At 43.5% G+C, this 121896-nt stretch overlaps 8 protein-coding genes across 12 annotated transcripts in view; 6 read left to right on the forward strand and 2 right to left on the reverse strand.

The window, feature by feature from the left end:
- LOC137353586 (ferritin heavy chain B-like) overlaps positions 1-10600 on the forward strand; it is a 10784-nt gene extending 184 nt beyond the window's left edge. The window contains exons 2-6 of the mRNA XM_068019945.1: positions 800-946; positions 1149-1274; positions 9367-9513; positions 9717-9842; positions 10448-10600. Of these exons, the coding sequence (XP_067876046.1) occupies positions 800-946; positions 1149-1274; positions 9367-9513; positions 9717-9842; positions 10448-10600 (699 nt within the window). The remainder of the gene's footprint in view (positions 1-799; positions 947-1148; positions 1275-9366; positions 9514-9716; positions 9843-10447) is intronic.
- A 6391-nt stretch (positions 10601-16991) lies between these two features.
- LOC137353693 (ferritin heavy chain A-like) lies at positions 16992-19150 on the forward strand. Its single transcript, XM_068020054.1, has 4 exons — positions 16992-17093; positions 17981-18127; positions 18327-18452; positions 18995-19150. The coding sequence occupies exons 1-4, from the start codon at positions 16992-16994 to the stop codon at positions 19148-19150; spliced, it is 531 nt and encodes a 176-aa protein (XP_067876155.1).
- A 5668-nt stretch (positions 19151-24818) lies between these two features.
- LOC137353695 (ferritin heavy chain B-like) lies at positions 24819-26968 on the forward strand. The gene is made up of 4 exons (XM_068020055.1): positions 24819-24920; positions 25940-26086; positions 26299-26424; positions 26798-26968. The coding sequence occupies exons 1-4, from the start codon at positions 24819-24821 to the stop codon at positions 26948-26950; spliced, it is 528 nt and encodes a 175-aa protein (XP_067876156.1). The 3' UTR covers positions 26951-26968.
- A 3669-nt stretch (positions 26969-30637) lies between these two features.
- On the forward strand, positions 30638-45308 carry LOC137353587 (ferritin heavy chain B-like). Its single transcript, XM_068019946.1, has 6 exons — positions 30638-30739; positions 31562-31708; positions 31924-32049; positions 44245-44391; positions 44598-44723; positions 45077-45308. The coding sequence occupies exons 1-6, from the start codon at positions 30638-30640 to the stop codon at positions 45230-45232; spliced, it is 804 nt and encodes a 267-aa protein (XP_067876047.1). The 3' UTR covers positions 45233-45308.
- Positions 45309-49346: 4038 nt separating this feature from the next.
- Positions 49347-96914, forward strand: LOC137353588 (uncharacterized). The gene is made up of 13 exons (XM_068019947.1): positions 49347-49552; positions 50184-50330; positions 51432-51609; positions 62038-62150; positions 62993-63139; positions 69344-69507; positions 69896-70037; positions 73204-73318; positions 78557-78645; positions 86197-86736; positions 89593-89739; positions 89848-89973; positions 96464-96914. Exons 1-13 carry the CDS (start codon positions 49451-49453, stop codon positions 96617-96619), a joined length of 2166 nt encoding a protein of 721 aa, XP_067876048.1. The 5' UTR covers positions 49347-49450; the 3' UTR covers positions 96620-96914.
- Positions 51625-57826, forward strand: LOC137353440 (ferritin, heavy subunit-like). The gene is made up of 4 exons (XM_068019734.1): positions 51625-54954; positions 55833-55979; positions 56694-56819; positions 57555-57826. The coding sequence occupies exons 1-4, from the start codon at positions 54853-54855 to the stop codon at positions 57699-57701; spliced, it is 522 nt and encodes a 173-aa protein (XP_067875835.1). The 5' UTR covers positions 51625-54852; the 3' UTR covers positions 57702-57826.
- Positions 75738-86730, reverse strand: LOC137353438 (ferritin heavy chain-like). Of its 5 annotated transcripts, XM_068019728.1 has the most exons (7): positions 85992-86730; positions 83226-83371; positions 82956-83027; positions 81095-81593; positions 78720-78866; positions 77970-78095; positions 75738-76938 (listed from the first exon to the last, which is right to left on the reverse strand). In XM_068019728.1, the coding sequence occupies exons 4-7, from the start codon at positions 81212-81214 to the stop codon at positions 76786-76788; spliced, it is 546 nt and encodes a 181-aa protein (XP_067875829.1). In that variant the 5' UTR covers positions 81215-81593; positions 82956-83027; positions 83226-83371; positions 85992-86730; the 3' UTR covers positions 75738-76785. The 5 variants fall into 5 exon arrangements, with proteins under 5 accessions (XP_067875829.1, XP_067875830.1, XP_067875832.1 ...); XM_068019729.1 differs by lacking the exon at positions 83226-83371; XM_068019731.1 differs by lacking the exon at positions 82956-83027.
- Positions 96915-98419: 1505 nt separating the features above from the next.
- On the reverse strand, positions 98420-100502 carry LOC137353439 (ferritin heavy chain-like). The gene is made up of 4 exons (XM_068019733.1): positions 100245-100502; positions 99598-99744; positions 99356-99481; positions 98420-98851 (listed from the first exon to the last, which is right to left on the reverse strand). Exons 1-4 carry the CDS (start codon positions 100344-100346, stop codon positions 98696-98698), a joined length of 531 nt encoding a protein of 176 aa, XP_067875834.1. The 5' UTR covers positions 100347-100502; the 3' UTR covers positions 98420-98695.
- Between the last annotated feature and the right edge of the window lie 21394 nt (positions 100503-121896).

Raw genomic sequence — 121896 nt, forward strand, 5'->3', positions numbered from 1 at the left:
CTCTTTTCTTTGTGAAAATTTGCGGGATGAGTGGGTGGGGAACAGTGGGGATTCTTTGAGCAGACTGCTGCAAGTGTCATACAGGAGGGTTCTTGTGAGTTAATGGACTGCTCCTTGTAGCAGCTGCTGTTTATTGAGGTTTAATATGTGAAACTAGCTGTTACTACCTGGGTTTGTAACTGAGCACAAACCTAATACTTTGACTAGGAAGATGTATAGTCTCAATCTAGTAGCTTATTCTCTTGCTTTCAAAAAAAAGATACAGCTTTTACTGCATCAGGATATCCCAAGTACTTTAGTCAATGAGATGCTGTTTTACTAGTGTCAATATTGTTACACAAGAAATGCAGTAGCAAATTTGTGCACAGAAAATTCTCAACAATGGGATAGTAATTGGATTATCTGGCTTAGTGATATTTATTTGAGATAAATGTTGGTAGGATACTGGAGAGAATATCTATGTTCTTTGAAGTAGTGTTGTGATGTTTCCCATCCAGCTGATGGGACCTTGGGTTGATATGTCCTCATGTGAATACCTGCAAATAGGAGGAGGGACAGCTTCGAGATGAAGTGTCATCTCAATCTTCTTTCCATCCTAGGTCATTGAATCTTTCATCCTTCCTTTTGGATAACTTCCCCTCTTGAACCTTCAAAAATAATAAATTGAGTTTTGCTCGTTAACAAATAATATCCATTTTCTCAGATTGAGAAATCATTAACTGGGGAAGTGGGGTAATTGATTTTGAATTCTATATTATGATCTAGATCTAGCATGAAGCTGTTTAAATTCTCTCCACAGTCCTATTACTTTGACCGGGATGATGTTGCCCTGCGTCACTTTGCTGAGTTCTTCAAGGAGCAGTCACATGAGGAACGGGAGCACGCTGAGAACCTGCTGAAATTCCAGAATAAACGTGGAGGCCGAATCATCTTGGAGGACATCAAGGTTGGATTCAATGAATGATTGCCCTCCTGTCCGAATCCCTTCAGATAGAATTGGTTCCCATTTGATTCCATGGTTGTGGTTGTTTTAATATTGTAACACATTGGTTCCTAGTAACATGGATGTCTTGTTTTTTGTTTTTTTTTTTTTTCCACCCCTGCTTACCTTGTCCATTGTAAGTGAAGTGTCTGACTTTCATTTCCAGAAGCCAGAGCAGGATGAGTGGAGCAATGGTCTGGAGGCAATGCGGAGAGCTCTGCAGATGGAGAAGGATGTGAACCAGAGTCTGCTGGATCTGCACGAACTCTCCACTGGCAACACTGACCCTCATGTAAGTTCTCAATGTGGGCTATTTGATAAAGTGGAGCTGGTAAAACCTTTCCCCATTCTCAAGCTTTGTGTTGGGGTGTCTCACTTGGGTTTCTTCAGGGGATGGTTGGGGAACAATATGGTGTTTGGGTGGAGGGAAGGGAGGTTGGTCTACTGTTAACTTTGTGTGAAGTGTCCCAGTGATTCTGTTGTCTCAACACCTATGCATAAGAACAAATCTGGCATGGACCTCAACTGCACCTCTTGACTGTCCTCCAGTCCAGTAGGGCACAGATTCAAGCTAATGGGCAAAAGAAGCAATGGGGGACGTGAAGAAAATTTTCACAGCAAGTGGTTAGCATCTGAAATCCACTAAATGGAGGCAGGTTCAATGGAGGGAATTGGATTGTTTTCCCAAAAGGAAGCCCATCTTCTATGGGAGAAGGCAGGGGAGTGGTTCAAGGTCAATTGCTCTTTGGAAAGCCAGTGCAGACATGACTGGTCAAATGGCCTTTTTTGCTCAAACTATTGGGATTTAAAATTGAAACTCTTTAGTCAAAGCCAAGCTCTCACTGCTTGGTATCTGCTGCTGGACATAACTAGTTTCATTTTTTTTTTTTCTCCACCCCCAGCTTTGTGACTTCCTGGAGACTCACTACTTGGATGAGCAAGTGAAGATGATCAAGAAGCTTGGAGATCACATCACCAACCTGAAGAGACTGGGAGCCCCTGACAATGGCATGGGAGAGTACCTGTTTGACAAGCACACACTGGGGGAAGAGTGAATGAACTGACTGCAGGGATCAAGCTTGCTGTCTTTACTGCTCATGTTTTCTATTTGTGTGTGTATGCAAGTTTGTGGAGTTGAGACCTGGTCTCTTTAATGTGAAATGTAATAACTAAATAAACTGCTTAATATTGGACTAGAATTTGCTTCCTTGGAATTGTTTAAATCTGCTTGCTCTTGCATAACAGCATCTTTAAACATTATAAAACATTCAACAATGCTGTACAAGACTGAACAAAATATGTTTCTCTGAGGCACAAAAGGAGACCAGGGAAAAGCTTAGTCAAAGTGTCTTGTTTCTAAAGGAGTGATGGGAAAGAACTCCAGAAGCTAAAGTACAAAGAGCTGTTACCACTGGTGCTGAATATTCTCTGCCTCAATTTCAACTCTCTCGAACCCCCCCTAAATACACAAATATTAGCTGCAACTTGTGAAAATGCAAAGGATGTTTGGTGTGAATTCATGTGCTTTTTTTTTCAGTCCCAGTCTCTGCCCGAGGGCTGAGCAGTTCTGGTATTTAATAAGCTACCAATCACAGTCTGAGTTCTTGTGCCATACACCTGGTGAACTTCACTCATGTAAACCATAACTGCTGCTTCTGCCTTCCTGCTATGGCTATTGTACTCACAATGTCTGAATTCCAAATACTGAAGGGTATTACAATTGGAAATTAACCTGCTATGCCATAATTTCAGTCTTTCAGGGGGAGGAAGTATGGATTCTGGGGACAAAGAGGGACTGGTACTGTAAATCTTACACCACCTCTCTTCATCTAGGCTCTTATTTCCTTCCATAAAAGCTTGGATAAGGCGGAGAATGTGTGGAAATGTCCTCCAATCTAATCCTTTCGGAAGCAGTGAACATATTTCCTTAAATGCATAAAGCTCTTAAACCACATATTGGCATCCCTTCCACCTATGAAAGATGATTGCCATTAAGCAAACAATCCATTTAGAGTCATTTACAGCACATAAAGAGGCCATTCAGCCCACTGAGTCCATGCCAGCTCTCCACAGAGCTATGCTGTCAGTCCCAGTCCCTGGCACGATCCATGTACAAAGAACAGTACAGGACCAGGCCATTCGGCCCTCCAAGCCTGCGCCGATCTTGATGCTTGCCTAAACTAAAACCTTCTGCGCTTCCGGGGTCCGTATCCCTCTATTCCCATTCTATTCATGTATTTGTCAAGATGCCTCTTAAACGTCTCTATGGTACCTGCTTCCACCACCTCCCCCAGCAACAAGTTCCAGGCACTCACCACCCTCTGTGTAAAGAACTTGCCTCGCACATCCCCTCTAAACTTTGCACCTCTCACCTTAAACGTATGTCCCCTAGTAACTGACTCTTCCACCCTGGGAAAAAGCTTCTGACTATCCACTCTGTCCATGCCGCTTATAACTTTGTAAACCTCTATCATGTCACCCCTCCACCTCCATCGTTCCAGTGAAAACAATCCGAGTTTATCCAACCTCTCCTCATAGCTATTGCCCTCCAGACCAGGCAACATCCCGGTAAACCTCTTCTGTACCCTCTCCAAAGCCTCCACGTTCTTCTGGTAGTGTGGCGACCAGAATTGCACGCAATATTCTAAGCGTGGCCTAACTAAAGTTCTGTGCAGCTGCAACATGACTTGCCTATTTTTATACTCTATGCCCCGACCGATGAAGGCAAGCATGTATCTGCCTTCTTGACTACCTTATCCACCTGCATTGCCACTTTCAGTGACCTGTGGGCCTGTACGCCCAGATCTCTCTGCCTGTCAATACTCCTAAGGCTTCTGCCATTTACTGTATACCTCCCACCTGTATTAGACCTTCCAAAATGCATTACCTCACATTTGTCCGAATTAAACTCCATCTGCCATTTCTCCGCCCAAGTTTCCAACCGATCTATATCCTGCTGTATCATCTGACAATCCTCATCACTGTGCGCAACTCCACCAACCTTTGTGTCGTCCGCAAACTTACTAATCAGACCAGCTACATTTTCCTCCAAATCATTTATATATACTACAAACAGCAAAGGTCCCAGCACTGATCCCTGCGGAACACCACTAGTCACATCCCTCCATTCAGAAAAGCACCCTTCCACTGCTACCCTCTGTTTTCTATGACCGAGCCAGTTCTGTATCCATCTTGCCAGCTCCCCATGTGACTTCACCTTTTGTATCAGTCTGCCATGAGGGACCTTGTCAAAGGCTTTACTGAAGTCCATATAGATAACATCCACTGCCCTTCCTTCATCAATCATCTTTGTCACTTCCTCAAAAAACTCAATCAAATTAGTGAGACACAACCTCCCCTTCACAAAGCCATGCTGCTTCTCGCTAATAAGTCCATTTGTTTCCAAATGGGAGTAAATCCTGTCCCGAAGAATCCTCTCTCATAATTTCCCCACCACTGACATAAGGCTCACCGGCCCATAATTTCCTGGATTATCCTTGCTACCCTTTTTAAAGAAAGGAACAACATTGGCTATTCTCCAGTCCTCTGGGACCTCACCCGTAGCCAATGAGGATGCAAAGATTTCTGTCAAGGCCCCAGCAATTTCTTCCCTTGCCTCCCTCAGTATTCTGGGTAGATCCCATCAGGCCCTGGGGACTTATGTTTAGTTTAGTTTAGTTTAGAAATACAGCACTGAAACAGGCCCTTCGGCCCACCGAGTCTGTGCCGACCATCAACCACCCATTTTATACTAATCCTACACTAATCCCATATTCCTACCACATCCCCATTTGTCCCTCTATTTCCCTACCACCTACCTATACTAGGGGCAATTTATAATGGCCAATTTACCTACCAACCTGCAAGTCTTTTGGCTTGTGGGAGGAAACCGGAGCACCCGGAGAAAACCCACGCAGACACAGGGAGAACTTGCAAACTCCACACAGGCTGTACCCAGAAATGAACCCGGGTCGCTGGAGCTGTGAGGCTGCGGTGCTAACCACTGCGCCACTGTGCCGCCCAACACCTCCTCCTTTTTGATAATGAGATGACTGAGACTATCTAGACTCCCTTCCCTAGGCTCATCATCCACCAAGTCCTTCTCCTTGGTGAATACTGATGCAAAGTACTCATTTAGTACCTCGCCCATTTCCTCTGCCTCCACACATAGACTCCCTTCTCTGTCCTTGAGTGGGCCAACCCTTTCCCTGGTTACCCTCTTGCTCTTTATATACATATAAAAAGCCTTGGGATTTTCCTTAATCCTGTTTGCCAATGACTTCTCATAACCCCTTTTAGCCCTCCTGACTCCTTGCTTAAGTTCCTTCCGACTGTCTTTATATTCCTCAAGGGATTCGTCTGTTCCTAGCCTTCCAGCCATTACGAATGCTTCCTTTTTCTTTTTTGACTAGGCTCACAATATCCCGCGTTATCCAAGGTTCCCGAAACTTGCCGAACTTATCCTTCTTCCACACAGGAACATGCTGGTCCTGGATTCTAATCAACTGACGTTTGAAAGACTCCCACTAGGAGTGGGAGGTGGGAGGTCTTCTCGGTGCACATTTGCTGATGGCTGTGAAGGCTATTCCTTGAGAAGCAGATTCTGCCACAAGTGTTGCAAGTGAAGTTACCAAGTGACGCTGCGTTTTTGGCCTTGGCGCCTGTGCCAATCTACTGTGGCCATTTGTTGTCATGGTACGCCATTTCCCCCTTTTACCAGCTAGTGACTCCCAGATGCAATAGTCAACGTTTAGGGTCTTCATGTCACGCTTGCAAGCGTCCTTGAAGTGGAGCTTTGGGAGCCCCACTGGATGTCTGGTTCTGGCTACCTCACCATACTTTGGGTATGCGACCATCTTCCATCCTGCAGACGTGTCCGATCCACCGAAGCTGCCTCTGTTTGATTAGTGCCAACACACTTGGGAGGACTGCCACATTTGTGATTTTGTCCTGCCAGGATATACCCACAATGCACCACAGACAGCAAGATGGACATTATTGAGCTTCTTTTCCTGGTAGCTGTAAGTTTCCCATGTTTCACAGCCATACAGCAAGGTGCTGAGAACACAGGCCTTATAAACCATCAGCTTGTTTCTAAGGGTCAGCTTGATGTTATCCCATGAGCGTTTTGTGAGTTGGCCAAAGGGGGTAGCTGCTTTTCCTATGTGTGTATCGAGCTCCGCATCAAGGGACAGACTGTCTGTCACCATGGACCCAAAGTAGCAGAATCTGCTAACCACTTCCAGTCGGGTGTTATTCAGTGTGATCAGGGGCAGAGAAGCAACACCTTGTCCCATGACCATGGTTTTTTTGACGCTTATAGTCAAGAAGAACAAGTTAAAAGCAGAGGAGAGACAGTCCATGAGTCTTTGTAACTGAGTTTCCATGTGAGCTGTATCCAATCTAGTCCTTCTGGAGGGAGCAAACATCTTTCATTAAACGCATAAAGTGAATAACCTAAACCACAAAGTCAGTTCAATAGATTTTCTCCTTCCCCACCCCCTTCCTTAACCTCAACATTTTCTCTTCCTTCAGCAGTTGCTCCAAAAGTGTATCAATTTGTATTTCAGCATATTGTACATTTCATACCAAATCCATTGCAAATCCTACAAGATCTTCACTTGTCTCCTTCGCCCTTACCAATAGATTCATATGTTGATGCTACAATTGTAATTATCCAATGTTTACAAGTTAATTTTGGGATTGTAGTTGAGAACCGCACAGCATGAAATAACATTGCCGACTTCAACAATGGGAAATAGGCCGCACACAAGCAGCAGTGCCTTTAAGATGAACAGGTGAACAGCCACGTGGAAATCCTAAAGGGAATTACAGGGAACAGTGATCTTCACTCATTCCATTTGCATCTCTCACAGAGGTTCCCAGTCACCTTATTCAATTTTTGCCACTGTGTGAAAATTCACAAATAGCAAAGGCTGCATCTCATCACATTGAGATTTTCATACTGATCAACATCCCTACTCCCTACAAGTAGTGACACTGATTTCAAAGAGGTCCTGTGGAAAGAATCAGTCAATGGTTCCCTCTGAACCAGTTACCACAGGCCTTATACAAAGTCTCTGCTGTCCACCTGGGTGGCCATTGAGTGACCATGTGCTGTCCATCAATTTGGTCAAAACCATTCAGGACCGCAGGACATTCACTGCATCTCGGATACTTTTTGACCAGAACAGGTGTAAATACCCGGATGCATTTTCTGTTCAGGTGGGTCAACCGTGCCCGTTGGTGGCATCTCTCCCGAGTTGCTCATGACTGTAGCACGATTGGTGGCTCCAGATGTGAATCGCTGCCACCCTGCCTGGCCCATCTAAAACAGAGATTTAATCCAATGCAACACATCTCATCACCTAATCCAGGACTGAACCACTTCTGTAATTAAACCAGATCTCACAGCTTTAGATTTCAGAGAAACACGAACATGAGGCAAATGAACCACAGGGTAGATAATGAAATTTATCTTTCCCAAATTCCTTTGCAAAGAAACAAACTCGGTCAGATTATAAAAAGCTGCTTTAGAAAAAATAGCAAATTATCATTTAATTTGAGGTTGTGGTGCTGGAATGTTAAACCACGAGGTACTTTCAGATTTGAGGAATGTCAAGGAACCTTTAGGAAGGGTGCAGAGGAGGTTTACCAGGAATTTACCAGGGATGAGGGACTTCAGCTATGAGGAGAAGTTGCAAAAGTTAAGACTGTTCTCCACGGAACAGAGAAGGTGAAGAGGTGACTGAACAGAGATCTTCAAAGTGATGAGAGGGTTTTGATAGAACAGATAGAGAACAATTATTATCTCTGGCAAGTGGATCAATAACCAGAGGTCATAGATTCAAAATCATTGACAAAGAATCTAGAGAGAAGATGAGAAATTTTTCATTGAGAGAGTTCTCGGGATCTGGAACGCTCGACCTGAAAAGGTGCCGGAAGCCGATTCCAGAAATAATTGTAATGGGAGTTGGACAGGTGCCTGAGGATCAGAAACGTAATGGGCAATGGACAAAAAATAGGGCAATAAGCATGACTGCTCCTTCCATGAGCCAGCACAGTCACAAAGGGCCGAATGGCCTCCTGTGCTTTAAGTTTCTATGACTGTAACCCAAAAGCAGTGAGACTAAGCTCCCAAATCTGCCTGTACCTCAAAGCTCTGATTGGCTCTGGGCCTCACTCCCTCCCCAATACCCCATCCCCTTTGTTCATTGGTGCCTAGATTCATGGGCGATTCCAGACTGGTTATTAGGGATGTCAATCATCATTGGTGATGTCATTGCCTGTCTGAAATCAGGCTGTTCCAGTGGTATAAATACAGGAGATTGTGGTAGAAAGAGTTAATGCTGGAATTTACTAGGTGATAGTGAGCAGTAATAGTATATAGTAATAACTAAGATGGCTTCCCAAGTGTGTCAGAACTACCACAAGGACTGTGAAGATGCTGTAAACAAGCAGATCAACCTGGAGCTCTATTCCTCCTATGTTTACCTGTCCATGGTGAGTTTTGTATTCCTTGTCACTGCATTCTGAAAAATGGGAATTTTTCTCGCGTAGTTAACTAGCTTTAAACAATATTTAACTCTTTTCTTTGTGAAAATTTGTGGGATGAGTGGGTGGGGAACAGTGGGGATTCTTTGAGCAGACTGTTGCAAGTGTGTCATACAGGAGGGTTCTTGTGAGTTAATGGACTGCTCCTTGTAGCAGCTGCTGTTTATTGAGGTTTAATATGTGAAACTAGCTGTTACTACCTAGGTTTGTGCTCAGTTACAAACCCAATATTTTGACTGGGAAGATGTTCAGTCTCAATCCAGTAGCTTATTCTCTTGATTAAAAAAAATATATACAGCTTTTACTGCATCAGGATATCCCAAGTACTTTAGTCAATGAGATGCTGTTTTACAAGTGTCAATATTGTTACACAAGAAATGCAGTAGCCAATTTGTGCACAGAAAATTCTCAACAATGGGATAGTAATTGGATTATCTGGTTTAGTGATATTTATTTGAGATAAATGTTGGTAGGATACTGGAGAGAATATCTATGTTCTTTGAAGTAGTGTTGTGATGTTTCCCATCCAGCTGATGGTATCCTGGGTTGATATGTCCTCATGTGAATACCTGCAAATAGGAGGAGGGACAGCTTAGAGATGAAGTGTCATTTCAATCTTTCCATCCTAGGTCATTGAATCTTTCATCCATCCTTTTTGGATAACTTCCCCTCTTGAACCTTCAAAAATAATAAATTGAGTTTTGCTCGTTAACAAATAATATCCATTTTCTCAGATTGAGAAATCATTAACTGGGGAAGTGGGGTAATTGATTTTGAATTCTATATTATGATCTAGATCTAGCATGAAGCTGTTTAAATTCTCTCCACAGTCCTATTATTTTGACCGGGATGATGTTGCCCTGTGTCACTTTGCTGAGTTCTTCAAGGAGCAGTCACATGAGGAACGGGAGCACGCTGAGAAACTGCTGAAATTCCAGAATAAACGTGGAGGCCGAATCATCTTGGAGGACATCAAGGTTGGATTCAATGAATGATTGCCCTCCTGTCTGAATCCCTTTTAGATAGAATTGGTTCCCATTTGATTCCATGGTTGTGGTTGTTTTAATGCAGTCATTCAATATTGTAACACATTGGTTCCTAGTAACATGGATGTCTTTTTTTTTTTCCACCCCTGTTTACCTTGTCCATTGTAAATGAAGTGTCTGACTTTCATTTCCAGAAGCCAGAGCAGGATGAGTGGAGCAATGGTCTGGAGGCAATGCAGAGAGCTCTGCAGATGGAGAAGAATGTGAACCAGAGTCTACTGGATCTGCACAAACTCTCCACTGTCAACACTGACCCTCATGTAAGTTCTCAATGTGGGCTATTTGATAAAGTGGAGCTGGTAAAACCTTTCCCCATTCTCAAGCTTTGTGTTGGGGTGTCTCACTTGGGTTTCTTCAGGGGATGATTGGGGAACAATATGGTGTTTGGGTGGAGGGAAGGGAGGTTGGTCTACTATTAACTTTGTGTGAAGTGTCCCAGTGATTCTGTTGTCTCAACACCTATGCATAAGAACAAATCTGGCATGGACCTCAACTGCACCTCTTGACTGTCCTCCAGTCCAAAAGGGCACAGATTCAAGCTAATGGGCAAAAGAAGCAATGGGGGACGTGAAGAAAATTTTCACAGCAAGTGGTTAGCATCTGAAATCCACTAAATGGAGGCAGGTTCAATGGAGGGAATTGGATTGTCTTCCCAAAAGGAAGCGCATCTTCTATGGGAGAAGGCAGGGGAGTGGTTCAAGGTCAATTGCTCTTTGGAAAGCCAGTGCAGACATGACTGGTCAAATGGCCTTTTGCTCAAACCATTAGGATTTAAAATTGAAACTCTTTAGTCAAAGCCAAGCTCACACTGCTTGGTATCTGCTGCTGGACATAACTAGTTTCATTATTTTTTCTCCACCCCCAGCTTTGTGACTTCCTGGAGACTCACTACTTGGATGAGCAAGTGAAGATGATCAAGAAGCTTGGAGATCACATCACCAACCTGAAGAGACTGGGAGCCCCTGACAATGGCATGGGAGAGTACCTGTTTGACAAGCACACACTGGGGGAAGAGTGACTGAACTGACTGCAGGGATCAAGCTTGCTGTCTTTAGTGCTCATGTTTTCTATTTGTGTGCATGCAAGTTTGTGGAGTTGAGACCTGGTCTCTTTAATGTGAAATGTAATAACTAAATAAACTGCTCAATATTGGACTGGAATTTGCTTCCTTGGAATTGTTTAAATCTGCTTGCTCTTGCATAACAGCATCTTTAAACATTATAAAACATTCAACAATGCTTTACAAGACTGAACAAAATATGTTTCTCTGAGGCACAAAAGGAGACCAGGGAAAAGCTTAGTCAAAATGTCTTTTGTTTCTAAAGGAGTGATTGGAAGAGGTTTGGGGAAAGAACTCCAGAAGCTAAAGTACAAAGAGCTGTTACCACTGGTGCTGAATATTCTCTGCCTCAATTTCAACTCTCTCGAACCCCCCTAAATACACAAATATTAGCTGAAACTTGTGAAAATGCAAAGGATGTTTGGAGTGAATTCATGTGCTTTTTTTCAGTCCCAGTCTCTGCCCGAGGGCTGAGCAGTTCTGGTATTTAATAAGGTACCAATCACAGTCTGAGTTCTTGTGCCATACACCTGGTGAATTTCACTCATGCAAACCATAACTGCTGCTTCAGCCTTCCTGCTATGGCTATTGTACTCACAATGTCTGAATTCCAAATACTGAAGGGTATTACAATTGGAAATTAACCTGCTATGCCATAATTTCAATCTTTCAGGGGGAGGAAGTATGGATTCTGGGGACAAAGAGGGACTGGTATTGTAAATCTTACACCACCTCTCTCCCTCTAGGCTCTTATTTCCTTCCATAAACGCTTGGATAAGGTGAAGAAAGAGGAGAATGTGTGGAAATGTCCTCCAGTCAAATCCTTTTGGAAGCTGTGAACATATTTCATCAAATGCATAAAGCTCTTAAACCACATGTTGGCATCCTTCCACCGATGAAAGATGATTGCCATGAAGCAAACAATCCATTTAGTCATTTACAGCACAGAAAGAGGCCATTCAGCCCATTGAGTCCATGCCAGCTCTCCACAGAGCTATGCTGTCAGTCCCAGTCTCTGGCACGATCCATGTACAAAGAACAGTACAGCACAGGAACAGGCCATTTGGCCCTCCAAGCCTGCGCCGATCTTGATGCTTGCCTGAACTAAAACCTTCTGCGCTTCTGGGGTCCGTATCCCTCTATTCCCATTCTATTCATGTATTTGTCAAGATGCCTCTTAAACGTCTCTATGGTACCTGCTTCCACCACCTCCCCCAGCAACAAGTTCCAGGCACTCACCACCCTCTGTGTAAAGAACTTGCCTCGCACATCCCCTCTAAACTTTGCCCCTCTCACCTTCAACCTATGTCCCCTAGTAACTGTCTCTTCCACCCTGGGAAAAAGCTTCTGACTATCCACTCTGTCCATGCCGCTTATAACTTCGTAAACCTCTATCATGTCACCCCTCCACCTCCATCGTTCCAGTGAAAACAATCCGAGTTTATCCAACCTCTCCTCATAGCTATTGCCCTCCAGACCAGGCAACATCCCGGTAAACCTCTTCTGTACCCTCTCCAAAGCCTCAACGTCCTCCTGGTAGTGTGGCGACCAGAATTGCACGCAATATTCTAAGTGTGGCCTAACTAAAGTTCTGTACAGCTGCAACATGACTTGCCTATTTTTATACTCCATGCCCCGACCGATGAAGGCAAGCATGCCATATGCCTTCTTGAATACCTTATCCACCTGCGTTGCCACTTTCAGTGACCTGTGGGCCTGTACGCCCAGATCTCTCTGCCTGTCAATACTACTAAGGCTTCTGCCATTTACTGTATACCTCCCACCTGCATTAGACCTTACAAAATGCATTACCCCACATTTGTCCGAATTAAACTCCATCTGCCATTTCTCCGCCCAAGTCTCCAACGGATCTATATCCTGCTGTATCATCTGACAATCCTCATCACTGTCCGCAACTCCACCAACCTTTGTGTCGTCCGCAAACTTACTAATCAGACCAGCTACATTTTCCTCCAAATCATTTATATATACTACAAATAGCAAAGGTCCCAGCACTGATCCCTGTGGAACACCACTAGTCACATCCCTCCATTCAGAAAAGCACCCTTCCACTGCTACCCTCTGTTTTCTATGACCGAGCCAGTTCTGTATCCATCTTGCCAGCTCTCCTCTGATCCCATGTGACTTCACCTTTTGTATCAGTCTGCCATGAGGGACCTTGTCAAAGGCTTTACTGAAGTCCATATAGATAACATCCACTGCCCTTCCTTCATCAATCATCTTTGTCACTTCCTCAAAAAGCTCAATCAAATTAGTGAGACACAACCTCCCCTTCACAAAGCCATGCTGCTTCTCGCTAATAAGTCCAATTGTTTCCAAATGGGAGTAAATCCTGTCCCGAAGAATCCTCTCTCATAATTTCCCCACCACTGACATAAGGCTCACCGGCCTATAATTTCCTGGATTATCCTTGCTACCCTTTTTAAAGAAAGGAACAACATTGGCGATTCTCCAGTCCTCTGGGACCTCACCTGTAGCCAATGAGGATGCAAAGATTTCTGTCAAGGCCCCAGCAATTTCTTCCCTTGCCTCCCTCAGTATTCTGGGTAGATCCCATCAGGCCCTGGGGACTTATGTTTAGTTTAGTTTAGTTTAGAAATACAGCACTGAAACAGGCCCTTCGGCCCACCGAGTCTGTGCCGACCATCAACCACCCATTTTATACTAATCCTACACTAATCCCATATTCCTACCACATCCCCACCTGTCCCTCTATTTCCCTACCACCTACCTATACTAGGGGCAATTTATAATGGCCAATTTACCTACCAACCTGCAAGTCTTTTGGCTTGTGGGAGGAAACCGGAGCACCCGGAGAAAACCCACGCAGACACAGGGAGAACTTGCAAACTCCACACAGGCAGTACCCGGAAATGAACCCGGGTCGCTGGAGCTGTGAGGCTGCGGTGCTAACAACTGCGCCACTGTGCCGCCCAACACCTCCTCCTTTTTGATAATGAGATGACTGAGACTATCTAGACTCCCTTCCCTAAGCTCATCATCCACCAAGTCCTTCTCCTTGGTGAATACTGATGCAAAGTACTCATTTAGTACCTCGCCCATTTCCTCTGGCTCCACACATAGACTCCCTTCTCTGTCCTTGAGTGGGCCAACCCTTTCCCTGGTTACCCTCTTGCTCTTTATATACATATAAAAAGCCTTGGGATTTTCCTTAATACTGTTTGCCAATGACTTCTCATAACCCCTTTTAGCCCTCCTGACTCCTTGCTTAAGTTCCTTCCGACTGTCTTTATATTCCTCAAGGGATTCGTCTGTTCCTAGCCTTCCAGCCATTCCAAATGCTTCCTTTTTATTTTTGACTATGCTCACAATATCCCGCGTTATCCAAGGTTCCCGAAACTTGCCGAACTTATCCTTCTTCCGCACAGGAACATGCTGGTCCTGGATTCTAATCAACTGACGTTTGAAAGACTCCCACTAGGAGTGGGAGGTGGGAGGTCTTCTCTTGGTGCACATTTGCTGATGGCTGTGAAAGCTATTCCTTGAGAGGCAGATTCTGCCACAAGTGTTGCACGTGAAGTTACCAAGTGACGCTGAGTTTTTGGCCTTGGCGCCTGTGCCAATCTACTGTGGCCATTTGTTGTCATAGTATGCCATTTCCCTCTTTTACCAGCTAGTGACTCCCAGATGCAATAGTCAACGTTCAGGGTCTCCATGTCACGCTTGCAAGCGTCCTTGAAGTGGAGCTTTGGGAGCCCCACTGGATGTCTGGTTCTGGCTACCTCACCATACTTTGGGTATGCGACCATCTTCCATCCTGCAGACGTGTCCGATCCACCGAAGCTGCCTCTGTTTGATTAGCACCAATACACTTGGGAGCTCTGCCTTTGAGATGACTGCCACATTTGTGATTTTGTCCTGCCAGGATATACCCACAATGCACCACAGACAGCAAGATGGACATTATTAAGCTTCTTTTCCTGGTGGCTGTAAGTTTCCCATATTTCACAGCCATACAGCAAGGTGCTGAGAACACAGGCCTTATAAACCATCAGCTTGTTTCTAAGGGTCAGCTTGATGTTATCCCATGAGCGTTTTGTGAGTTGGCCAAAGGGGGTAGCTGCTTTTCCTATGTGTATATCGAGCTCCGCATCAAAGGACAGACTGTCTGTCACCATGGACCCAAAGTAGCAGAATCTGCTAACCACTTCCAGTCGGGTGTTATTCAGTGTGATCAGGGGCAGAGAGGCAACACCTTGTCCAATGACCATGCTTTTAGTCAAGAAGAACAAGTTACAGGCACCGGAGAGACAGTCCATGTGTCTTTGTAACTGAGTTTCCATGTGAGCTGTATCCAATCTAGTCCTTCTGGAGGGAGTGAACATATTTCATTAAACGCATAAAGTGAATAACCTAAACCACAAAGTCAGTTCAATAGATTTTCTCCTTCCACACCCCCTTCCTTAACCTCAACATTTTCTCTTCCTTCAGCAGTTGCTCCAAAAATGTATCAATTTGTATTTCAGCACATTGTACATTTCATACCAAATCCATTGCAAATCCTCCAAGATCTTCACTTGTCTCCTTCGCCCTTACCAATAGATTCATATGTTGATGCTACAATTGTAATTATCCAATGTTTACAAGTTAATTTTGGGATTGTAGTTGAGAACAGCATAGCATGAAATAACATTGCCGACTTCAACAATGGGGAATAGGCCGCACACAAGCAGCAGTGCCTTTAAGATGAACAGGTGAACAGCCATGTGGAAATCCTAAAGGGAATAACCGGGAACAGTGATCTTCACTCATTCCATTTGCATCTCTCACAGAGGTTCCCAGTCACCTTAAAAATCTTCGCCATTGTGTGAAAATTCACAAATAGCAAAGGCTGCATCTCATCACATTGAGCTTTTCATACTAATCAACGTCCCTACTCCCTACAAGTAGTGATACTGAATTCAAAGAGGTCCTGTGGAAAGGATCAGTCAATAGTTCCCTCTGAACCAATAACCACAGGCCTTATACAAAGTCTCTGCTGTCCACCTGGGTGGCCATTGAGTGACCATGTGCTGTATATCAGTTTGGTCAAATCCCTTTGCGACTGCAGGACATTCACTGCATCTCGGATAGTTTTTGACCAGAACAGGTGTAAATACCCGGATACATTTTCTGTTCAGGTGGGTTAACCGTGCCCTTTGGTGGCATCTCTCCCGAGTTGCTCATGACTGTAGCACGATTGGTGGCTCTGAATGTGAATCGCTGCCACCCTGCCTGGCCCATCTAAAACAGAAATTTAATCCAATGCAACACATCTCATCACCTAATCCAGGACTGAACCACTTCTGTAATTAAACCAGATCTCACAGCTTTAGATTTCAGAGAAACACAAACATGAGGCAAAAGAACCAGAGGGTAGATAATGAAATTTATCTTTAGCAAATTCCTTTGCAAAGAAACAAACTTGGTCAGATTATAAAAAGCTGCTTTCGCAGAAATAGCAAATTATCATTTAATTTGAGGTTGTGGTGCTAGAATGTTAAACCACGAGGTTCTTTCAGATTTGAGGAATGTCAAGGAACATTTAGGAAGGGTGCAGAGGAGGTTTACCAGGAATTTACCAGGGATGAGGGACTTCAGCTGTGAGGAGAAGTTGCAAAAGTTAAGACTGTTCTCCACAGAACAGAGAAGGTGAAGAGGTGACTGAACAGAGATCTTCAAAGTCATGAGAGGGTTTTGATAGAACAGACAGAGAACAATTATTCCCTCTGACAAATGGGTCAATAACAGGAGGTCACAGATTCAAAATCATTGACAAAAACTCTAGAGAGAAGATGAGAAATTTTTCATTGAGAGAGTTCTCGGGATCTGGAACGCTCGACCTGAAAAGGTGCCGGAAGCCGATTTCAGAAATAATTGTAATGGGAGTTGGACAGGTGCCTGAGGATCAGAAACTTAATGGGTAATGGACAAAAAGTAGGGCATTAAGTATGACTGCTCCTTCCATGAGCCAGCACAGACACAAAGGGCCAAATGGCCTCCTGCGCTCTAAGTTTCTATGACACTGTAACCCAAAAGCAGGGACATCGTTGAGACTAAGCTCCCAAATCTGCATGTACTTCAAAGCTCTGATTGGCTCTGAACCTCACTCCCTCCCCAATACCCCATCCCCATTGTTAATTGGTGCCTGGATTCATGGGAGATTCCAGACTGGTTATCAGGGATGTCAATCATCATTGTTGATGTCATTCCTTGTTTGAAATCAGGCTGTCCCAGTGGGATAAATACAGGAGACCATAGTAGAAAGGGTCATTGTTGGAAATTTCTAGGTGATAGTGAGCAGTAATAGTATATAGCAATAGTGAAGATGGCTTCCCAAGTGTGTCAGAACTACCACAAGGACTGTGAGGATGCTGTTAACAAGCAGATCAACCTGGAGCTCTATTCCTCCTATGTTTACCTGTCCATGGTGAGTGTTGTATTCCTTGTTACTGCATTCTGAAAAGTGGGAATTTCTCTAGTGTAGTTAACTAGCTTTAAACAATATTTATCTGTGAAATATTTGGGTGGGGAGGGGAGCAGTGGGATTCTTTGAATAGTGAGTGCTACAAGTGTGCAATATGGGGGGGGGGGGTGGTTCTTGTGAGTTAATGGACTGCTCCTTGTAGCAGCTGTTCTCTATTGAGTTTTTTTAATATGTAAAACTAGCTTAGTTACTACTTTGGGTTTGTAACTGATCACAAACCTGATATTTAGATTGTTTAATTTAATAATTAGCAAAGGTTCAGTCTCCATGGAATGGCTTATTCTCCTCCTACTTTTTAAAAAAAAAAAGAAATCAGTGGGACAGCTTTTACTGCCTTAGGTCCCAAGTACTTTATAGTCAATGAAATGCTGTTTTTCTAGTGTCAACACTTGTAAAATAAGAAATGCAGTAGCCAATTTGTACAGAAAACTCTCAATAATGGGATAGTAATTGGACACTCTCTGGTGCATTGATATTTGGTTGTGATAAATGTTGGCATTCTACTGGAGAGAACTTTTAACTTCTTTAAAGTAGTGTGATTTACGTTCAGCTGATGGGACCTTGGGTTAATATATCCTCATGTCCCTACCTAAAAATAGGAGGGAAAGCTTGGAGATTAGCTTGACTGCAATGAAAGGTCATTACAATCCTATTTCCTTTCTTTAGGATAACTTTCCCCTCTTGAACCTTCAAAAACAATAAATTGAATTTTGCTAGTTAACAAATATCCATTTTCTCCAAGATTGAGACCTTGCGAATTGGGGTATTTGGTCTTGTCTATAATATTATGATCTAGATCTAGCATGAAGCTGTTTAAATTCTCTCCGCAGTCCTATTACTTTGACCGGGATGATGTTGCCCTGCGTCACTTTGCTGAGTTCTTCAAGGAGCAGTCACATGAGGAACGGGAGCACGCTGAGAAACTGCTGAAATTCCAGAATAAACGTGGAGGCCGAATCATCTTGGAGGACATCAAGGTTGGATTCAATGAATGATTGGCCTCCTGTCTGGATCATTTTTAGATGGAATTAAATGGGAACCAGTTCTGTGGTTGTGGTGGTTTTCATGCAGCAATTTTATATTCTAACTTTGGTTCCTAGTAAAATGGACTTCTATTTACCTTTTACTTGTTTGTTTTAATCCATTGTAAGTGAACTGTCTGACTTTCCTCTTCAGAAGCCAGAGCAGGAAGAGTGGGGCAATGGTCTGGAGGCAATGCAGAGAGCTCTGCAGATGGAGAAGGATGTGAACCAGAGTCTGCTGGATCTGCACAAACTCTCCACTGGCAACACTGACCCTCATGTAAGTTCTTCATGTGGCCTATTGAATGAAGTGGTGGTTTAAACTTTTCCCATTCAAAAGGTCTCCATTCTCAAATAGTTTTGTGTTGGGGTGGCTCATTTGGGATTCTTCTGTTGGGGTGGATGGTTGGGGGATTGTATGGTGTTCAGGTGGAGGGAAGGGATGTTGGTCTATTAACGGAGTGAAATGTCAGTGATCCTGGGATCTAAGCACTTATGCAAATCTTGCATGAATCTCCACTGCACCTCTTGACGACTGCCCTCCAGATTTAAGCAGAAGCAATGGTGGCATGAAGAAAGTTTTCTAAGTGGTTAGCATCTGAAATCCACTAAGAGGAGGCATGTTTAATGGAGGGAACTTTTTTCTGTTCAGAATGTGCTGGGTTATGGGCAGAAGGCAGGGGAGTGGCTCAAGATAAATTGCTCTTTGGAAAGCCAGTGCAGACATTGGTTTTCAATTTTAGTCTTTAGTCAAAGCCAAGCTCTCTCTGCTTTGTATCTGCTGCTGGATATAACTAACTGCTTTTTCTCCCCCACCCCCAGCTTTGTGACTTCCTGGAGACTCACTACTTGGATGAGCAAGTGAAGATGATCAAGAAGCTTGGAGATCACATCACCAACCTGAAGAGACTGGGAGTGCCTGACAATGGCATGGGAGAGTACCTGTTTGACAAGCTCACCCTGGGGGAGAGTGACTGAGCTTGATCCCTGCAGTCTATTGTGTAGTACTTGTGTTTATATCATGTGCAAGATCCCCCTGTCGTGTAGGGAATTGTGACTTTGTACAATGAGTTGAGACCTAGGCTGTTGTGGAAGTGCAATGTTAATTGTAAATAAACTGCTTGATGTTGGACTGGATTTTGCTTCTTTGTAAAATTAAACAATTCCATTATTCTGAGTTAACAATTTAGTTTGCATCCAACAAAATTCCACTGGGCTGTGCAACTGCTTCATCATGGGGTTTAGTTCTGAGGGTTATCTAATCTATCTTCTGGAATAACACTTTTTGTTAGTTTCTTAGATGTCACAATTTCAATTTCCTTAAATGACTGTTTGCTATTCCATAATACCTTTTTAACACTAAGACTATTGAACAAAATAAGCACTTGGGTACTGGTCTTTCTTTTTGTCCCTCAATGGCATATAAGGCAAGACCAGTACCCAAAAGCTTATCAAGGTGTCCTTTATTTCAAAGAAGTGAGTGGAAGAGGTTTTGGGAGAGAACTGCAGAAACTAAAATACAAAGAACTGTTACCAGTGTTGCTGAGTTTTCTCTGCCTCACTCACAACTCCCTCCAACCCCCCCTCAATACACATATTAGCTGCAACTTCTTAAAGCAAAGGATGCTTTGGAGTGGATTAATGTTGCGCTACTTCAGTCCCAGTCCCTTCCCTAGGGAGGAGGAGTTCTGGTATTTAAGCTACCAATTGCAGTCTGAGTTATTATGGTAGAATACACCTACTGAAGCTCACTTTTTAACGTTCATAACTGCTGCTTCAGATGTCTTGCTATGGCTGTTGTGGACACAGTCTAAGCTCCCTCACTTCCATATACTGAAGTGTATTACAATTGGAAGCTAATATGAAATGCCACAATTTCACTCGCCCTTCAGGGGGAGAAGGTATAGATTCTGGGGAAGAAGAGGGACTTCATTCTGACCATCTTGCACCTTTTTTCCTTTTAATAATCTATCTAGGCTCTCAATCCCTTCCATTGAAGCTTGCATAAGGTGGAGAAGACAGGGACATGTTCCAATCTAATCCTTTTGGAAGCAGTGAACATATTTCCTTAAATGCATAAAGCTCTTAAACCACATGTTGGCATCCTTCCACCTATGAAAGATGATGGACATTAAGCAAACAATCCAATTAGTCATTTATAGCACAGAAAGAGGCCATTGAGTCCATGCCAGCTCTCCACCGAGCTATGCTGTCACTCCCAGTCCCTGGCTCGATCTCTGTAGGTGGGAGGTCTTCTCGTGGTGCACATTTGCTGATGGCTGTGAAGGCTGTTCCTTGAGAAGCAGATTCTGCCACAAGTGTTGCACGTGAAGTTACCAAGTGACGCTGAGTTTTTGGCCTTGGCGCCTGTGCCAATCTACTGTGGCCATTTGTTGTCATAGTATGCCATTTCTCTCTTTTACCAGCTAATGACTCCCAGATGCAATAGTCAACGTTTAGGGTCTCCATGTCACGCTTGCAAGCGTCCTTGAAGTGGAGCTTTGGGAGCCCCACTGGATGTCTGGCTCTGGCTACCTCACCATACTTTGGGTATGCGACCATCTTCCATCCTGCAGACGTGTCCGATTCACCGAAGCTGCCTCTGTTTGATTAGCACCAATACACTTGGGAGGACTGCCACATTTGTGATTTTGTCCTGCCAGGATATACCCACAATGACCCATAGACTGCAAAGATGGACATTATTGAGCTTCTTTTCCTGGTAGCTGTAAGTTTCCCATGTTCACAGCCATACAGCAAGGTGCTGAGAACACAGGCCTTATAAACCATCAGCTTGTTTCTAAGGGTCAGCTTGATGTTATCCCATGAGCGTTTTGTGAGTTGGCCAAAGGGGGTAGCTGCTTTTCCTATGTGTGTATCGAGCTCCGCATCAAGGGACAGATTGTCTGTCACCATGGACCCAAAGTAGCAGAATCTGATAACCACTTCCAGTCGGGTGTTATTCAGTGTGATCAGGGGCAGAGAAGCAACACCTTGTCCCATGACCATGGTTTTTTTGACGCTTATAGTCAAGAAGAACAAGTTAAAAGCAGAGGAGAGACAGTCCATGAGTCTTTGTAACTGAGTTTCCATGTGAGCTGTATCCAATCTAGTCCTTCTGGAGGGAGTGAACATATTTCATTAAACGCATAAAGTGAATAACCTAAACCACAAAGTCAGTTCAATAGATTTTCTCCTTCCCCACCCCCTTCCTTAACCTCAACATTTTCTCTTCCTTCAGCAGTTGCTCCAAAAATGTATCAATTTGTATTTTGGCACATTGTACATTTCATACCAAATCCATTGCAAATCCTACAAGATCTTCACTTGTCTCCTTCACCCTTACCAATAGATTCATATGTTGATGCTACAATTGTAATTATCCAATGTTTACAAGTTAATTTTGGGATTGTAGTTGAGAACCGCACAGCATGCAATAACATTGCCGACTTCAACAATTGGGAATAGGCCGCACACAAGCAGCAGTGCCTTTAAGATGAACTGGTACACAGCCACGTGGAAATCCTAAAGGGAATTAGAGGGAACAGTGATCTTCACTCATTCCATTTGCATCTCTCACCGAGGTTCCCAGTCACCTTATTCAACCTTCGCCATTGTGTGAAAATTCACAAATAGCAAAGGATGCATCTCATCACATTGAGCTTTTCATACTGATCAACATCCCTACTCCCTACAAGTAGTGATACTGAATTCAAAGAGGTCCTGTGGAAAGGATCAATCAATAGTTCCCACAGAACCAGTAACCACAGGCCTTATACAAAGTCTCTGCTGTCCACCTGGGTGGCCATTGAGTGACCATGTGATGTCCATCAGTTTGGTCAAATCCCTTTGTGACCGCAGGACATTCACTGCATCTCGGATCCTTTTTGACCAGAACAGGTGTAAATACTCAGATACATTTTCTGTTCAGGTGGGTCAACACTACCCATTGGTGGCATCTCTCCCAAGAGGTCCGTGGCTGAAGCGTGATTGGTGGCTCCGAATGTGAATCACTGTCACCCTGTCTGGCCCATCTAAAACAGAGATTTAATCCAAGACAACACATCTCATCACCTAATCCAGGACTCAACCACTTTTGCAATGAAACCAGATGTCAACACATTGGCTCTCAGACAAAAGGACCAAAGGGGAGAGATGCGAATTACTTTTAAGCAGCGAGCTGATATGATCTGGAATGCACTGTCTGAAAGGGTGCTGGAAACAGATTCAATAATAACTTTGAAGAGGAAGTTGGATATATACTCGAAAAGGAACTAAATTGCAGGGCCATGGGGAAAGTCCAAGCCAATGCGACTGATTGGATAGCTGTTTCAATGAGCCAGCACGGGCACGGTGGGCTGATTGGCCTCCTTCTGTGCTGTATAAACCTACGATGAGTCAGAGTATCATCATTTTAATCTGATTTAAATATTCTTTAGCCTCATGGAAAGTTAACCATAAAAGGACTCATGTAAGATACAGAATTGATGGACAGGTCCATCAACCTGCCCCAAAACACACTGCAGCAAATGAAGATGTGTCTTGTTTTATATTCATTCCTGGGTTGTGGGAGTCGCTGGCAAGGCCAGCATTTGTTGCTCATTCCTAATTGCCCTTGAGAAGGTGCTGGTGAGCCACCTTCTTGAACCCTGTAGTCCATGTGGGGTAGGTACACCCACAGTGCTATTATGGATGGAGCTCCAGGATTTTGGTCCAGTGACAGTGAAGGAACGGCGATATAGTTACAAGTCAAGATGGTGTGTGACTTGGAGGGGAACTTGCAGGTGGTGTTCGCCTGTGTCTGCTGCTCTTATCCTTCTTGGTGATAGGGGTTGTGGGTTTGGAAGGTGCTGTGAAAGGAGCCTTGGAGAGTTGCTGCAGTCTTTCTTCTTTGGCCTCCTTATCTCGAGAGACAATGGGTAAATGCCTGGAGGTGGTCAGTGGTGTGTGGAGCAGCGCCTGGAGTGGCTATAAAGGCCAATTCTAGAGTGACAGGCTCTTCCACAGGTGCTGCAGAAAAATTTGTATGTCGGGGCTGTTACACAGTTGGCTCTCCCCTTGCGCTTTTGTCTTTTTTCCTGCCAACTATAAGTCTCTTCCACTCGCCACACTTTAGCCCCGCCTTTATGGCTGCCCGCCAGCTCTGGCGATCGCTGGCAACTGACTCCCACGACTTGTGATCAATGTCACAGGACTTCATGTCACGTTTGCAGACGTCTTTAAAGCGGAGACATGGACGGCCGGTGGGTCTGATACCAGTGGCGAGCTCGCTGTACAATGTGTCTTTGGGGATCCTGCCATCTTCCATGCGGCTCACATGGCCAAGCCATCTCAAGCGCCGCTGACTCAGTAGTGTGTCAAAGCTGGGGATGTTGGCCGCCTCGAGGACTTCTGTGTTGGAGATACAGTCCTGCCACCTGATGCCAAGTATTCTCCGGAGGCAGCGAAGATGGAATGAATTGAGACGTCGCTCTTGGCTGACATACGTTGTCCAGGCCTCGCTGCAGTACATCTTGTAGATAGTACACACTGCTGCTACTGTGTGGACAGAGTGAATATTTACACCGGTGGATGGGGTGCCAATCAAGGGGGTTGCTCTGTCCTGGATGGTATCAAGCTTCTTGAGTATTGTTGGAGCTACATTCATCCAGGCAAGTGGAAAGTATTCCATTACAGCCTTGACTCGTGCCTTGTAGATAGTGGACAGGCTTTCGGGAGTCAGGAGAAGAGTTACACACCACAGAATTCCCAGCTTCTGACCCACTTTTGTAGTTACGGTATTTATATGGCTGGTTCAGTTAAGTTTCTCGTCAATGGTAATCTCCAGGATGTTGATGGTGGAACATTCAGCGATGATAGTACCGTTGAATGTCAAGAGGAGATGGTTAGGTTTTCTCGTGTTGGATTGTCATTGCCTGGTACCTGTGAATGTTACTTGCCAATTATCAGCTCAATCCTGAATGTTGTCCAGGTCTTGCTGCTTGTCGACACTGGGAGTTTCAGTATCTGAGGAGTTGCGAATGGTACTGAACACTGTGCAATCATCAGTGAACATCCCCACTTCTCAATTTATGATGGAGGGAAGATCATTGATGAAGCAGCTGAAGATGGTCTGTGGGTGACACTGTATTCAGTAATGTTCACTCCCTCTCATTCTCTCATTTCCATTTCTCTGTCCAATGGTTGGTTTGCAAATTCACTCAAGATGACTTAATTGCTTTCAATATTGTATCAGCTCCACAGTTCCTTGCAAGTAACAAACTGGGCCCGATTATAAAAAGCCACCTCAGCAAAAGTAACAAATTATCATTTAATTCAAATGAGAGCGTTAAACAACAAGACATTTTTCAGATTTGAAGAAGGTCAAGGAACCCAGAAGTAGTGATGTCATCAAGACTAATCTCTCAAACCTGCCTCTATTTCAAAGCTCCAATTGGCTCTGGACATTATCCTCTTCCCCACAACTCCTCTCCTTTGTTAATTGGTGCCTAAATTCATGGGGGATTCCTGACTGGCTCTCAGGGATTGTCAATTATCATTGGTGATGTCATTCCCTGTTTGAATTCAGGCTGATCCATTAGTATAAATACAAGAGCTTGTGTTAGTTTTGGAATTTTCTAGGTGATAGTGAGTAGTAATAGTGAAGATGGCTTCCCAAGTGTGTCAGAACTACCACAAGGACTGTGAGGATGCTGTTAACAAGCAGATCAACCTGGAGCTCTATTCCTCTTATGTTTACCTGTCCATGGTGAGTCTTGCATTCCTTGTCACTGCATTCTGAAAAGTTGGAATTTCTCCAGTTCACTGTTTAAAGCTTTAGTTCACTTTCCTTTCTCTGCTGGGAGAGGAAACCTTTTGGGAAGTGAATGTTTGTTTTAACTGTAATACTAGGGGATAAGTTAATGGACTGTTCCTTTGTTCTAGCTGCTTTCTATTGAGGTTTCATATATGAAATGAACTTAGTTGCTGGCTGTGTTTGTAATTGCTGAACACAAAAATCTGGCTGTGTTAGTTGATGCCCAAAATTCACAATCTATAGGGTGATTTATAGCTGGTGAAGTGTTAGATTCTTGATAGTTTCTTTTCCATTTTATGTGGGCAAGAACTCCTGAGAATCCTGGGGTTGAAGTCTTGTTTACTGTTGAACTATATTGTATAAAACTACTGGAATTAAGGATTTCTCTTGTTCCATGCCCAATTTTTAGTTTTAGTATGGAGCCAGTATTAATTCCCAGTATTTTTTTGCTACCTTGATGTTGCAAAGTGCTTTGCAGTCAATGAAGTACTTTGGGATGGGTGGTGGGGGTGGTTTCAGTGTCATTGTAATATAGTAACAAAACAGCCAATTTGTGCACCTTGCCAAGTGAGGTGATCAGATTATCTCTTGGTGGTTTTGGCTGAGATCAATATTGGCCTGGACCCTGGGGAGAACTCTATTCTTTGAAATAGGACTGTTATTTCCCATGCCAAGAGGACAAATGGGAGCCTTGCTTTAACATCCCATCTGAATGGTGGAAAGTAGGAGGTTCCACTTATCCAGCACTAAGGTTGTTCGACTTGACGTGAAATGTATTCCCAAACTTTATTTTAATTTGCTGGTTGAATTCTGTAGAGAAAGGAGGGGCTATTAAGCATGTTCAATAATTATGAAACTGAATTTTTTTTTTTAAACTAGTGACCTAATAGTGAGATACTAACTTGACAGGAAATCTTGTATCATGAGATCAGGGTCTGGTATGAATTCTATACTTTAAATTCTCTCCACAGTCCTATTACTTTGACCGGGATGATGTTGCCCTGCGTCACTTTGCTGAGTTCTTCAAGGAGCAGTCACATGAGGAACAGGAGCACGCTGAGAAACTGATGACATTCCAGAATAAACGTGGAGGCCGAATCATCTTGGAGGACATCAAGGTTGGATTCAATGAATGTGTGGCCTCCTGTCTGGATTCCTGTAAACTGATGCTTTAGAAAATTTTTGAAAGAATTGGTTTAGAATTGATTCCATACTTTAATGCAGTGATTTTAGACTTGTGACCCACTGGTTGCTTTTCCCCATTTGTTTATCTGTACTTTCTCATTCTGTTTAATCCATTCTAAGTGAACTGTCTGACTTTCCTTTCCAGAAGCCAGAGCAGGATGAGTGGAGCAATGGTCTGGAGGCAATGCAGAGAGCTCTGCAGATGGAGAAGGATGTGAACCAGAGTCTGCTAGATCTGCACAAACTCTCCACTGAGAGGACAGACCCTCATGTAAGTTCTTAATGTGGACTATTGGCCAAGTTGGAGTTCATGGAACCTTGCAGTCCTTGAGCCTGTTCAGAGGATTGCCATTCATAATGGGTTTGTGTTGATGTCAATCTTGGTCCTTTGGAAAGGGACAGTGAGGATGGCCTAATGTGGATATTCTGGAGTATGTATCCCAGAATCTAATCACCACACCCTCCCTTTCTCCCCCCAATCTGCCCCACTCCACAAGTAAACATTATGATGCAGTAATGCCATTGTTCTTGAATGCATCACTTGACTATCCTGTAGTGTCAGGATTAAAATTAAACCCTTGAGGGGAGCTCTGGTATTCCTTGATCTGCTGCTGGAAATAACTAATTTTTCCCCCTCCTTTCAGCTTTGTGACTTCCTGGAGACTCACTACTTGGATGAGCAAGTGAAGATGATCAAGAAGCTTGGAGATCACATCACCAACCTGAAGAGACTGGGAGCCCCTGACAATGGCATGGGAGAGTACCTGTTTGACAAGCTCACACTGGGGGAAGAGTGACTGAACTGACTGCAGGGTTCAACCTTGCTGTATTTAGTGCTCCTGTTCATCTAATTCTGTGAAGGCACTCCTGTTCTGTAGGGAACAATGGTTTGAATCTTTGTACAAAGAGTTGGGACCTAGTCTTGTGAAGTGTAATGTTAACTGTAAATAAACTGCTCAATATTGGACAGGATTTTGCCTTTTTCTTAAGGTTTAACATGATGTACAGCCCTGTATAATTCTTGTTCAACATAAGCCACAAGAGCTTTATCAATGGGGGGTGGTAGTGGTTTAAGTCTTCTATCACTTTCCATTTGTAATACTTTATTTTTGGATATTCTGGCTGATGTTGTAGAAATGCTGTATTACAATGTGTACCTTACCTAATCACCTTTAACATTGAACCATCTTACAATGGTTTTACAGAGTGTTACTGAACAAAAGTGAAAAGCTATGAGAGAAAGTAGGTGACCAAACTCTTGGTCTGAGAGGAATTAAGAGGTTGTTTGAGTTCCTGCCCTTTGTGTGAATGGTATGAGCTTCCCTGACTGCAAAGGACTAAAGGGAGTTACATTTGGGAAATCAACCTGAAAGGCCATGTTTTCATTGGGTGGAGAAAGTATCTTTTATTTTTCTGGAGGGAATTGAATTGGGTTCTGAAAGTTTTGCACTCACACTACTCTATAGAGTAATCTACCTCGGCACTCTCTCCGCTAACAAATTAGGTAAGATATTGAAGACTGAGTAATGTTTGGAGCTTCAGTTTATAAACTCAATACCAGCAGCTTAGTTCCAGTGTGTATTGCTAAATAGGAATCATCCTTTACAAATCCTACATTTCTCTCCCTCACCCCTGTGGATGGATTCAAATGTTCATGCTGCAACTAACAGGTTAACTTTAGGAACTCTAACTGTAGTGCAAGCAATACAATTTAAAGCCTGGCTTGGGTATAAAATCAAAACCCAACCCTGACCTGAAAATAACAAATTATGAAATAGGAAAAAATCATTGATTATAATCAAAACCGTACAGCCCAAATGCTGGACGCAGACCTGAATCCGACACGGGTGGGTAGCCAGGCTTTAATGTAATTGCAGTTTTAGGTTGTATCCTGTTCATCTCTCTGCATCTCAGAGAAGTGCCTAGTCACCTTATTCGATCTATGCTATTATATGAAAATTCACAAATGGTAAAGGATGTTTCTGATCACCTTTGAGCTTTTCGTGCTGATCAACATCCCTACTCCCTATAGGAAGTGATGCTCACGCAAGGCACTGTTACAAACTAAAATGAACTGGAGCAATTGAATTGTGAACTAAACTCAAAGAAAAAAAAAATACACACTTTTGCTGCAGACAAGTTTGAGTAAATGATCAGGTGATCGCTCCTGTACTGCAGATATACATAGTGGCTGTTGGAGAGCAAACCCATCTGGACTAGTCTTGGGAAAGGTACATTAAAATGCTAAACAGCTCATTTAATGATAAATAGCTCCTATCTTTGAGAATAGGGTTACCAAAGACCTTCGTACGCAGGAAGACTTGAGTCAAAGCCAAGATGAGAGGTGGGACATAACACCATATTATCAAGACAAGCCGCATTCAAACCCTATTGTGTAGCAATGGTCACATGTTCAAAGACATTGTATGAACACACCAGGGGAGTGCATCAATGGTCACCTGACTGAAACACAGGTTTTTTTTTTTAAAAAAGAGCTGTCTGAAAAACAGAATCAGAAAGCCAGCCACTGAGGAAGCTGAGAAATCCACTCAGCTAAGGAGACCCTGCCTGTAACATCCTTAAAACCACAGAGACAGAGATTGCAAAGTGATCCTGAAAACTCCCCACCTGACAAATTATAGCACGATTCTCGCTATTGACTTTGACTGAGTCTCAACCAAAGGAGTCTGCAATACTTCAGTGAACCAAGAAAAGGAACACCAGGCCAGCACTGCTGTTAACAAATTCCTCCCCAAAAAGCAAGAAGTTTCAAAGTGAACTCTTTTTATAACAATTGGACTTAAATGCATGCTATCCACTAAACTCTTTTCTTATGTGTGTGCATGTGTTTTCATGTGTGAGTGAGTGAGGTTGTGAATATATTTCGGTATTGCTTAATAAATAATTTATCTTTCTCTTAATCCTATGAGGAAAACCTGTTGTTTGTCTGTTTATTAGACTTCTAAAATACTCTGGGACTAAAATGATATTTCTTTTTAAAAAACACTGTCGACAGTCAGTTGAGAGATGAAACATGGAAGTCACCCACACAAGACCCTCTCTCTCAACACCCACCCCCATCCCACCCTGTTTGTTACAACGTTTAATTCAAAGAGGTCCTGTAGAACGGATCAATCAATAGTTCCCACAGAACCAGTAACCACAGGCCTTATACAAAGTTTCTGCTGTCCACCTGGGTGGCCATTGAGTGACCATGTAATGTCCATCAGTTTGGTCAAAACCTTTTGCGACTGCAGGACATTCACTGCAACTCGAATACTTTTTGACCAGAACAGGTGTAAATACCCGGATACATTTTCTGTTCAGGTGGGTCAACTGTGCCCATTGGTGGCATCTCTCCTGAGTTGCTCATGACTGTAGCATGATTGGTGGTTCTGGATGTGAATCACTGCCGCCCTGTCTGACCCATATAAAACACAGATTTAATCCAAGACGACACATCTCATCAGCTAATCCAGGACTGAACCACTTCTGCAATGAAACCAGATCTCACAGCTTTAGATCTCAGAGAAACACTAACATGAGGCAAAAGAACCAGAGGGTAGATAATGAAATTTATCTTTACCAAATTCCTTTGCAATGAAACAAATTTGATCCGATTATAAAGGCTGCTTTTGCAAAAATAGCAAATTATCATTTAATTTGAAGTTGTGATGCTAGAATGTTAAACCACGAGGTACTTTCAGATTTGAGGAATGTCAAGGAACCTTTAGGAAGGGTGCAGAGGAGGTTTACCAGGAATTTATCAGAGATGAGGGACTTCAGCTGTGAGGAGAAGTCGCAAATGTTAAGACTGTTCTCTATGGGCCAGAGTAGGTTAACAAGTGACGGAAACAGAGGTTTTCAAAATGATCAGAGGTTTGACAGAACAAATAGAGAACAATTATTCTCTCTGGCAAGTGGGTCAATAACAGAGGTCATAGATTCTAAATCATTGCCAAAGATCTAGAGGGGAGATGAGAATGTTTTCATTGAGAGAGTTCTCAGGATCTGGAACGCTCGACCTGAAAAAGTGGTGGAAGCCAATTCCATAAATAATTTTAATGGAAGTTCGACAAATATTCAATGCGTTACAGACAAAAAGTAGGGTTGTGGCATTAAGCATGACTGCTCCTTCAATGAGCCAGCATAGTCAGAAAGGGCCGAATGGCCTCCTCCTGTGCTGTAAGTTTCTATGACTCTGTAACCCAAAAGCAGTGACACCATTTGGTCTAAGCTCCCAAATCTGCCTGTACTTCAAAGCTCTGATTGGCTCTGGTCATTACCCCCTCCTCAACACCCTTAGTTAATTGTTGTCTGGATTCATGGGAGATTCCTGACTGGCTATCAGGGGTTGTCAATCATCGTTGATGATGCTGTTCCATGTTTGAATGCAGGCTGAACAGTATAAATACAAGAGCTTGCCTTAGAAAGGGTCAATTCTAGATAATAGTGAGTAGTAATAGTGTATGGAAATAGTGAAGATGGCTTCCCAAGTGTGTCAGAACTACCACAAGGACTGTGAGGATGCTATTAACAAGCAGATCAACCTGGAACTCTATTCCTCCTATGTTTACCTGTCTGTGGTGAGTCTTGTATTCCTTGTCACTGCATTCTGAAAAGTGTGAATTTCTCTAGTGTAGTTAATTGGCTTTAGACTTTTTTTTTTCTCTCCTCTTCCCTCTGCAAAGTTGTGGGTGTGTGGAGATTCTTTGAGTACTGAGAGCTGCCTGCCAGAATGTAATATCTTGTGAATTAATGGATTGCTCTTTATAGCAGCTGCTATCTATTGAGGTTTAATATGTGAAACTAGTTCAGTTAGTACATGTGTTTGTAATTGATCACCACAAACCTGGTTGTGCTTTTGATCTTGGGGGCTGGGGATGGAAAATGTTCTGTCTCAATGGAATGACATACTTGTCATTCTCTCTCTTTTTTTTTTTCACTGCCTCAGGATATCCCAAATAATTTATAGTCAATTATTTTTTTTTTGTATAGTGTAATTGTTGTAATATAGGAAATTCCAATTTGTATACAGAAGGTTCCTTGCAAGTTGCCATTGACTTCATACAGCTGCTGCTGGGGCCTTGGTTTAATGTATCTTCCAGTGAAAAACTGGAAGTTGAAGGGAGGAGGAGGTGACACAACTTATCCAGCAGTATGGAGTTAATTTGACTGAACATGAAATATAAAGACAAAATATTGTTCCAATCCTTGGTTGCTGAATCTATTCTCCTTTTGGGTAACTTCCCCCCTTGAACCTTCAAAACTCACATTTCAATTTGCTATTTAACAAATAATATCCATTTTTCAAAGATTGAGCTTGCAAACTGGAAATAGAGTAAATGATCTTGAATTCTACATTATTGTCTAGATCTAGCATGAAGCTGTTTAAATTCTCTCCACAGTCCTATTACTTTGACCGGGATGATGTTGCCCTGCGTCACTTTGCTGAGTTCTTCAAGGAGCAGTCACATGAGGAACGGGAGCATGCTGAGAAACTGATGAAATTCCAGAATAAACGTGGAGGCCGAATCATCTTGGAGGACATCAAGGTTGGATTCAATGAAGGAGTGGCTGCCTTCTGGGTCCCTTCAAATACTTTCTAGAGCAATTCGTTCCAATTTAATTCCATGATTTATGATTTAATGCAGTAATTCTATATTGTGACACATGAATTTCTGGTTGCTTTTCACCCCTGTTTTCCTGGTACTATTAAGTGTTTTTGTTTTAATTCATTGTAAGTGAATTGTCTGACTTTCCTCTTCAGAAGCCAGAGCAGGATGAGTGGAGCAATGGTCTGGAGGCAATGCAGAGAGCTCTGCAGATGGAGAAGGATGTGAACCAGAGTCTGCTGGATCTGCACAAACTCTCCACTGGCAACACTGACCCTCATGTAAGTTAATATTGGAATGTGTTTTCGATGATTTGAAGGTGATAATTGGAATCTAACCAAAACTCTGGTGGAATTCCATAGGTTTTTGGCCATTTTTTAAAATAAAAAGGCCCATCCACACTGTAGATCTGGATCACTAAACTGTTCACAAGGTGCTTGGTTTCTCTGACATCAATCTTTTGCATTAACTCTCCATGTAATGGATTTGATTTGCTACATGTGGGTAAATTTTGGACTTGTCTGGCTAAACTTATCTACAGATTCAGAATGATTCCCTGCTGCCTGTGCTTGTTCTCTAGAGCAAGTCTTGCTCCCATGTACAGTACTTTCACCATTATCCCAGTGCAAATAAAAATCTCTTCCAAGGAAGATACTTGCTTTTTTTTTAAAGCTAACTATACTTACCTAGTTTCTTTTCTTTTCCCCCCCCCCCCCCCCATGTTCTAGTTGTGTGACTTCCTGGAGACTCACTACTTGGATGAGCAAGTGAAGATGATCAAGAAGCTTGGAGATCACATCACCAACCTGAAGAGACTGGGAGCCCCTGACAATGGCATGGGAGAGTACCTGTTTGAGAAGCTCACCCTAGGCAAGAGTGACTGAGCTGACAGCAGAGAACAAGCTTGCTGTGTTTAGTGCTCGTGTTTATGTAATTTGTATAAGATACTTCTGTCCTGTAGGGGAAAATGGCTTGTGACTTTTTGCACAAAAAGAATGGGACCTGGTCTTGATGCGAAGTGTAATGTTAACTGTAAATAAACTGCTCAACAGTGGACTGGATTTTGCTTCATTTGAATGGTTCCTTTTTTACAGATTAATGTTTGATTGCTGTTGGACAAGAGTTATAGCTGTTATACAGCCCAGTGTATCATGAGATTCAGTCCTCTATCACATACAATCTGTGATAATTCTTGATTTGGATATTCAGGGTCACATGTTGAAGGTCTCACCTGAATTATAGCAATGCTGTAATACAATGTTCTTTGGCCTCCTTATCTCGAGACAATGGGTAAGCACCTGGAGGTGGACAGTGGGGTGTGGAGCAGTGCCTGGAGTGGCTATAAAGGCCAATTCTAGAGTGACAGGCTCTTCTACAGGTGCTGCGGCAAAATTTGTTTGTCGGGGCTGTTAAACAGTTGGCTCTCCCCTTGCGCATTTGTCTTTTTTCCTGATAAGTCTCTTCGACTCACCACACTTTAGCCCTGCCTTTATGGCTGCCCACCAGCTCTAGCGAATGCTGGCAACTGACTCCCACGACTTGTGATCAATGTCACAGGATTTAATGTCGCATTTGTAGATGTCTTTAAAGCGGAGACATGGACAACCGGTGGGTCTGATACTAGTGGCAAGCTCGCTGTACAGTGTGTCTTTGGGGATCCTGCCAACTTCCATGTGGCTCACATGGCCAAGCCATCTCAAGCGCCGCTGACTCAGTAGTGTGTATGAGCTAGGGATGTTGGCTGCCTCGAGGACTTCTGTAATAAAAACAAAATACTGCGGATGCGGGAAATCTGAAATAAAAACAAGAAATGCTGGTGTGGACTTCTGTGTTGGAGATACGGTCCTGCCACCTTGATGCCAAGTATTCTCTGGAGGCAGCGAGGATGGAATGAATTGAGACGTCGCTCTTGGCTGACATACGTTGTCCAGGCCTTGCTGCCATAAAGCAAGGTACTGAGGACACCGGCTTGATACACTCGGACTTTTGTGTTCTGTGTCAGTGCGCCATTTTTCCACATTCTCTTGACTGGTCTGGACATAGCAGTGGAAGCCTTTCCCATGCGCTTGTTGATTTCTGCATCTAGAGGCAAGTTACTGGTGATAGTTGAGCCTAGGTAGGTGAACTCTTGAACCACGTGGTCGCCAATGTTGATGGATGGAGCATTTCTGACGTCCTGCCCCATGATGTTCGTTTTCTTGAGGCTGATGGTTAGGCCAAATTCATTGCAGGCAGCCGCAAACCTGTCGATGAGACTCTGCAGGCACTCTTCAGTGTGAGATGTTAAAGCAGCATCGTCAGCAAAGAGGAGATCCCTGATGAGGACTTTCCGTACTTTGGACTTCGCTCTTGGACGGGCAAGGTTGAACAACCTGCCCCCTGATCTTGTGTGGAGGAAAATTCCTTCTTCAGAGGACTTGAATGCATGTGAAAGCAGCAGGGAGAAGAAAATCCCAAAATGTGTGGGTGCGAGAACACAGCCCTGTTTCACGCCACTCAGGATAGGAAAGGGGTCTGATGAGGTGCCGCCATGTTGAATTGTGCCTTTCATATTGTCATGGAATGAGCTGATGATACTTAGTAGCTTCAGTGGACATCCAATCTTTTCTAGTAGTCTGAAGAGACCACGTCTGCTGACAAGGTCAAAGGCTTTGGTGAGATCAATGAAAGCAATGTAGAGGGGCATCTGTTGTTCGCGGCATTTCTCCTGTATCTGAAGAAGGGAGAACAGCATGTGGTGGATCTCTCTGCACGAAAGCCACACTGTGCCTCAGGGTAGACGCGCTCGGCCAGCTTCTGGAGCCTGTTTAGTGCGACTCGAGCAAAGACTTTCCCCACTATGCTGAGCAGGGAGATTCCATGGTAGTTGTTGCAGTCACCGCGGTCACCTTTGTTTTTATAGAGGGTGATGATATTGGCATCACGCATGGCCTGAGGTACTGATCCCTCGTCCCGGCACAGGCATAGCAGTTCATGTAGTGCTGAGAGTATAGCAGGCTTGGCACTCTTGATTATTTCAGGGGTAATGCTGTCCTTCCCAAGGGCTATTCCGCTGGCTAGAGAATCAATGGCATCACTGAGTTCCGATTTTGTTGACTGTATGTCCAGCTCATCCATGACTGGTAGCGGCTGGGCTGCATTGAGGGCGGTCTCAGTGACAATATTCTCCCTGGAGTACAGTTCTAGGTAGTGCTCAACCCAGCGATCCATTTGTTTGCGTTGGTCAGTGATTGTGTCCCCTGATTTAGATTTGAGGGGGGTGATCTTCTTGATGGTTGGCCCAAAAGCTCTCTTAATGCCATCATACATTCCTCTGATGTTTCCGGTGTCTGAGGCCAGCTGAATACAATATGTATGTTATATAAATCACCTTTTAACATAGTGAAACCATTTCAAGATGTATCCTGGAGCATTACTAAGCACAAGTGATGCTAAGCTGCATAATGAGAGAAGACAGGTAACCAAACTCATCAGAGAGATGGGTATTAAAACAGTTATTCCACCATTTCTCCGCCCTGCGATGAGCAGTTTGGGATTGGAAGCTTAATCAGTCTTGAGTTAATATGGATGCATCGAGACTCGTCTCAGCCAAATTCATAACTTTAGACTGCCTGATGAGCTTTGTAGAGTGATTTGGAAAATCAACCTGAAATACCATAATTGCACTGGCCTTTTGGAGTTTGGGGTGGATGGAGAAAGTATACATTTTCCTGTTTGGAGAGGATTGAATTGTGTTTTGAAAGCCTTGCACTTGTGTACTCTTGGTAAGATACTGAAGGCAGAGGAATATGTTGGTGTAGCTCTACTCTAATCCAATCCTTCTGGAAGGAGTGACTGTTTCATTAACAGCACAAAGCAAATAACAAAACACTGAGTTTAAATAGTTATATTTCTTTACTCCCATATGTTCTCATCTTTCAATTTCTAAACTCAATACCAGCAACTTCTCCATTAATGTATCAATTTGTGATAGTCCCATTGTGCATTTCATACCAAATAGGAATCATCCTTGACAAATCCTACATTTGTCTTCACCCCTGTGGATGGAGTCAAACATTCATATTGCAATTACCTAATGTTTACAAGTTAACTTTTGGAACATAGTTTAGAACTGCAGTGAGGGCAATGAAATTGCAGTGTTCATGACAATATGAAAGGCACAATTTAACACGGTGGCTCCTCATCAGACCCCTTTCCTATCCTGAGTGGTGTGAAACAGGGCTGTGTTGTCGCACCCGCACTTTTTGGGATTTTCTTCTCCCTGCTGCTTTCACATGCGTTCAAGTCCTCTGAAGAAAGAATTTTCCTCCACACAAGATCAGGGGGCAGGTTGTTCAACCTTGCCCGTCCAAGAGCGAAGTCCAAAGTACGGAAAGTCCTCATCAGGGAACTCCTCTTTGCTGACGATGCTGCTTTAACATCTCACACTGAAGAGTGCCTGCAGAGTCTCATCGACAGGTTTGCGGCTGCCTGCAATGAATTTGGCCTAACCATCAGCCTCAAGAAAACGAACATCATGGGGCAGGACGTCAGAAATGCTCCATCCATAAATATCGGCGACCACGCTCTGGAAGTGGTTCAAGAGTTCACCTACCTAGGCTCAACTATCACCAGTAACCTGTCTCTAGATGCAGAAATTAACAAGTGCATGGGAAAGGCTTCCACTGCTATGTCCAAACTCGCCAAAAGAGTGTGGGAAAATGGCGCACTGACACGGAACACAAAAGTCCGAGTGTATCAAGCCTGTGTCCTCAGTACCTTGCTCGACGGCAGCGAGGCCTGGACAACGTATGTCAGCCAAGAGCGACGTTTCAATTCATTCCATCTTCGCTGTCTGCGGAGAATACTTGGCATCAGGTGGCAGGACCGTATCTCCAACGCAGAAGTCCTCGAGGCGGCCAACATCCCCAGCTTATACACACTACTGAGTCAGCGGCGCTTGAGATGGCTTGGCCATGTGAGCCGCATGGATGATGGCAGGATCCCCAAAGACACATTGTACAGCGAGCTCGCCACTGATATCAGACCCACCGGCCGTCCATGTCTCCGCTATAAAGACGTCTGCAAACGCGACATGAAATCCTGTGACATTGATCACAAGTCGTGGGAGTCAGTTGCCAGCGTTCGCCAGAGCTGGCGGGCAGCCATAAAGGCTGGGCTAAAGTGTGGCGAGTCGAAGAGACTTAGTAGTTGGCAGGAAAAAAGACACAGGCGCAAGGGGAGAGCCAACTGTGTAACAGCCCCGACAAACAAATTTTTCTGCAGCACCTGTGGAAGAGCCTGTCACTCTAGAATTGCCCTTTATAGCCACTCCAGGCACAGCTCCACACCCCACTGACCACCTCCAGGCGCTTACCCATTGTCTCTCGAGATAAGGAGGCCAAAGATAAGTCATTCCATGTTCATGTCTTTGCATCTCTCAAAAGAAGTATCCATTCACCTCATTTGTGTTTCGCTGTTATATGAAAATTCACAAATGGCAAAGGATGTTTCTCATAACCTTGAGCTTTTTGTACTGATCAACATCCATACCCCCTATAGCTCGTGACACTATCACTCAGGCAAGGAACAGTAATGAACTAAAGTGATCTGGAGCAATTATGAACTGTAAAAATTAACTGATGCACTAAACTCCAGAAAATGGACACACTTTTGCTACAGAGAAGATGGAGTAAGAGGTCAGGTGACCTCTCTTGTACTGCAAATACACATAGCGAATGCAGGAGACTAAACCCATCATCATATTGGGACTAGTCCTGGGAAAGGCATATTAAAATGCTAAATAGCTCCTATCGTCAAGAATTGGGTTGACAAAGACCTTTGTGTGCAGGGAGACTCTGGAGTCAAAGCCAAGTTCATAGGTGGAACATAACACCAACGTATCAAGATAAGCCACAATCAAACCCCATTGTGTAGCAATGGCCACATTGTATGAACACAAATGTCTTTTCCAGCCACAGCTGATCTGTTTAACAGGTCCTTTCTTCATTCCAGTAACTGTTTAAAATCAATGTTCATGACAAAATTAATATGCCTTATTCTTCGCAGGTGGGGGCCTAGCATGATAAGGTGTAAATACCCAGATACATTTTCTGTTCAGGTGGGTCAACTGTGCTTATTGGTGGCATCTCTCCCGAGTGGCTCATGCCTGTAGCATGATTGGTGGCTCTGGACGTGAATCACTGCCACCCTGCCTGGCCCATCTAAAACAGAGATTTAATCCAAGGCATCACATCTCATCACCTAATCCAGGACTGAACCACTTCTGCAATGAAACCAGATCTCACGGTTTTAGATGGCAGAGGAACACCAACGTGAGGCAAAAGAACCAGTGGGGAAATAATGAAAATTATCTTTACAGAATTCCTTGCAAAGAAACAAACTTCATCAGATTACAAAAAGCTGCTTTAGCAAAAATAGCAAATTATCATTTAATTTTAAGTTGTGATGCTAAAGCATTAAACCACGAGGCACTTTCAGATTTAGGGAATGTCAAGGAACCTTTAGGAAGGGTGCAGAGGAAGTTTACCAGGAATTTAGCAGAGATGAGGGACTTCAGCTGTGAGGAGAAGTTGCAAAAGTTAAGACTGTTCTCCACGGAACAGAGAAGGTTAAGAGGTGACTGAACAGAGATCTTCAAAGTGATGAGAGGGTTTTGATAGAACAGATAGAGAACAATTATTATCTCTGGCAAGTGGATCAATAACCAGAGGCCATAGATTGGGGCAGCACAGTGGCGCAGTGGTTTGCATTGCAGCCTCACAACTCCAGGGACCCGGGTTCAATTCTGGGTACTGCCTGTGCGGAGTTTGCAAGTTCTCCCTGTGACTGTGTGGGTTTTCTCCGGGTGCTCCGGTTTCCTCCCACGGCCAAAGACTTGCAGGTGATAGGTAAATTGGCCATTGTAAATTGCCCCTAGTGTAGGTAGGTGGTAGGGAATATGGGATTACTGTAGGGTCAGTATAAATGGATGGTTGTTGGTCGGCACAGACTCGGTGGGCCGAAGGGCCTGTTTCAGTGCTGCATCTTTAAATAAATAAATAAATTCAAAATCATTAGCAAATGATCTAGAGGGGAGATGAGAAATTATTCACTGAGAAAGTTCTCAGGATCTGGAATGCTGGACCTGAAAAAGTGGAGGAAGCTGATTCCATAAATACTTTTAATGGGAGTTGGACAGGTGCTTGAGGATCAGAAACTTAATGGGTTATGGACAAAAAATAGGGATATGGCATTAAGCATGACTGCTGCTTTGAAGAGCCAGCACAGTCACAAAGGGCTGAATGGCCTCCTTCTGTGCTGTAAGGTTCTGTGACTCTGTCAACCAAAAGTACTGTCATAATTGAGACTAATCTCCCAAATTGGCCTCTATTTCAAAGCTCTGGTTGGCTTTGGGTCTCACCCCCACCCCTCCTCCCCAAAGACCCCTCCCCTTTGTTAATTGGTACCCGGATTCAAGGGAACTTTCTGACTGGCTATCAGAGGTTGTCAATCATCATTGGTAATGTAATTCCCTGTTTGAATACAGGCTGGCCCAGTAGTATAAATACAAGAGTTTGTGTTAGAAAGGTTTAGTTCTAGAGCTTTCTAGGTAGTAGTAACAGTTTGTTGAAATAGTGAAGATGGCTTCTCAAGTGTGTCAGAACTACCACAAGGACTGTGAGGATGCTATTAACAAGCAGATCAACCTGGAGCTCTATTCCTCCTATGTTTACCTGTCCATGGTGAGTCTTGTGTTCTTAAAAAGTTGGAATTTCTCCAGTTCAATGAACTGGCTTTAAACTATATTTTCTTTTGACTTCCTTCTGTGGAAAGTAGGATGGATTGTGATTCTTTGAGCAGTGAGTGCTGCAAGTGTGTAATATGGGGTGATGTAGAGTTCCTTGTAGCAGCTGCTCTCTATTTGAGAAGTTAATATGAAAGTAACTCCGCTGCTGCCTGAGTTTGTAACTGATGTACATGAACTTTGTCAAGTACTTTTTGATATTGGGGAAAATGTTAAAGCATTGAGACAACAAGAAACAAATTGCTTGTAGAACACTTTCTCCTGACTTGATGTCCCAAGTGCTTTTATAGTCAAAGAAGTAGTTGTGAAATGTAATCACTAATATAGGAACTGCAGCATCCAGTTTGAGCACAAAAGCTCAACAATGGGACAGTAATCAGTTTATCTGTTTTAGTTGAGAAATGTTGGCAGCACAGAATTTTTCTGTTCTTTGTTCTCTGAAATAATGTTTACATCTTGCTGATGGGACATTAGTTGAATATATTGTAATCTGAATGACTCCTGGAAGTAGGAGAGACAACTTATTCAGCAGTATAGAGTTTAGTTTAACTAAACCTAAAATTACACAAACTTTTTTTCTATCTTTTGACTATTGAACCTTTCGTCTGTCCTTTGGATAACTTCCCCTCTCTTGAACCTCCCAAAATAGTAAATTGAATTTTTCCAGTTAACATAGGTCAGAATTTTGTGGCTCTCGGTGACTGTCAGATGAGATGGAAGCAGATTAGGAATCTGATCCTGCTCTGTCTCATGGTCACTGGCATCATATGTGGGGCAGCCAATTAGTGACCCCATGGCATATGTGAATGAAAAGGGTGTGTTGGGATGGAGCTATGCCCAGAAAAGGCTGCTGGCAGCTGTTTAAATAGGCTTGCAGCAATCCCACTGACCATGAGGGGCTTCTGACTGAAGAAGGCAGTTGGTGGTTAGTGTGGAAATCTGAGGAAGATGCAAGGCTCTGCACCTGCAAGGACTGCAGGAGGGCTGGCAGTACCCAGGAACAGGAAATTGTGAAACCCTAGCACCAGCAGAACCAAACAGCACTAAGGGAAGGGAGAAGTTTCTGCATAGCCCCCCCCCCCCCCCCCCTAGATTTTCTGACTAATCTTTGTAGGCCCTCTTCAATTCAGATGGGAGAAGGAGGCCCTCCCAAGTGGGCCTGGCTGGAGGTTGTGGAGGAGGTCCTCAGCTGTGGTGAGGAGGACATGGCCACAAGTGGGTCAATGACCTCTGCTCTCTACCCTGGTAAGGAGCATTCTGCATTCATCTCATTATTGTGTCAAGGGAGGGCCTGAGTGCTGATGCTGCAAGGTGGAAGCCTTCTATGATCATTGCTTGGCTGCTGCCCTGCATTGGGCTGCAAAATAGGCAAATCTGCAATGCATGGTGTTCTGAAGTGTTCCAAATGTGCACTGCACTGGCTGTTGCATTTCACAGCACTATCAAGCATGGGGGTGAGTGTGATTGACCAGCTAATGCCTAAACTCTCATTTCATAAACTGAAATGAGGGCACACAATACTGGAGAGAGGTCACAGACCAGTGGTGTGTGGCCAATCTGGCATACCTCCAGAATGGAGGAGGATGTGTTGATTCTAGCAGGGGAGGATGTGCCATAGCAGATGGCAAAGCTGGCAGACCTGGCCAGGAGTGATTGACCCCCAGTATGTGGTTGAACTGGGTGGGTGCTGTGGTGTGGTGGTGCGCTGAAGTGTGCTCTAAAGTGCAATCACACAGTTGACCAAAATGCAGTTAACATGTCCTTCAGTCAGGAGTGCTGATTATTCTGAATTTTCCTGCAGGTGAACTGCAGCAGCCAGGACGCATCTCGTGGGGGGGGGGAGGCTCATCCGTCCACCTCTGAGGATGAGGGAGCCTCAGAGGGTCCACCAGCACAAGAGCTTCCACCTCATTTTGGATTGGTGTCTGCGGAGACACTACCTGGTGTAAGCACGTCACTGTTGCCAGGCCAGCTGCCAGAGGCAGTACTGGCTGATTCCTCTGACAATCGGAGGAATGTGGGAGGCCAGGCCAGTGCAGAGCTGCAAGCTGATGACTAGCCTCTGATCGCATCCATTCGGTGGGATATGTTGTGTGTGCAGCATGCAGTGTGTGGAGATCTGGCAGAGTTGCCAGAGACAGCTATGACTCATACTCTGGAAACATCCATCCAGGGCATGAGTGCTGCAAACTGTCATTTGTACATCTGACATTATCCATTGAAAGATTGGCAGCTGCAGTGGAGGGGCCAGTACTGGATGCTATTTGTGGATGCTCCTTGGACCAGAGCATCGGAGGGCAGACGCCTATGCACAAGTGATGGGCCGAGGCTGCTCATCCCTCTGAGGTCCCCATTGAGGGCCAGCTGAGCTTCAGGAGGGTGCAGGGACAGCAGCAGATAGCATATGGAAGCTCCTCTCGGGATGTTCCTGATGCATCCTCCAGCTCCTTTCCCTCTCTGCCAGTGACGTGAACCACAAAGTCCCCAGGTGTTCCTGAGAATTCTCCAGTTCACCCTAAATATACCGTGGTCTGCACAGCTGCAAGCCGGCAAAGTACAACTGCCAGTCATCGAGCAGGGTGGCAGCCCGATCAGCCACCTGTGAGTCTGGCAGCGAGGGATCGTCCACTTGCACTAGCACTCAAACTTTTTTAAATCCAACACTCCAGGGTCACTGGTGTAATTTCCAATTATTTATTTGATTTTTGTCATGGCAAAAATTGTAGTAAAATTTGACATGAAATTTTAACATCATTGGTCACTCCTGAAGTTGCAGCCAAAATCTCATGCAGAGCAACAGTTTATTTGCAAGGTCACACACTTGGGTTGGGTTCATGATGTGAAGGTGTGCATGTTCTGATGATCTCTTCCCCTGAAGGTGAGTGTCTCGGCCTCCTCATACTGCCATGTCACTTTTTTTTTGAGAATCTTCTCAAGGGAAAAGCCTACCTGTTGGAGCCTCCTGGGTAGTCTCCTGCACTGAACTCCAACTGACATTCAGCTCCCTCTCCCCCAACTCTCTGGCTGCTGCTCATCTGAAAATCCATCCTTGTCTGAGGAAGCCTGGCACTGACCTTGATCATCCTCCAGGGCCTCTTTCCCCCTCCATCACCAGGTTATACAAGGCACAGCTGATTCTGGACACCCTTGATGGCACGTACTGCAGGGCTCCACCTAAGTGGTCAGGGCACCTGAATCTCATTTTTAGACCTATAGTTTGTTTAATTGCCATTCTGGTGGCCACATTGGCACTCATTGTAATGTTCCTCCATTATCCCATGGGAACCTCACTGGTGTCATTGCCCATGTCTTCAGAGGATAATCCCCATTGCCAAGTATCCAGTCCTCCTGACAGCCTGGAGGGATGAAGTGCAAGCACCTGGGATTTTCAGTCTGAAAATCCCATGACAACTCTCAGGGTAATGTGTGCACCTGCAAGGTTCTCTTACAATGATAGCAGACAAGCTGAATGTTCAGTGAGTGGAAGCCCTTGCAGTTAATGAAGGCCTCTGACTGACCTGTGAGTGCTCTAATACCCACATGAGTACAATCTATTACGCCCTGTACCATTGGGAACCCAGTTATTGTGCTGAAGCCTCTCGATCTCTCAGCTTAACTGGTGTTTGTCTTGAATTTGATTAAATTGTTTGCACATCTGAACAAGACATCAGTCACCACCTTTTATGTAGTGGTGTGCTGCTGCTTGGGAGGCTCAGCACACGTCTGCTGCTGAAACCTGGAATGAGCCACATGCATTGAAGTTCAGAGCTACTGTAACCTTTTTTAGGGACTTGCATTCATGGCCACCTACAGTTTTGGGCAACATCCACTGCCAGCATCTGTCTGTCTCTCCCATGACACACGCAGTCTTTGGCACTGGTGTTCCGACAGTTGCAGGTAGCTCAAATGTGGGTGCTATACCCTGCCTGTTGGGTAGGCACATCTCCTGATGGGTGTTTGCACCTGGGGCCACTCTGCCCCTTCTCCCCCTCCCACATTACAAAGATGCATGTTCTACTGTCCAGTTGTCCTCCTGTCCCTCCTTGGGGCACTGTCCTCATCATTTGATGACCCACCTCCAGAGGGCACAATTCCTATTGAAGTGCTGAACAGATGCAATGACCACTGGTATTAGCAGTCAGCTGTTTGAGGAACACACCACCCCCCAACCCCTCCTTTCACCCAATTGCTCAAAACAGCTGGGGCCCAAACAGGAGTGAGTAGCACTCTGAACCCTTCTGCACAAGCTGCAGTTGACCCAGATTAAGTCACACAAAACATCAGATTAAAAGATCAAACGTACCTCTAACTCCCTCACTGAAACACTGCCTGCCACTCTCTTAAACCTCCCCGGGTTCCCAAGATGCCCCACGACTATTTACGGCTGCAAAATCAGACAGCCAACGTAAACTTGCTGTCAATTGCTTTCTCAAGCTTGAGGACCTCTTAATTGGTTTTAATCAGGTGAAGACTCTATCTCGCCTGCCTTCCTCTATGGATACAATGGCATCTGTGCATAATGCTGGGGACCCAACCTCATCGACTGTCGGCTCTCCTCAGGAGAACTGATTCCTGACTCTAGAATTCCAGCCATATATCAATTTTTTTTTTCAAAGATTGGAGAAATAGTTTGATCTTGAATTCTATATGATCTAGATCTAGCATGAAGCTGTTTAAATTCTCTCCACAGTCCTATTACTTTGACCGGGATGATGTTGCCCTGCGTCACTTTGCTGAGTTCTTCAAGGAGCAGTCACATGAGGAACGGGAGCACGCTGAGAAACTGCTGAAATTCCAGAATAAACGTGGAGGCCGAATCATCTTGGAGGACATCAAGGTTGGGTTTAATGAATGAGTGACCTCCTGTCTTTCTTTCTGTTTCGAGAATTGGAACCAATTTGATTCCATGGTTGTGGTGATTTAATTCTATATTCTTGAGACATCGGCTCTGGGTAACATGGACTTCTGGTTGCTTTTTCACTCTCATTTCCTTCTATAAATGTTTAATCCATTTTAAGTGAAGTGTCTGACTTTCCTCTTCAGAAGCCAGAGCAGGATGAGTGGAGCAATGGTCTGGAGGCAATGCAGAGAGCTCTGCAGATGGAGAAGGATGTGAACCAGAGTCTGCTGGATCTGCACAAACTCTCCACTGGCAACACTGACCCTCATGTAAGTTCTTCCTTTTAATGTGGACTATTGGATGAAGTGGTGCTGGAAATGTTCTTTCTAATCAAAAGATCTCCATTCTCTTTAGCTGTGTTGGGGTGTCTCATTTGAGTTTCTTGGGGGTGAGGGATGTTGGTTTAATGTGAACATTAGGCCAAGTAAATTTGTTCCACTGATCCTGGGATCTAAGCACTTGTAGAGCAATTCCTGTACAACAGAACAAACTTGCATCAATCTCAATTGACTTGACTATCCTCAGTCTAAGGATTAAATTTCAAACTGTCAAGGGGAAGCTCAGATATTCCTTGGTATCTGCTGCTGGATATAACTAGCTTTTCTTTTTTCTGACCCCACAGCTGTGTGACTTCCTGGAGACTCACTACTTGGATGAGCAAGTGAAGATGATCAAGAAGCTTGGAGATCACATCACCAACCTGAAGAGACTGGGAGCCCCTGACAATGGCATGGGAGAGTACCTGTTTGACAAGCACACCCTGGGGGAGAGTGACTGAACTGACAGCAGAGATCAAAGTCATGTGTAGTACTGGTGTTTGTGTAAATGGTGAGACCTTGGATAAAGAGCTGAGAGCTGGACTCTTGTGTACTAACTCTCTCTAAATGCAAATAAAAAAAATTTCAACATTGGACTGGGTTTAGTCTCCTAAATTTGAATAGTTTCCATTTAGATTACTATTTGTCTTTAACATCACATAAAACTGCTACACAGTCCTGTTTAATTCTTATTATGGGGTATAATGTAGAGACTATTCAAGATCATATAGTGAGGCTCATAACCTCAATTCTATGTACATATTGGGTAAAATTCATTTTGATGTGCTCTAATCCAATGTAGAGAAATAGTCCAATGCAGCAACTTGCGTTTTACTTTTAGTTTTTAGTTTGAGATACAGCACTGAAACAGGCCCTTTGGCCCACAGAGTCTGTGCCGACCATCAACCACCCATTTATACTAATCTTACACTAATCCCATATTCCTACCACATCCCCACCTGTCCCTATATATTTCCCTACCACCTACCTATACTACGGGCAATTTATAATGGCCAATTAACCTAGCAACCTGCACGTCTTTGGCATGTGGGAGGAAACCGGAGCACCCGGAGGAAACCCACGCAGGCACAGGGAGAACTTGCAAACTCCGCACAGGCAGTACCCAGAATCGAACCCGGGTCCCTGGAGCTGTGAGGCTGCGGTGCTAACCACTGTGCCTTTAACATAGTAAAGCATTTCATTAATATGACCGAGCCACATAGGAAAGATGACAACATTAATCAGAGGTAAGCATTTAACTGCCTTGCAAGGAGCGAGCTCGAAGATCACCACCTAGGTAACAGAATACAAGGAACAATTACCACTGGTGATGAATATTCTCTCTGCCTTTGCATGAAAGGCCACTCTCTGTAACCCTTCGAGTACCAGCTGCGGCAAGCTTGTCAAAAATGTAAGGAAAGTTTTTCCAGTGCGTTAATGATCCAAGCATTGATCCTACCTAAATTTTATCTGCTCTGGAGAGATTAGTTTCTGTATCTTTTTCAGTGAGCTATCAATTAAACATACTTGCTGCCCTCTTGTGGGGGGAGGGAGCAAGTGGGATCCCTGTTGGGAGAGGACTGAAATAGAATTTTAGATGGGGTTTTTTTTTCCCTCTTTCTATTCCTATCTGAAGTTGAATAAAGTTTTGAAGAGAGTGTAATAGCTGTTTAAACTACACTGTTAGTACTGCTTTCTATCTTGTTATTTAGTACACCAACATCAGTTATAACAGCCACAGAATCAGGTCTTTAATGAGCTCATGTACACAATCCGCCATGAGTACTCTAGTAAATCATACCACCATTTGTATTGTGCCTATGATTCTCAGAACTCTGGTACATCTCACTGCATGCCATTTACTCAAAACTCCTACCCATTCCACCTTTTACATACTGCCACTAACTCTCAATACATTGAATGACCTAAATGTGGCAACAAAGTACCATGAAGAAAGAAGATACACTTGATCCATCTCAAACTCTCCTAATCATCCTGCTCCATGGTTATATGGTCTACTTAAGCTCTTCATTCACTATTAAAAGTTACTAGAGCAATATCTTAAGACATGGATGAAAGACCTTCACGTGCTCCTTCAGCTTTCTGTCCTTGTCTGAAGTCTATTTTGCAAAGCTGTTTTTAACCCATCTACAGATCCCACGCCATTGAGATACATGGGTAGTATGATCCCACATACTTTCATAAAGTATAATCCTTCTGGAAGGAGTGAATGTATTTCATTAAATGCATGAAGCGAGTTAAATATTTTTTCCTTGGAAAAACTCTTTGTTTTCTGCCAAAACCACAGACCTGTTCAATCAATTTGTAAACCCAACAGCAGCAGTTCTTCCATAATTAATGTGTATTTAGTCCCATTGTGCAATTTGTACCAAATAATACTTTCCAAATCCTACTGGACCACCATTGTCTCCTTCACCCCATGGATGCAAATATTGATGATGCAGCTGTAATTATCCAATGTTTACAAGTTAATTTTAGAAACTTAGTTGAGAATTGCAGAGTGCAATGAAATTGCAGTTTTCAGTTATTCCACACTAATGACTTTGCATCTCTCAACAAAGTTTTCAGTCGCATTATTTGATCTTTGCTCATAGAGTCATACAGCATAGAAACAGGCCCTTCGGCCCACTGCATCCATGCTGACCATAATGCCTATCTATATTAATCCCACCTGCCTGCATTAATTCCATAACCCTCTATGCCTTGCTCATTCAAGTACCTGTCCAGATGCCTCTTAAATGTTGCTACTGTTCCTGCCTCCACCACCTCCTCAGGCAGCTCATTTCAGATGCCCACTATTCTTTGTGTGAAAAATTGACCCCTTTGATCCCCTTTAAACCTCCTCTCTCTCACCTTAAATCTATGCCCTCTAGTTTTAGTCACCCCTACCATGGGAAACAGACTTTGGCTATCTACCCTATCTATGCCTCTCATAATTTTATATACCTCTATCATGTCCCCTCTCAGCCTCCTTCACTCCAGGGAAAACAGACCCAGCCTATCCAATCTCTCTTTATAACTCAAGCCCTCCAAACCAGGCAACATCCTTGTGAATCTTTTCTGCATACTTTCTAGCTTAATCACATCTTCCCTGCAGTGCGATGACCAGAATTGCACGCAGTACTCCAAATGCAGCCTAACCAACGTTGTGTACAACTGTAACATGACGTCCCAACTCTTGTACTCAGTGCCTCGGCCGATGAAGGCAAGCATGCCATATGCCTTCTTCACCACCCTGTCTACCTGTGTGAAGCTATTGTGTGAAAATTCGCAAATGGCAAAGGATGCTTCTCAGCACCTTGAGCTTTTCATTAGCATTGATATCCCTACTCCCTGCAGGCATTGATACTGAATACAAAGAGGTTCTGTGCAAAGGATCGATCACTAGTTCCCTCTGAAGCAGTAATCACAGACCTTAATCAAAGAGTCTGCTGGCCATTGAGTGTATCCATGTGATGCCCATCAGTTCGGTCAAAGTCCTTTGTGACCGCAGGACATTCACTGCATCTTAGATCCTTTTCAACCAGTACGGGTATTGATACCCAGATACATTTTCTGTTTGGTTGGATCAACTGTGGTTGGGAGCAGTAAGTTGCAAATGGACATTGATGGATTAAGTGAGTGGGCAAAACTGTGGCAGCACTGGAGTTCAATGTGAGGTCATCCACTCAAGAAAAATAAATCAGAAAGTTTTCTAAACGCTAAGGAGCTAGAAACTGTGGAGGAGCAGAGAGATTAAGGTGTTCGTGTACAGAAATGACTTTAAAAAACTAGGTACAAAAATCTAACTGAAGGAGCTAATAGCATGTTAGTTTTCATCTCAAGGGGCTGGAAATCAAAGGATGGAGGTTATGTTACAATTATATAAAGCTCTGGTTAGAGCACATCTGAAATATTGCGTTCAGTTCTGATATATTGGCATTGGAGGAGGTGTAGCACAGATTCACCAGAATACCAAGGGAAAGGGGTCTAAATTATGATGGCAATTTGCATAGACTAGTCTTGTATTCCTTCAGATATATAAGATTAAGGGATGAGTATAATGGTTGAAGATGATTAATAGATTTGATAGGGTGGATAGAGAAAAATTATTTCCTCTGTTGTGGGGAGTCCAGTACAAGGATGTATAATCTTAAGATTAGAGCCAGGTCATTCGGGTGATGTTAGGAAACACTTCTGCACACAAAGGATATTGGGAACCTGAAACTCTCTCTGCCATAAAGTGGTCGAGGTTGGGAACATTTCAAAATTAAGATTGTAAGGTTTTTGTTAGGTAAGGGTATAAAGGGATATAGAACCAAGGTGTTATGGAGTTAAGACACAGATCAGCGATGATCTACTTGAAGGCTGGAACAGGCTTGAGGGGCTGAATGGCCATCTCCTGTTCCTATGTTCCTATCACAGAATAATCAATCAAACCTGCCTGTATTCCAAAGCTCTCAATGGCTGTGTGTCTCACCCCTTCCCCCACACCTCCTCTCCTTTGTTAATTGGTGCCTGGACGCATGGGAAATTCCTGACTGGCTACCAGGGATTGTCAATCAGCATTGGTGATGTCATTCCTTGTTTGAATACAGCCTGATCCAGTATAATAAATACAAGAGCCTGTGGTAGAAGAGGTTAGTTCTAGAATTTTCTAGGTAGTAGTAATAGTGAAAATGAATTCCCAAGTGCGTCAGAACTACCATAAAGACAGTGAGGATGCTGTTAACAAGCAGATCAACCTGGAGCTCTATTCCTCCTATGTTTATCTGTCCATGGTGAGTCTTGTATTCCTTTTCGCTGCATTCTGAAAAGTTGGAATTTCTCCAGTTTAATGAACTGGCTTTTAAACTATATTTCTTATGACTTTCTTACCTAAGGTGAAAAAAATTGTTTGATTGGTGAGTGTTTCAAGTATGTAATAGAGGGTGATGTTGAGTTAATGGACTGTTCCTTGTAGCAGCTGTTTTCTATTGAGGGGTTTATTATACGGAGCTACCTCAGTTGCTGCCTGAGTTTTTAACTGAACAAATATTGTCAAGTGTTTGTCAATATTGGACAGCAGTTCAGAGTCAATGGGATGACTGTAGATAATGATGTCTTGGATCCAGATAATGTCTGCTCTTTAGAATGTAAAACAACTAGAATTAAGAGATTTTTTTCTTGTCTCAATAAATTTGTTTCATAGAAAACTGAAGGTGTTACTTGCCCATGTTTTGAATTTAACTTTATATGGAATATAAACACAAACTCCAGTTTCTTATTGTGACTTCCTTTTCCTATAAAAAAAGAAGTTATCCATCCAATGTTTGAGATTGGGGAAGTAAATTTAGAACTCATTAACTTTATTGGAGTGGGGGGAAAGAAAACTATGTAATTTAAGTAATTTTTAAAAAATTCTCTCCACAGTCCTATTACTTTGACCGGGATGATGTTGCCCTGCGTCACTTTGCTGAGTTCTTCAAGGAGCAGTCACATGAGGAACGGGAGCACGCTGAGAAACTGCTGAAATTCCAGAATAAACGTGGAGGCCGAATCATCTTGGAGGACGTCAAGGTTAGATTTGTAACTGAGGAGTCTTTTGTGTTGCAGTTTAGATTATTTGGTATCTTTTTTCTATTTTTACCCTTTTAAAGTCTTTAAAATCCAATTAATGGACTAAAATTACCAGTGTTGGCAGTAGTATTGAAGATGGGTCTAGGATGAGTTGGTGTAGCTTTAATCTTTGGTGAACTGAGCTAGTAGACTTTAGGGGATCAATATATGTAAATGTTCAGAATGAATTTGAAATGTTTGCAGCAAATTTAAAATCCTTGGGTAGGAAGCTACTGTAGAAATAAAAAGAATTGAATTCAAAGAATATAGCAAGCTTATTTTTAACTGCTTTTTTTCCACCCCCACTCAGGCCTATAGGATAAATTTATCTGGACCTGGGAGAATAGGCCAAAACTCAAACTAGAAACTAGTCTCCGTTCTCAATAATTCACTACTAAAGGGAACAGCATGGATAAATGCTTGTAATTCTTTCCAGTATAATGGAAATCTCTTCAAAGAGAAGAATCCTGAAGTGAGAAATAGATTTTAAAAATTGACAAGGATCGAGGTGCATTTCTCTCAAACTAGTTTGCAAGTGCAAAAAACATTAAGGCCAGCTTGTAATTTGTTGAATTCTTGTTTTGTGCCCAACATTGTACTAATCTCATTCTCCAATGAGATTGGAGTAATTGACCATCATTGAAATAATGCTTGTGGATAAAGTTTGCTAAGCTGGCAATTGACTGGGTAAATGGGGACATGTGAAATGATGATTCAGGGGGTTGGTAAAGAGGAATATTTTGCAACTGTGGGCCACAGTTGTAGTCTATAGATGAGAAATCCTTTTCTTCTTTAATAGTAGACCTAGCTACTTGAAGTGTATTTGGGGATAATTGGGAATGAGCATTTTGCTAAAATAGCAAAGCCGAGTCAATGCACTAATCTGCTCCGTGTAATCATCTCCAATGTCATCCCAGTGCTTAATTCTACAATGCTCCCTTGTCATATTCCTGAAGTGCACAAGTTGGCTTCTATTGCTTCTAACCCTGTTGACCTTGAGCATAACACATCTCTTTGGGCTTGGCACTCCTAGTACTAACAGGACCACTAATTCCTTTCCAGAAGCCAGAGCAGGATGAGTGGAGCAATGGTCTGGAGGCAATGCAGAGAGCTCTGCAGATGGAGAAGGATGTGAACCAGAGTCTGCTGGATCTGCACAAACTCTCCACTGGCAACACTGACCCTCATGTAAGTTCCAATGTTTTTGTTTTTTTACTAGCTGAAGGCAGTATTGAAATCTGCTCCTGAACTCTACATTGGCAGAATTCAATAGGTTTATTTCACAGGCAGATTTCAGGTTTTATTTTTGGCAAAGACCATCTACACTAAGCCTGGGGCTTTGGTATCTGAGACCTCAATGTTTAAAGTTCACTTTTTTTAAGCATTGTTTTGTGAGCTGAGTTAATTCTGAAGCTTGACCAAATGCCTTGAGAAACTGATGATGAAGAGAATTTCTAAACACTGAAATTAATGCTGTTTCTCAAACTACTGGCCCAAAATCATACTGGGGCTGCAATTTATCCATTCCCATATAGATAAGGATTGGGAATTCTGCAAAACAGGATGTGTATCTGTACTGACCACTTAAACACTCAAGCATCATAAGTGACTTCTGCCTTTTTAAGACCAGCTAAGAGGCTTGAGCTTTCTTTGAGATTGCCAGCTCGGCTGACTCCATTCACACTTGAGTTGAGAAATTCCATGCAGGATTGAACATGATGGAAATTTACTGAACTGTGTAAAAGGTAGTGACTGGCCTCAGCCTTGCTGTCAGGAGGGTGACTTGGCCAGTCACTCTAGGAGGACCTACCATCTATGTAGAACTGATCACACACAGGTGTGCACATATATAATAATATCCAAGGGCCAGGAGTGAAGCCTTGCACCCTCCCAGTGTAATGAAATTGATGTCATTTTTGTCTTGTCTGGCTAAATATACATCCCTGGCAGTACTTTTCCATTATCTCAGTCCAAGAGTAATTTCTCCTAGGAAAGATTCTCACTTAACACTAACTACTCACTTCTGCTTTTGTTCTAGTTGTGTGACTTCCTGGAGACTCACTACTTGGATGAGCAAGTGAAGATGATCAAGAAGCTTGGAGATCACATCACCAACCTGAAGAGACTGGGAGCCCCTGACAATGGCATGGGAGAGTACCTGTTTGACAAGCACACGCTGAGTTGACTGGGATTCTTATTCCTGATGTGTGGAAATGGGGTGAATCCAATTCTGCTAGTGCATGCTTTGATTGTAGTTAATTCCCATCTGTCACTGCATGGAAATAAAAATATTCATTGAAGTAGTTTTGCCTTGCTTAAGCAGCTGATTTGATCATTTCAAAAAGATACTTGACTGTATAACACATCTGATTCCATTAAAACACTTGTGTGTTTTTTTTTAAAAAGCTAAACTTGAAACACCTCTCCCGGATAGCCTACTGATGTCTCAATTGTTACAAGTTTGTAGTGGATGTCTGTGACTGTAATCCATCAATTCTTCTGCAAAGGTGTTTTTCTTGTGCCAGTAAACTGGCATGAAGTGGTGGATCTCCTTGGCAGTTAAGAAGGAAGGTGCTGCAGTAGTGTGAATCTCATCACTTGTCTGTTCTGGATATCAAATTTATCTGGGTCTGGAGAGACCTGCAATTAAGATGTTTGTATTTGAGTGCTCCTGCATGTCACGTATTGGATTGCCAAAGCTTCCTGGTCTGCATAGTGCAGCATTGACCATAGTTGCTTTGGGTAGGTTGTCGTTTATTCAAACATTTTTCCCCACCACCTCACTTCCTTCAGGGGCAATAGTTGAATATGTAGGATGACAAAATGTTGGGGCAGCTATCGTTACTGAAGAAAATACTTCCGGTATAAAACTTTTCAACATGCAGGAGAAGAAAACCATACAAACTAAATGCTGGAATTTACACCTCTCAAGTTTCATGGGCATAAAACTCCACATTGTCTATTACAATGCTGGAGCACGAGAATTCTGTTTGAAGCACCACTTCTCTTTGCTTTCCCACCAATCCATTGCTTTACTGATTCACTGTGGATTATCTGGTGCATCAATTCCCAAGGAATGGGTTAACATGGATCCAATTATGCTCCACACTCGAATTTCCATTTGCAATCTCATTGAATTCTGCGACCAGATGCTTATCTGATTTCAGTTTCATTCGATTTCCTCAAACCAACATCAAGTATGAGGTTATGACGACAAATGGAATTGGGGGCAACCTTTAGATGTGGTTGGGAAATTGATTAGGAGACAGGGATAATGGGTGTGTATTCGAATAGGTGGGATGTGACTAATTGTCTTCCACCCCCACCAAGGGATGTGTTCTAGGGCCTCAGCTTTTCATTACATTTATAAATAACATAGATGAAGGAGTAGTGAGCCTTATATCCAAGTTTTCTGATGACGCTTAGTTGGGTGGCACAATATGTAGTGTAGATGAGAGCAGGAAGTTGCAGAGATAGTGATAGATTGTGAATGGGCAAAACTGTGGCAGATGAAGTTCAATGTGAAGAAGTGTAAGGTCATCCATTTTGGACCAAGAAAGATAAATTAGATTATTTCCTAAATGGTAAGAAGTTACGAATTGTGGAGGAGAGGAATGATTTTAGGGGACCATGTAAAGAAATTATTAAAACTAGTGGACAGGTACGAAAACCTAATTGGAAAGGCTATAGTAGTGTAGTCTTCATCTCGAGGGAATACAAAAAGATGGAGTTGTATAAAACTCTGGTTATGCCACGCCTGGCGTACTGTGTTCAATTCGGATATATTGACCTTGGAGGGAGTGCAGCACAGATTCACCAGCTCAGATCCAAATGGGTTAAATTTTGATAGTTTGCATAGACTAGTCTTCAATTCCCTTGAGTATAAAAGATTAAGGGATGATTATAATTGACTTGTTTAAGATGATTAATGGATTTGATAGGGGATATAGAGAGAAACTATTTGCTCTAGTGGATATACCAGGATGGAGGGCATAATCTTAAGACTAAGCAATTCATTGGTGATGTCAGGAAGCACTTCTTACACAAAGTTTACAAACTTCCCCAGAATATTGGGGGGCAACTGAACATTTCAAAACTGAGATCCTTGTAAGAGTGTGAAGGGATATGGAACCAATATGTAGTTAAAATACAGACTAGCCATGATCTATTTGAATGATGGAACAAGCTTAAGGGGCTGAATGGCCAATCCTGTTCCTATGTTCTTATCACAGTATAATCATCCAACCTGCCTGTATTTCACTATAGTGATTGGCTCTGAGTGTCACACTCCACCCCCATCTCCTTCATTGGAGCCTGGATTCATGGGAGATTCCTGATTGGCTATCAGGGATTGTCAAGCATCATTGGTGATGTCATTCGCTGTTTGAATACAGGCTGGCCCCAGCAGTATAAATACAAGAGCTCATGTTAGAAGGGGTCTATTCTAGAATTTTCTAGGTGATAGTAAGTAGTAATAGTGAAGATGGTTTCCCAAGTGTGTCAGAATTACCATAAGGACTGTGAGGATGCTGTTAACAAGCAGATTAACCTGGAGCTCTATTCCTCCTATGTTTACCTGTCCATGGTGAGTTTGTATTTTGGGGGTCTGATTTCAAAAGTTAAAGCTGTGATCTTTGTATTCTAATCAAGCTGAATTTTTCTAGGTTAATGAATTGCCTTTAGAATGTGTTTCTGTTGTCCTTTTTCTTAAAACTAGTGAGTGCTTTTAACATGAGGCTTTCTAAAAGATCACTTAACAGTCTGCTTCTGTTCTTTATTCTAAAGTATCACTTGAAACTAACTCATGGGTTCCCTGAAAGTTTGTAATTGAGGATTCATCTTGAAGATACATAGACCTAGTCAACTTTTCCAACTTGTTTTAAAAACAATTAAATTTAACTGAGTGACCAACTTGTGAAACATTGACTGACTGGTTTTTTTTCCTTACTAATTGAGTGATTTGCTGAGAATCCTATTTTGTATTGAAATCTTGCTTGCCTGATGTGATTAGAATAAATGGGTGCTTGATGGCCAGCATAGACATGAAGGGCCTATATCTGTGCTCTATGACCTGAGTCTGGACCCTTGCTTAACAATGACCAGGCAATAAATTTTGAAAGCATAGCTTTAGCCCTTGGGAAACATTAAGTGTAGGTTGGGTGTTCTATTACTTTAATCCAAAAAGTGTTAATGATAGTATTTTTTAAAAAAAATAAATAAATCATGCTAATATCTCTTGCCTTGTTTCCCTACTTCATGGGAGGGACTTTCAACATAATCAGATAAGGTTTAATGAAGCAAATTAAGTTTGACTTGCAGCTGAAACTCTACTTTTTAGAAATTGTAGGCTGTATAATTGAAAGAAACTGAGATAATGAAATTATCTGCTGTAATGTTCCTACCATTTTTGAGTTGGTTATAGATTTTAAATTAGGATCTTACCCGAGCCTTCTCTACTTGCAGTCCTATTACTTTGACCGGGATGATGTTGCCCTGCGTCACTTTGCTGAGTTCTTCAAGGAGCAGTCACATGAGGAACGGGAGCACGCTGAGAAACTGATGAAATTCCAGAATAAACGTGGAGGCCGGATCGTCCTGGAGGACATCAAGGTTAGATTCAGCAAACTTTGAAAAATTGCCTAGGGTGTGATGGCTAATTCGGCATAGCCTATTAAATTTTGTGACATCATGGGAGCTGTGCCTAGAAAAGGATTAATGAATTGTGTGTACATGTGGATTTTCAGAAGATAGCTGGCTGCTGCTTAAAATTGAATTGGAACTGGCATTTCAGGAAAGTCCTCCCCTGGAGGGTGACAACTAGTGCATTGATCTAGATTTGCATATAGTTCTGCCCTAAACTAGGGCCCATAATGAGCGATGATGGGTATAGGGTGGAATGGAAGTGAATTTGAATTTAATGAATTGCTTGATATCAGATTGTGGGAGTCCAAGTCCAGATGGCATTGGAAGCCAGCTTTTCAATATGAAAGGGCTAAAGTGGTGGCTTTATCCTGAAGTACAGAATATAAAAGCTGGTTATATCTCATTTGGAATATTTTTTAGGATTTTCCCCACATTTTGAAGTATATTACTGTAAATGATGTCTCACTCATTTACAGGATATTGTGATGAATGGACTGGTTAAAATCTGGGGAGATTGTCCCAGATTAGATGAAGTGACATTGACTTGTGATCCTATGAACTCTTGAAATGCTCAGGATAGCTAATTGATCCTTGTTAACTAACTTCATCCAATGCAGCTCCATTTGTTGATTTTTTTATCTATCTTTGTTTCTGAACCCTTCTGCTGCACTCAATCTCCAGAAGCCAGAGCAAGATGAGTGGGGCAATGGTCTGGAGGCAATGAAGAGAGCTCTGCAGATGGAGAAGGATGTGAACCAGAGTCTGCTGGATCTACACAAACTCTCCACTGAGAGGACAGACCCTCATGTAAGTTTGATGTCTCATTTCAAGAAGCTTCCTTATCTTTGGGCTATCCCAAAGTCCTAATTGGCTGGCATCATTGATGTAGAAAACAGGGCAACTAATCATTTACCATTGATAAATGACCAGAATCAATTTAAGTTGGTTAAGGATAAATATTGACCCACCACTAAGTGGTGGTGGTGGGTGGGGGGCAGTGCAAGTAGGAAATACCCCTACTCTTTGAAATAGTACTATACATAATTTCAGGTCCACCAAGGGCAGACAAGACCACATGTCTGCCAAAAGACAAAACCTGATGGTGGCTTTCACTCAATACCACAGTGAAGCCTTAGATTATGTGCACAAATCTGAAGTGGGATAAGCCAGGGCCCTCTGACTCAAGCAGTGGCAACAGTGAGCCATGGATGATGCATGTCCCCCTTTTTTTAAAGAGTGGTGTGGGGGTGGTTAGTTGAATGCTTTAATGGAAGCTTAATCTGTTAATCTTTAGAATCTTTTCCTTTAAATTTTTTTTTAACTAGACATGTCACAAAAGACTTTAACTTGATCTGAGATGTAGTAATGCATAAAGCTGATTTTTTTTTTTTAAATTGGGGCACCAAAGGATTAAGATTTAACTAGGAGTTTCTGCTTTCAAGTTCCAAATTGGTAAATGTATGAAACCAGGGAGGTGCAACTTGGACCCTTGATGGTTCCTCTGTTAATTGAACTTGTATGGGGTTTTTTTTTCCCCTCTAGTTGTGTGACTTCCTGGAGACTCACTACTTGGATGAGCAAGTGAAGATGATCAAGAAGCTTGGAGATTACATCACCAACCTGAAGAGACTGGGAGCCCCTGACAATGGCATGGGAGAGTACCTGTTTGACAAGCTTACCCTGAGTTGACTGATTCTAGATCTGTTAATTCTCTAAAGATGTGACCCAATTCTAGTGCTGACTGCTTTATTTGTAGTTGATTCTCTGATTTGTTTACTACTGTAAATGGAAATTAAAAAATTCATTGAACTGAATTGCCTTTGTTATAGTTCAAATTGCATCTCTTTAATTGTAGTGCACCAAGTAACACCATGCCAAATCAGTTAGATGTGGTGGGGGATTTCTGATGTCCATAATTGCTACAACTGTAATCTCAGTAGCCAATCCTGCTGCAATAGTGTTTTTCTTGAATTTGTCCCCAAAATATCATCTGGGCCTCTAAAATAGTGAGGCAGGGGCTGAATTAATGCTTTCAATAATAGTACACTATTCAGAATAGAGTATAAGTGTGGTATTTTTAGTTCCCCCTATCTGAGGGTAGTGGGTGCTGACAGATCACATGGGGTTAGGGGCAATTTATTAGTTTGGATAGAGAATTGGCTAACTGACAGAACAGTGAAGATAAATAGGTCTTTTTCTGGTTGGCAAGATGTAACTAGTGGGGTGCCAATTAAGAAATTCCCATGTGAATGGGCCAAAATTTGGCAGATAGACTTTAACATGGATCAATGTGAGGTTATCCACTTTGGTTGGAAGAATAGAAAGGCAAATTATCTAAATGGAGAGAGACTTCAGTGTGCTTCTGTACAGAGGGACCTGGGTGTCCTCGTGCATGAATTGCAGAATGCTAGTATGTAGGAACAGCAGCTAATTAGGAAGGCAAATGTAATTTTGGCATTTATTGCTAAAGGAATAAAGTAGGAAAGTGTTACTGCAACTTTACAAGGCATTAGTGAGTTGGCACCTGGAGTATTGCATACAATTTTGGTCCCCTTAATTGAGGAGGGATGTAGTTGCATTGGAGGCAGTTCAGAGGAGGTTCACTAGATTGATTGCAGGGATGGGGGGTCTCTCTTCTGAAGAGAGATTGAGCAGTTTAGGCCTTTACACAAGTTTAGAAGAAAGAGAGGAGATCTAATTGAGGTATAGAAGATGATTAAGGGGATTGACAAAGTAGATGTAGAGAGGATGTTTCTTCTTGGGAAATCTAGAATGAGAGGGCATAGTTATAGGATAAGGGGTAGCTGATTTAAAACTGATGAGAAATTACTTCTCCAAAGGGTCCTGAGTCTGGAATTCACTACCCCCCAGAGTGTGGTGGATGCTGGGACATTGAGTAAATTTGAGGAGATACAGATTTTTAATTAAAGGGTTATGGAGAACGGGCAGGAAAGTGGAGCTGAGGCTGAGATGAGATCAGCCATGATTGTATTGAATGGTGGAGTAGCTCGAGGGGCTGAATTGCCTATTCCTGCTCCTAGTTCTTATGACCTTATGACATGCTATTTACATATCTTCACATTAAAACTGTCAAGTCACTCTTGCTAGATAAGGTTTTATGGCCTGTATATATAGTACTACAGTAACCACTTTTTTTTTTCAAAAACACTTTTGGGGCAGGCGTCATTTAACATTTGTTTCTTCCTTTCCCCACCCACTGAGCTTGATTCCCAAGATTGAGGTAAACCACCAACCTACTCAATACTATAATCAAACTGCACTATTTAAAGTTTGGTAAAGGAAACCATCAGTACTAATGTACATTACATTAATGTAAATGACTTGTACCTTCCCCACTGTCGGGTAAATCACCACCTGCCAAGAATAAGGAAAATTAATTATCACATGAACATTAATTTTAAACTGTTGGAAGAACTTGCTTAAAAAAAGTGACTTTGGCTGGAGAGGGACATTAGCATATCGACAGATAGTACTTCAAAGGACAAAGGGACTATTTGCTGCTTCAATTTAATCCACAATGGACTTTTGATTACCAGATGTTGACAATGGAAAGGCTAACATTCTAGGTTAACTGCTAAGATGGCTGAATACACAAACAGACGGTTGGACCAGTTTGGGTCACATGACTAACTGTTGGAGTTTTTTTGAACTTCCAACAAGGAATTTGAGATCAGAAAGCTGTCTTCTGGACTGGAAAAGACCCCTCTCCTGTCTGCTCTCATCTTGCTTTCACCAGCTTCAGAAACTATTGAAGACACATGAACCCCAAGAGAGAAAAGCCTCCTACAGTGAACAAGGTTTACGAAGAATACTGGGCCCCAATGAAAAGCAAGACTACCTACAATCAAGGACCCTGCAGCGAGCTTGAAGCACAGTAAAAACCACTCTTCAGAGATTGCCTCAAACTTCTCCATTTTCTTTTTCTTTTTTTTGTCCCTATTTGCATATGTGTATCACATGTGCATGCTAGCATAGGCGTGTTGTATATCCGTAGGTATTAACCATATTGGAGTTTAAGTTTAAGGTTTAATAAATTTCACTTTTCTTCTTTAAATCTAAGAAAACCTGCTGTGCTCATTTATTTGCCTTATAATTGGAAAGCTGTGAACAAGGATTCACAAAGGGGAGCTCAAAACACCGTGTGTTTAAGATTAAACCTTGTTACAATAAGACCAGGTGAAGACAGTAAAGGACCCCTAGACACCTTTCCCACCTGTTCGTAACACCCACCCACAAAAAAAATCTCTCTCTCTCCTTTCAATTTTATTAAAAGATCACTGTAGGGTCCACCAGTTCATTGTAATCAAATAGTAACTACTTCCATATGTCACTTGGTATGTTTCTAATTACCACAGCTTGTTCAGAAAGACATCCCTGAACCTACAAATAGTGTGGTGACTTGAGAATTCCTGAAGAAACATTTTATTGTCAAAATGGTTCACTTAAAGGGAACTAATGAACTCCACCTGAAAAGATTGAAGCATAGGAGCCCATAAAAAGTCTCTTGAGGACAGACGTCCACTGAAAAAAAAAGCTTGATTGTTGGTAGGAGCCCAACTGAAAAGTACATTGGTTTCCCCTAAAAGGAAAATGGAAGCTCTTTGAACACTTTGCAATGGCACAGTCTACAGATGTGCCAAGTTTCTTTCAAATGTCGGGGGGCCATCTGAGCTTGTACCATTGATACGAGCTAAGTATCAGCACTGTAGCTACAACCTAACCCCTTTCCAGGGATGTGCCTAAATGAGATTAGATGCCATGATATAGCAATAAACCAGGCACATGGGATGAGGCCTATTGCTTGTGTAGAGAATAACCACTGACATGAATTGATGGGAAAATAGGGACAGGAGTCAACCATTTAGCACCTCAAGCCTGTTCCACAATTTAATGAGATCATGACTGATATGTGACCTAACTCCACATATCCACCTTTGCACCATATCCCTTAATACCTTTGGTTAACTAAAATCTAGTACTCTGATTTAAAATTAACAATTGACCCAGCATCAACTGCCTTTGGTGAAAGTGGGTTGTGCCAAACATCCCATTTGTGAGTTGTGCATTTTATGTAATTCACTCATCTCTGTTCTTGAGGTTTTGTGGTCCTTCTATTAAATGCTTGATAGTTGGACCAGAGTTACAACAGATTAGTAACAAAAGCCAAGATATGCAAATCTCAAATAATAGAAAACAGTAGAGATATTCAGTAGGTCAGGCAGCATTGATTGAGAAATACAAGACACGAGCTCTCAACTACAAAAGCATTCCTCACCACTGACCTGGGATTTGCAACTGAGAAGAGAGTATAAACTGAACACTCGACTTTACAGCTCTTAGATTTCATTTTGCTGTAATAGAGCAACAGCGTTCTGTCTGAAACTCCCACTGACCAACTTTCCATTTCCCCAACTTGTTGGTTGGTTTGTATATTCAGTGTGGACTGACTGGTGCAGATCAGTCTCTTTCAATCCATTGGAGTCAACATTGCGATACTTAGTATCACAGACTCGTTCTGCTCAGCAATTCTCCAAGAGACAGCTTAACTTAAATCCAATTGTGCTCAACGCTACCTACAAAGTGGAATTTTCATTCACAAATGCATCAATCCCTTTGAGATATGCCATGAAGCTTTGATTCTGAGGACCAAGATGCAATCAAATTCAGTTTGAGGAATGTGAAAGAGCCCAATTTTAATTCACTTGAAACCCATTCACTTAGAGTTAAAATCAGGCCCCAAAAAACCCACAGCAATGACATCACAGAATAACCATCCAAATTTCTGTATTCCAAAACTTTGGCTCTGGGTACCACATCCCGCCCCAGTCCTTTGTTAATTGATGCCTGGATTAGTGGAAGATTCCTGACTGGCTGTTGAGGATTGTCAGTCATCATTGGTGATGTCATTCCTTATTTGAATGCAGGGTAACCGAGTAGTATAAATATAAGAGCTTGTGAGAGATGAGGTTAGGTTGTTGTGTGTGAACTTTGTTTCTATCCACAGTAAAAGTTAGGATGGCCTCCCAAGTGTGTCAGAATTACCACAAGGACTGTGAGGATGCTGTTAACAAGCAGATTAACCTGGAGCTCTATTCCTCCTATGTTTACCTGTCCATGGTGAGTTTTGTAATTTTGGGGGTCCTGTTTCAAAATTAAGACTATTGCATCAATCAGCTAGATAAATTCTACCTGATTAGGATGTGAAGAGCTGACTTTAGAATGTATTCCTGTAGTCCTCCCTTGTCTTAATCTGGCAAATACTTCTAATATAGTAATCTTGAATGCTGTAGGAACAAACTATTTCCTGTTCCTATTCTGAAGTTTTTATATCTAAAACTAACTCCAAGGTTCTGTTAAATTTATAACAAAGGATTTGTCTAGAAGATACATAAACCTGGTCAACTTTTCCAACTTGGATAGACACCATTACACTTGAGTGAGTTACCCATTGTCTAGTTCTATTCAGATTCATCTACTTTCTAATTGAGTGAAATACTGAATCCTAATTTATCCTGAAGTTTTCCTCAATAAGACTGAACCCATGTATTTAACAATGACATGGTGTTGAATTGCTGAACTTGTTCCTCTTCTATCACTGATCTTGTACTTTCATCTGGAAGTATGAGGGTGCTATGGATAAATTGACTTGAGTGCTGTTGTGCTGAAATAATTCTTTAATTCCAGAAGCAATTGCTCCCTCATGTTTTTCTACTGTTATAATCTCTTGTCTTAAGCTACTTCACCAGGAGGGGCTTTCAACAGAAAAGATGAATGAAGCAAATTGTTTGACTTGCAAAAACAAATGTTTTTATTCATTTAAATCCCTTTTCAATTGAAAGCAAGGTGCTGAATGAGTAACTTATCTACCATGATGCTGCTACCATTTTGAGTTGGCCATGGTTGAAATCTGGGTCTGACCTGGTTTTTCCTTCCCACTTTTTTTTTTTCTCTATCTGTAGTCCTTCTATTTTGACCAGGATGATGTTGCCCTGCGTCACTTTGCTGAGTTCTTCAAGGAGCAGTCACATGAGGAACGGGAGCACGCTGAGAAATTGATGAAATTCCAGAATAAACGTGAAGGCCGAATCATCTTGGAGGACATCAAGGTTGGATTCAGCAAACATGGAAGAATTGACTCTCTTTGTAGAGTAGGTTATTTAGGCCTGACTTGAATCTATTGAGTCAAGGGAGTTGAGCCTTGAGGAGGTTTAATGAATACTGTGTACATTTGGATTTTCAGAAGGTAGGTGATTGCTGGCTTAAAATTGAAGTGCATGATATGAGAAGCAACCTTGACACCAGTCAAGCTGAGTACAGCAGGAGGCAGTTTGAATGTGATGAACCACTGGATAGTAAAGGCTAGTGCATTTACAAGCTAACTTTGCAATTGGTGAATATGCTAAGATAGCATTGGTAGGGTTGGAATAGAAGGCAGAGGGTGAGCATGATGTAATTAGTATGGTGAGATGTTCTACATCAGGGTATCGGATGTAAGAATAAGAGTATAATTGCAGGGTGTCCAAGATGTTGGCAGCTAGCTTGCAGGTATGGAAATATTAATGTGGTAATGGGCTTCAGTCTAAGGTACAGAACCTGAGCAAGGCACTTTTGCTGTGATTAGTGCTAGATGTCATTGTATGTCTGTACAGCCTTTCTTTCTCTAGTTGTGACTTCCTGGAGACTCACTACTTGGATGAGCAAGTGAAGATGATCAAGAAGCTTGGAGATCACATCACCAACCTGAAGAGACTGGGAGCCCCTGACAATGGCATGGGAGAATAGCTGTTTGACAAGCACGCGCTGGGGGAATGATACCCTATCTTTCCGCATTTAATATCTGTACACGTTGGGTCTCCAAGTTAAATACAAAGTGTGATTATGACTGGAGGTGAAGGTTGGATTTGGATTATAGGTGCTTTGTGATTTTTTTTTCCCCAGCTGTCATTGTGTAAATTGCAATAAAATCTATGCAAGAAATGCAGTAGTTGGCTTTGCTTGTGTAAATTGCTTGGAGATATCCAATGCAAAACACCAACCTGTATAACTTTTGCCTGAGACTTTTTTGTTTTCCCCAAAATAAACCATGTCCTTAACTCCCTTAAACGTGACCTGGCCATGTGATCATAGCAACATCAAACTGAAGACTTGAGTGTTTTGGTATTTGACAAATTGCAAGATTTCTATTTGAAGTGCTTCGAATATCAACAATGCTTTGGTTAACAGCCATGTGAAATCATGTAACCATTCTTGATGAGATATGGATATGTGGAGAGCTGGCTTAGGTTGATTAGGTAAATAAACGAAAACGTATTGTAGTAAACAATTCAAAATGTTCAAAAATAAATTCCCTTAAACAAAAACTCAGCATGAAATATCCATCAGTGGCTTACTAGGGCAGTTAAGGATAGTATTTAGATTACAAGATGCTTATGGTGTTGCAAAGAATAGTAATAAGCCTGAGGATTGGGAGTGTTAAAAGAAACTAGCAAAGGGCAACCTTTGGAAGATCAAATTCAAAATAACTCCCAGGTTGCCCAGCAGGTTAGTCATGTGACTAGCTCCTTATATGGAACAGTCTCTCCTGTCAGGTTTGTGGATTGTACCTCAGCAGTCTCTGGAATGCTAGCTTCCCCCCACCTTCAACATCTGGTAATCAAATTCCATTGTTGGCTGAATGAGTCAGGGCATGGCCCTCTGTCCCTTGTTCCAACACTATCGGTTACCCATAGAAATGTCTTTCAGGTCAGGGGCTTGCAATTTTAAGTTTTAATGTTCATGCGGTGAAATCATGTGTGCCTCAGTCTTGGCAGGTGTGGGGTTTGCCTGACACAATATTGCAAGTAGAAAGTTATAGCCATGTATTTTAAGTGCAGGACATTTTAAACAAAATATTTTGAAGGGAGGTGTAAGGGTTCAACAACAATGAGCTTGTTAGTAATTAACCAGATAAAATCACTTTCAAGGCTCTGATTGGCTCGCCCACTGCTCACTTCATTAACTAATGAGTTTCTGGATTTTTTTATCTTGAGGCACGTGAGTTCTCTGGCTATTAACAACTGTTGCTCATCATCTGTTATCCAAATGGTGGGTTGTCCATCTGTTTAAATGTGCTGGGTCTTTCTACCACAGTAACTAGATTGAGTGGATAAATTCAGTTGGTAGTCTTCGACATACTATATGGAAACTGCGATGGTCTGCCAAGTGTGTCAGAACTACCGCAAGGACTGAGGATGCTGTTAACAAACAGATCAACCTGGAGCTGTACACCTCTGTATATCTCTCCATGGTGAGTAATCACTCTCTGTTGGACTGACTGGCATAAACACTTCTCTATTTAGAAGTCTAGATGTTTCCTAGTTGTATGAGCTAAAGGGCTTAAACTTCAGACAAGAGCATTTTCTACAATCTTAGTTCTTTCCATTTATGGGTTTGACTGTAGGTTTCTCCAAATGAATGTCCTTTTTAAAAATGCAAATGTTTCAATCACATGATTGCAATTAATCGTATACTGGTGAGGCCTCTTCTCCTTCATTTGAAGTGAAGTAACTTGAGAATAGTTTCCTGCTGGTAAAAGTATCTTTAGTGAACTGATCTTCCAATATGAATTTGTTGGATTTACATTTTGTTCTTTCACTAACTTTTTACATGGGGAGGAGGTGGTGGTGGTGTAGTGGTATTATCACTGGACTAATAACCCAGAGACCCAGGGTATTGCTCTGGAGACATGGGTTCAAATCCCACCACAGCAGAAGGTGGAATTTAAATTTAATTAATAAATATGGAATTAAAAGCTAGTCTAATGATGGCCATGAAACCATTGTCGATTGTTGTAAAAACCCATCTGGGTCACTAATGTCCTTTTAGGGAAGGAAATCTGCTGTCCTTACCTGGTCTGGCCTACATGTGACTCCAGACCCACAGCAATGTGGTTGACTCTTACATGCCCTCTGAAATGGCCTAGCAAGCCACTCAGTTGTACCTAACCGCTATGAAGTCAATAAAAAGGAAAGAAACTGGACGGACCACCCGTCATCGACCAAGGCACCGGAAACGACAACATCAAACCCAGCCCTGTCGACCCTGCGAAGTCCTCCTTACTAACATCTGGGGGCTTGTGCCAAAGTTGGGAGAGCTGTCCCACAGACTAGTCAAGCAACAGCCTGACAAAGTCATACTCATGGAATCATACCACATAGACAATGTCCCAGACACTGCAATCACTATCCCTGGGTATGTCCTGTCCCACTGGCAGGACATGTGCCGGGACAGTGGTATACAGTCGCGAGGGAGTTGCCCTGGGAGTCCTCAACATTGACTCTGGACCCCATGAAGTCTCATGGTATCAGGTCAAACATGGGCAAGGTAACCTCCTACTGATTATGACCAACTGCTCTCCCTCAGCTGATGAGTCAGTACTCCTCCATGTTGAACACCACTTGGAGGAAGCACTGAGGGTGGCAAGGGCACAAAATGTACTCTGGGTGGGGGATTTCAATGTCCATCACCAAGAGTGACTCGGTAGCACCACTACTGACTGAGCTGGCCAAGTACTAAAGGACATAGCTGCTAGACTGGGTCTGCGGCAGGTGGTGGGGGAACCAACACGAGGGAAAAACATACTTGACCTTGTTCTCACCAATCTGCCTGCCACAGAAGCTTCTGTCCATGACAGTATTGGTAGGAGTGACCATCACACAGTCGTTGTGGAGACGAAGTCCCACCTTCACATTGAGGATACCATCCATCGTGTTGTGTGGCACTATCACCGTGCTAAATGGGATAGAATTCAAACATATCTAGCAATGCAAAACTGGGCATCCATGAGGCGCTGTGGGCCATCAGCAGCAGCAGAATTGTACTCCACCTCATGGCCCAGCATATCCCCCACTCTACCATTACCATCAAGCCAGGAGACCAACCCTGGTTCAATGAAGAGTGCAGGAGGGCATGCCAGGAGCAGCACCAGGCATACCTCAAAACGAGGTATCAACCTGGTGAAGCTACAACCCAGGACTACTTGCATGCCAAACTGCATAAGCAGCATGCAATAGACAGAGCTAAGCTATCCCATAACCAATGGATCAGATCTAAGCTCTGCAGTCCTGCCACATCCAGTTGTGAATAGTGGTGGACAATTAAAGAACTAACTGGAGGAGGTGGCTCCACAAATATCCCCATCCTCAATGATGGGGGAGCCCAGCACATCAGTGCGAAAGATAAGGCTGAAGCATTTGCAACAATCTTCAGCCAGAAGTGCCGAGTTGATGATCCATCTCGGCCCCCTCCTGAAGTCCCCAGCATTACAGATTGCAGATTTCAGCCAATTCGATTCATTCCCCATGATATCAAGAAATGACTGAAGGCACTGGCTACTACATTTGCGTCACATAAGTGCCAGGCAATGACCATTTCCAACAAGAGAGAATCTAACCATCTCCCCTTGACATTCAATGGCATTACCATCGCTGAATCCCCCACTATCAACATCCTCGGGGCTACCATTGACTAGAAACTGAACTGGAGTAGCTATATAAATAACGTGGCTACAAGAGCAGGTCAGAGGCTAGGAATCCTGTGGTGAGTAACTCACCTCCTGACTCCCCAAAGCCTGTCCACCATCTACAAGGCACAAGTCAGGAATACTCTCCACTTGCCTGGATGGGTGCAGCTCCAACAACACTCTCAAGAAGCTCAATACCATCCATAACAAAGCAGCCTGCTTGATTGGCACACCATCCACAAACATTCACTCCCTCCACCACCAACGCACAGTGGCAGCAGTGTGTACCATCTACAAGATGCACTGCAGCAATGCACCAAGGCTCCTTAGACAGCAACTTCCAAACCCAGGGCGGCACAGTGGCGCAGTGGTTAGCACCGCAGCCTCACAGCTCCAGCGACCTGGGTTCAATTCTGGGTACTGCCTGTGTGGAGTTTGCAAGTTCTCCCTGTGTCTGCGTGGGTTTCCTCCGGGTGCTCCGGTTTCCTCCCACATGCCAAAAGACTTGCTGGTTGATAGGTTAATTGGCCATTATAAATTGCCCCTAGTATAGGTCGATGGTAGGGAAATATAGGGACAGGTGGGGATGTGGTAGGAATATGGAATTAGTGTAGGATTAGTATAAATGGGTGGTTGATGGTCGGCAGAGACTCGGTGGGCCGAAGGGCCTGTTTCAGTGCTGTATCTCTAAACCATGACCTCTACCACCTCGAAGGACAAGAGCAGCAGATGCATGGGAACACCACCACCTGCAAGTTCCCATCCAAGTCACACGTCATCCTGACTTGGAACTATATCGCCGTTCCTTCACTGTCGCTGGGTCGTAATCCTGGAACTCCCTTCCTAACAGCACTGTGGGTGTACTTACCTCACATGGACTGCAACAGTTCAAGAAGGCAGCTCACCACCACTTTCTCGAAGGCAATTAGAGATGGGCAATAAATGCTGGCCTGACCAGTGACGCCGACATCCCATGAATGAATTAAAAAAAAACATCTAGAATCAGTAGAAGTAGTTTCATTTTCCTCCTAAGAGAAAAGTCTGGGCTGGAGCCCAATCTTTCAGCTGCTGGAGCCTCCAATTAATCAAATTAGATGTGCTCTTTCTAATGTGGAGAGAGACTGTTCAACATTGTAACCAACCATTTAGTATTATAAACTTTTATATTGTTCAAATAACCAGAATTGACTGTTCAAAACAGACTGGTGATGGCACTGCACAAATCTTGATCTGCTAGGAGATCATGGAATTGCATGTAGTTAAAATTTTAGCCTGGCATAACTTCTATTCTCTTTGCAGTCTTGTTACTTTGACTGGGATGATGTTGCCCTGCGTCACTTTGCTGAGTTCTTCAAGGAGCAGTCACATGAGGAACGGGAGCAGTCTGAGAAACTGATGAAATCCCAGAATAAACGTGGAGGCTGAATCTTGGAGGACATCAAGGTATCCTCTTCAAGCTTCTTTGACTTGTGCACTTTTTTTGCCCCCCCCCCCTCCAAGAAAAAGAGCTTAAATTTCAAATTTAAGAAAAACTTGATTTTAAAATGAACTGTCCATTCAATTTGCTTTGAAGGCTCATCTTTAATGAGATTCAGTCTTTGATTCACTTGGAGATGGTGGGAGGTGGTATTCCATTAAAGGCAATGAATCATGGCATATTGCCAATATGGGGTAAAATGTGGAATAACCCCCTCCCACCATGTGATTATATTGCTTTGGCCAACTACCCTCAAGGTAGTTGCAGCCTTCAATTTCCTTCTATTGAAGTTACTTTTTTTCCCTCAAAAGTAACTTTTTTTTCTCTTTCCAGAAGCCAGAGCAGGATGAGTGGAGCAATGGTCTGGAGGCAATGCAGAGAGCTCTGCAAATGGAGAAGGATGTGAACCAGAGTCTGCTGGATCTGCACAAACTGTCCACTGGCAACACTGACCCTCATGTAAGTTTTTGCAGCTTTAATGCGCTTGAGATTTCCAGGTCAGCTGAGGCAGTTGCTGGAAGTTGTATCTGTCCTTGTAGCCCTATTCAAAATGCCCCCAAAACACTAGCTTTGTGTCTTGTAATTTATTCCCTGAGAACTGGTTTCTTTGAAAAGCTGGTATAGTAGCTGGGCAATTGAATATAGATGTCCAAAAGTATAACTACTTAGGTGTTGGTAAATTTCAGGGTCTGTCTTCTGTTCAATAACATTTGGATAAATTATATTCCAAAATCTTGATGTCCCTTCCAATTTCATTTTATTGGATAAGATACACATGTAGCAGGGAGGAACCAATTCTTTTCCCCCCTGCTGGAGATGTTTAGCACTCAGTTGCAAGTTCAAAAGACTTCCTTCCCAGGCTTGTGAATTTCTTTCTTTCTCTAGTTGTGACTTCCTGGAGTCTCACTACTTGGATGAGCAAGTGAAGATGATCAAGAAGCTTGGAGATCACATCACCAACCTGAAGAGACTGGGACCCCCTGAGAATGGCATGGGAGAGTACCTGTTTGACAAGCACATGCTGGGGGTGAGTGACTGAACTGACTGCAAGGATCAAGCTTGTGTTTTATTTAATGGTGTGTAAACGATCCCTCTGTTCTGTAGGGAATGATGGCTTCTGACTTTATACCAAGAATTGAGACCTGATCTCTTGTTGGAATGTTAACTGTAAATAAACGACACAATATTGGACTGCTTTGTCTCCTTGTTAATCTGAAAATAAGGAACTATTCAAATTTACACTGGTTTATGTCTGGAAGTATCACACTGGGCTCTGTAACAGCTTTACCATGGGGAGATTTTATTGCCTTGGATGTTTAAGATCTCATTACAATTCTTTGACTGCACAACAATGACTTGCATTTATATAGTGCCTTTTAACATATTAAAACATTCCAAGATGCTTCACAAGTGTTAAACAAAGTGTGACACTGAGCTACATAAGGAGGGAAGACAGGTGCTCAAAGGTTTCCTCAAGAAAGTCGATTTTAAGGAATGTTTGAGACACAGTTGGGGAGAGGACTCTAGAGGTTGGGGCCTAGGTAGCTGAGTATGAGTTGTTCCTACTGCTGCTGAATATTTTCTTGCCTTGTTAGTTAGCACAAAGCCCAAAACTAGTAATCTAGTCACCAAAGACCCATCATTCACTCAACCACAGTGATTTCTGAAATTGCAATGAGTGACATGTCCAGTGCCAGATAAACAATTTAAATGATCTAGCCTTGCATTATCCATTGAGATAAGTTCACTTGTGTACAAGTGACCACAGTGCCTGGACAACACTTGCACTCGTGGAATTACTCAGGGAAACAAGTGACACTATACGCTGGTGCTAGTACTAATGATTCTTCATGGAGCCACCAATAATACATGTCAACCCTTGGTCAGAGGATGAGATAAGAACTGATATTCTGAGCTATCTCAACACCAGATTCTTTGCTAGATTGAGCAATCTGTTCAAACTTGTTTGCACTTGGAACCATTCCTTCACATACCACGTATTCTGTTGCATAAATTGGTGTTACAATTAGTCCTGCATCATCAGTCTGCCATATCCTGTCTAATTATTCTAGCTTAGATCAAAAATGGTTACACCCTGCAATACCCAATCTACAAACTGTAAATTCCATTCACCAAAAGGCTATCTATCACAACTGGAGGGAGATTGATTTGACAAGCAGCTGGCAACTATATGTACCTTGGGAGGGAGAATGTTCACCTGTGTGGGATGGAATATCAGGAGGTTTCGTAAGGAATTTACAAAATCTGTGTAGGCATGTGTGTTAATTAATAAACTGCCCGTCTCTTTCTCTGTTACCTCTATTTTTCTGACTGGTATTTCCCTTGACTCTATTTCTATATCTTTTTAAATCTCAGTTCACTTCTTTTTCTGATGGATGTTTTGTTTTGCGCCTGTCACCTTGTTATTCCCCCCATCTCTGTATCCAGCTGAGGTGAACTGGGGAGACAGTGGCGTAATGGTAATGTAACTGAGCTTGTAATGTTTAGTTTAGTTTAGAGATACAGCACTGAAACAGGCCCTTCGGCCCACCGAGTCTGTGCCGACCATCAACCACCCATTTATACTAATCCTACACTAATCCCATATTCCTACCACATCCCCACCTGTCCCTATATTTCCCTACCACCTACCTATACAAGGGGCAATTTATAATAGCCAATTAACCTATCAACCTGCAAGTCTTTGGCATGTGGGAGGAAACCGGAGCACCCGGAGGAAACCCACGCAGACACAGGGAGAACTTGCAAACTCCACACAGGCAGTACCCAGAATTGAACCCGGGTCGCTGGAGCTGTGAGGCTGCGGTGCTAACCACTGTGCCACTGTGCTGCCCAGTCTAGAGGCCCAGGCTAATGCCCTGGGGACATGGGTTCAAATCCCACCACAGTAGATGGTGCAATTTAAATTCAATTAATTAATAATCTGGAATTGAAAGCTAGTCTCAATAATGGTGCCATGAAGCTGTAATCGATTGTCATAAAAACCCATCTTGTTCACTAATGTCCTTTTTAGGGAAGGAAATCTGCTGTCCTTACCTGGTCTGGTCTACATGTGACTCCAGACACACAGCAATGTGGTTGACTCTTAAATGCCCTCTGAAATGGCCCAGCAAGACACTTGGTTGTCAAGGGCAATTAGGGATGGACAACAAATGCTGGCCTTGCCAGCGATGCCCACATCCCATGAAAGAATGAGAAAAATATTTAAGGGGAAGTGAGATAAGCACATGAGGAAGAATGGAATAGAAGGATAGACCGATAAGATTAGATGAAGAGGGGTGGGAGATGGCTTGTTTGGAGCATAAACATTGGCATAGATCAGTTGGGCCGAATGGCCTGTTTCTGTGCTATTGCTCTTTGTAATTCTTGAATCTATCCAGAGCCTGTTCAGAAATATTTATGAGCGGATAATCAAGAATACTGAGTGGGACACTGAGTGCCACATACAGAATAGGCATTCTTTCATTAGTTTGTTCAAAACTCGAGATGGAAACATATGATAAGATGTTCAAAATGGTTAAAAATCAATCTGTTACAGGATGTTGATGTCAATGCAATGAGTTCCACACATCCGCACATTAAATAACCTTAAAGCAGAACTGGTTACGCCCTCCAATCTTCAAATCTTAAAGGTAGATTAAGAACAATGAACTCCTGCTGAAAACCCAACGATCAAAGTCATTGTGATAATTGACTTGACATTCAATGGGTCAAAGCAGTGAAGCTCTTAGCAGTTAAAACCACCTGATTACATAAGCATTTTGAAAAATTAACTTGACTAAGATGCATGAAAATGGATCTCAGAACAAGGTTACCATTAACAAATAAAGCTGGCAATAATTTCAATAATTAGTTTTTCTGCAGAATCAAAGAATCAAACTAGAACTTGTTGGATTTTAGTTTGTAAATTCGTTCCGATAGTAATGCAGTCAGTCCCATGCAGCCAGAGTTTGGTTGAATATGAGCATTCAAGAGTGTCTGAGAGCAACAATTGCTGATTTAATGTGTAATGTTCAGTAGAAGCTGTAATGCACTTCTAAAGCTGTCGTACATGACAGGCACCATCTTATTGTCTAATTCTATAACTAGTTTGACTTTGGATTTCTATTTTCAAGGGCCCTGTAACTATATGCTTCATGTAGCCCTAAACCTACTTCACTTCTATTATTAAGGAAGTAATAACAGGACATTTAGAAAGTCAAAACGCAATCCATCAGAATCAGCATGGTTTTATGAAGAGTAAATCATGTTTGAATAATTTGCTAGAGTTCATTGAAGATGTAACAAGTAAAGTGGATAATGGGGATCCTGTAGATGTAGTATATCTGGACTTCCAGAAGGCATTTGATAAGATGCCGCACAAAAGGTTAATACACAAGGTCAGATCACATGGGGTTAGGGGCAATTTATTGGCTTGGATAGAGGATTGGCTAACCAACAGAAAACAGAGAGTCAGGATAAATGGGTCCTTTTCTGGTTGGCAAGATGTAACTAGTGGGGTGCCACAGGGCTCAGCCCTCGGGCCCCAACTATTTACAATCTATATTAATGACTTGGATGCAGGGATAGAAGGTACTATAGCCAGATTTGCAGATGACACTAAAATAGGTGGGATAGTAAGTTGCAATAAAGAAATAAGAAATTTACAAATGAATATGGATAAGTTAAGCGAATGGGCCAAAATTTGGCAGAGTTTAACGTGGATAAGTGTGAGGTTATCCATTTTGGTCAGAAGAATAGAAAGGCAAATTATTATCTAAATGGAGAGAAACTTCAGAATGCTTCAGTGCAGAGGGATCTGGGTGTCCTCGTGCATGAATCACATAAAACTAGTATGCAGGTACAGCAGGTAATAAGGAAGGCAAATGGAATTTTGGCATTTATTGCTAAAGGAATAGAGTATAAAAGTAGGGAAGTGTTGCTGCAACTGTACAAGGCATTAGTGAGATCGCACCTGGAGTATTGCGTACAGTTTTGGTCCCCTTATTTGAGGAGGAATGTAGTTGCATATTGGAGGCAGTTCAGAGGAGGTTCACCAGATTGATTCCAGAGATGAGGGGCTTGTCTTATGGAGAGATTGAGCAGTTTAGGCCTTTACTCTCTAGAGTTTAGAAGAAAGAGAGGAGATCTAATTGAGATATATAAGCTGATTAAGGGGACTGACAAAGTAGACTTCGAGAGGATGCTTCCTCTGGTGGGGCAATCTAGAACAAGAGGTCATAGTTTTAGGATAAGGGGTAGCAGATTTAAAACAGAGATGAGGAGAAATTACTTCTCTCAAAGGGTCCTGAGTCTGTGGAATTCACTACCCCAGAGTGCAGTGGATGCCGGGACATTGAGTAAATTTAAGGAGGAGATAGATAGATTTTTAATTAGTAAAGGGTTGAAGGGTTATGGAGAATGGACAGGAAAGTGGAGTTGAGGCCAAGATGAGATCAGCCATGATGGTATTGAATGGCGGAGCAGGCTCGAGGGGCTGAATTGCCTACTCCTGCTCCAAGTTCTTATGTTCCAGTGTTAGGATAAGGGATCATGTCTACATTTATCCGCACAGTGAATTCCCAACCTCAACCATGCAGATAAAGCACAATCTCATTCACACTTATATGTACATGGTTGAACCCCCTCTTGCTCTACAGCCACAGTGCTGCAGTAAAGCCTGTGCAGTGACCCCCATTATTTGGGATTGGTAATCATATCTGCATAGGCAGTAAGCAGAAGAAAGATAATTCCTTACGGGAGAGAAACAAAAATCACACACACTCTGATAGACACCTACACAGTGGTGTTTAGGGGAAGCTAGATAAATACATGACGGAGATAGGAATAGAGTCATAGAGTTGTACAGCAGAGAAACAGGCCCTTCGGCCCATCGCGTCCATGCCGACCATAATGCCTATCTATACTAATCCCACCTGCCTGCATTAATTCCATATCCCTCTATAATAGGATATGTTGATAGGAAGAGATGAAGTAAGGTGGGAGACGGCTCATGTGAAGCTTAAACACTTGCTTAGACCTGTTAGGCTGAATGGCCTGTTTCTGTGCTGTAAAATTCTGTGTACTAGAGCCTTGGGACAAATTCTCCATTCCAGCTGGGCAAGTGTGTGGCATCTCAAAGAGAGATGAATAAAGTTAAACAAGTGACCAAATAAAGATAGACTGATGCGTGGAATTAATGTTGAAGAAAATATTGTCTAAATAAATCCCACAAGTCAACAAAAGGTGGATCAATTCCTCTGTCAGAAGAAAGACCAGAGACTGTACAGGATCCAGTTTAAATAAATCCTGAGGCAAATTCAGTGCACAAGTTTTACTTTGAGCAGTTGCATTGCATGACTGCTTTGGAACATTATTAGCTACAACTGTCAACATTAATATCCGATTTTACACAATGCACTGAACTTGCATCTGAGCTCCATTCTGTTCACCCGCACCTTGTCCCCTACTGCTTACAGACAGGTGGATAGAACTTCCGACCAGTGATGTTGACATATGAATGCTTAATGTATCCCTGTTAAATTCTATTGTTTCACAGACATTTAACTAAATGCAAAAAAAAGCCCACACTGGGTAAACGGTATGAGTGTGATAAGTAGTTGTAAGCGAGCTTCGCGAGTCAGAAGTTCTACCCTGTTAAGTCGCTGACATGTGATTACAGTGACCGACCCTATTTACAGAAAGTCAGCACACAGCAACATGTCTTCCATAGTCTGCTTTTATTCATGAATTCTTTGAGTTACATGTGATGGCAGTGAGTGCTTCGTTCACCGTTTACAGGGCTTGTGATCTCTCATAGAATTTTTACACAGTGCCCTAACAATCTGGACTTAAAAACGTACATATCATTCTATTTCTGGGCAAAAGCAGGAGAGAGGGTGCATTTACGACTGCTAACTTGGACACTCAGAGTTGGGTCCAGCCGATCAGCTGAGTTCCTCAGTATTGATCTGTTGCTCTCTGACTTAAGCTTTTTGTTTAGAAATGCAGGTGCTCCAGAGCCCAGGAGATCAGTTGGAAAATGTCAGAGTATCCAGAGATTCTGAATGCCCCTTGTCCAGATGGCATGGGGGGAGTAAGCGCCATCATGGACTGGGTGGCCTGTTTCCGTGTCGCAATTTTGATGTATGTACAGGGTAGGACGAGGCCAGAAGTCAGGGGGTGGGGAGTCAACTGGGAGGCAGTAGCTGTCAGTCACGTCTACAATGACAGGTCAGGTTGTGAGTGAGCAGCTTCAAGCATACATCTTCCAGTTTTGCCTATAACTGTGGGTTGTGGAAGCTCAGTCATTGAGTATATTCAAGACTGAGATTGACAGATTTTTGGATACCAGGGGAATCAAAGGATATGGGGATAGGGTAGAAAAGTGGAATTGAGGTAGAAGATCAGCTATGATCGTATTGAATGGCGGAGCAGGATTGAGGGGCCGAATGGCCTACTCCTGCTCCTATTTCTTATGCTCCTAACTGGTCTGTGAGCTCTGGCAAAATTTCTTCTGTTGAGTTGATATCCTCAACTATTTATTCAGTCCAATTCCAGGAATCTGTTGACTCTGCTGCCAAATTAGTAAATGAAAGCAGCAATATTAGCTGCTAAACTAAAATTGTATAAACAGTGTGAAGTTTTCTAACAGACACCAAATGTTAGAGAATTCTAGAACTAGCCAATATTTATTTTGGGGGCTGGAGAATTTTTGGTGAGTAAGAGATATTGTTGTATTCAGGGTCAGAAGTGAAATCCTGATCATGCAATACCTACTCTGCCCCCAAGGTGTACTTGTTGAACAGGTATTCAGCTGTGCCATTTTGGGGGGCACCTAGACGATGCAGGTTGGTGATGTGGTCCCCAAGTTTCTTGATGGTCTTGACTTGTTTTTCCAAGTAGTGAGTCTCTAGAAAGTCACACAACTGGAAGAAAATTAAATCAGATGCTGTTTATTGTGAATAAAGGACTATCTGCTTTGAAACTGAAAAATAATCTCGTTGTCAAGGCATGGACCACTCAGAACAGATTTTGTTCCAATTTTGAGAACATAAGAATGCAAGATATTGGAATAAGAGTAGGCAATATGGTTCCTTGAGCCTGCTCCGCCATTCAGAACGACCACGGTTGAACTTCTACATCACCTCCACTTTCCTGCCCTATGCCTTGATTCCCTTAGTGCCCAAAAATCTATCCATCTCAGTCTTGAATATCCTCAACAACTGAGCGTCCATAGAGAATTCACAACAGTCTTAGTGAAGAAATTTCTCCTCATCTCGTCCTAAATGGTTGACCCCTTATCCTGAGATTATGACCCCTAGTTCTAGACTCTCCAGCCAGGAGAAATAGCCTCTCAGCATATACCCTTCAAGCCCTCTAGGAATTTAACACAATTCTTTAAAATCACCTCTTATTCTTCTAAATTCCAAAGAATATAGTCCCAGTCAACCCAATCTTAAAAGGTCCTTTCTACTCAGTTGTATGACCTAACTGCTGGCATCTACCAAATACATTTCCTCCCTCAAAAAACCTAGTGTTTTAGAGCCTCATTGCCGACACTAATGGGGCCATGATTGGTCAGTCGCAAAATAGCTACATTTCCCCTTGTCCATATCAAGTAAAGCAGTCAGTTTACTTGTCCAGATGAAGCAGTAAGTCAAAGTGAGTGGAATGACTTCAAACATTCAGTTCGGACGGGATTTGAGAACACAATGAATGCTCCAATTTAATGTCCAATCCTCTGGTATGAAAGCTACTGAGCCATGTAGGATCAGCTGAGCTTACAACGAAAAGTGAAGAATGGGAGTCTGGAGATTTTGAACCCCTGACAATCCCTGGTAACAAGGTTCTCAGAGATGGTCACCACATCAATTTTGGGTAAAAATCTAAATCACTTTTCACCAATAATTCCCAAAATCCTGCATACTTAAATTATTATTTCTTTCTGAATACTTACATGAGGGTCAGTTCTATCCTTGGCCAGTTTGTATAGCTCCAGCAGGCTTTGGTTAATGTTCTTCTCCAATTGTAGAGCACATTGCATTGCCTGCAGACCATTGTCCCAGTCGTCTTGCTCTGGTTTCTAAAGAGAAAAGTATAGCCTGGTTAGTGGTCAGATTTACATACAAAGGAAGCATGAAATTTACAGGATTCCATGGCATCTAGTTATATGGTTATCATTAGATAGCCTCTTGTCCATTTTTAGCTAGTTTCTTTGTTTTTTTTGGGGGGGGGCAGTGGAATATGCAGAGGTTGAGACGATGGGCATTAACGCTGGAGAATGAAGTCTTTTCCACTTTGCTTATAATTGGACACAAACATCTTAAGAACCACATGCACAGTTCCAGCCCAATGGGCATCAGAGATAATGCAGATCGCCAGTAATGAAACACATCAGAGATAAGAAAAAGAGAAAATAGAGACAGCACAGGGCTTCTGGTACCAACATGCTTATAACCTAATCTCAGAAGAGCATTCCTTCTTGCTCTGGTGTGATGTTTCCTTATCATTCTTTAATTAGATTCAATATTGTGTACTGAATAGAGAGCAGTTTTGTTCAGGGATTCTTCCAGAAGCTGGGTGTTAAAACAACAGGAGCTAATAACCAGTTTGCTTTAGACACTTTGAAACAGGTAAGTAGACACTGGACACAACATTTGGCGTACAACGAAAGCACATTCCAAACAGTTGCTTCCTACATGCTAACCTTGACATCTTGCAGGGCGATGCGGCCTCCACGCTGATTCTGGAATTTCATCAGCTTCTCAGCTTGCTCTTGCTCCTTGTCTGACTTCTTTTTGAAGAACTTCATAAAGTTGTCCAAAGCAACATCACCTCGGTCAAAATAATATGACTGCAAAATATGGGGTGGGGGTGGTAAAATTAATGGGAAATAAGTGGTTCCTTAAGTGAGATAATCTGCTTCCCAGAATAGAAAGACATAGAGGGAGCTAAAAAGCTTTATATGGTGTGTGCCAAGGTATAATCCATGCAAGTTTTATGCCTGTGCCAAATAATATTCTCTCGGCACCAGTGAATTAGTAAATAGTGTTCTACTTCCCTCAAATAGCTACTGCACATTACTCAGAAAAATGTTAGAATCAGGAATATTTCAGTGGCATCTTGGTTTAACAGCCAGCCAATTATTAAAACATGTATTAAAACAGAAGTGTATCAGCTCCCGCTGGTCAAGAGAAGCTCACGGTCTGTTCCCATCTAGTCAGATTCAAACATACACCGTTCTGATGAAAGGTCACTGACCTGAAACGTTAACTCTGTTTCTCTCTCCACAGATGCTGCCTGACCTGCTGAGTATTTCCAGCACTTTCTGTTTTTAGTTCAGGTTTCCATTATTTGCAGTATTTTGCTTTTATTTATATACCCATCCCTATTCATTTCACTGGGAATTCATATAAAAAGCACACACTCAGAACAGTTGAATATTCATTTCATTACCAACAAGGCATTCTCATTCAGGTGTGACAGGACGGTCATTAGCGAAGTTTAAAAAATGCACAGACATGATCCCAAGTTCATATTTTATTAGTTGAAACTTCGTAGATGGTTTCAACCACTTTAGTAGTAAGCTGCTGGGCCACTGATAAAGGGTGAAAGATTGCTCCTAAAGCCTATAAGCAGAACAAGAAGTGAGAGGATTATTTCAGACAGTGTTGTCTCGGGGAGTTGTCGGTAGACTTAGCATTTGGAAAGATCACAATGACCCAGCATTGCTCTTCCTGAGGGAAGGTTATGCCGCAGAACTTGCTGTCTTTCTAGAATAATGCACAGGCGAAGGTTGTGACTCTCTAGGAAATTCAAGATTTCCGCACAAGAATTCAGCCTTTCCAGTGACTGCCAGTGTAATGAGAAAAGCCCCGGCATCTCGAGAACCCCTGGGCATGCTGAATTCCTGCAGGCACCCAAATTAAATTGAGGGGTTTGGGGAGAATGGAATACAAAGTCTTAGAAATGATAAAATTCTCCAATGATGCTATGTTTGCAGTATGAATCAGCCCAGCAATTTTGAACTACATGTGGCGACATCACCAAGGTGACTTGTGTTCTGTATTTATAATTAGACCGTAAGCTCATTTGGTCAGAAAAACAAACAGCGCATATTATTGATGAAACATTTTACTAGTTACTACACATAATGACAAGAGGGATACTGCCTCCATCTGTTAATGAAACAGGTACGATTAGCTCACACCGTTACAGGACCTATTAACAGACGACAGTTTGCTCTGCTCAGTCATTAATCTGTTAAGAATTTGGGAAATTGTGTCTGTTAACAGTTTTTGACAACGAATGGCGGCTTGAAATTACCCAATGCAGAAATTCACCATTGGAATAATCAGATTTGCTTTGAGAGGAATTTCGGTGTTTGGAGAGACATTTCCTCTATAAGCTGAGCTAACAAAAGATAAATTTGTGGGTGTAAAGCAGCATGAAAAAAAAGACTTGAATTTATATAGTGCCTTTCATGTCCATGGGACATCCCAAGGCACACTTTACAGCTAATGAAGTACTTTTTGATGTATAGACACCCTCGTAATGTAGGCTTGCTGCACTATATAATCACATTTACTCTTTTACTGAAAATACAGAGGAGAAAAGTACCCCTAGGTTTTCTAGCTTTACATAAACTCCAAAAGGTATAATTCTGATCAGCAAAGTTCAGTTATGACCATTTGACCCACTGACACAATATTCCTCCTTAAGTGGTATTGTGCAGAGATGTTGTCTAGCATTGACTACTGTGTAAAACAGCGAACACAAGAATGTAACCTGAGCACATCAAACATCTATAATGATCAGAAGTTCTACTCCCCGATTATATTATTCCAAAAATTTGTCAATACTCCAACTGATTGGTAAACACATTCACTACATGTAAAGGACCAGGAAATTATTAGTTTTCATGCTTACTTAAACTTAATCTAGTCAATAACAAAAATGTTTCCCTACAAGTCATCACTACCTCCTTAAAGAGAAAATTACCTTTTGACAAGACCAACATGAATGCATTAGTACTCTGATAAGTTTCAAGCAAAAGAGGTTGGCTTCAGGTGTAGAACTCACCATGGAGAGGTAAACATATGAGGCATAGAGTTCCATGTTGATCATGCGGTTGACAGCAGTCTCACAGTCCTTGTGGTAGTTCGAGCGCATATTATGGTCCATCCTGATCAGGTTTTTCATACGCAGTGAAATAACTTATGTTCAAAAACCTCCTGCTGTCATAAGAGCTAAGAAATGGCTGCTGATGAGAGGTGTTCAGAGGCAGGAGTTTGAAAACATATCGCAGTTGCACCTGTATTTATATTGCTCGGGCATAGCCTGATCAAGTTGCTGCATGTTCTGTGAGTGACAGCTTTTCCAATTAATAGGGCAGCTACTTTGACGTGGGTGCTGACAGAAGGGAGAGATGGGGTGATGGCATCAGAGTTTGGAAGGATTGACAATTCTGCTTGGCTGCTTCCTGGCTTTGTCTTTGCCGTTTAATTCATCAGGAGGCCTCTGCAAGGAGAATCATGAAGTCTTTCCATCTTATCTTGATATCTTAAGCTAGAGATGATCTCTGAAATCGATGAAAATAAAAACACGTTGGTGTGACATTATTCTGTTGGTTATCTTAACAGAGCTACTGACCTGTTTATTTTAAGAGGGTTAACTCTGCCACTAAAATAGTGGGCTGAGGAATATTGTGCTATTGTACTCAGCATTCTTCCTGTAGTATCACAAGATAATCACAGATGAGGAAGGCTATGCCACTCACCTTCCTTCACCCATCCAAGATGTCCCTAACTTCCACCCATTGCAGCATATAATTAGGACTTAGATGTGTTTGGGGTTTCTGTCTCTATTACTTCACCGAGAAATCGATTCCAAGTGTGAAGAAGACTAAATTTGCAATTTACCAGTTTGAACCTGTGCTCCCTTGTCCTACTCTTAGAGTTTACATTAATTAGTTTACCTTTCCAAGATATTTTTTTTAAATCTTAACTGTCTTATTTACCCCTACAAGATCACCTCGCAGGCGTCTTCTTTCAAGGCAGAAGCACACAAGTTCTTCAATCTTTTCACAGGTGTCTACTATTAGGGATCAGCCTCATGGCTCCTCTCTGCACTGCCTCCAGTGTGTCTTGAATATCTGCCTTGTGTCACAGCCAGCAGTACACAAGGTGGCTGGCCAGAGTACTGTACACTTTGATCGTGACTTCTATTTTTTGTTTTGGCTATACAACTCAGCATTCGATTAGTATGAGTGCAGGAACATTCACCCTGGGAGTTTTAGTTGTAAAGTTAGGGAGAATCCAGAGAAACAGCACGGGGAAGAAGCAAAAACACTCATCAGAGTGCAACCCATTTTAAGTAACTTCTTTTTTTAAATTGAGTTCAAAACTTTACTATATAAATATTACATAAAGACTACACTAATTAAGAAAATCCATTAATCTGCATGAGCTTTAAAGTAAATCTTTAAAGTTTTTTTTAACCTAAACTAAGTTGGTGAAAGTTTAAAAAAAATGCAATGTTGAAATTAGTGAGCTATCAATCAAACATGGCTCCGAGCTATTCCCTTGTCACATAATATTTGGTGCTTTTAGACAGAGCTTTCAACTGATTAACTTTTAAAAAGTCAGCATCAACACATGTACCAACACAACCTACAAGGTAGAGATAGGCCATGCCCCAACCACAGCAGTACAAATCTAAAGGCTCATTTGTGTGGCTTTTCACAATCTGGGCTCTGTTCCTGCTTCAACAGTCCTTGAACGGAACACGGTCTGGGCTCAGCAGCTTTTTTGAGGTAGCTCCTTATCTTATCGGCAATGTTATGAGAGTTCTGTGCAATAGAGTATCAGAATGGCACCGCATTTAAGAGAGAAATACTGCAAGGATCGCTGTCAATCATGGGTTCTATGCTTCATACACTTACCTCTCGGTGCTGAGGCCTGTGTTTAAAATTTGTGAGCTTTTTTAACAATTTATAGATGAAGCACAACAGAGTCTGAAAAGAGACAAGAAATCAGTGTGATCCATTGAGCAGATTAGAATTTCCAACCTTTGTTGACAAGGTGCTTCTTATATTGTGTGCCTATCTACTATACTTCTCTTTCAAGTTTCCCCCTTTATTCCTTTCTTGAAGAAATTGAAGGCCCTCAGGGGTACAGCTCCATGGAAGCCTGCCCAACTACCTATTACTTACGTCCACACAGGGTCTCGGTTAAACATTTCATCTGAAAGACGACACCTCCAACAATCTAGCTCTCCCTCTAGCTTTAGTAGGCTGTTTGCGTGGAAACTTGGGCTCAATTTTGCCTCAGCCACGCTGTCAGTTAAATGACTTAAAACCTATAAGCAGAGATAAAAACACAGAGAAGTAGTCAGTGAGAATTATCAAATGTATTTGGGCGTAATTTGCCAACTGCATCATTGAAGAAAACTCCACCATCTTTTGAATGAGGGAATCAAACTGGGGTCCCATTTGTTGAGGCGGCACAGTGGCGCAATGGTTAGCACCGCAGCCTCACAGCTCCAGGGACCCAGGTTCGATTCCGGGTACTGCCTGTGTGGAGTTTGCAAGTTCTCCCTGTGTCTGCGTGGGTTTTCTCCGGGTGCTCCGGTTTCCTCCCACAAGCCAAAAGACTTGCAGGTTGGTAGGTAAATTGGCCATTATAAATTGCCCCTAGTATAGGTAGGTGGTAGGGAAATATAGGGACAGGTGGGGATGTTTGGTAGGAATATGGGATTAGTGTAGGATTAGTATAAATGGGTGGTTGATGTTCAGCACAGACTCGGTGGGCTGAAGGGCCTGTTTCAGTGCTGTATCTCTAATCTAATCATAAAGGATCCCATGGAAGTATTAAAAAAAAGCAGGGGAGTTCTCCTGGCATCTTGGCCAATACTCACCCAACATCACTAAAATCAGATTAACTGGCCATTCATCACACTGTTGTTTGTGGGATCTTGCTGTGCATAAATGGCTGCTGAATTTGCCTATATTACAGGAACAGCACTGCAAAAGTAATTAATTGGCTGTGAAGGACTTGAAGCCCAGTACTAAGTCAGAAGATTGGGAGTTTGAGCCCATAATCCAGAATGACTCTCCCAGCGAGGGACAGCTAGATTGTTGGAGGTGTCGTCTTTCAGATGAAATGTTTAACCGAGACCCTGTGTGGACGTAAAAGATCCCACGGCCAATATTCAAAGAAGAGTAGGGGAGATCTCCTCAGTGTCCTGGCCAACATTTATCCCTCAACCAACTTCACCAAAAAACAAGATTAAGTGGCCATGAATTTCAATGCTGTTTGTGGGATCTTGCTGTGTTTCCTACATTGCAACTGTGATTCCAATCCAAAAGTAGTTCATTGGCTGTACAACACCTTGGGGCGTCCAAAGGTTGTGAAAGGGCGCTACATAAATGCAAGTTCTTTACTTCCGTAAACTGATGTCTTTCTTTACTAGCCAAATCTTTTCACTTTTAGCTCTAGGTTTATTTTTAAATGTTTATTATATTTTTGTTTAGCAGTAGTGCTGATGAACTTCAATCATTGCTTTGACACACTCAGGAGCCAGATCTCGATCTTTGACCTTTTTATGGATATTGCTAATGTCCAATGCATCCAAACTCTCTCCTATCTTCCAATCCACACTGCAGAACCATATGGGACCACTTTGAAATTCTAACCTAGGGTTGCCAACTCTGGTTGGTCTGATTCCTGGAGGCATCTACGTACTGTCGTTTTACCGTTAAAACAGCCAGTTCCCCTATCTCCATTATTTCCAAAACTAAAATTTTCAAAGAAATTGAAAAAACACTCAGAATATTTTTAATGTACCTCAACTTTTCTGACTGGGTTTGCTTGCAGCAGTGTCCAGGATATTAACCTCCAATTCCTGGAGACTCCAGGGCACACCTGGAGGGCTGGCAACACTGAGTGTTTTGCTATCAGATTTATGTTTGACCTGGGCTCTGACATGAATTCCTTTGGGCTTTATATCGAAAGCAGTTTAATTTAATCCTTCACATCACTTCAAGGCAGTAGAATTGGCGGACATGTGGTAAATGAAATTTAATGCAGAGGAGTGAAGTGATACATTTTGGTAGGAATAACGAGGAAAGGCAATATAAACTAAAGGGTGCAATTCTAAAGGGGTGCAGGAACAGAGAAACCTAGGGGTATATGTGCACAAATCATTGAATGTGACAGGGCAGGTTGAGATCTCTGGGCTTTCTATATCGAGGCAAGGAAGTTATGACAAACCTTCATAAAACACTGGTTTGGCCTCAGATAGACTATTTGGTTTGGTCTCAGTTGGACTATTGAGTCTAATTCTGGGCATCCCACTTTAGGAATGACATGAAGGCTTTATAGAGGGCGCAGAAAAGATTCACAAGAAACGATGAGGGACTTCAGTTATTGGACAGAGTGGAGAAACTGGAGCAGTTCTCCTTAGAGAAGGTTGAGAGGAAATTAGATAGAGGTGCTCAAAATCCTGAGGGTAACTAAGGCATTGTGAGAAACGTAGCCCACTTAATAATAATTTACACCAAGTCAAACTCTGAAGAAGTAAGTTTATTTAACTTACTTGCAAGATCGGGTGTCCTACAAGCAGGCACACCGATCAACATATTCAGTTCATGTTTATACAATACAAATCCATTTTTCCACGCCTTTAGTTTACATTATTGGTTATAACATATTATGACACTATCCTATCCTATAGTTGCTACAGTCTCCTCCTCTGTTTACTTCTCCCCCTACTCTAACTTTCTAGCCCCTAACTCTTGTTTTTGTTTTACCTTATTTGGCTCTCCATTGTGTGTTTTAACTTGCAGCTGTCAGCCTTTATCTTAGTGGGGCAGTTTCTTATTCACTACATCCTTTGTTCTAACTCTTGCTGTTTCTCTTTTCTCTGCCCAAGCACAATTTTTAACTGCTGTACTGTCTCAAGGTCTTTACTTACATACCCTTATCAGTTCTCTTTTTCAGTGATTTCATTATGTTGTGTAGAAATGACTTCTTGGTAATTTTCCACAAGCTGTAGAAACAACATTTCAGTATTTCTTATTCTCACAGGCTTTCGAAAAGGAATTGGATAATTATCTGAAGAGAATAAATTTGCAGGGCCACCAGGGTAGTGGGACTAACTGAGTTGCTCTTGCAGAGAGCTGACACATGGGCTATGACCATTCTCTCAGTCCATCAGCAACCTGCGCTAAAATGGCGGTCCACAGCCACAGCGCGGGAACATTAAGGCGGACGCTCGGCCACACTCAACATGGCGGCCGCACTCCTCCATCGTCCAGCCTTCCCAACATGGCGGACGCCACACAGGTAGACCAATCAGGCGCCGCGGAATTGGCGGCGCGCGCCCCAACGGGTGCGCGTCGGGGGCGGTGCCAGACGCGCGTCCCCGCGGTTGTGCGCGAGCCCATGGGGAGTCTGTGCGGCTTGTTACCCGGCCTGTTGGTGGGCCTGCAGCCGGCCCGCGGCCTCCTGCACTGCCTCAAGTGCAGGCCGGGCTCGGTGCGGTGCGGCTCCGCCGCCGGGCGGCACCTACAGTTGGCGCGGGGGTCGCACAGCCAGCGAGGCGGCCAAGGCCGAGGTCCCAGCCAGAGCCAGGGGCGCCTGAACTACCCGCGGGAATGTGAGGAGGCAATCAACAGCCAGATCAACCAGGAGCTCACCGCCTCCTACGTCTATCTGTCGATGGTGAGAGTAGAACCCAGCACAATCCCAGCAGTTCCCATACATCCCAGCAGGGAATCTAGCACATTCCATACAGCCCAGCACAATCCCAGCAGGGAATCCAGCACAACCCAGCACGGAATCCAGCACATCCCATACAACCCAGCACAATCCCAGCAGTTCCCATACATCCCAGCAGGGAATCCAGCACAATCCATACATTCCAGGGAATCCAGCACATCCCTTACAACCCATTACAATCCCAGCAGGGAATCCAACACATCCCTTACAACCCAGCACAATCCTAGCAGGGAATCCAGCACATCCCATACAACCCAGCAGGGAAACCAGCATTTCCCATACAACCCAGCAGGTAATCCCATCACTTCCAAAACATCCCAGCACATGCAAGTAGGGAATCTAGCACATCCCATCATGGAAAAAGCACATCCCATAAATCCCAGCATGTGCCAGCAGGGAATCTAGCATATCCCTCACAGCCCAGTACATCCCAGCAGGAAATCACAGCACTTCCTCACTGTCTAACACAATACCAGCCAGCACATCACCTACAATCTAGCATGCCGCCTCCATGTTAGTGGAGAAAGCAGCACAGCCCCAGCAGAGAAACATAGCACATCCCATCACAGTGCCAGCAGAGAAACCAACACATTGTCACACAATCCTAGTTGCTTCACAATTCCAGCACATCTCCTTGCACAATCCCAGCAAATTTCCTCACAATCCCAGCCCATCCCCCATACAATCCTAGTGTGTCCCCTCACAATCCCAGCACATCAATTAACAAAGCAGTACATCTACCCCGCCCCCCCCATCCCCAAACAACCCAGCACTTTACAAGTCCTAAAGCAAAATGTAAGCTAGCTGATTTAGAAGAAGCACAGAATAGGGGATTGGTTTAAATTAAACAGCCTTAAGTGAGGTTGAAAATTAGCAGTCACTAGGAAACATAGAAAATAGGAGCAGGAGTAGGCCATTTGGCCCTTCAAGCCTGCACTGCCATTCAATACGATCATTGCTGATCATCTAAACTCAGTACCCTGTTCCCGCTTTCTCCCCCTATCCCTTGATTCCTTTAGCCCTAAGAACTATATCTAACTCTTTCTTGAATATATTTAATGATGTGTCCTCAACTGCTTTCTGTGGTAGAGAATTCCACAGGTTCTCCACTCTCTGGGTGAAGAAATCCTTCCTCATCTCATCTCATTCCTAAATGGCTTACCCCTTATCATTAGATTGTGACCCCTGGTCCTGGACTCCCCTGCCATCTGGAACATCCTTCGTGCATCTAGTCTGTCCAGTCCTGTTAGAATTTTGTAGATTTCTATGAGATCCCCTCTCATTCTTCTAAACTCTAGGAAGTATATATAGAGAAGATTCTGCCAAAAGACTTGCAGGTTGATAGGTAAATTGGCAATTATAAATTGACCCCAGTGTAGGTAGGTGGTAGGTGAATATAGGGACAGGTGAGGATGTGGTAGGAATATGGGATTAGTGTAGGATTAGTATAAATGGGTGGTTAATGGTCGGCACAGACTCGGTGGGCCGAAGGGCCTGTTTCAGTGCTGTATCTCTAAATAAAATAAAATAAATATAATACAGTTGAGACTAAATCCACCAGCTTTTTTAAAAAAAAGGAATGGGATAAATATAAAAGCAATCAACTGTGATTGCTGGAAATCAGCAATAAAAACAGCAAATGCTGGAAAACAATTAGGAGGTCATATAGCAGCTGTGAGAGAGAAACAGAGTTAATGTTTCAGGTTGTTAACCTGTCATTAAAACTGGAATAAAAGCAAAATACTGCAGATGCTGGAAATCTGAGATAAAAACAGAAAGTGCTGGAAATACTCAGCATTTCTGACAGCATCTGTGGAGAGAGAAGCAGAGTTAATGTTTCAGGTCTGTGACCTTTCATCAGAACCCTGGAAATGTTCAAGATTAATGTTTTTTGAGAAAGGACAGAATGTAAATATAGTATGGATTGGAAATTGGAAAATATATGAATAGATATAAACTGAACAGATTTATGTTGAAGACTGTACATCAACTTGTACTCCATGTCAGGTTTTTTCTTTATAAATTCCTATTCCCTGTTTATAAGATACTTGTCATATTGTAATTTTCCCTCCCGCCAGTGGAGGTGCTGCAAGAGCTTCCACTGGCAGGAAGGTGTAACTGCAGTGTGACATGTTTACATAGGCAATTCAATTGTTAAAGAAAGAACTTGCATTTATACAGCTCCTTTCACAAACTCAGAACAACAACCAATGAAGTACTTTCTTGAAATTTAGTCACTGTTATGTAGGAAACACAGCAGCCAATTTGCGCACAGCAAGTTCCCACAAACAGCACTGAGATAATGCAAGTTTGTTTTAGTGATGTTGATTGTGGGATAAATATTGGCCAGGACAGTGGGGAGAGCACCCCTCTCTTCGAAATAGTGCCGTAGGATCTTTTACATCCACCTGAGAGAGATGATGGGGCTTCGGTTTAATGTCTCATCTGGAGGAAGGCACCTATACGACAGTGCAGTGCTTCCAAATACATTGGGAGTGTTAGCTCTCTGGAGTGGGATGCGAACCCACAACTTTCTGACTCAGGTAAGAGGGCTACCCATTGAGGCACAGCTGACACTTAGCCATTCTCACTCGCCCTGAGAAGATGGTAGTGTGCTTGCTTCTTGAAGCACTAAAGTCCTTGTGGTGACAGTCTGCTCAAAATGGTGTTAGATAACGAATGTTAGGACGTTGACACAGCGGCGATGAAAGAGCGGTGAGGTATATGTCGGATGGCGTGTGACTTGGAGGTGAGGGTGTTGTGTGTACTGTCATCACGCACTGTTCTTTTCTGCTTCAGTCGTACTACTTTGACCGGGATGATGTTGCTTTGAGAAACTTTGCTAGGTTTTATATGGAGCAGTCGGTTGAGGAACAGAAACATGCTGATAAATTGATGAAGTTTCAGAATCAGCGTGGAGGCCGAATCGTTCTGTGGGATATCAAGGTTAGTGGGAAAAAACCTCCATCCTCTTTTCTTTCTCTTCCCACCCACTTCTCTCCAGTGTTGTGAAATTTCCTTCAACTCCAATGAACCAGTTATCTGTATTTCTAGAAACCTAAGCAGGACGAATGGGGCAATGGCTTGGAGGCTATGGAATGTGCCCTACAGCTAGAGAAAGATGTTAACCAACGTCTGCTGGACCTGCACAAACTGGCAACCGAGCACAACGATCCCAGCGTGAGTGCCCGAACCTCACCAAATCTTGGCCATCCTGAACTGGTGTTTAAATTTATTGTCCTTAGAGCAGAAAAGGTTCTGCAGAGATTTGATCGAGGTGTTCAAAATTATGAGGGGTTTTAGAGTAAGCTGTTTCTCCTGGTAGGAGGGTCAGTGACCAGAGGGCACAGATTTAAGATAATTAGCAAAAATACTAGAGGGGGAGATGAAAATAAAAAAAGTTATGCATTGTGATCTGGAATGCACTGCCTGAAAGGGTGTTGGAAGCAGATTCAGCAGTAACTTTCAAAAGGGAAATAAAAGCAAAATATTGCAGGCGCTGCAAATCTGAAATAAAAACAGAAAGTGCTGGAAATACTCAGCAGGTCTGATGAAAGGTCACAGACCTGAAATGTTGACTCTGTTTCTCTCTGCACAGATCCTGCCAGATCTGCTGAGTATTTCCAGCACTTTCTACTTTCAAAAGGGAAGTGGATAAATACTTGAAAAGGAGAACTTTGCAGAGTTATAGGGGTTGAGTAGGGGAGTTGAACGAATTGGATAGCTCTTTCATAGAGCTGGCACAGGCAAGATGGGCTGAATGGCCTCCTGTGCTATTCGGCTCTATGCTTAAATTTAGAAGGAAAGAATCTAACAAAGAGCATACTTTATGACTGTCTTGTTTTGCTCATTTTGGGAGGGTAAAGATTATGAAAATGTTCCATGATTGACTGATAGATCGGGAAGGTGAGCTCATGTAATCTGCTAGTCATTTATTGTATAAGATGCAGATAGAAGTTCCACCCAGAAACAGCAGAACACCCACTCCCTGCGATTTTAAAAAGCCGGTGCCATATTAAGTGACCCTACTTTAAACGCTGGGCAGGAAATGTCATAAATCCAAACCCCTTAGACTAGGTAGTAGCCATCAGGAAATCCCTCTCTGAGGGATTTTAGTGACACTAAACACTAATATCATCATCCTATACAAGAGAAACAAATTTAGAATAGTGGGAATGGATGTTAAGGCAGTTGTATGTTCCTCCTGCAGAATGTGGGAGGTAAGGGTCGCCAAGAGTGTCCCTGCTGACTGCATCTGCGGGAAGTGCACCCAACTGCAGCTCCTCGAGAACCGCGTTAGGGAGCTGGAGCTGGATGAACTTCGGATCATTCGGGAGGCGGAGGGGGTTTTTGAGAGGAGTTATGGGGAGGTAGTCACACCTCAGGTAAAAGAAGTAGGTAGGTGGGTTACCGTCAGGGGAAGGAGAGGGAACCAGCAGGCAGTGCAGGGATCCCCTGTGGCCGTTTCCCTCAACAACAGGTATACCGTTTTGGATACTGTTGCGGGGGACGACTTACCAGGGGTAAGCAATGGGGTACAGGTATCTGGCACAGAGTCTGTCCCTGTTGCTCAGAAGGGAAGGGGGAAGAGGAACAGATAGGAGGTTCTGTGGGAACGAGAGAGACTCACGGTTGGTGTGTTGCCTCCCAGGTGCCAGGGTTCGTGATGTCTCGGATCGTGTTTTTGGGATCCTTAGGGGGGAGGGGGAGCAGCCCCAAGTCGTGGTCCACATAGGCACCAACGACATAGGTAGGAAGAGAGATGGGGATTTAAGACAGAAATTCAGGGAGCTAGGGTGGAAGCTTAGAGCGAGAACAAACAGAGTTGCTTTCTCTGGGTTGTTGCCCATGCCACGTGATAGCGAAGCGAGGAATAGGGAGAGAGAGGAGTTGAACACGTGGCTGCAGGGAGGGTTTTGGTTTCCTGGATAATTGGGGCTCTGTCTGGGGTAGGTGGGACCTCTACAAACAGGATGTTCACCTGAACCAGAGGGGTACCAATATCCTGGGGGGGAGATTTGCTAGTGCTCTTTGGGGGGGTTTAAACTAATTCAGCAGGGGAATGGGAACCTAAATTGTAGTTCCAGTGTACAGGATGTTGAGAGTAGTGAGGTCAGGGATAAGGTTACAAGGACGCAAGAGGGCACTGGCAAGCAAGAACCTGGTTTAAAGTGTGTCTACTTCAACGCCAGGAGCATCCGGAATAAGGTGGGTGAGCTTGCAGCATGGGTTGGTACCTGGGATCTCGATGTAGTGGCCATTTCGGAGACATGGGTAGAGCAGGGGCAGGAATGGATGTTGCAGGTTCTGGGATTTAGATGTTTCAGTAAGAGCAGAGAAGATGGTAAAAGAGGGGGGGGTGTGGCATTGTTAATCAAGGAGAGTATTACAGCGACAGAAAGGACGTTTGAGGACTCGTCTACTGAGGTAGTATGGGCCGAGGTTAGAAACAGGAGAGGAGAGGTCACCCTGTTGGGAGTCTTCTATAGACCTCCGAATAGTTCCAGAGATGTAGAGGAAAGGATAGCGAAGATGATTCTTGACAGGGGCGAGAGTAACAGGGTAGTTGTTATGGGGGACTTTAACTTTCCAAATATTGACTGGAAATACTATAGTTCGAGTACTTTAGATGGGTCAGTTTTTGTCCAGTGTGTGCAGGAGGGTTTTCTGACACAGTATGTAGACAGGCCAACCAGGGGCGATGCCACATTGGATTTGGTACTGGGTAATGAATCCGGCCAGGTGTTAGATTTAGATGTACGTGAGCACTTTGGTGATAGTGATCACAATTCGGTTAGGTTTACCTTAGCGATGGGCAGGGACAGGTATATACCGCAGGGCAAGAATTATAGCTGGGGGAAAGGAAATTATGATGCAACTAGGCAAGATTTAGGATGCGTAGGATGGGGAAGGAAACTGCAGGGGATGGGAACAATCGAAATGTGGAGCTTATTCAAGGAGCAGCTACTGCGTGTCCTTGATACGTATGTACCTGTCAGGCAGGGAGGAAGTTGTCGAGCGAGGGAGCCGTGGTTTACTAAAGATGTTGAAGCGCTTGTCAAGAGGAAGAAGAAGGCTTATGTTAGGATGAGACGTGAAGGCTCAGTTAGGGCGCTTGAGAGTTACAAGCTAGCCAGAAAGGATCTAAAGGGAGAGCTAAGAAGAGCAAGGAGAGGACACGAGAAGTCATTGGCGGATAGGATCAGGGAAAACCCTAAGGCTTTCTATACGTATATCAGGAATAAAAGAATGACTAGAGTTAGATTAGGGCCAATCAAGGATAGTAGTGGGAAGTTGTGTGTGGAATCAGAGGAGATAGGGGAAGCGTTAAATGAATATTTTTCGTCAGTATTTACAGTAGAGAAAGAAAATGTTGTCAAGGAGAATACTGAGATTCAGACTACTAGGCTAGATGGGATTGAGGTTCACAAGGAGGAGGTGTTAGCAATTTTGGAAAGTGTGAAAATAGATAAGTCCCCTGGGCCAGATGGGATTTATCCTAGGATTCTCCGGGAAGCCAGGGAGGAGATTGCAGAGCCTTTGTCCTTGATCTTTATGTCGTCATTGTCGACAGGAATAGTGCCGGAAGACTGGAGGATAGCACATGTTGTCCCCTTGTTCAAGAAGGGGAGTAGAGACAGCCCTGGTAATTATAGACCTGTGAGCCTTACTTTGTGTGTGGGTAAAATGTTGGAAAAGGTTATAAGAGACAGGATTTATAATCATCTTGAAAAGAATAAGTTCATTAGCGATAGTCAGCACGGTTTTGTGAGTTTTTCAAGAAGGTGACCAAACAGGTGGATGAGGGTAAAGCAGTGGATGTGGTGTATATGGATTTCAGTAATGCGTTTGATAAGGTTCCCCACAGTAGGCTATTGCAGAAAATACGGAAGTATGGGGTTGAAGGTGATTTAGAGCTTTGGATCAGAAATTGGCTAGCTGAAAGAAGACAGAGGGTGGTGGTTGATGGCAAATGTTCATCCTGGAGTTTAGTTACTAGTGGTCTTTTAGTTTAGTTTAGAGATACAGCACTGAAACAGGCCCTTCGGCCCACCGAGTCTGTGCCGACCATCAACCACCCACTTATACTAATCCTACACTAATCCCATATCCCTGCCACATCCCCACCTGTCCCTATATTTCCCTACCACCTACCTATACTAGGGGCAATTTTTATAATGGCCAATTTACCTATCAACCTGCAAGTCTTTGGCATGTGGGAGGAAACCGGAGCACCCGGAGGAAACCCACGCAGACACAGGGAGAACTTGCAAACTCCACACAGGCAGGACCTAGAATTGAACCCAGGTCGCTGGAGCTGTGAGGCTGCAGTGCTAACCACTGCGCCACTGTGCCGCCCCTGTGGTGTACCGCAAGGATCTGTTTTGGGGCCACTGCTGTTTGTCATTTTTATAAATGACCTGGAAGAGGGTGTAGAAGGGGGGGGTTAGTAAATTTGCGGATGACAGTAAGGTCGGTGGAGTTGTGGATAGTGCCGAAGGATGTTGTAGGGTACAGAGGGACATAGATAGGCTACAGAGCTGGGCTGAGAGATGGCAAATGGAGTTTAATGCGGAAAAGTGTGAGGTGATTCACTTTGGAAGGAGTAACAGGAATGCAGAGTACTGGGCTAATGGGAAGATTCTTGGTAGTGTAGATGAGCAGTGTCCAGGTACATAAATCCCTGAAAGTTGCTACCCAGGTTAATAGGGCTGTTAAGAAGGCATATGGTGTGTTAGCTTTTATTAGTAGGGGGATCGAGTTTCGGAGCCACGAAGTCATGCTGCAGCTGTACAAAACTCTGGTGAGACCGCACCTGGAGTATTACGTGCAGTTCTGGTCACCGCATTATAGGAACGATGTGGAAGCTTTGGAAAGGGTGCAGAGGAGATTTACTAGGATGTTGCCTGGTATGGAGGGAAGGTCTTACGAGGAAAGGCTGAGGGACTTGAGGTTGTTTTCGTTGGAGAGAAGGAGGAGGAGAGGTGACTTAATAGAGACATATAAGATAATCAGAGGGTTAGATAGGGTGGATAGTGAGAGTCTTTTTCCTCGGGTGGTGATGGCAAACATGAGGGGACATAGCTTTAAGTTGAGGGGTGATAGATATAGGACAGATGTCAGAGGTAGTTTCTTTACTCAGAGAGTAGTAGGGGCGTGGAACGCCCTGCCTGCAACAGTAGTAGACTCGCCAACTTTAAGGGCATTTAAGTGGTCATTGGATAGACATATGGATGAAAATGGAATAGTGTAGGTCAGATGGTTTCACAGGTCGGCGCAACATCGAGGGCCGAAGGGCCTGTACTGCGCTGTAATGTTCTAATTCTAATTCAAAATGTGGAAATTTGATTCCCATGTGAGCAAACATCAACAACTTTCATTTATATAGCACTTTTAACAAGGAAGAGAGAGGTGGAGAGGTTTAGGGAGGTGTTAAGATCAGGTGAGAAGGGGTCTAGGGGTTCCCTCTCAGCTTTTGCCTAGTTTAACCATAACAGGATTTAAATTTAAAACACCGTGTTTTAACTCCCTCTCAGTGAATCCTGCTTGTTCACTGCTTGTTCAAGGCAAAGAAATCAGACAGGTTTCTTTAGATTTAAACAAGAAAGGTGGAAGTTTATTAATCTTAAACTCTAATCCGGTTAATGACGACGAATATGCGCTGTAACCACGCTAGCATGCATACGCGATAAACACACATGCAGATAGAGACAGAAAAGGTAGAAGGAATAAAGGGGAAAAGTTTGAGGCAATATCTGGTAGTTACAGTCCTTTGAGTTTGCTGTGGAGTCTTTGGTTGCTTGTAAATCTTACAATTCGTTGGGGCCTAGTGCATGCTTCAGCTTGTTTGGGTGTCAGAGTCTTTTCTCTCTTGAGGTTTACGTGTCTTCCGTGGGTCCAGTGGCTTGGGAGAAAGTGAGAGAGAGAGCAGCTTCCTTGTTCCAGCTTCAGATTCAAACTGTCTTCTGTGCCTTTCTGTGGCACAATTTTAAAAAAACAGGTTGCCCAGCAGGCTGATCATGTGACTAGCTCCTTATTTGGAACAGTCTCTCCTGCAAGGTTTGTGGATTGTATTCCCTTAGCAGTCTTTGGAATGTGCTTCCTTACACCTTCAATGTCTGGTGATCAAAATCCATTTGGGTTAATTGGATCCTTTGTCTCCACAAGCAGGTTCTCTTAGTATGCAAATGTCCTTCCAGCCCAAATGTCTGGTGATTTTTTAACAAGTCATTTCTTCTCTCCAGCAACAGTTTAAAATCAGTATTCATGTGACAAAATTAATATGCCTCATTCTTGGCAGGTGGGGGTCTGCATGGCAGGAGGAAATTCCAGTTCTTAGGGCCTAGACTCCTGAAGGTGGAGCAGTGAAATCGGGGATGTGCAAGAGGCCGGAATTAGAGGAGTGCAAAGATCTCCGAGGATCTTTTGTATTGGGAGATTCAGAGGCATGATTCGGTGATCAAGAACTATCTGATTAGTTTGTGGGGAAATTCCTAACTTGAAATTTGTTTCCCTAATTGACTGGATAATGTAAATGAATTGGGGCTGGTAACTCTAAATCTATCAGCGGGGTCTGCAAGCAGTTTAGAGCTAGATCTGGAGTTTGCCCTATTGGGTGAAGTAAGTTGCGATATGGACTCTTTAACACTACATTCTCTTCCTATTTCAGCTATGTGACTTCCTGGAATCAAACTACTTGAATGAGCAAGTTGAGGCCATTAAGAAGCTTGGAGATCACATCACCAACCTGAAGCGGTTAGGAGCCCCTGACAATGGCATGGGAGAGTACCTGTTCGACAAGCACACCCTGGGGGAGGGCAGTTAACGATACATGACATTTGGCCAACTTGGCCCATTAGGGTACGGCTTGCATCTGTTAAGGCTGTCTTTTCTCGTTTTCTGCAAGTTCATCATCCTGACTTGTCAGAAAGGATTCCATTTTTCAACTTAATAAATGAGGTTGTAGACCTTGCTGTTCCATGTGTTGTTGTAACACTATTACCAACCAAATGGTCATAGTAAATGGAGTGCAGCATTAAAGTGGATCCCTTGTGGTGACAAGCACTCTGGAAAGAACACACTTTGCAATCTGTTCCCAAATAAAAGTTGTTAAACCTTTACTGTTTTGCTTCTCAATGTGTCTTGGATCCACAAGGAGAGACTAGTGCCCCTTTTAACACGAGGGAATCTTGCACCAGGCCGGTGTATGAATATAGTGAGTGGGTTATGCCTTTTCTCAGGATGGGGAGAATTACAGGATGAACTGCAAAAGGTTGTGTAGCTAGTTGCCTTCCTGTAATTTTCCTAAGTAATTAGTCTTTTGGTCTTTTCTTGCCTGTCGGTTTTGTAGTGACCAAGCACAGGGCTCCCAGCTTTTTTAACCCATTCTACCTAAACCTCAGAGCACTGAGTCCACTTTGGGCCCTCACCACTGCTGCAGTTGTGACAGTTAACTTGCCAGACCTGGGATTGAACTGGAAACTTTCCTGATCTGCTCTATCCCACACCTAATAATGCACTTGGGAACTAAGCCACTGCAGTGCTCAAAGGGACAAGACATCTGAAATGACAACTCCAAAGAACTTACATTTATGCAGAACCTTTCGTAAGCAGTTAAGTACTTTTGAAGTGTTGTCACACTTTTTATAGGCAAATGAGGAAGCCAGTTTGTACACAGCAGACCCGTACATAGCAATAAATGAGATGATGTTGGTTGAGGGATGAATATTGACCAAGACACCAGAACTCCACCACTCTTCCAATAGTGCCACAGGATCTCTGATGCACACCTGAGACAGCAGAGAGGACCTTAGTTTAACATTTCATCCGAAATAGAATCAAGATGTGTAGAAAGGAAGATTTTGTACTTGGAATTTTTTTTTTTTTAAACTGTTTCACAGGATGTGGGTGTCACTTACTAAGCCAGCATTTATTGCCTATGAGAAGATGCTGGTGAGCTGCTTTCTTAGCTTGTTGTAGTCTATGTATAGGTACATCCACAGTGCAAGACTTTTCTCTAGCAGTTTGGTACAGCTGAGTGGCTTGCTATGCCATTTTAAGAGAGCATTTAAGAGTAATGGAGGCACATATGGGCCAGAATAGGTAAGGATGATAGATTTCCTTCCCTAAAGGTAATTAGGGAAAAGTGCAGGCACGAATGAGAGGTTTGTAATAAGCTTCCTCCAGTACAAATCTTGGATAAATATAATTAAGTTCATTTCTGATTAGTAACTAGTTCATGCACGAGTACATTAACCCTTACTGCAATCTTTGGTGCAATAGTAAATAAAGTATTTAAGAGTGCCTTAGTTACTGAATGGTAGTAGATGTTATATAGAATGGCCACATGGCAGAAGAATGTTATGGTTCTATTTTGCTAGGGAATTAGGCCTAGCCTATATTTAAAAAGATGTCTTCATCTATTGTTAAATGTGGGTAGCTAAAAATAGTTTCACCTTAGCTACACCCATCTACAGTGCTGTAGAATGATTGCATTCTGCTTCAGACATTTGACCTGTACTGATAGATTGTTAAGGGTTTTAAAATAAAAAAAAAGGGGAAAGGATGAGTAAAAGGGCATGCATTGTAAAGTTTTAATACTTAAAGCAAAAAAAAAAGGACAGACTTTCAACACTTTAAACTTTTATTTACCAACAGGTCATGATCAACAGCTGTGCCATACAGTTTTACAATCATTTGGCTTTCCCCACCTCAATAGAAAACTTGACTGCAATAGTTACAATTCACAACCAACTTAATACCCCATTTAAAGATTGTACCAAAACTGACAAATTTAAAAAGGTAGATAAACAATGCCTAACAAGTGAAAAGCATCAATAGTAGGAGGTGGTGGAGGAAGTGGAAATATAGGCACACTGTTGATTTCCAAGTGTTGGATATTTTAGCTGCTCTCTTCCAGGGTATGCTTGTCAAACAGATACTCTGCCATGCCATTCTGAGGTGCTCCCATGCGGACTAGGTTGGTGATGAAATCTCCAAGCTTCTTTATGGCCTGGACCTGCTCATCCAAGTAGTGAGTCTCCAGGAAGTCACACATCTAGAATAGAGGAGTTGCAGTGAGCATTCAGGACTTTTTTAAAAATGTGAAGCTAGCACTAAAGTGCTCAGTTTGGATTGTAGCATATTTAACCTACCTTTTAAAAAAAAGTTAGCATGCAGCCAATAGACGCTTTGTAAAGACCATTTAAAGTAGTCAATTATGCTGATGACTTGATGCATCGAGTCACAAAATATAAATTTTTACCCCACACAAAATTCAGGGTTCCGAGACTGAGCCACAATCTGATCAAGCAAAAAAATTATTTTTTTGCTTGATGTTTCTGAAGGTGGGAGAAATCTCACGTAAATAAGAGCATAAATAGCGTGGACCCATTGGGTCGAACGGCCTTCTTGTGCCGTAAATACGGAGACAAAAGATAGCATTTCCCAGCCTAAGTCTACAGTTGGCGTGGATATATCAAGCGCTTTGGGGGTGGGGTCGTGTAAAAGCAGACCAGGATTGGGCCTTGGGTAGAACAATGAAAGTAAGATCGATACTTACATGGGGATCGATCTTGTCTGAAGCCAGTTTATGCAGCTCCAGGAGAGATTGGTTGACTGTTTTTTCCAGGTGAAGGGCACACTTCATCGCTTCCAGGCCATTGTTCCATTCATCCCGGTCAGGTTTCTATGGGTGGGGGTGAAAGAGAGAGAGATCAGACAAGTTAAACAAACCTTGAACAGAGAAAGAGAGAGGCAGACACACACAGGATGATGTGTTGGGAAGCCATTCTTTGTACTCACCGCAACGTCCTGGAGAATGACACGGCCCCCACGTTTGTTCTGGAATTGCATCAGTTTTTCAGCATGTTCCCGTTCCTCGTGGGATTGATGCTGGAAAAACTTGGCAAAATTCTTCAGCGCAACATCATCCCGGTCAAAAAAGGCAGACTAAAAGACAAAACAAAAATATAGTCAGGTGAACCTGGAAGCAGCTTCTAAAAAAACACACCCTAGAGAAGGAAACAGGTTTTCCTTGTGCAGTCTTGAGGCTCAGATATGGAAAAGGTGAGGCAGCTGGAAATTAATCATTTCTGTTGCATTTTATGGTACAATATAGAGTTAGTTTATTCACAGGGCTAACGCCATAATGGGATTCATGTAGACCAGTCACAGATCTTAGTGTTTTAAAGCTCAGATGCAAATCCCTTTGTGCAATTCAAGCAGTGAGTAAATCATTAATAGTATGGGGGGGGGGGGGGGGGGGAAGAAAGAGAGAGAAAGAGTAAAGGATATACAAAAGACTGCGCGACACATACATCTAGAAGAGGGTTTCCTGCAAAGATTCTTTCCCCCCCCCCCTCTACTATTCGACAGATAGAATTTAAGAGTTTATCCTGAGTTTACAATGGTCGCCTACACCCTGTATTTCACATTCGTTTTCGCCTTACCATGGACATATAAACATACGAGGCGTAAAGCTCCATGTTGATCTGGCGGTTAACGGCCGCTTCACAATCCTGATGGTAATTCTGGCGAATTTGAGAAGCCATTCTGATCTGTTGTCCCCAAAAAAAAAAAGGCAAGTTGACGAAGAAAAAAAAGTGTTAAAAAAAAAAAGACTTTTTCGTTTTGAAAGTACGAAGCTTGGGTTCTATTCCGTTCAAACACTGTTGAAGCAAGAACACAACCCGAGATCTGAGCTACAGCTCGCCCAGTAACCTCTATTTATTGGGCAGTTCACCGCCCACAATCTCCTGCCTTGTCACCGCCTCTCTGACATGATTCAGCAAAAGCAATCGGCAGCTTGGTTAACCCCTGGAGCGCTGGCTTTGTCTTTTGTGTGTCTTTTCTAATCAAACCGACAAGGAGACATTCGGTAGGGGCAGGAATAAGTTTCCTCTGCTTTATTTATATCTTCAATTTATTGTTTGTGCCCTTTTAGAAAAGGGGCCACCAGGTGAAAGCCAATTGATTTTATTGGCAATTAAGATGAGACACTGGGTTGCATCAAAAATTGCCCCCTTTTTTGAGGGCACGACAAATAAGGCACAAAATTGTAAAATTAATTAATATTATCCCCCAGTCAGACCAAACACTCCAAGTCCCTGCATTGACCATTAACAAGATTTAAAGTATTTGATAAGAGAAGCAAAAGCGATACGAGGAAAAACATTTTCACGCAGCGAGTGGTTAAGGTCCGGAATGGACTGCCTGAGCGTGTGGTGGAGGCAGGTTCAATCGAAGCATTCAAAAGGGAATTAGACAGTTATATGAAAAGGAAGAATGTACAGAGTTATGGGGAGAAGGCAGAGGAATGAAACTGAGTGAATTGCTCTTTCAGAGAGCTGGTGTGGAGAGGATGGGCCGAATGGCCTCCTTCTGCACTGTAACAATTCTGTGATTCTGTGTAACAATAGACACCATGTGCTCTCTCTCCAGGACCACCCAAGAAGAGAAGGGGCCAGATAGAGTCACCAGCCCTCCCACGGACTGGGTCCAACCTGAACCAAGTGACGGCCTCCTTGGTCGGGTGCAGGAGCAAACCCAGCAGGAGGCTCTCCGAAATGCTCGCTCTGCCCTCAGCGCACCCAATGATTAAGAGTATGTCTCAGCAAGCAATCCACTAGTGCTGTCAGCTCTTCTAGGTGTGTCACAAGGTTGGGGAAAGGGATGAGAGAAAGGGAGTGAGAGAACAGAAAAGGAACGGGATGAAAGAAGAAAAGAGTGAGGTAAAAAGAGAAAAAGCAAACGTGAGTGGAATAGAAAAGACAGGACAGAAAGGGGAGAGAAAAATGGGAAAAGATCAAAAAAGAAAAAGAGCAGGAAAAGGGCAGAAAGGAGAAGTGTGAGTGAGAGTAAAACTGAAAAGATGAGTGAAAGAAAATGAGCGAGAGAAAGCAAGAAAGCAGTAAAAAAAAGGAAAAACCCAATTAATCACGGCTAACACCATTATGAAACTCCCTCTCCTCTTCTTAACCATTGAAGTCTACAACCCCCCCAAAAAACCGTGTCCTACTCTCAAGGTTGGACAACGAACACAGAAAGGGTCCCATATTTTCCAGAAACATTGATATTATGTGATTCAAATGTAATTTTAAAAAAGTACAAACAAATCAGTGTTGATTGTGCAAAATGGTGAAAAGTCCAAACTTCTGGTGGAGACATGTAAGACTATTTTTTTGGTCCATTGTGGCAGTCATTTTTGACCTCTACCACCTAGAAGGACAATGGCAGCAGACGTATGGGAGCACCCCCACCTCCAATTTCCCCTCCAAGTCTTACACCATCCTGACCTGGAAATAGATTAGCCATTCCTTCATTGTCATGGGTGAAAATCCTTGAACTCTCTCACTAACAGCACTGTGGGTGTATCTATAACACATGAACTGCAGCGGTTCAAGAAGGCAATTCACCACCACCTTATCAAGCGTAATTAGGGATGGGCAATAAATGCTGGCCTTGCTAGTGACGCTCATATATGAAGAATTAATTTTAAAATAAACACTGCCAGTGCAAGGTGGTGTTGTGGTAAAGTGTTAGTATGACTCTGCTGAGTTAGAAAGTGGTATGTTTAAGTCCCACACCAGGAATTCAGTATATGAAAATGACTTTAAAGGTATGCTCAAGAAAGGGTGTGAATTTGCTGCTACATCTTCTGCTCTGACCCAAACCGTTTTCAGAATAGAGTGGGCAAGCTGCCCAACGGTCAGTGATTGGGGGGCCATCAATGGGCCATCTGACCAACCCAGGGTTCAGGGTGCAGGAGATGTTTAATATCCAGTAACTCCACAAGTGAGCCAAGCTGGGAGTTGGCAGGGGGAAGGTTGCGGGGAGCAGGGGTGACTATCCACTGGCTCGCAAAGGGCCACAGTATATTTGTAGAACAGGCAGCAGCAGTCCTGGTTAGGCAGAGGGTACATGGCACACACTTCACCCACCTGTACTTCTAAATTACAACAAGGGCTGTGCTGTAACTGTTGTAGGACCCCCATTTGCCTGGCGTACGACCCCTATGTGCAAATGCCAGGTAGCCTCACACTTTTTTCGGGCAGAATAATTGCTGGCTATCCATTTACAGGGCCACCTTGGGCTTCCGAAGGGGAGTAGCCATTTCCATGCCATGTTCAACTGCCTTCTAAACAGGGCAGGCAGCAGATGTAAATGCCACCACCGCCCTTCCCCACCCCTCCCCAACCTATAAATCTAGGCTGATACTTGAGTGTCAAACTGGGAGAATGAGGCGTTGTTAAAATGTGTCATCTTTCAAATGAGTCAGGATTCAGGCACTACTACAAAAAAAAGAGTAACTTTTAACTGCGGGGTTCTTGCGCCAAGCGTAGTCTTGTAAGTTTACCTCACACCTAGACAAAATGTAGTTGATATGCTAAATGGAAGTTGTTTTCCTCTTGAAATAAGCAATTCATTACCTTTCTAAGTAACTGAAAAGCACATAGACGCACAGAATGGGGAAGTACTATGGTTGCGCCTGTGGGCCATGCCATTGTACAAGTAAATACAGGGCAATGTCAGTCAACTGCCACAAAAGTGAGATGCTCAAGCCACTTAGGGAATTATCTGGTTCTGTTTGTGTCAGTTGTGGCTCGGGGGGGTGGGGGTGGCTCTTTCACCTGAGTTTGAAGGTTGTGGATTCAAGTCCCACTGTGAGCAACTGGAGCACAAAAATCTAGGCTGATCTGGCATCACCGTACTGCGGGAGTGCTGTGCTGTTGGAGGTGCTTTCTTTTGGATGAGATGTTAAACTGAAGCCCCGTCTGCCCTCTCAGGTGAATGTAAAAGGTCCCATGGCCACCATTTCAAAGAGGAGCAGGGGAGCTCTCCCCAGTGTCCTGGGCAATATCTAACCCTTAATGAACATCACAAATACAGATTATCCAGTCATTATCACATTACTGTTTGTGGGAGCTTGCTCTGTGCAAATTGGCTGCTGCCTTTCCTCCATTACCAACAGTGGCTGCTCTTCAAAGTACTTCATTGAGACATCCTGAGGTTGTGAAAGGTGCTACAGAAATGCAAGTCTTTTCTTTTAGAAGGTATCTACAGCAATTTGGAATTTGAAACTTGGGATGTCAAAGAGATCGTGGAGTGATTAACGAAAGCACAAGGAGATCTCCCACTGTCCTGACAAACATTTAATCATCGACCAACGCCATAAAAACAGATTAATTGGTTATTCGTCCCATTGCTGTTCATGAGGTTTTGACTTTTGTCATTTGCCTATAAAACAACAGACTTTTTTATTTTATTTTTTATTTCCAAAATATACTTTATTCATAAAAATCTGTAAAAATTACATTGCCAAACAGTTTCCAAACAGCACGAAAAAATACAAACATTGCAAAGGAGATCAGTTTCTTTCAATAATGTCATGAGTTTCTTCCCAACCCTTCTGTTTCACAATTGTCATGTCAATTACAGTTTTACATTTACAGCAATTGGGAATATTAACGATACAGTTCGAGGAGTTTCCCATGGATCCAGCCCCTCAGTCCAGCTTGGTGGGGGAACCTTACACTGTGGTCTTTCCCCATTGAGCCTTTGCTGCGGCTGCCCCGAGCTTTAGTGCGTCCCTCAGCACGTAGTCCTGGACCTTGGAATGTGCCAGTCTGCAACATTCGGTGGTGGACAACTCTTTGCGCTGGAAGACCAGCAAGTTTCGGGCAGACCAAAGGGCGTCTTTCACCGAATTGATAGTCCTCCAGCAGCAGTTGATGTTTGTCTCGGTGTGCGTCCCTGGGAACAGCCCGTAGAGCACAGACTCCTGTGTTACAGAGCTGCTTGGGATGAACCTTGACAAAAACCACTGCATCTCTTTCCACACCTGCTTTGCAAAGGCACATTCCAGGAGGAGGTGGGCGACCGTCTCTTCCCCACCACAGCCAACGCGGGGGCACTGTGCGGAGGGGGCGAGACTTCGGGTGTGCATGAAGGATCTGACGGGGAGGGCCCTTCTCACCACCAGCCAAGCTACGTCTTGGTGCTTGTTTGAAAGTTCTGGTGATGAGGCATTCCGCCAAATGACTTTGACGGTCTGCTCGGGGAACCATCCGACAGGATCCACCGTTTCCTTTTCCCGTAGGGCCTTGAGGACATTCCGTGCAGACCACTGCCTGATGGACCGGTGGTCAAAGGTGTTTTTCCGCAGAAACTGCTCCACGAAGGATAGGTGGTACGGCGCCGCCCAACTGCATGGTGCGTTCCGCGGCAATGTGACCAGGCCCATCCTTCGCAACACCGGGGACAGATAGAACCTCAGCACGTAGTGACACTTGGAGTTTGCGTACTGGGGATCTACACATAGCTTGATGCAGCCGCACACGAAGGTGGTCATCAGGATGAGGGCCACGTTGGGTACATTTTTCCCGCCCATATAAACCACAGACTGCACTCTAAAACTAATTAATTGCACGTGAAGCACTTTGGGGCACATGAGGATGTGAAAGGCACTGAAATGTTCTCTCTTTAAAGATCTGGTGACATTACAGACCAGCGGATGTTTCTGCAGCACAAACAAATGTGCCGAGTGCAAAGCCAGTTGGATTGTAAACATTTATGACAGGTATGGTACGTGATTACAAACATATTTAATGTGCAGGTTACCAGCACATTTTACCCGAAGCAACTGCTTAATATGGTCTATCTTAGTGAGTTAAGTCTATTAGTTTCAGAGTTCTAGATAAACAATATCAGCTACGATGAGACTTACAGCATTAAGGAATGAAGGGCAGTCAGCATATCTTAGTGGTAACATTCATGCCGGTGAGTCATAAGATCATAGGTTCCAACATCATTCCAGGACATGAGCACATAATCTGGGCTGAAGTTCTGGTGCAATACTGAAGGAGAGCTGTATTGTCAGAGGTGCCGTCGTTTGGTTAACCCAAGGTCCTGTCTGCCTGTTTAGGATGTAAAAGATCCCCCTGGCACTATTAAAAGAATGATTACGGAACTCGTCCAGTGTCCTGGCCAACATTCATCCCTGAATTAACATCACCAGAAACAGATTACCTGGTCATTTGTCTCATTTCAAATGAGACGTTAAACTGAGGCCCAGCAATTTTTTTTATTTCACAATGAAGTGTTATGTCCAGAATCTGTACAGTTTATCTTCACGTAATACAAAATAAAGAATGTGCCACATTATCCCACATCTGTGGGTCTCCTTTCCTGAGTTAAACAAAATGGCTTGCAACTATCCTCCAGCGCTTCCAACCTCATTGTCTCAACAAAGCCCTCGTGGACAATATCTTGACTGAACATCTCACCCAATCTCTCAATCAGATAAGTCCTCAGCACTGAAATGAAAATAGATAATACTGGGACCACTCAGCAGGTCAGGCAATGTCTGTGAAGAGAGGAAGATAGGGCTAATGTCTCAGGTCGATGACCTTTCATCAGAACCCAAAGGTCATCGGCACAGTGGCGCAGTGGTTAGCACTGCAGCCTCACAGCTCCAGGGACCCGGGTTCAATTCTGGGTACTGCCTGTGTGGAGTTTGCAAGTTCTCCCTGTGTCTGTGTGGGTTTCCTCCGGGTGCTCCGGTTTCCTCCCACAGCCAAAAGACTTGCAGGTGACAGGTAAATTAACCATTATAAATTGCCCCTAGTGTAGGTAGGGAATATAGGATTATTGTAGGGTTAGTATAAATGGGTGGTTGTTGGTCGGCACAGACTCGGTGGGCCGAAGGGCCTGTTTCAGTGCTGTATCTCTAAATAAAAAATAAAAATATCATCTCTCCACAGATGGTGCCTGACTCACAGAGTGTTTCTAGCACTTTCTGCGGATTTTTCAGCATCTGCAGTATTTTGATTTTTGTTTTCCTCGGTACTGCATGGAAATGTCAGCTTATTTATGATTGCACAATGTTCAGCACCATTCGTGACTTCTCAGATACTGAATCAGTCCGTGTAGAAATGCAGCAAGACATGGACAATATCCAGGCTTGGGCTGATAAGTGGCAAGTAACATTCACGCCACACAAGTGCCAGGCAATGACCATCTCCAACAAGAGAGAATCTAAGTATCTCCCCTTGACATTCAATGGCATTACCATCGCTGAATCCCCCACTATCAACATCCTGGGGGTTACCATTGACCAGAAACTGAACTGGAGTAGCCATATAAATACCGTGGCTACAAGAGCAGGTCAGAAGCTAGGAATCCTTCGGTGAGTGACTTACCTCCTGACTCCCTAAAGCCTGTCCACCATCTACAAGGCACAAGTCAGGGGTGTGATGGAATACTCTTCACTTGCCTGGATGGGTGCAGCTCCAACAACACTCAAGAAGCTCGACACCTTCCAGGACAAAGCAGCCCACTTGATTGGCACCCCATCCACAAACATTCACTCCCTCCACCACTGACGCACAGTGGCAGCAGTGTGTACCATCTATAAGATGCACTACAGCAACGCACCAAGGCTCCTTAGACATCACCTTCCAAACCTGCGATTTCTACCACCTAGAAGGACAAGGGCAGCAAATGCGTTGGAACACTACCATTTACAAGTTCTCCAAGCGACACACCATCCTGACTTGAAACTATATCGCCGTTCCTTCAGTGTCGCTGGGTCAAAATCCTGGAACTCCCTCCCAAACAGCACTGTGAGTGTGCCTACCCAACGTGAACTGCAGCGGTTCAAGAAGGTGGCTCACCACTACCTTCTCAAGAGCAATTAGGAATGGGAAATAAATGCTGTCCTAGCCAGCGATGCCCACATCCCATGAAGGAATAAAAAAAAGTCCTGGAATGGGGCTTAAAGCAACGACCTTTTGACTGAGTCCTACTGACATCCCTTCATTTCTCAGTGCTAACTGGAAAATTGCCTTCCATCAACTGATATTATTCATCTTGCATTCTGAAACTTTTAGGCTAACCTCAGCGAGAAAGGCCATATTAAGTTGCTGTTTATTGGGATGATTTTTGCTAGCAAACCTGACCTGTTTGCGGGATCTTGCAATGTGCAAAATTGGCCACTGAATTTACCTTCAAAATAACAGTGACAACACTTCAGAAGCAATCCACTGGCTGTGAAGCACTTTGGGATGTCCCGAGAATGTGATAGGTGCTATATAAAACGCAAGTTCATTCTCATATATGACTTGTCGGCGGCCGTGCCTTCAGCTGCCTGGGCTCTAAGCTGTGGAATTCCGTCCCTATACCTCTCTCTCCTCCTTGAAGACGCTGTTTAAAACCTACCTCTTTGACCAAGCTTTCGTTCACCTGTCCTAATATCTTTTTATGTAGCTCGGTATCAAATTTAGTTTGATATTCGTTCCTGGGAAGCGTATTGAGATGTTTTTACCACAATAAAGGCGGTATATAAGTTCAAGTTGTTGTTGTTCCATTTACACTCTGTGTACTGCAAATGTAGACGAGGTGACAGAAACATATATGAGTCATACAGTTCCAATGACAGTGAACTGTTCCCTTTTATGTGATGTGCACTGCACACGTACAGGGAACTGACACAGACACATGTGAATGTACGGTACTGGTTGGATGTTAAATAGTTCCCTTTTATCTGCACAGGAGCTGACACTGAGACATGAATGAGCTGTACAGTGTCAGAGTGGAGTGAATTGTCAGAAAAAAAAATCAAATAGAACAAAATAGGATATGCTGGGAACACGAGGCAGGTCATCAACAACAATCATTTCCATTTATATAGCTTCTTTAACCTAGTAAAACATCCCAAGGTGCCTCACAGGAGCGATTATCGAACAAAATTGACACCGAGTCACATAAGGAGATATTTGGACAGGTGACCAGAAGCTTGGTCAAAGAGATTTTAAGGAGCATGTTAAAAGAGGAAAGAGAGGCGGAGAGGTTTCGGAGGGAATTCCAGGCCTCAGAGCCTAGGCAACTGAAAGCATGGCTGCCAATAGTGGAGCCATTAAAATGGGGCGAGAGGCCTGAATTGCAGGACTGTAGCAATATTGGTGGAGAGGGAGGGATTTGAAAACAAGCATGAGAATTGTAAAATTGAGGCATTGCTTAACTGGGAACATATGTAGGTCAGCGAACAGGGATGATAAGTGAACGGGACTTGGTGCAAGTTCGGATACAGGGAACAGAGTTGTGTATAAGCTTAAGTTTATGGTGGGTGCAGAATGAGGTCAGCCAGGCAAACAATATCTGCAGAGAGAACTGTTAAACTAATGGTTCAGGAACCAGTGTTTCCTCAGAGCTGAAGAACTCTGGGTGCTGAGCAAACACAATAGAGCACGATGAAGGGGAATGACGGAGACAGGAAGTTCGAAGGAACAGCAGAAGATTGTTAAATGACTGAGATAATGTTTACCTCAAATAATAAGAAACATTTAAGGAATTAGAACCATTAGAGGCTCAAAGAATGTGTGAATAGCTGAAACAAAGTGAGGAAATAATAAGATGACATGTTGCATGTCATCTTCAGACAGTCAGGGCAACACATCAATACAGGCTGGGCAGTAGAGAAAATTGGCTCCTTTGCGTTCCGTTTGTGTGAGAGATAGAAAGCCTGTGGAACCAGGTCTGAAATTAAAGCAGGCGAGGCTGGCAAAATATGGTGGGGTGCACTGTCCCCCCAAAAAAGCAGCTCAAACAGCAAGGGTGCCAACCTGGCCAGTGGTATGGTGTTTCTGGCGGAGGTCACCTGTAACACCTGTCAGCTGATGCCCATTAATGGAGATAAAGAGCAAACCCCAGGGAGAGAAGGATCAGAGATGGACTGCTTAAAAGTGAGGAGTGAAGAGAAATCGGAGGCATATTTGATGAAATTCCCATGAGCAGTTGGAATACGTTGTTCCCTTTTATTTGGCGTGAACTTTAAGCTGACAGACAGGAAAAGTCTGACACCAAGGCGGACTGCCCATTCCTCTTTCACCTTGTGTCTGCAGTACTGACATGGAGATACATGCATTTATATAGTGCCTTTCACGTCCTCAGGACCTCCCAAAGCGCTTTACAGCCGATGAACAAAGTAGTCATTGTTGTAAAATAGGGACATAAACCAGAAGGTATTAACACCGACGAACAGTTATTGCATGTAATGTCCATAGAAACATAGAATATTCACAAGTGCAGAAGGAGACCATTTGGCCCATTGTGTCTGTGCTAGCTGAAAAAGAGTTATCCAGCTTCATCCCACTTTCCAGCTCTTGGTCTGTGGCCTTGTAGGTTACGACACTTCAAGTGCATATCCAAGTACATTTTAAAGGCGATGAGGGTTTAAGCCTCTACCACCGTTTCAGGCAGTGAGTTCCAGATCACCATCACCCTCTGGGTGAAAAAAAATTCTCAACTCTCCTCTAATCTATGTCCCTGATTATTAACCTCTCTGCTCAGGGAAATAGGTTCTTCCTATCCACCCCATCTAGGCCCCTCATTGTTTTATGCACCTTAATTAAATCTCCCTCAGCCTCCCTCTGTTCTAAAGAAAACAACCCCAGCCTATCCAATCTTTCCTCATCGCTAAAATTTTCATTCCTGACGACATCCCCATAAATCTCTTCTGTATCCTCTCTGATGTCATCATGACTTTGCTGTAATGCAGTGACTAGAAGTGTATGCAGTACTCTAGCTGTGGTTTAACTAAGCTAACAAACATAATACACACATGCACATGAGATGTGTAGGACCATAGTGAGGGAATGATTCCCCTTTAATTGACTTCCATTGTACACGTGTGTGAGCTGACTCTGATTCAAACAATATGCCCGACAGTACTAGGTATTAGTGAACTGTTTGCTTTAACACTGTATTCTGTACACCTGCAGGAGCTGACACACGAAAGCTGCACGGTCACTGTTGACAGTTACTGGCAGTCTCCAATGACTCATCCCCGATGTTGCTTTTAGATAGTCTGTCTGTGATCATATGGTTTATGCAATAGCATCTAAACTCGATGTGACCTTTGGGTTCATGTCCCAGGTCCCCCTCAAATGCTGATGGCTACAGTCTGGGCAATGAAGAAAATTGGCTGCTTTGGATTTTGTCCGGCTGACAGTGTGAAAGAACGGTCCTTGAGGGACAGATTGCACTGGTCATTGTGCACTTGTGGCATCATTGTGAAAATGTTCACGTTTTGGGGTCTAAAAAAAATTGCAAAATCACTTTAAAACAATTGTGCTGATGATGCTTCTAGAATGGGCAAGTCTTAAGAAATCTTCCCACTCTGTTACCACCATGACATTGCAATTCCAGTGACGTGTTACTGACAGTGACTCAGCCATATGAGGAAACTGAATTAACATCATTGCAGATAATGTCAGTAACACAGAGTCCTGCCTGGGAATAAGGAACGATCGGGGGAGATTTATTCTCCCTAACATATGCCTTGTGACCAATGTTACCTCTAAATTTTCTTTGTGCCTGGCGGGCTACAAATTCCACTTCTATGTCCATGGGCGAATTACATTTTTAAAGTCACTGACGTTTCATAAAGTTGTGAGTGACCTGTTTATTTCAATGTGCGATATATTCCAGATTTCTGTGTGACTACACATACATGCATGTTCAAGCAAACATTACTTGTGAACCTCCCTGTAACGAGCCCTTTTTTAAATGTCCCTCACTATAACACTACAATCAATATGCTCTATATCCCTCGCCAAGAGAGTGTGGGAAAATGGCGCACTGACACGGAACACAAAAGTCCGAGTGTATCAAGCCTGTGTCCTCAGTACCTTGCTCTACGGCAGCGAGGCCTGGACAACTTATGTCAGCCAAGAGCGACGCCTCAATTCATTCCATCTTCGCTGCCTCCGGAGAATCCTTGGCATCAGGTGGCAGGACCGCATCTCCAACACAGAAGTCCTCGAGGCGGCCAACATCCCCAGCATATACACCGTACTGAGCCAGCGGAACTTGAGATGGCTTGGTCATGTGAGCCACATGGAAGATGGCAGGATCCCCAAGGACACATTGTACAGCGAGCTCGTCACTGGTATCAGACCCACCGGCCGTCCATGTCTCCGCTTTAAACAGTTTACAAATGCGACATGAAGTCCTGTGACATTGATCACAAGTTGTGGGAGTCAGTTGCCAGTGATCGCCAGAGCTGGCGGACAGCCATAAAGGCGGGGCTAAAGAGTGGCAAGTTGAAGAGACTTAGCAGTTGGCAGGAAAAAAGACAGAAGTGCAAGGGAAGAGCCAACTGTGTAACAGCCCCAACAACCAATTTTATCTGCAGCACCTGTGGAAAAGTCTGTCACTCTAGAATTGGCCTTTATAGCCACTCAGGGCCACCTCCACTCCGGGCCACCTTCACAAACCACTGACCACCTCCAGGCGCTTACCCATTGTCTCTCGAGACAAGGAGGCCAAAGAGAAGAGAAGATATCCCTTGCTATAACTGCTGTAAATATGTAAATGGTTTAAAATAGCCTGAATGTAGCTTGCTTCTTACCCTGTAACCTGTGTATTGGCTGCTGTATTCCAGAAAGAGTGCACTTAACCATATTACATTAGAATGATGATAAATGCAGACCTGGTTTGCCAAGATACTGAATCTAGATTACTGTAGATTAATAACGACCATTTCATAAATCCCTGTCAGTCAGTGGTTGAAAGGACAGACAGTCAACACAAGTTCAAAATTCATACCAAAGCCTCATAAATACAGACTTGGATGGATTTATGGCATTCAAGAATACGAACACAAGAAACAGAAGCAGGAGGAGGCCATTCAGCCCATCGAGCTCTGCCATTCAATAAGATCATGGCTGATCTTCTACCTCAACTCCACCTTCCCGCACTATCCCATATCTCTTAATTCCCTTAGCACCCAAAAATCTATCAACCTCTGTCTTGAATATACTTGACGACTGAACATTCACAGGCCTCAGGTGTAGGAAATTCCAAATTTCCACAACTCTTTTGAGTGAAGGAATTCCTCCTCATCTCAGTCCTAAATGGGTCAACCCCTTATTCTGAGACAGTGACCCTGTGTTCTAGACTCTCCAGCCACAGGAAACATCCTCCCAGCATCTACCCTGTCAAGCCCCTTAAGAATTTTATATTTCAATGAGATTACCTCTCAATTCTAGAGAAATCCTCTAAATTCTAGAGAATATAGGCCTAGTCTACTCAATCCCCCCATCATCAGACAATCCCCTGATCCCAGGAATGGCACCAGTCCTTCAATTACCTGGAGTACTTGAACAGCATTTTGCAATTAATAATCACAGCTCCATTGGGATTCAACATTGGTCGCCACACTACCAGAAGGACGTGTGGAGGCTTTGGAGAGGGTACAGAAGAGGTTTACCAGGATGTTGCCTGGTCTGGAGGACATTAGCTATGAGGAGAGGTTGGATAAACTCGGATTGTTTTCACTGGAATGACAGAGGTGGAGGGGCGACATGATAGAGGTTTACAAAGTTATGAGCGGCATGGACAGAGTGGATAGTCAGAAGCTTTTTCCCAGGGTGGAAGAGTCAGTTACTAGGGGACATAGGTTTAAGGTGAGAGGGGCAAAGTTTAGAGGGGATGTGCGAGGCAAGTTCTTTACACAGAGGGTGGTGAGTGCCTGGAACTTGTTTCCGGGGGAGGTGGTGGAAGCAGGTACCATAGAGACGTTGAAAAGAGGCATCTTGACAAATACATGAATAGGATGGGAATAGAGGGATACGGACCCCGGAAGTACAGAAGGTTTTAGTTTAGGCAGGCATCAAGATCGGCGCAGGCTTGGAGGGCCGAACGGCCTGTTCCTGTGCTGTACTTTTCTTTGTTCTTTATTCACTCACTGCTTCTCCCTTATTTGCACCCATCACCTTTCTCTTGTTCTGCTTATTGCCTCCCCTTCCTTAATGCTGCTGTCCCCATCACTCAGCTCTCTGTCATTATCTCTGTACTGCCTCTCAATGCCTCTATCTCTCTCTCTGTCTCTTACAGCCTCGACTCGTTTTGCTCCATGGGACATAGGAATTTCAGTAGCATCCTAACATTTAGAGCGATTTTTGCCGCTATTTGGAAAGTTGTTCCCAAACATGAGATACATGGTAGCAGCACAAGAGAAAATGTATCCTTGAACAGTAATCTGCTGGGTTGGCACTGTAAAGTAGCAACCTGATAAACTTTCAAAAGGCACCCAATGGCAAAGCTCGTACTAATAATAAGTAACATTTTTAGTTGAGCTTCGCCAAAAAATTGAGAAAGTAATGAACAATTTAAATTGTTTGCAATGGATAAAGTTAATAGCCAAGGTCAACAAGGTTGAAGGTTCAAAGGTAGAATTCCAAAGGTTAATTTAATCAGTAAATCCATAGTCATTTGCACTGTGATTTATGACATGCATTTCAATTGCTTTGTCAACCAGGAGAGTCAGTTGTGGTATTCCCAAGATTACTGCCATTAATTTTAACCAACTCAGCACAAACCCTCTCTCTCAGATACTTTCAGCTTTAACCATCATAAAATGCAGTCATTAAAATGGGTATATGAGCACATTGCTCCTTGTCTATGTCTGTGAATGTCCGTGTCTATGTGTGTGTACACCATGTCTCTGTGCATTCATATATAGAGTTGTATGTCCATACATGTGTGTAGCCACACATATTTGTATATGTTTAGATATATGTGCTACTTCATTTTTTTTATAGAGACGCACTCAGTATCTGCCCCTGGCAGTTCCTCTGATGATGTCCTCCACTCTACTTATTGACCGAGCTTGGAATGAATCATTCCCTGTTAGCTGTACAAACACTGACATAGAGACACGCAAGAGCCATACAACAACAAGCTGGAGTGAATTGTTTTCCCCCCTTGCCCACTCTGTACTTTACACAAATAGGATATGACACACACACGCGCACACCATATGGTCTTAATAGGTTATGCGTTCAAGCCCCACGCCAGAGACTTGAGTGCATAATCTAGGCTGACACTCCCAAGTGCTGCACTGTCAGAGGTGCCACCTTTCAAATGAGACATTAATCCGAGGCCTATCTGCTCTCTCAGGTGGATGTAAAAGATTGTGAAGCGCTACTTTGAAAAGCAGGAGAGTTCTCCCTGGTCAATATTTATCCTTGAACCAACAGGTTATTTGGTCATTATCATATTGCTGCACTGACTGTGAAGCACACCCAGAGGTTGTGAAAGGCGCTATATAAATGCAAGTCTTTCTTTCTTACATGTTTAAAAGCTGACAATGAGACACACATAGTAGGCGCAAGTGAACGATTTTCTTTTATCTAGTGCTTATTGTCAATGTACAGAAGTGGACACTGAGATCTGTACAGTACAGATAGAAGTGAATTGTTCCCTGTATTCAGTGTACTGATCTAGCCCTGTTAATCTCTATCTGACGGTTGCAGCGATAGGCCTGCGTGCTGGTGATGAGACCATCAGGGTGCTAATGCGCGTTTCTTTGCTTTTTATCCTCTTCATGGACAGTCTGAAAAGCACACAGAGTCCTTTCTGAATTAACTCAAGCACAGTGTTACACTGTCTGTGTGTGCGGGAAATGTTATCCATTAGCTTCTGTTTCAGTTGTCAGAAACGGAGAAGTATGTTGTTTTATTATCTATCAGTACTTATTGTTTACATTTGCCCAGTTCAGAGGTTCATGCCTGTTACAAAGTCCAATCCCATTATCTTGTTTGAGCCTTGTGATCCTTGTTATGAGGCTCATTTATGTGAAGTCATTGTGCGGACACAAATTTTGCATCAACTAGTGACACCGAGTTTTTTTTTTCTTATCTTAATGAATTATGTTTGCTTATCTCCCTAGAATGGGATGGTTGATTCTGGGTGTTCACGGGCCCTCAGAATCACTGGGGGAATGGGAGCCTGTGGGTTGTTCACAGGTCCCAGGATCAGAGAGGGATGGGTCGATCCCAGTGTGGGGGCGGGGTGGGGAGGGGGGTAGTGATGGTAGGCAATCCCAGTGCTGGAGTCAACTTTGGGGTAGGTGGGGGGGGGGGGGTGCGGACAGTGAGGGGTGTGTCAATTTGGGGTGTGGGGTGGGGGGGAATTAGGAGGGGAGCACTGCTGATCCCAGGGTGCCAGGTACAGAGGGATCAGAGGGTCGTAGGCCTGGGGGAGGTTTGGAGGCCTCATGGAGAAGCTCGGAGGTAAGGGGGGAACAGTTTGATCGCTGGGGGTCCGGGGGGCAGGGTGGGGGGGGGGGGTGGTGGGGGGTCGCCCAAGTATAAAGGCACTTACCTCCTGGATCCAGCAGCACTCACCTGGTTGATGCTGCTGGGTTTCAGGAAGCTTAGCCGCCCATAAATAAACTCAAAAAGTGGAATAACAACAAGGCTCACAGCCTCATTATAATATTTAAAGTGCCAGCCCACCTCCTAGGGGCAGAATGGTCACCCACCCACCATCCCCTCTCCATTAAGTCAGGAAGTGGGAGGGTTGGCAGTGGGATTGGGTCAGGATTGTGATTTTTAAGACTTTAATCACTCCGCCCTGCACCCAACCCCAGACCCATCTGTTCTTAGAGGTTAAAATTGCCCCCTGTAGCTCCCAAGTTGCTCTCCTACTCAGCCAGATTTCCCATAGGGAGTGAATGAGCTCCAAGGCCCAATTCCAGTTTGTGTTCATTGTCTCCAGTCCCGTACTCAAATTATTGATGTTCCAGCCGTATTGGTCGCTCTTCATTAGCCATCATTACCCATCATCCACAGGGGGTGAGTTATCGACAAAACAGTGGCCACTATGAGAGCGAATCCTGCAGGCCAATGGATAAAAACATCATTCAGTAAAACACTAAGCCAGCCAGAATCAACAGAATGATTTATTTTCATTTGTACATTTCCCTTAGAGAGGTACTGGCTCTTCCTGTATTGTGACCTCACCAGCACCATCGGCCCTTCCGTTCATCCCATTCTATCAACATAAGCCCAGATGGTGAGTGTTGGTCAGATATGTCAAGGCTGAGTCCCAGCCGTGCCCAATCCCTGTTCTCAGCTCCACACACGTAGGAATTGCTGGAGGAAAGATGACCAATGTGTTCATTATTCAGCACCATTCGCAAATCCTCAGATACTGAAGCAGACCGTGCCCACATACAGCAAGATCTGGACAACATCCAGGTCTGATAAGTGGCAAGTGAAATTCGCGCCACACAAGTGCCAGGCAATACCATCTCCAACAAGAGAGGATCTAACCATCTCCCCTTGATATTCAATAGCATTACCATCACTGAATCCACCACGATCAACATCCTGGGGGGTTACCACTGACCAGAAACTGAACTGGACCATCCATAGAAATACTGTGGCTACAGGAGCAGGTCAGAGGCTGGGAATTCTGCGGCGATTAACTCACTATCTTGACTTTCCAAAGCCTGTCCACCATCTGCAAGGCACAAGTCAGGAGCGTGATGGAATATTCTCCACTTGCCTGGATGGGTGCAGCTACAACACTCAAGAAGCTTGACACCATCCAGGACAAAGCAGCCCGCTTGATTGGCACCACATCCACAAACACTCACTCCCTCTGCCACCGATGCACGGTGGTAGCAGTGTGTACCATCTACAAGATGCACTGTAGCAACTCACTAAGACTCCTTCGACAGCACCTTCCAAATCTGTGAACTTTACCACCTAGAAGGACAAGGGCAGCAGATTCATGGGAACACCACCACCTGCAAGTTCCCCTCCAAGTCACACACCATCCTGACTTGGAACTATATCGCCGTTCCTTCACTGTCTCTGGGTCAAAATCCTGAAACTCCCTTCCTAACAGCACTGTGGATGTAACTACCCCACATGGACTGCAGTGACTCGCCACCACTTTCTCAATGGCAATTATCGATGGCCAGCCTTGCCTGTGATGCTCACATCCTGAGAATTAATTGTAAAACAATCAAATTATTGTACATAAAATTTCATTGAATCCCTCAACCCATTTCTTTCATAAAAGGGAACTGGAAAGGAAAGGAGCTTGTGACAACACCGACCTCCGGTGGTAGAACTGAGTTATTGCAGCAAAGTGAGCTAACACTGAACATGTTCAGCCGAAGTTTCTCAGTAACTAGAGTCATTCAGGCTACAGTGTTAAATAAATAAAAATAAATTTTACTCATGTTGAAGGTACACGATTTAAGGTTGAGAATTTTTGCTCTCACTTCTGTTATCAAGCATTGCAAAGTCAGGTACAGCACGGGGTTAGATACAAAGTAAAGCTCCCTCTACACTGTTGGATGTTGGATGTTCCGGGGTTTAGATGTTTCAAAAGGAATAGGGAGGGAGGTAAAAGAGGTGGGGGAGTGGCATTGATAATCAGGGATAGTATCACAGCTGCAGAAAGGGAGGTCGTCGAGGAGGGTTTGTCGACTGAGTCAGTATGGGTGGAAGTCAGAAACAGGAAAGGAGCAGTCACTTTATTGGGAGTTTTCTATAGACCCCCCAATAGCAACAGAGACATGGAGGAACAGATTGGGAGGCAGATTTTGGAAAGGTGCAGAAGTAACAGGGTTGTTGTCATGGGTGACTTCAACTTCCCTAATATTGATTGGAACCTCCTTAGTGCAAATAGTTTGGATGGAGCAGTTTTTGTCAGGTGTGTCCAGGAAGGTTTCCTGACTCAATATGTAGATAGGCCGACTAGAGGGGAGGCTATGTTGGATTTGGTGCTTGGCAACGAACCAGGCCAGGTGGCAGATCTCTCGGTGGGAGAGCATTTCGGTGATAGTGATCACAAGTCCCTGGCCTTTACTATAGTCATGGAGAGGGCCAGGAGCAGACGGGATGGGAAAATATTTAATTGGGGGAGGGGGAATTACAATGCTATTAGGCAGGAACTGGGGAGCTTAAATTGGGAACAGATGTTCTCAGGGAAATGCACGACAGAAATGTGGAGGTTGTTTAGGGAGCACTTGCTGCGACTGCTGGATAGGTTTGTTCCGATGAGGCAAGGAAGGGATGGTAGGGTGAAGGAACCTTGGATGACAAGAGATGTGGAACAGCTAGTCAAGAGGAAGAAGGAAGCTTACTTAAGGTTGAGGAAGCAAGGATCAGTCAGGGCTCTAGAGGGTTACAAGGTAGCCAGGAAGGAACTGAAGAATGGACTTAGGAGAGCAAGAAGGGGACATGAAAAAGTCTTGGCGGGTAGGATTAAGGAAAATCCCAAGGCGTTCTACACTTATGTGAGGAACAAGAGGATGGCCAGAGTGAGGGTAGGGCCAATCAGGGATAGTGGAAGGAACTTGTGCCTGGAGTCGGAGGAGGTAGGGGAGGTCCTTAATGAATACTTTGCTTCAGTATTCACTAGTGAGAGGGACCTGGTCGTTTGTGAGGACAGCGTGAAACAGGCTGATATGCTCGAACAGGTTGATGTTAAGAAGGAGGATGTGCTGGAAATTTTGAAAGACATGAGGATAGATAAGTCCCCGGGGCCAGACGGGATATACCCAAGGTTATTACGGGAAACGAGGGAAGAGATTGCCGCACCTTTGGCGATGATCTTTGTGTCCTCACTGTCCACTGGAGTAGTACCAGATGATTGGATGGTGGCAAATGTTATTCCCTTGTTCAAGAATGGGAATAGGGATAACCCTGGGAATTACAGACCAGTCAGTCTTACGTCGGTGGTGGGCAAATTGTTGGAGAGGATTCTGAGAGACAGGATTTATGATTATTTGGAAAAGCTTAGTTTGATTAGAGACAGTCAGCATGGCTTTGTGAGGGGCAGGTCATGCCTCACAAGCCTTATTGAATTCTTTGAGGATGTGACAAAACACATTGATGAAGGAAGAGCAGTGGATGTGGTGTATATGGATTTTAGCAAGGCGTTTGATAAGGTTCCCCATGGTAGGCTCATTCAGAAAGTAAGGAGGCATGGGATATGGGGAAATTTGGCTGTCTGGATACAGAATTGGCTGGCCCATAGAAGACAGAGGGTGGTAGTAGATAGAAAGTATTCAGCCTGGAGCTCGGTGACCAGTGGTGTTCCGCAGGGATCTGTTCTGGGACCTCTGCTCTTTGTGATTTTTATAAATGACTTGGATGAGGAAGTGGAAGGCTGGGTTAGTAAGTTTGCCGATGACACAAAGGTTGCTGGAGTTGTGGATAGTGTGGAAGGCTGTTGTAGGTTGCAACGGGACATTGACAGGATGCAGAGCTGGGCTGAGAAGTGGCAGATGGAGTTCAACCTGGAAAAGTGTGAAGTGATTCATTTTGGAAGGTCGAATTTGAATGCAGAATACAGGCTTAAAGACAGGATTCGTGGTAGTGTGGAGGAACAGAGGGATCTTGGGGTCCATGTCCATAGATCACTCAAAATTGCCACCCAAGTTGATAGGGTTGTTAAGAAGGCATGTGGTGTGTTGGCTTTCATTAACAGGGGGATTGAGTTTAAGAGCCGCGAGGTTATGCTGCAGCTCTATAAAGCCCTGGTTAGACCACACTTGGAATATTGTGTTCAGTTCTGGTTGCCTCGTTATAGGAAGGATGTGGAAGCTTTAGAGAGGGTGCAGAGGAGATTTACCAGGATGCTGCCTGGACTGGAGGGCATGTCTTATGAAGAAAGGTTGAGGGAGCTAGGGCTTTTCTCATTGGAGCGAAGAAGGATGAGAGGTGACTTGATAGAGGTGTACAAGATGATGAGAGGCATAGATAGAGTGGATAGCCAGAGACTTTTTCCCAGGGCGGAAATTTTAAGGTGAGTGGAGGAAGGTTTAGGGAGATGTCAGAGGTAGGTTCTTTACACAGAGAGTGGTGGGTGCGTGGAATGCACTGCCAGCGGTAGTAGTAGAAGCAGATACATTAGGGACATTTAAGCGACTCTTGGATAGGTACATGGATGATAGTAGAATGAAGGGTATGTAGGTAGTTTGATCTTAGAGTAGGTTAAAGGGTCGGCACAACATCGTGGGCCGAAGGGCCTGTACTGTACTGTTCTATGTTCTATGTACACTGTCCCCATCAAACACTCCCAGAACAGGTACAGCACGGGGTTAAATACAGAGTAAAGCTCCCTCTACACTGTCCCCATCAAACACTCCCAGGGCAGGTACAGCACTGGGATTGGTTGGGCAATTTGGAACACTTCCTGCCAGCAATCGGGGAGCAGCTGCACCTGTGCTGCAGCAACTGCAGAGTGGAGACTGGAGTAATTGGAGAAAGTGGAGAGAGGTGAATGCAGAGTGGAGAGAAACCATTAAGGAAGGCTGCAATTGTTTTGGAGAGGTGGGTGTCAGGGCACCTGAAGAACTCTTAAGTTTGAACTGTTTGGGGGAGGGAGAAGAGGCCAGAAGATTTGGGTGGGGCTGCCAAATCCAGTAGGGGGCCCCTGTATTTGTATTGGTGCTTGCATACAGGGAGATCCCTCCCCACCCCAACTGCCTGCTCGGGACAGCTGGAGTTGCCCGGGTGAAGACTTCCTTGTTAAAATCAGAAGAGGAGAGTACCGGGCGGCTCCAGCCATCCCAGGCGAAGAAGCCTCCCCCAATTGGAAGACAGAAAACAGTTTTGGACTAATTGTTACAAAGGTGCTCCAACTGGCAGTTGGATCAAACATCCCTTTCGGCCTTTCTCTCCCTTCCTCCACTCAGTCGCCTCAGTCACCTATCCCCCCTTTTTCCTTTACCTTCCTACCCCTATCCTCCTGTACTCCCACTCCACTTTGTTTAAAGTTTGTTTGTTTTGTTTCAATTGTGTAAAATTGCTTTGCTTCTTGGGGGTGGACGTGGCTCTTAGACCCCATGGCAAGCCCTCCTTCGCCGGTGGCGGGGCCTTCCCGTTCATATGCTGCTGCGGCTGCTGCAGCTGCACCTGTTGCCCCGTCACCGTTTGCATTAATAACATCGAAGCATGGGGTCAAGAGTTACGTCCACCCAAACATGACGATAGAGGCATGCGTGAAAGCAATGGCCGAGGTTGTCGGCCCTTCGGCCATTGTTGCAGCCTCTAAAATGTACGGGAAGGCAGTGTTTTTCCTGAAGACCAAGCGGGCGGTGTCCCTGGCTCTGAACAAGGGGCTCACCGTGGGCGGGATCTTTCTGCCAGTAGACCCCCTGGAGGCCACTGCGCAAAGGGTCATTTTATCCAACATCCCGCCCTTCATTCCTGCTGAGCTCCTCCTTCCCCACCTGCACCATCTGCGGGAGGTAAAGACGGGGCTCACCCCAGTCCCGCTCGGTCTTCA

This window comes from Heterodontus francisci, chromosome 41 (assembly GCF_036365525.1).
Source record: "Heterodontus francisci isolate sHetFra1 chromosome 41, sHetFra1.hap1, whole genome shotgun sequence".
NCBI classification, from domain to species: domain Eukaryota; kingdom Metazoa; phylum Chordata; class Chondrichthyes; order Heterodontiformes; family Heterodontidae; genus Heterodontus; species Heterodontus francisci.

Coding starts and splice junctions, on each gene's coding strand:
- LOC137353587 (XM_068019946.1), top strand. CDS start 30,638: ATGGCTTCCCAAGTGTGTCAGAACTACCACAAGGACTGTGAGGATGCT. Junction 30,740..31,561: donor CCTATGTTTACCTGTCTGTG/GTGAGTCTTGTA, acceptor TTCTCTCCACAG/TCCTATTACTTTGACCGGGA. Junction 32,050..44,244: donor CTGGCAACACTGACCCTCAT/GTAAGTTAATAT, acceptor TTCTCTCCACAG/TCCTATTACTTTGACCGGGA.
- LOC137353588 (XM_068019947.1), top strand. CDS start 49,451: ATGAATTCCCAAGTGCGTCAGAACTACCATAAAGACAGTGAGGATGCT. Junction 69,508..69,895: donor AATGCGCTTGAGATTTCCAG/GTCAGCTGAGGC, acceptor TTCTTTCTCTAG/TTGTGACTTCCTGGAGTCTC. Junction 89,740..89,847: donor TCGTTCTGTGGGATATCAAG/GTTAGTGGGAAA, acceptor CTGTATTTCTAG/AAACCTAAGCAGGACGAATG.
- LOC137353440 (XM_068019734.1), top strand. CDS start 54,853: ATGGTTTCCCAAGTGTGTCAGAATTACCATAAGGACTGTGAGGATGCT. Junction 55,980..56,693: donor TCGTCCTGGAGGACATCAAG/GTTAGATTCAGC, acceptor CTCAATCTCCAG/AAGCCAGAGCAAGATGAGTG. Junction 56,820..57,554: donor CTGAGAGGACAGACCCTCAT/GTAAGTTTGATG, acceptor TTTCCCCTCTAG/TTGTGTGACTTCCTGGAGAC.
- LOC137353439 (XM_068019733.1), bottom strand. CDS start 100,346: ATGGCTTCTCAAATTCGCCAGAATTACCATCAGGATTGTGAAGCGGCC. Junction 99,745..100,244: donor CGTATGTTTATATGTCCATG/GTAAGGCGAAAA, acceptor TTTGTCTTTTAG/TCTGCCTTTTTTGACCGGGA. Junction 99,482..99,597: donor TCATTCTCCAGGACGTTGCG/GTGAGTACAAAG, acceptor CCCCACCCATAG/AAACCTGACCGGGATGAATG.
- LOC137353693 (XM_068020054.1), top strand. CDS start 16,992: ATGGCTTCCCAAGTGTGTCAGAACTACCACAAGGACTGTGAGGATGCT. Junction 18,128..18,326: donor TCATCTTGGAGGACATCAAG/GTTGGATTCAAT, acceptor TTTCCTCTTCAG/AAGCCAGAGCAGGAAGAGTG. Junction 18,453..18,994: donor CTGGCAACACTGACCCTCAT/GTAAGTTCTTCA, acceptor CCCCACCCCCAG/CTTTGTGACTTCCTGGAGAC.
- LOC137353695 (XM_068020055.1), top strand. CDS start 24,819: ATGGCTTCCCAAGTGTGTCAGAACTACCACAAGGACTGTGAGGATGCT. Junction 24,921..25,939: donor CTTATGTTTACCTGTCCATG/GTGAGTCTTGCA, acceptor TTCTCTCCACAG/TCCTATTACTTTGACCGGGA. Junction 26,425..26,797: donor CTGAGAGGACAGACCCTCAT/GTAAGTTCTTAA, acceptor CCCTCCTTTCAG/CTTTGTGACTTCCTGGAGAC.
- LOC137353438 (XM_068019732.1), bottom strand. CDS start 81,214: ATGAAAAACCTGATCAGGATGGACCATAATATGCGCTCGAACTACCAC. Junction 78,096..78,719: donor TCGCCCTGCAAGATGTCAAG/GTTAGCATGTAG, acceptor TTTTCTCTTTAG/AAACCAGAGCAAGACGACTG. Junction 76,939..77,969: donor AGGATAGAACTGACCCTCAT/GTAAGTATTCAG, acceptor ATTTTCTTCCAG/TTGTGTGACTTTCTAGAGAC.